General features: G+C 33.3%; 7 protein-coding genes across 7 annotated transcripts in view; 6 read left to right on the top strand and 1 right to left on the bottom strand.

Annotated features, from left to right (window-relative positions):
* Positions 1 to 17,100: 17,100 nt before the first annotated feature.
* Positions 17,101 to 18,266, bottom strand: LOC133287266 (uncharacterized). The gene has a single exon (XM_061484841.1). The coding sequence runs from the start codon at positions 17,938 to 17,940 to the stop codon at positions 17,245 to 17,247; it is 696 nt and encodes a 231-aa protein (XP_061340825.1). The 5' UTR covers positions 17,941 to 18,266; the 3' UTR covers positions 17,101 to 17,244.
* Positions 18,267 to 41,305: 23,039 nt separating this feature from the next.
* On the top strand, positions 41,306 to 44,071 carry LOC133287227 (plastid-lipid-associated protein, chloroplastic-like). Its single transcript, XM_061484792.1, has 3 exons — positions 41,306 to 41,792; positions 43,194 to 43,389; positions 43,537 to 44,071. The coding sequence occupies exons 1-3, from the start codon at positions 41,359 to 41,361 to the stop codon at positions 43,849 to 43,851; spliced, it is 945 nt and encodes a 314-aa protein (XP_061340776.1). The 5' UTR covers positions 41,306 to 41,358; the 3' UTR covers positions 43,852 to 44,071.
* Positions 44,072 to 50,860: 6,789 nt separating this feature from the next.
* LOC133287235 (pyrophosphate--fructose 6-phosphate 1-phosphotransferase subunit beta) lies at positions 50,861 to 56,678 on the top strand. Its single transcript, XM_061484801.1, has 16 exons — positions 50,861 to 51,041; positions 51,136 to 51,297; positions 51,420 to 51,541; positions 51,862 to 51,915; positions 52,019 to 52,125; positions 52,346 to 52,451; positions 52,739 to 52,802; positions 53,557 to 53,645; positions 53,810 to 53,941; positions 54,096 to 54,266; positions 54,361 to 54,476; positions 54,679 to 54,790; positions 54,945 to 55,029; positions 55,802 to 55,846; positions 56,177 to 56,245; positions 56,435 to 56,678. The coding sequence occupies exons 1-16, from the start codon at positions 50,861 to 50,863 to the stop codon at positions 56,509 to 56,511; spliced, it is 1,692 nt and encodes a 563-aa protein (XP_061340785.1). The 3' UTR covers positions 56,512 to 56,678.
* Positions 56,679 to 69,800: 13,122 nt separating this feature from the next.
* LOC133287261 (uncharacterized) lies at positions 69,801 to 71,544 on the top strand. The gene has a single exon (XM_061484830.1). It carries the CDS (start codon positions 69,995 to 69,997, stop codon positions 71,162 to 71,164), a length of 1,170 nt encoding a protein of 389 aa, XP_061340814.1. The 5' UTR covers positions 69,801 to 69,994; the 3' UTR covers positions 71,165 to 71,544.
* A 13,398-nt stretch (positions 71,545 to 84,942) lies between these two features.
* Positions 84,943 to 102,957, top strand: LOC133287251 (plant UBX domain-containing protein 4-like). Its single transcript, XM_061484816.1, has 4 exons — positions 84,943 to 85,230; positions 101,137 to 101,422; positions 101,783 to 101,878; positions 102,133 to 102,957. The coding sequence occupies exons 1-4, from the start codon at positions 85,082 to 85,084 to the stop codon at positions 102,511 to 102,513; spliced, it is 912 nt and encodes a 303-aa protein (XP_061340800.1). The 5' UTR covers positions 84,943 to 85,081; the 3' UTR covers positions 102,514 to 102,957.
* A 19,763-nt stretch (positions 102,958 to 122,720) lies between these two features.
* On the top strand, positions 122,721 to 127,171 carry LOC133287224 (homeobox protein SBH1-like). Its single transcript, XM_061484787.1, has 4 exons — positions 122,721 to 123,158; positions 123,505 to 123,754; positions 126,566 to 126,807; positions 126,968 to 127,171. Exons 1-4 carry the CDS (start codon positions 122,721 to 122,723, stop codon positions 127,169 to 127,171), a joined length of 1,134 nt encoding a protein of 377 aa, XP_061340771.1.
* An 11,996-nt stretch (positions 127,172 to 139,167) lies between these two features.
* The window catches only part of LOC133287254 (uncharacterized), a 6,254-nt gene continuing 6,063 nt past the window's right edge, over positions 139,168 to 139,358 (top strand). Inside the window, exon 1 of the mRNA XM_061484820.1 lies at positions 139,168 to 139,295. Within this exon, the coding sequence (XP_061340804.1) occupies positions 139,187 to 139,295 (109 nt within the window). The 5' untranslated portion in view covers positions 139,168 to 139,186. The remainder of the gene's footprint in view (positions 139,296 to 139,358) is intronic.

The following is a 139,358-nucleotide window of genomic DNA, read 5'->3' as shown; positions in this document are numbered from 1 at the left end:
TCCACATATCAATGGATTAAAGCAATAAGGCGATAATAAGTTGATTACAGTTCACATCTCAAATCAAAATTTTAAGGCATTAAATTTATGAATCCTTTCAATTAATTATATATGCCACATCTAGCTCATTATCTATGAAGCATTGACACTTCAAAAAATCCTGACGTGTCTTGTGCGACACTTCCCGACCCTCTCTAACACTTCGAAACTCCCCGACACTCCAACACGCGTTATAGAAATTCAAAAAAAGTTCAAAGGTTACATTGTGTTGAGTTTTTAGTTCCAACTATTAGATTCATTGGATTACGATTATCATTTTATTGAGTTTAATATAAATATTTGAGATATTATATGTTTCTTTGCAAAATTGATGAATATTATAAGTGTAGTTTCAATTTTTGTTAGATTATTGAATATTAAATAAAATATACACTACATAAACTAAAAATATTATTTAATATCAAAATGTGTCCTAACGTGTCGAAATCTAACATTTTTTAGAATTAATGTATCAGAGTGTCGTGTCATATCGTGTCCCGTGTCAGTATCGGTGCTATATAGCTCATTATTTCCCTGACCGCACTACAATAATGGTATTAAAGCTGGTGATTGATTGACATGTGTTAGCCAAGTGTAATTGGTGGGTCAAGTTTTGTAGATGGTGGTTTGGGTTTGGCCCTGGACCCATGGCTGTAGAACCAAGAGTTGCCCATTTTTAATTAATAAATTCATAAAAGAATGAGCTAGCATGAAATATATAAGTGAAAGGAATCATAAATTTAATGTCTTAAGATTTTTAATTGACATGAGGTGTCCGAACACATTTATTGTTATAGATTATCACTTATTGTAATTCTCCCCCACCATGGGCTTTCCTCCTTATCCAACAACATAAACATGAATCTTTATAAGTTATTGTCATCCAGTCCTTTTACAATTAACTGAAAGACAACATTGATACGTAATCTACATGTTTTATGGTAGATCAATGAAGTGATGATCTGTTTTTGCCTAGTTGTTTTGCTAAATTGATTTGTGTAAATCTTCGTATAAAGATGCTTTATAGTTCTGGGATAAAAATAAAAAGAATCTGGGCAATTATCGAATTGTATGACATCATACTCTTTAATAAAGACTTTAGTTGATATTGTATACGTAGTTATAAATAGTTTAATATTTTTTTATGAAATTTACTTTCATAAATTCTATTCGTTGGTTTAATGTTAACCGTGGAGATGTTTGGCATCTATCACTTGCATATAGCTACACACAATATCTATAAATAGGTTATGTGCAATGTTTGAATTAATGCTCATATTGATTTGTCAACATCATATGTGATGCGTAAAACTTTAATATCTCCCTGACATCTTAAGAAGAATGACAATATTCCTGCTAAACAACCTTAAAATTCAATTAAATTCAAAATGAGGGATATATATATATATATATATATATATATATATATATATATATATATATATATAGAGGACATGTTATATTTACAAACTTTTTTGTTTACAAACTACACTATGTAGGATCGGTCCTACATTAATCACACAGTGTACGACCAATCCTACATTAGTGTAATTGCAAAAAAAGTTTGTAAACGGATCATATTCCTATATATATATATATATAGAGAGAGAGAGAGAGAGAGGTAGGATCCTTTGACATCAGTGTCAAATTTAAAATTTGACACCTCATCTGAGAACCGTTAGATAAAAAAAGATCAATGGTATCACATGCTTACAAATCAGAGTCGTTGATCTTTTCCGATCTAACAACTCTCAAATGAGGTGTCAAACTTTAGATTTGACATCAGTGTCAAAGGATCTTACCTCATATATATATATATATATATATATATATATATATGGTGTCAAATTTCAAATTTGACATCGGTGTCAAAAGATCCTACCTATATATATATATATATATATATATATATATATATATATATATATATATATATATATAGGGATATGATCATTTGATATCAGTGTCAAACTTAGAAGTTTGACACCAAATACTAACCGTTAATTTTCGTCATTCGACAGATATAATTTATTGGGAATTACTAATTAATTAATAAGTTTGACCCAATAAATTATAATCGTCAGATTGACAGAAATCAAGGGTAATGATTTAGTGTCAAACTAAAAAATTTGACACCAACAGGGACAGGATCCTTTAACATCGGTGTCAAACTTTAAAATTTGACACCAAATGCGAAAATCAATGGTTATCATTTATTGGGAATCAAATTTATTAATTACTATTAATTCTCAATAAATGATAACCGTTTATTGATTGAAATTAACAGATAGGATTTATATATATATATAACCGTTGATTTTCGCCAATCAACGGTTATCATTTATTGGGAATCAAACAACGGTTATAATTTATTATTAATCAAACTTATTAATTAATTATTAATTTTCAATAAATAATACCGTTGATTGGCGAAAATCAACGGTTAGGATTTGGTATCAAATTTCAAAGTTTGATACCGATTTCAAAAGATCATATCGCATATATATATATATATATATATATATATATATATATATATATATATATATAGTGAAGGGTTACGTTTATAATTTTTTTTATTTACAACTCTTACAACCTCAACTATGTACTTGAGGGAATACAAATACTTGAGAGAGTTATCCCGAAGAACATAGTTGAGATTGTAAGAGTTTTTTAAAAAAAAATTATAAACATAAATAACCTCACTCGTATAAATATAATGTTCTATTAATCTCTTTTTAACACTCATTTTGCAATGTTTTATTCTCGATCAAGGCAAAAGCAACAGCATTATCATACTTCCAAGAAAAACAAGAAAGCAAAGGCATGCCTTTAAAGGGTGATAATCGAACGTGTGGGCAAGAAAAAGTATCACCGGCACTGGCAGAAAATAATAAAGGGGTCAATTAACATGTCTCAACTCGTGATCAAGTACAAGACATGCAATGAGAGATTTCGGAAAATGTCTACAGCATAAATGATGATGATCCAACTCAACACCCTCCCTCAGCAACATTATATGACCCACCCAATATCCCTTGCTTACTGCTTATTTAAATGCCTCGATTGTGGTAAAATTTGTGTAAGCCTACATTTCATTCCAAGATCCCCAGTGTATATAAGCACCAATGATGTAAATATTAGAGGTGTGTGCTTTGATTTTTTTCTCGTCTAAAATAGCAAATTATCCCTATGTTGGGGTCCAATTATTTCACTCCAACTAAAGATAAAGGTCCACATTTCAATAGATTACCCATCATCTTTCCTTGTACAAGTGCCTCTCAATAGTGAGGCTTTTAGCACAACCCTCTGTATGTTGGGGAGTATTCTTCCCATTATAAATATCACACTACTCCGTTGAGGAGGCATAAGGGTGTGTAAAAAAATAAAATAAAAATAAACAAAAATGAATTGTGAATTGATCCGAATTGGTTTAAGAATTAAATTATTTTCTTTGAATTGGTTCAAGAAAGTAATATTTTTTCAAAATGAGAATTGAATCATTTTACCATTCGGTTTGATTTGGGTTAAAAACCAAACCGAACCAAATCCAACCGCATTATATTTTTTCAAATTAGTTTAACAATCAAACCATTTTTTCCAAACCAATTCAACAACCGAATCACTTTTTAAAATCGGTTCAGAGAAATCAAACCACTTTTCCGGTTTAGTTTGATTTGGTTGTTTATAGAAAACCTAACAGAACCTTACTGTGCATACCCATAATATTTATTCCGTATTCACACTATTATTATCAACACATTACATTGCAACCTCACGCTGCTAAATGGTGCCCTTACGAATCATATCTCCCCCACCACCTGAGAGGTTATACGGTTGATCCTCTGCTTTAGCTTTAATCTTCCGTACTAGTGCCTCAAAAGAACAATGTATAGTGATATATGTTAGGAAATTCGTTCCCTCAAACTCCAATGTCAAGCGGGTCCAGGGGAAGCCCGTGGCGGGAAACCACCACCAATGAGCTAAGGCTACACCAACCGTAGCAAGTGGATCCGACACCATGTCTCAACCCAAAACCTTAAGGCATTGGGTTTATGGGTCCTTTCACTTATATACTCTTCACTTAGCTCATTAGCAACCAATGTGGGACTCATCACACTTGAATATCTCAACAATATATTCTATATTTCTATCTACATGTTTAGGAAGTGTAGTACATGACCATTCAAAGCTTAATATTTTTCATATAAGCATATATTTATAAAAATTTGCCATACTTGAATTCTTTAATCGTTCTTTTCGTATCAAATAAATAATAATTGAATTTTACTTACACATAATTTAAATTATTCACTGGAGCTGCACTTTAGTCTTTAGACACTAACTGTGACCAAGTTATATATTTTTCTAATCACACATAAGTTGATATGGAATCAATTGTTGGGTTCAAACACGTTAATATTCCAACCACGAAGGTCAAGGTCAGATGAGTCACATTCATTAGAATATGAATTTGTTACGGGATCATTTCCTAACCACGTAATCATACACAGTAACATAGATAATCTTTTTCTATAAGTTATTGTATAATTTTCATAACCATTAACTAACCCAGAATGTTTACCAAAAAAACAAAAACACCCACAACTATCTATCTATACATTTGTCCTTTTCTCCTTTTCTTTTCTATATTCTCAAAGCTAAGACTAAGACAATGTTTAGGAAGCTTCATAGACTTATATACGTGTGTTTCATGCATTCATGGAGCGAGTGGAGTTCTATACCTCCTTCATATATGACAGCCTGGGTATACAAGCAAACAAAGAACCTCTAGAATTTACCTGCGCTACTATATATACATTTAATCACTGACAATCTAGAGCATGTAAGTAATTAACTTTGCTTTTCCGCATGGCTCTACGAAACAATGGGCTATCTTTTCTTTTCGATTAAAAAGTGATATATATCATTCTACTATCAGAAACAAACAGAAAATATATAATAAACAACAATAATTAATAAGCTATATTTTAATTGTTGATTGTCTACTAGCTAATACAAAGGCATGGGCTTTCAGAGTTGTGGGAATTTGATTCATCAACTTTCGGTCTTGATTCACATGCAATGTTGCTTTCTATAATGGCACTGCCAGATTGTGTCTCATCAAGTCAAGTACTGTGGTGAGATAATTAGCTTTCACATTGGAGCTGTTAAACAGTAAACAGAGAATTTAGAGTACTAAAAAGGAATGTCGGAAAATGACACGAAGCTACGTACGCGCACGCCTGAATTAATTCCCACACACTCTTTTTTTGATGTCATATCAACAAAGCGTTTGTTTGATTTGTGGAAAGTGAAAAAGACTTGGACTGATCGTAGGTAGAAAGAATATATATATATATATGGTGGGTCATTTCATGTGTTTCTGATTAAGACTCACACAATTGGGAAGTGCTAGCGAAGGTTTGTGTCCTTTAAATTAATATAAATCTTGGGTATTATTTCTAATTTTTTGGATCGTATGTCCATTGTTCGTCGCCTACAAATTTTATATAAATTTTTTTTTTTTTTTTTGGATTGCTCCACTGGTTTTCGGAGCTTCGCTCCGACTATGTCCAGTCCGATCCGGGTAAGTATATAAATCTTTAGTTGTAAGCATTGTTTCTTTTTTCGTCATATAAATAATTATAATTTAAAGAAAAAATTTAATTATAATTTTGCCTCTTTTAAAAAAAAGTCTGGTTCCGCCACTAATTAGTCTTATCTATATCTATGCAATTCCCATTCAAGCTTTAGATTGGATGGACTGTCATTGTCATGGTATTAATTTGAGAGAATTTTATGATAAGATTTAACAGGATTTTATTCGATTCTTTAGTCATGGTTTGTTGAACACAGGTGGAATGCCTTTCCAAATGTGAACTGCTTGCGAATCCAAAGAAGTCTTCGAATATGACTAAGCAGTTTAACGAGCTGGTCAACTGTATATTTTTGCTTACTTAATATATTTTGTGAATTTATTTTATTATAAATTTAGAGTTAAAATTATAAAATTTGGATTTATCTTATAATTTAATAATTTTTTTGTTTACGTTTATGTTTTTATACAATATATATCTTTCTGTACTAATACCATAATTTTAAGAAATTTTATCATTATATCTCACACATATATATATATACCGGTATTCATGTGCAACACAACTTAGGCAAAAATAATTAGGTAATGAATAAATATTACGATTTTATTTTCATCAAGTTTGTTAGTTAATATTTCATCGGGTTTGCAGCGTCGATCAAATTGTAAAGAACCTTGAGATACACCTACAATCATCACAAATTCTTCCCACTAATTCAAATGAGAATTAAACAATTAATGCATGATATAGAGCGTCATTTCATGCATAAATTATTAATAATATATCGATTCAACACAGCTCTAGCACCTTCGATTACGTAGTTTTATGTGGTTGCAGGTGATGAATTTAGAGCACACACCACATGTGCAAGCAAAATAAAATAATAGGCCACGATCGATACACCCATTGGTATATTTTTTATTTTGTTTCTTGTTCGGAATTCTAAGAATTTGTTCTTGCTTATCGATTTATCGAAACCATGCAATTTGAGAACGAACGACTTAATTTAATGGACACCGACGATAATCAGAGCATCAACAAATATCATATCTGACGTACGTGCAAGGAATTTTCATGATGGGGGACACTTCCCGAGTGCTATTGAATATTGAAAGAACCACTTGCTCATAAAATTTATAATACCACGTAAACAATCAGTTTAACCAAAAAAAATTAAATTATTTAATGAGATTATGTTAAAGTATTTTATATTTTTCTAATAAAAATTTATTTCCTTGTCTCTGATAGTTGTTATTTTTTTTATCAAATAAAATCAGCGTTAGTTTGGTGTAGGAATGTTTATCAATCGATTCAAAGTACGATAACCAAATCGAAAAATTGATAACTGAATTAATCGAAAACCAAAAAATTAAAAACCCAAAAAGGGGCATATTCTAATTAAATTGAATTAGTTTTAGTTGGTGAAAACTGATCCAATCTAAATCGATTCAATGTATTATTGTCTATTACTATATTTTAGCTCTTCATGAGTTTTAAGACTTATTGTAGTTTGAAGACTTAAATTTTTCAGTAGTTTGTAATTTTGTGTGACTTCATTTTGATATAACTAGTGATTTATATGGTTAAAATTTTGAGCTTTTTGTATGATCGAAAATTGATCAAATTCAAATCGAATAAAATTGGATTCGGTTGGATCGAATTTAAAAAATAAAATAAAATAAATAATCAAATAATCAAATCAAAATGATTGGATAAAAAAATTTTTACTTCAAAATAGATTCAATCCGTACCTATTTTGGTGACCAAGAAAATACTGAACGGAGGAACATTCAGGTGAGAATACCAATTGCACATGATATGTTGTTGATCTCACAAGTTGACAAGCCAGTGGAGCCCACCTGAGCCTTTTATATGCATATCCTCTTACTTTTTTCTCATTCCCATATGTGCCTTTAACTAGAATATGTTAAAATGCAATCTATTATTCAATGCTTTTTAAATAGAAGTACATTTCTTTATTGTTTTCTCCTCTTATGGGCTGAATCGATGAATGCATTCAGCAATAGAAACTTTTTTCCTTACAAGTGTACATTAAAAAAAGGTAAATGTCCCGTCTCTTAGTCATCATCTTAAAATTAAATAGGATACAAGAAAAACTAAGACGTATCTTAACCATTTTGCAGAATCATGTGCATATCTTCAGATCAACTCACTCGGAGAATTCCATGGAGGGGTATTTTATGCTATTTTGTTAAGCTTTAAATGCTGTTTATATTATTTTGATAAAAACATATCAATTTAAAGGTTTTGTTTGAAAGAGATACGTATCACTATAAATTACACATTCCTGTCTGTTATTATTCCAAACGAAAACTTACGCATTTAGTCATACTCATCTCCTTTGGAATCCACGTAACGTTTCATTTAGTTAGTTCAAAGTGTGCTTTCCAATTAACAGGAATATATTCACATTTTTGAAAGGGCGATAGGCATTCAAATTCATACCACGATTATGATCTAGAGTTTTAAAAATCTTAATTGTCATATCATATGAGAATCGAATCACGCATTTATATTGTTTTGAAGAGGTCCATTTAGACATCGATATAACATACTCGATTTGATTTGCAGCCATCAAATAGTGGCCATTAGGGAATATAATCATGAACCCAATAAGATAAAGAATTAAAGATTATTCTTTTGGAATATATACAGGATATGAGAATTTTATATTTTTGAGTTTTAAGCATCAAAACTGATCTAGCACTTAAGAACCAAAAAAACTCGAGCACAAGATAAAAGTGATTCCCATCAGTTCTAAACAAATCCAACATCTGCACCAAAGATTCCTAATTTAAATTATTGGGGCATGCTATATTTACAAACTTTTTTGTTTACAAACTCTTACAAACTACCTAAGTACGACCGGTCCTACTTTAATCATGCAGTGTACGACCGGTCGTACTTAGTGTAATTTGCAAAAAAAAATTATAAACGGATCCTATCCCTAAATTATTTGAGTATGTAAATGACTACTCTTCTAAAAATTCTATCATTAAATAACAATTTATGAAAAAATTTATATATAACAGATTACGTTGTGTTATAATTATTATTATAAATCATTTAAGAAAGTAGACCCATGATATTTTGACTAGAGATTCTTTCCACGTAAATTCGATTTTATTTTATTTTTTGACTATTAGAATTTGTTGAAAATCGACAATCACACAAATTGAAAACGAAAAAAAAAAAAAGAGAATAGACATAGCGATTTATCTTGATTCATCCAATATAGGCTATGTCCAACTTGTTTGTACTATATTCACTTCACCGTCACTCGTTACAAGTCACTCGGTTTACAAGAAAAATATAAATAGATTAGAAAACTCTAACAACAACTATTCATGGACCCAAGCTCAAACTGCTAAGAAAATTAGAATAAAATATAGGCCCACATCAATACCTCACTCAATCTTGCCTTAATCTTGAGATGTTGTTCTTCTCTTCATTAGCCCCTTAAATAGGCAATAAATATGGCTTTTGGAAGAGGCACGAGTGAGAGTTGGAAGCTAGAAAATGAAGCAAAAGTGTCTTAACCTAGAAAATGTCTTTACTCAACGGTTTAAGTGTCTGTTTGGATCCTCTCTTTTTGAAGCTACTTATAAGCATAAGCTAGGCCAAACAGGTTTTGAGAAAAACTCTTATAATGAAAAGCTCTTTTGTTTATAACGAAGAAAAAAGCTGAAAATTAAAAGCTCCTATAAGGAGCTTTTTTTTAAACTCTTATCTGTTTTTCTTGAATTGTGTGTTTTTTTTTTTAATGAAGAGTTATAAAGATAGAGAGAGAAATAATTTTTTTGAAACATGTGTTTTTAAGTAATTTTTAAGCTGAATTTTTTATGCAATTACCAAACAGCTTTTAGCTTCTTTTTTTAAGCTCTCTTTTTTAGCTTTAGCTTATAAGTAGCTTCTAACTTAAAAATAAGAGGATCCAAACAGGTTCTAAGTATGATACATTGACAACAATCTCTATATTATGTCTTGATTGTTGTTTTGTTACTATCGTTGTGACCTTTTGCTTCAATCCTTCGGCACTCACCAATGCAATGTTATAACTAGACCAAGCTATATAGTCTTACCGGATTTACCATGAATTAAACATGGGGAAAATGATTGTACTTTTAAATACTACTGTGTCCTTTTATTAGTTATAATTATGTATTTCAGAGAATATATAATTATAATATTAAATTTATATTTTATTTATTCCTTTTAGAAGATGATTATTGATGTGAAAAGTGAAAAAAATATAATTTCAATATTATAAATATATACTCTCCGGAATAATATTTATAACTGCTAAAAGTACACAATATGTGTCCTTTAAAAAAACACACTAAACCCATTAAACATATGTCCGTTAGTCTAATTAAACAATTAAGTTTGTTATCAAACCACTTAAGGATCGGGAAAAATTGGTTAAAATTAATCACAATTCAATTGAACAATCAATCAACCATTTATAGAATTCAAACAAACAAAAAAACTATGAAAAAAAAAAATCAATTACTTCACATTTCTTAAATTATATATATATATATATATATATATATATATATATATATATATATATTGGTAATATAAATTTTATATTCTCGCAAGTGAATTATTACGAAAATCGATGATCCTGAACCAAAAATAATAATAATTTAAGCTTGTTGTCTCATCTGATTTTCACAACATTATTCCAATGCCATCATTGCCACTCTCATCGATTGTCATCCTATTAAATTATGCATCTCTGTACTATTATTGTAATTATCTCCACCATCATCATTATTAATTTCTATCACCTTTACAATGGTTTTTCCAATATCATTTTACTACGTTCACTATACCGTTATCTTTTTTACTGCCAACGCTTGACAGATAACCACCAATAATTTTGTTACCGTCCCATTGTTATTAATTTAAAACTCAAGGGCTATGCTCTAAGTAATATCAAATTTCTTAAGAAACTACTTGGAGGCCATTTAATGTACTTTTTTGTTTGAATTTTTACTAGATATATTTTCATTAAGAATTACAAAAATCTCAAATTCTTGCTTTCACCATTTACAGTACCAAGATCTTAAAAATAAAAAAACAAAACAAAAAGAATATACAATTTTTATAATTAATGATAAAAATATATCATTCTTATAGTGTGTCCCTATACGTGCGACATTTGGTAATTGAGGATATATTTTTATGTAGTTGAATTATTATTTTGTTACATGTGATATAAAATTACTTTCAGGAATGATGAATCCTGTACCCGTTAGCGCATTTCTATACATGTGACACATGGCATATCGTAAGTGCTCAGAGTAGGTGTGTGTCACACCATAAGTGCTCAGAGTGGATTTTGAAGTGTGGTAGCGTGATATTTTGGTATATTTTTTTTTTAGAACTGTGGCACATTAGTCAATGTACCAATCTTTCAACGATGAAGTACTTGGATCGTGACATCTCTTCCAACCAACCAGTTTCAGGCAGTGACATATAGTTTCTGGTTGAGTTATTCCGACCGTGACATTTCTAGTGATGGCATGCATCCCTTTCATGTGGATATATAGTTATGCCAACAATCACATCTCATCGTGTGGAGTCAAACTCATCACTTATTGTAGGCTCATCGTTCAACTCATTGATAGATCATAATAGTCTTTCTTATTTTGGGTTTCTCCTAATTCGCTAATAAGAGAATCAGAGCCGGGTTTGATTCATACTAACAAGGTGTTAGGCGAAAGACAGCAGGGGTGTCTAACAAGGTGTTAGGCGAAAGAGAGGAGGAGTGTTCGTAATTTGAATTGGATCGATTTTGAAAGTAAAAATTATTCGATCCAATTCTTTCAGTTTGATTATGTAATCGTTCATTCGGTTTGAATTTTTTTCAAATTCGATCCAATCTAATTTATTTCGGTTTAGATTGGATTGATTTTTGGTTTTTTGAAAATCCTAATATTTGTTTCATGATTATTGTGCAAATAACATCTTTTGTATATATTGACTTTGTAAAAAAAAATCTTGAAATACAAAAGTATCAGTAAACGATAATATAGTTTTTTTTTTTTACAATGAGATATGAAACTCTACATAGATGAAATTTTGTTGATAAGATGTGACTAGATTTTTTACTAGATTTAGTTGATGGGTTAATGGATCTTGAGTTTAGAAATTTTTGGACTATAATTAGAGAAAGGACCAAGTAGGTAGAGGGAAATTAATATATTGGATCAGTTTGGATTGGATCGGTTTTCATCAACCAATCCAAAAATAGATTCAATCCAATTAAAATTTGAGAGTTTTTTTTTGTTTTCGGTTTTCGATTTTTCGATTCGATCATCGTGGTTTGAATCGGTTTGGATCGATTGATGAACACCCCTGAAAGACAGTTAGACTTTCGTAAAAGGCAAGCATATTAATTAATGTGGAATTTCATCTTTTATGAGGAAATTATTAAAATATTCAAGTGTGATAAAGTCTTATATTAATTGGTAATAATGGATATTTAAGTGTGATGAGATCCTATATATTAATTGTTAACGGATTAAGTAAATATCATATAACTGGAAAGACACGTGAAACTGAAATGCATTAAGATTTTGGTGGAGTTGTGATTTTTCTTATTTTTCCATCGGTTGCATGTTTTTTCATATTTTTCAATCTGTTCATCAATTATAAATTTAATCAGATTTGAGCGTGCTCATACCCATATATAAGAGATTATTCTCTCAAGACATTTTTTCTACTTCCAAGAATAAATAATGAGTCTTTTGAGTAATGTTAATTTGTTCTGCTAGACATCTTTCTAGCAAAGTTTTTTCTTTGGCATTGTAACTTTTCAACTAGTTTTCATTTTCCATGTTCTATACATGTGCCTTTCCAAATTTTCGATTATGATTTAAAGAACTCTCTTTATTATTTGAACCTGTTTTCCAATGGAATTAGTTCCTCGATCAGTATTCCTTTGTAATGTAATGGAAGAAAAGCTTCATTCACGAAAACTTCGTTCTTGTGCATGCATGGTTTGACTAGCTTCTAAGGAAGACGGACATGAAATCATTGCATCCAATAACTGGGTTCCATACAAAGAATGTCCATTTTTGGCAAAAAGCTTCTGGGGGCAGCACACAAAGAACCAATGTTTTGTAGAGTAATACCCAAAGGTTTTGGAGCTCTCTTGTTGTGCACAATTATGATCTATAACTTCATATAAGGACACTGACCACATACTTGGAAGAAAGAGCCAAAACGCTTTCTATCTTAAGTTGAACTTACACCGAAGACGCACCCACTAACTTATAAAATAATAAAACCAAAATAATGGATGCATTTCACGTTTCAAAGACATGCATTTCTTGCACCAAACAGGAAAACATCTGTTCTCGAACTCAATAGTGGGAATCATATACTTCTCCACACGACATGCTTATCCAATTATGGTGCCTATCTCTTCCCATAAATTGCTATGCCTTTACAATTTTATGTAATATTACATTCATATTAATAATAACATATGAGTTTTCTTACACAGATGTTTTTTCATTATTATTGGACACCGTGAAATTTTTATTTCATATATATAAAAACATGTGTTGGTTTTAATTTCATGGTAAAGGGATGTTGACGGTTAACGTTGTGACACCTTAAAGGTGGGAAAATTTTGGGTATTAGTAAAGAGGAAGATTATATTTACAAATTTTTTATTTACAAACTACACTATGTTTGACTGGTATACTTCAATCAAGAGTGTATGATCGGTCAAATTTAGTGTAATTTGTAAAAAAAAAATTATAAACGGATCATTCTCCATTATTAAAAAAACAACAATTACAAAATCCTCTTAAGTGCAAAATGATATTTTATGGCGAGGGTTCTTTACTTGAACTATAGTGACTAAGAAAGACGTATAAATGCTGAAAATGCGAGATATTGAGAGAATAAAAAATTAAAAATTACACAAAAGAGGGGATAAATCGATATTTTAACTTTTCCTCATTGTCCCTCTCCCTCTATTTTTGCCTGAGAGGTATTCACTCAAGTTTTTCCCTACATTTTTTAAATTGGAAATTCACTCGTACAACATTGAAATTGTAGTTTTACAACATGACAGCAAACTTAGATAAATCAATATTATTTACTTCATATTATTCTCACTTTGGCCCCATGAATTATATTTTTGATTTTGGTGGAATGGTCAAGATACTTACTAATTATTACAATTTAAATGGGTAGCTTTAATACATTTTAAATTTTAAAAATTACTCACAACTTGTTGTTATAAAAAAATTTATGTATATACATAAGTATATGTAATTTCATTTAATTTTTACGCATATGTATAACAAATTTTTAAATTTTTTATGATTTTTATTTGTATTTACGCATAGGTAACTAGAAATAAAAAATTACGGCATAGATAAAAAAAATTAAAATGAAATAAAGACATTGTGTTACTATATTTTTACGGGGTTTGTTTTCCTTTTACGGTGGATTTCACCGTTAAGAAATTAAAAATAAAATAAAATTAAAACATGTAAATCAATATATGTGTGGCAGTAGAAATACTTTTTCTAATAACATGAGAAAGTATTTCTCTTATTTTTATAGGTATAAATTATTCTATCTACTTTTTTTTATCTCTATCTTACCTATAATTTTTCAACACTTTTGGATCAGAATCTCAAGAGAAGAGAGAAATAATAAAAGTTATTTGAGATTCTGATCTAACGGTGTTGAAGAATGATAAGTAAAGTAGACACACAAAAAAGATAGGTAGAATAACATATCTCATTTTTATAACAAGTTAACTAATAAACATAAATGAAAAGGATTTTGCTCACAGGTAATGTAATTGCTTCTTTTAGTAAATAAAGTAAGAGATTATTATTTCTCATGTTGTTAGAGATAAATTTTATCTTCTATACACATATAAAAGTATGTTGAACCCATATTTTCTTTTTCTCTCTCCTCTCCTTACTTGGTCCCACATATTTTTATGTGTGTGTATCAGATAAAATTATTTCCTATAAAATGATAAACATTAATCTTATAAAGTAATTGTCTTTTTGTCCTATTGAAATAATATAGACAAAAGAATTAGAAATATCAATCCACGGTGAATGTTGAACTCGGTTGAATCAAAATGAATCGGGCTTGTATCCAAAAAAAATAAAATGAATCGGGCTTAGTTTTACCCTGTTCGCTTCATGTTATATGGACTTGTTGACCCAATTTTTCTTTACGTATTTATACCATTAGAATCTTAATACTAACTATTGATTTTAAATAATTTATTTAATTTAAAATTTATTAATAAATTTGAAATAATTTGTATTAAAATATTTCCATTTGGTTATTATTTAAAATAGAGTAATATTTGTTTTAAAATAACATTTAAGTAAAATTAATAAATTAAAATTGAATTATTGTGGTGATTAATCATAATAATTTCAGACTTGCAAACCAGCCTACACCAAGCCTAGTCAAATCAATTTAGGTCACGTCAAGTTAAAACTATTTTTTATTAATCCAGTCTACATTTTTTGTTGAGTTAATTGTAGTTTTTTTATTTTGTATGCATCCAATAATAGTTTTTAAAGACCAGGAGTTGTTTACCGGAAAAAAAAAATACCAGAGGAGTTGGTTAGTTAAGGATGCACATTGAGATACTTAAGAATACTTAATTAATTTATCTAAATGAACCTATTCGATGTGGAGATGCACATTGATAGATTTAATTCGAGTTAACAACAAATTTGAAGCGAAATTCTTTTACTATTTAAGAAAAAAAGTATGGAGAATAAGAATGCCGTTAAATTGCTAACATAACTGTGCTTATAAATTATTGAAAGTGCTAGTTAACTTAAACGGGGAAATTCTTTGCAATTGACTGCAAAAACGTATGATCATAACATAACTACCTTCTTCAATCTTCTTCCTTCCTGATGTGTATGATTTAAAAATATTTATCCCTTGAAATCTAAAGAATTTCACAAATCAAACTATAAATGAAAAATATAATGTGCTGATAAATTATTATTGGGCTTAACAATAAATTAGGGCTTAGTACAAAGTCTACATAATTATCTTGGACTTTGTCAACCTTGGGTCATTGGCCCTTTTCTTAGTGAATTTTATTTTCAAAACCAGTTGTTTCTGGATCAACATCAGCCCAACTTAAAAGATATAATGATTGGGCCATCACATTTTGTTTTTTCTGATGATCGCCATTCGCTAAATTCGCATTGCCCACATTCAACGTCTTGTTTATCTACGTGAGGCTACAATTAACCAAGTGTGCGTACCACACCACTAGTCACCGAAACCAATTGAATAAGTAGGACAACCAAACCCAATCCTCTATAGAATTAAACCAATATAAAAAAACAAAAAAACAAAAACAGAGGCTTGGATTAAAAAAAAAAATTCAAAGCATTTTTAATATGAGTTGAACTTAGGATGATAAAAATATAAATTTTTTTGGAAATATTCCAATCGGTTCATTACTTCGCAACTAATCCAATTTTTGACTCAGATATTATTGTGCAGTATAAATGTGGTACATAAGTTCATAACAATTTTCAATCTGTAATTAATACATTTGCCTTTTTTTTGGGGCAACACATTTCCCTAATTAGAACAAACAAAAATCATCCCATTTTCTGCCTTGATAAAATTTTAATCTCCTAAAGTATAACCCTATTCTATCGCCATTTTTTTTTTTTTTTTTTTTGTATACTTTTTGAAGATAAGTATCGCTTTTTTCTTTGGTCAAAATTTTATTGTAATTTAAAAAACATCATTAAAAAGGATTTATAATTGCAATAATAATTAAGAAATTGATATCATAATAATACTTATAAAGATACCTTCATCAAAGATCAATGTAAAAAACCAATAATATCAAAGCAAAGACGTTATTTTCCCTTCAATTCCTATTTCATTTCCCTTAGTCCAAATATGGATACCTAAAACCAGTATACGATAAAACTAATTTATTGCGTATTAAAAAAATTCAAAATATTAAAAAAGAAATCGGTTGAAAAAAAATTTATATAAATAAACAAAACAAAATAAAACAAAACAAAATTCAAAGTTTATACAGCGACACTGTAGGTGTTCGCTGTGCTAGGTTCTGTACTTAGGCCTTTTTACTGTGTTTTTCATTTCCTTTATCTTCCAAAAAAAAACAAAACAAAACAAAATAGGTAGAGCCGACTTTGTTGTTTACGTAAATAGTGATATCATAACATACATAAAAGAATATAAAATATAACTCGTCGATTAACAAATGCGTGGATTAACTTACACGGTACTATCCAACTTAAAAAATTAATGACTTTGAATTTGAGTTCTAAATTCGCGACTCGATTAAATTTGTGAATTAATCAATGAATCTTTGAAAAAATCTCACGAAAAAAAAAAGAGAGTAAAACATTTGGAGTGGTAACAAACAAACACATAAAATTCATATTATCATATAACAAACAGGTGAAGAAGTATCATCTAGTTTTTCCGATTAAGAATAAGAGATAAAGAAGAGGAAACATTTAAATATTTCATGTGATATATATATTCATGGATGGAAGAATTTCTAGAAAATGTCGAGAATCTCGAGGATGGAACGATTGCAAAGGGGACAAGACCCTCGATTCAGCCACAGTTCCCTCGAACACACCCTGCAAAAAGTATGTCCACATGGGATGAAAGCTGCTCCTTTCTTCCTCCCCATGCACACGCAGCACACCGAATCATTCCCCACCGCTCCTCCTCCTCCTTCTCTTTTCTCCTCCTCCACCACCTCCGCCGCGTCCCCCCCACCCTCCGTCTCCTCCAGCAGCCTCATCAGCGACACCCTCCACGGCGTCCCCGGCACGCTGTCCCTGCTTCCTTCGCCGCCAGCTCCGGGCTCTTCCTGCGGTCCCCGGAGTTGTCGCTCCGCCGCCAACGCCGCCGCCAGATTCATACTCGAACCAGCAGGAGTCGGACCCACGCATTCGGGTCCCGAACCGTTCGGATCTTGACCCGGATCCGTTTCATGAAGCTGGTGCTGCTGTTGGTGTGGTTGTTCTTGTTGTCCATCATCCCTGACAGTTAAAGAAGCGGAACGGAATCCCCAGGTGGCCCCACAACAACCCATGCCGATGAATCCCAGCCGTTCCTTGAAGCTACGCCTCCTGCGAGAGCCTTCATCTACACCGTCCATTTGCTCCGTCAACAAACCGAGAATCGTTCTTGGCTCACTCTGTGTCCGTAGCGATTCCTGCAATATCACACCGAGTTGACTCATATCTAGAGCGACCCAGAAGAGCTAGAAGGAGAAAGAGTGAAACATTGAAGAAGAAAAAAGAAAAAAGAAGGGATTCAAAAGAGGATAAGGGAGAAGAGCAACATGGGTAACAGAATTCTCGTGAGGTAATTGAACAACAACATTTAAAATAAGAGAGCCAAATAAGGAGAAGAAGAACAAAAGGGGTCCAGGAGATGAGAAAGCGACTTCGAATAATTGAAAATGGAATGAAGGGGTTTAATTAATACTGAGCCTCTAGATTCATTGCAAGCTTCGCTATTGAAAAAAATTAAAGATGTGTTTTTTTTGCGTGTGAAATGAAAAAAAGTAAGCTAACAAGGACAAAATAGAAGGGGAAGAAAGAATTAGGGTCCATCTTTACAGCCTATGACTCTTCTTTATAGTCTCGGAGTTCGAGTATAAAAATAAGGTTCTAGTTCTACTCTTCTACATTATATGATTATGAATTAAAATGTATCAATTAAAAACATAAAAAAAGGTAAATCAAACACACTGTGATTCGTCGTTTTTTTTAATATTTGATTCAAATTTTAATATTAATTAAAATATAAAATAAAGCTCTTTATTTATTTATTTTGGTGTTTATTTGCACACTTATCGTTGTTGTGCTGGCGGCCTCAGAAAAGTCAAAAGCCGTTACAGCCGGCACGGCAACCAATGTTTGGGACAAATGGCTAGGATTGATTACCTTCTCTTGAATTAATACACTTTTAGTTGCATTCTTATCAACATTATATTAAATTGCATTGGTTCATGGAATCTCGGAGTTATTATATTTGATGTGAGTGGTTAAATACTTAATAGTTTTAAATTTTTTGTTATGATTTCATAAATGATTGAAGGCAGTATATGAATTATATTTTTTGTCAAGAAATATAATATGTGAAACCCTTCTTAACAACTTTTATTATTATTTATTATCATTAATCATTTTCTTAATTTCCTTCTTATTTTAGCATGTACAAATCATTTATATATGTTAGTTTTAATTGCAATAAATATTATGTAAAATAATAAGTTTTAATTTTGGAAAGAATAAAACCCTTAATTTAGTTCCCAAAAAATATATATCATGTGAGTTATATTAATTTCTAAAAAACAAAAATTATCACACAAGACTTTGAAATACTATTAATTCGTTAACTAATTTGACTGACGGATATATATTTTAATGATTTGTGTGATAACTTTTACCTTTTAAAAATTAATACGACTAAAATTACATGCACCTATCATGAATTAATTTTACTATTGGCTGAATGCATGATACTTTGTTATTCAAAAATGATTGCATAATGTTTTTTTATTTATTACTGTTATCTAAATTTTTAATAAAAAAATATCATCATGTTTCTTCGTATTTAAATTTATTATCATGTTTCTTTTTAATTGAATATATAAGAAGGTACATTGAATTTATTAATTATAAGATTAAAATAAGATAATAATAGGAATATTTAAATATTATATGTTTTGAAATAAACTCTATTTGGTCAAATCCCTCAAAATATATTGAGTATCAATTTCATTAAAAATTAAATTGATACTCAATATTATTTAACGCATGGTCTCTCCCTCTCTGGGTATATATCAAGAACCACTTATAATATTGATCTGGATAAAATATAGTAGGCCCATACAAAGGTCAAAATCCATAAGAGCAAGGCCCAAACCCACAAGGCCCATATTGGGGCGCGATGTCTTCTATCGCGGCGCGATGTTACCATCGCGCCTGAACCGCCTTTCGACATAACTTCAAAGGTAAGGAAACGATCAAAGGAACTGATGAAGATCCACCGCGCCAATAAACAAATAAACAAAAGACAGCACCAGCTTGCCACTACTCTACCAAGATAGCCTGACATACTGAGATAAGGCTATGAAAGCACCAGCTGAACCTGCAGCCCATGAACAGTCAATCAGAAGTCATACCGCTTACCTAAGGCGGCATCAGATTCACTATATAAACACAGGGTACATGCCCAAGTAGAACGATCTAATTCAATAAGAATACACATAAAACCTAACATTGATACTGACTTGAGCATCAGAGTGTCATTGCAGGTACCCCCAGTCTGGACAATCGCGCCTAAGGAGAATCATACATCACCCATCATCTACAACTATCTCCTGTCCAGAAAACAGACAGCTCAACCCAAAGTCTTCTCACCTCAACCGTGTGTGATTAGGCCCTTTACATTTTAGTCAACCCATATTGTATTGGTCTGATCAAATATAATAAATAAAGAATTAAAAAAAAAAAACTGATTCATTCAGTGAATTGATAATTTGAGAACTCGAGCTATCAATAAATCATTATTCCATACACCTTTGTTTTATTAAAATATAGAGAAATTGGAAATTTGGAAGTAAACAGATTTTTTAATTCAAATTAATTAATGAATTTAGTGTTGGTCATTTTAAATGACATAAGTTATGTCATTTTAAGAGAGAGATATATAGAAGGAATAAAAATCATGATAGAGAAAGTGAGTGGTTTTTTTTTAACTTAAATTTTAAATAAAAAAATATTTTTTTATGTCTATCTCTCTCTTAAAAGGATATAACTCGATGTCATTTAAAATGACAAACACTTTTTCCTTAATTTATTCACTAAAATATTCATTTGTTCTTCAGATCGAACAGCGTGAGTATATTCAGAAGCAACATGGGGAAACACTGTAATATTCCCAAGCATTGGTTCAGAAGCGAAATAATTAAAATTCTTTATGCTCGTCCAATATCAAACAACACAACTGACAACATCACCTAATCTCATCTAAACTAAGATTAGGTTTGAAGATGATATAACGCGACCCTTCTTCATTAATTTGTTGCACCAATGCTACTTATACATACTTACACTAGAAAATAGAAATCCACTCAATTCTCTCTCTCCTTCACCCATTTTAAACTATCTGTATCGGCAATAACATGAATTAGTAGCGCTTTAATACTTTCTTTTACCCAAACTCATTTTTCAATTTTTATTGATAAGGGGGAAACAACCCTTTAGTTAATATGTATATATATAAAAATAAAAAATAAAAAACTCCTTGTTAATATTGTTATGGGAAAAACGAAAAGATTTATAAATTTAGTGAGATCTATATTTGTAAGTAAGAATAGTACTACTTATCTAATCCATTTTTTTTCGGACTCTACCAGCATTCGAACAAGGATTATTATGGTGTTGTCCTCCAACAAGTAACAACTACCATATTGACACTACTTATCTAATCCATTCTCTTATTAAGAAGAAATTTTGCTTTTTCACATTCAATATTTAAGATTTTACCCTTATATATATATAGTGATTAATGTTTATCTTATTATAGTAGATAATTTTATGTACTACATACACACACAAAATATGTAAGTGGGAATCATGTTTTCCTCTTCTCTCTTTTTTTCTCATATGGATCCACTGGGAACAAATCTTTGGTGCTACTGTAGTACCAAAGATTCAGTACATCTCACCAATAAAAATATTACATGTCAGCTAAAGTTTTATTTTATCTGACAAATTTTTTCTCTCTCCTATGATGTGTAATGCTCTCATTGGTGAGATGCACTGAATCTTGGTGCAACAGTAGTACCAAAGATTTATTCATCCACTGGAGTCTCACATACTTTTATGTGTTAATAAAATATAAAATTATCTCCTGCAACATAAAAAATTATATATATATATATGGGAAAACATTTTCTCGTTTTAAAGGAGAAAATTTTTCTTATGTTAGTGACTCAAAGCATATGTGGGTCTCACCTTTAATTTTTTTCTCTTTCCACTATTTTGTGGGACCCACTTATATAATGTGTCACTAACATGAGAAAAATTTTCTCCTTTAAAAAGGAGAAAATGTTTTCCATATATATATACCAGTTGAAATATAAATAATAAAATTAGTATCAATCCGTAGTAGCCGGATAAAAAAAAAAAGATATTAAAACAAACGAAAGGAGAGAACAAAATGACAAACGGAAACTGTGGTTTGGTGGGAGTGGGACTCGCCCCTCACGGTCATAGCAATTATTTTGTGGAGGTGACCTAAATCGAAAGTATCCATGTTATGGCAATCATAATCATAATCATCCATCCGTGATTAAAGCAATAAAAAATTTGATAATTAAAATTTTAAATAAATATTAGAGAAAAAAATAAAAAAAACTAACATTGACTAGGACTGAATAACAATAATAATAATAATCTGTTTATTGTTAATTTGGGACACGATAACATTATATATTCCTCGCACAACCCTTTTGATCAATGATTGGCATTCGTTGGTCAATGGATTCCAACAAATTAATTCATGTCCTTTGATGTGGACGTCATTTTGCAATTTCTCCCCGCTCCAAGTTCGCAATGACAAGATTTTTTTTTTGTTTATGGCTTTAAAATTTCAAAAGTTATTTTAGATAATTTTATGTAATTTTGATTAAAATTTATATATATATATATATAAATATATATATATATAAAAGTGGACTTTAATGTTTTTACGGTAAATGTAGATAAGTGATCTATATATTGAACTTTTTCCTTCAATGTTAAGTCCAAGTCCATTGAGGGGTTTTCTAAAAAACCCTAAACTTAGATCTCACATCCTCTATATATTCATTAGTTGTGGGTGGAGGCTAGGTCAGAGATTAAGAGAGATTAGAAATTTGAGAGAAAATTGTTTGAGCAAAGCTTTATGCTTTGTATTTGAGAGATCTTTAGAGAGAGTTTGAGTGAAACATCTTTAGGGAGGTTTGATTATCACCATTGTTGTAGAGGTTGAGTTAACCACCACATTGGTGATTCTGATTATTTGTAACCATTATTTTCATAGTGGATTTTTGATCTGGACTAGGTCCCGTGAGTTTTTACTTCTTCATTGGAGAAGGTTTTCCCACGTTAAAAATTGATTGTGTTCTCTCTCTCCTTCTCTCTCCCGTTTTTTTCGTTTTGATTTTTCGCTGCGCTGTCCGACCTGGTGAAGTTCAGGTCGAGGTATTGCCGAGATCCAAGATCCATGATCTCATTGAATGACTTCCGCAAAGGCTGCTTAACCGAGCTTGAGGGAACCGAGTTCCCAACACTGTATTCGCTCCCGACATCATTTTGGGTTAAAAAATTAGAATAAAAAAAGACTATTATAATCCTAAAATAAATTGTAATTACAAAAATATATTGATTTTCTCTTCAAAATGACGTCTTTGTGTTCAATGTAGATAAGCTATCTACATTGCCGGTAGAAAAAGCGAACCTATAGAAATATATAGATCCATGTTTTCTTTTTCCGTCTCTTCTCTTCACATAGGTTCATATAAATTCCACATACCTTTTTATGTGTATTTTAATAAATATTATATGAAGTTATCTGAAATAACTTTAAACACTTAAAATATTACATGTCAAATCAATTGAGTTATATCAAGATGGTTACAAAATTATTTAATACCTATATCATTTGAGTTAAAAATATTACACAATCATTACAATAAAAAAAATATTATTAAATTATATCAAGATGGATACAAAATTATTTAGACAATTTATAAGTATATTATTATGTAATGACGGGATTGTTATCGTAACTATAAACAATGTCATCACGCTCCACGCTTAGAGGATTTATAAAAAAATTTGGCGTTATTATAAGCATGAACCTATATATATATATATATATATATATATATATATATATATATAGCGTTTAGCGGATGTACAGTGACTGCACTTAAAAATTGGTGCAGTCAAATAAAAAACTACGTTATTTTATAGTGTAAAAGCATTAAATATAAGGGATTATAATCATACAAAGATGTAAATAAATATAAAGTATTAAATATAGTGAATCATAATCCGTGGAGATAAATATAATATTTCTATTTTCTACAATTAATTTTGAACTCAAACTTCCTTTATCCCAACCAAAATGATGTAGTTTTTAGGTGACTGCATCAACCTTTATATACAGTCACATTACAAATTATTTTGTCATATATATATATATATATATATATATATATATATATATATGGGTTCGTTTTTACTACAGTCAATGTAGATAACTTATCTACATTGAGCCTAAAACGATGTCGTTTTGAAGCAAAAATCAAGATATTTTTATAAGTATAATTTATTTCAGGGTTATAATAGTCTTTTCATTATAATTTTTTAATTTTTCAACCCAAAATGACGGCATTTTGGGAGCAAATGTACATAACTTATCTACATTCAATGTAGAAAAATTAAAGCCTATATATATATATATATATATATATATATATATATATATAAGAAAAATATTTCTCAAGTCACTTGAGATACATTTATCTCTGGTCACCCCAAAACTACGTCGTTTTATTTATTTATTTTCTTATATTAATTGATTAACCTTTGAATAGTGATGATTCCCTTTTTCGGTATACCTGGAGGGTATTCTCATTCAACCTCCTCCGGTCACCTTGTCATCGGAGTACGACACGAAGGCTACCCCCTCATTGGAACAACGGATGCATTGAGCTTCGCTACCGAAAGAAGAATGAGACTGATCCCCCCTTCGAGGAGAGAGGCATGTCCTTTGTCCCCCAAAGATTTTCCAAGAATTTGCTTGAGACATGGTTTGAACCCCTAACCCAAGCAAATCCTTGGAAGCTCAGTTGCCAACTGAGCTACCCTTAGGGGTTTATGATTTCGTTTTTCTCTCTCTTCCTTTATAACCATCAATTCATCTTTGTACGGCTATGATTTGGTGGCCGGAGATAAAGTTATCTCAACTGAATTGAGAAACAATAAGCCATATATATATATTGGGGTTCTTTTTCTCATGTTGTTGGAGATAGTTATCTCCTACTATAGACACATGACGTGATAGGGTACACCACCCATTAAAAGGAAAGAAAAATGGTGGCATAATTTTTGTTGTGAGAAGAACATAAGATAGTTATCTCATGTAAAATGAGAAAATGATTTTCCATGTATATATATATATATGGCTTATCGTTTCTCTAGCTGCTTGAGATAACTTTATCTCCGAACACTAAATCATAATCGTACAAAGATGAATAAATGATGATAAATGAAGAGAGAGAAAATGGAAATCATAACCATTCAAAGGTGAATCAATTAATATAAGAAAATAAATAAACAAAACGACGTAGTTTTGAAATAACCAAAGATAAATATATCTCAAGCAGCTTGAGAAATATTTTTCTCATATATATATATGGGGTAAATATTTCTACAGCCACTTTAGATAAGATTATCTACAGCTGTCCCAAAACTACGTCGCTCTGATTAATGAATGATGTTTCTGTAATTTTAAGTGTATTAATGAAGGGTGTTTTCGTAATTTTGATTATTTTTTTTATCATATATATTTTACTGAAACACCCTTCGTTAATTCACTTAAAATTATAGAAACACCCTTCATTAATCAAAACGACGTAGTTTTTGGGATAGCTGTACATAACCTTATCTAAAGTGGCTGTAGAAATATTTTTTCCTATATATATATAGGTAATATTTTCCTCCTTCACATGACACAAGAAAATTTTCTAGAGAAACACAAAAGTGGGCCCATCAATTCTTTTATTTTTTTATTTTAAAAATGATGGACCCCACAATTGGTTGTCTCTTTGACATGACCTAAGAATCTTTCCTACAACATAAAATTTGTTTTTTCCTATATACATATGAGAAAAATATTTCTCAAGCAGTTTGAGATATATTTACCTCTGTATACCCAAAAACTACGTCGGTTTGTTTATTTATTTCCTTATATTAATTGATTCACCTTCAAATGGTTATGATTTCATTATTCTCTCTCCTCCTTTATCATCATTTAGTAGAAGGAGATAAAGTTATCTTAAGTAATTTGAGAAACGATAACCCCTATATATATATATATGGAAAAAACATTTCTCCGACAACTTGAGATAAGTTTATCTCCGGCAACCCCAAAACTACGTCATTTTGTTTATTTTTTCTTTATATTAATTGATTCACCTATGAATGGTTATAATTTCCTTTCTCTCTCTCTTCTTTTATCACCATTGATCCATCTTTGTACGGTTATGATTTAGTAATCGGAGATAAAGTTATCTCAAGCAACTTGAGAAACGATAAGCCCTGTATATATATATATATATACATATATATATATATATATATATATATGAGATTAATATTTCTCATGTTGTAAAAGATAACTTTATCTCTTACGCACACATAAAAGTGTGTGGGCTCCATGTGAGGTCATGTAAAGAAAAAGGAGAGAAAAAATATAGGTCCCACATAAATTATCGCCTACAATATAAGAAGTATTAATCTATATATATATATATATATATATAGGCTTTAACGTTTCTACAGTGAATGTAGATAAGTTATCTACATTTGCTTCCAAAATGACGTCGTTTTGGGTTGAAAAATTGAAAAATTAAAATGAAAAAGACTATTATAACCCTAAAATAAATTATAATTACAAAAATACCCTAATTTCTACCTCAAAACGACATCATTTTGGGCTCAATGTAGATAAACGGTAAAAAAAGTGAACTCATATATATATATATATATATTATAGTTTATCATGTTTTAAAGGTTAAAATCACTTTCATATTTAGTCAAAAGCATGAAAATTTTGGGTTAATTAGCTAAAATGCATGAAGTTTGAATTATTGACTCGTGTGAATGACTCTTGCTTGTTTTGTCTTACGAAGTAAGATAGAATCTCGAATTTAATCTTTCATTGAAAAGCAGAGAAATGAACAAGTGTCTTTTAACATGCAAGAGAGAGCACTTATAGTGCTGCCACATACAAAGGAAAACAGAAAGTAACAGACCCACGTGGCCACTCAACAAACTAACTAACCCAACTAACTAAGCTAACAGAGAGAATAATAAACATGTATAAAGGAAAAACCATATAACTTAACACCCCCCCTCAAGTTGAGAGGTGTATGTCTCTAAACCCCAACTTGTCCATGAAATTATGAAAGAAAGCTGGATGCAGAGCTTTGGTAAATACATCTGCGATTTGTTGAGAAGACTGTATAGGCATCAAACGAATTAATCCCTTTGACATTTTCTCTCTTGTAACATGACAGTCGAGCTCTATATGTTTGCTGCGTTCATGGAAAGTTGGATTATAAGCCAAGTGCACAGCAGCCTGATTGTCACAATACACCACAGCTGAACTTGGAGTGACACCATGGAGATCATGTAAGAGATAAGTGAGCCACTGGAGCTCACAAGTCAGTGTAGCTAGTGCACGATATTCAGCCTCTGCTGAAGATCTACTTACGGTTGTTTGTTTCTTTGATATCCATGAGATCAAAGATGAACCAAGGAACACACATAAACCTGTTGTAAACCTTCAAGTATCTGGGCATGTAGCCCAATCTGCATCAACAAATCTTGAGAGTGTGAGAAAGTTGGTGGAAGGGAAAAATAAACCCTTGGCTGGTGCACCCTTAAGATATCTAAGAACTCTGCAAGCTACATTAAAATGTGCTATCATTGGCCGTGAGACAAACTGACTAAGTTGTTGAATGGAAAAGGATATGTCAGGTCTAGTGTTTGCAAGGTATAATAATCGACCAACAAGTCTTCTGTACTCTGCTGGGTCACTATGAGGTTCTCCTTGATCGTGACATAGCCTTAAGGTAGGTTCCATAGGAGTGGAAACAAATTTTGCCCCAAGAAGTCCAGCATCTGAAAGTAACTCTAGAACATACTTTCACTGATTAATAACTATGCCATGAGATGAACGAGCTATTTCAAGGCCAAGAAAGAACTTTAAAGGACCAAGATCTTTAATATGAAACAGCTGGTCCAAATGTGCCTTGACTGATTTGATTTCATCCAGATTGTTCCCAGCAAGCACCATGTCATCTACGTATACAAGTAAAGCAGTAAATGAACCATGACTAACTTTGGTGAATGAGTGGTCAGCTAAAGATTGAGAGTAACCAAGACTTAGAAGTTAAGCAGTAAGACGAGCATTCCATTGTCGGCTTGCTTGCTTGAGACCATAAAGTGACTTTTGCAATTTGCATACTTAATTTGGATGAGGAGAAGAAAATCCATCAGGGATTGACATGTATACTTCTTCCAAGAGGTCACCATGGAGGAAAGCATCATTGATATCTAGTTGCTCCAAATAATATCCACGAGCTGCAGCTACTGCCAAGAGGAGTCTGATTGTTGTTAACTTTACAACTGGAGAGAAAGTTTCAAAATAATCTACACCTTCCATCCGTTTATAACCTTTTGCCACAAGAAGTGTTTTATCTCTAGCAATTGATCCATCTAGGTTATGTTTTATTTTGTAAACCCATTTGGAACCAATTGGTCTTTTGCCAGAGGGTAAGTCCACAAAAGTCCAGGTTTCATTTCGGTTCAATGCTTATATTTCCTCGTTCATAGCAGCAATCCACTCACAGGATTGAGTTGCTTGTTTATATGTTCGTGGTTCAACAAAGGAACTTATGTTATGGCAGAAAGAGGAATATGCAGAGGAAACTTTATTATATGAGACAACATAAGATATTGGATAGTTACAATCATGTGAAGAAACTTTAGTGGTAAGTGAATTGTTGCATATAAAATCATTTGGATGCTTTGGTTGAGTTCTCACCCTTGTTGAACGTCGTGGAGGATTTAGTTGGTGATCTGTAGAGTCATTGGAATGATCATGTCAGTCTTCCCTTTCTGAACATTGTGGAGAATTGATCAGATCAGTTTGCAAGGCATTGAGACCATTATGTGATTCTTCTTGATGAGACAGAGGGGTTATGTCAGATGCAATATCATATGGCTGTGATGTATATGGGCCTGTAGATTGAGGCATATGAGGAAAATCATAACAAATAGATGATTCAAGATTTCTGATTGATGCTTCTTAATTCCTCATTACTGTTCGGGTTTCTTGCATGAAGGAAGTTGTCTTATTTCTGAAAGTTTCTGAACCTTGGATGTAATCATTGGTTGTCTTTGAGAGTTGCGTCAGTGCTTTCTCTAACTCAGAAGGATTACTTTGTGAAGGTTGTGGCTGTGGAGGAATAGGTGGATTGAGCTGGTGTTGAGTTTATTTATAATTTAACCCAGGGTGATTTTTCCACCTTGGATTATAGGTGTCACCATATGGATTGCCTTGATTTCTCTGAAAGTTTCCTGAATTCCTTTGATCATGCCAGATTCCATTCACTGGTGCTGCTTCAGTTCCTCCAAGAGCTCCACAGTTGCTGCTCTCATGCTCTCCTCCACAAAATTCACAAACTGGTGGCGGTGGCTGTGTCTGGATTGCAGATGCTTGAAACTTTTCGAACATTGTTGTGAGAGATGCCAATTGTTGAGACATCATCTTCTCTGTAGCCAACATAGCATCATTGCTCTTCAGCTGATATATTCCCTTCTTCGGCTGTGTCGGAACACTTTCATTTTCTAAAGAAGCCATGGATTCAAATAACTCCAATGCTTGAGTGGGAGTTTTCTGTCTTAATGACTCTCCTGTAGCGGCATTAATAACCATCCTGGAAGCAGCTGTTATTCCATATAAGAATATCTGCACCTTTGGTCCAGATTGCAATTCAAATTGAGTACATCTTCTTTGCAAGTCTTTGAATCTTCTCCATGCAGCAAAAGAGACTCCCTTTCCTGTTGGGTGAAATTTGAAATCTCATTGACCAACTGATTATACTTGGTCATATGGAAGAAATTAGCCAAGAATTTAGCAGCTAAGTCATCCCATAAATTAAAGTTGCATGTAGGTTGTTGATACAGCCATTTAAGTGCTTGCTCCATCAAAGAAAACTGGAACAACCTGAGACGGATAACGTCATCTGCTACCCCATTCATCTTCACTGTGTCACATATCAACAAGAACGTATCGAGATGAAGATGAAGGTCTTCTTCTTCTTCACCAGCAAATTGATTCTGTTAAACTACAGAGAGTAGAGCTGGCTTGATTTCAAAATTGTTTGCAGCAACATTAGGCCTGATGATGCTGGAGGTGTTTCTTGGCATGCTTGGAGTGAGGAACGCATCCATCAGCTCCTCTGGTGGATTGTTATTGTTGTTGTTTGCCATTGTTTCTTCCTCTGTTAGCACCAAGCTTGATGCTTCTTTTTCTTGCTGCTTTCTTTCTTTGGCGATCTTTCTGTGTTTTTTTTGCTGTTTTCTCTATCTTGGGGTCGAAATGCAAGGAGTCGGTGTCAACGATACCTCGCATAAACCAGAAAATATATTATAAAAGTAAAAACTGAATTTAAATAACAAAATTTAAATAACAGAAAATAAGGTCCAATCTAAAGAATCTTTAGTTACTATTAATGTTAAAGTTATAATCACCGGCAACGGCGCCAAAAACTTGTTGCGCTCACGGCAAGTGCACCGGTCGTACAAGTAATATAATGTTTGAGTAAGAGATGTTCCCACGAGGATTAAAACTCAATCACTAGTTTACTACTTCGACTTAAGTTGGACAATCGAATTTAGATTTGTAACAGGATTTGATTTGAAATTTAAAATACTAAAATTAATTAAGGGCAAGAATAAAAACAACAATTTAAAGATTTGATTACTGATATAAAAGAAACGTAGCTAGGGATTCGATTTTCTTCAATCTATCTATTACGTTTCAAGTCTTTCTTTAAATTAATCGTCCTTAATATAAATCCAGTCAATTCTTTCTAATGTAATTAGGATTCAATCCATTGACACCCTAAGTCTTTACGATCACGCAAGAACCCTAATTACCGTTATTCCACAAGAAAGTAAGCATTACGTTCAAGAATCTAAAGACTGCGCAAAACCCTATGTCTATCCCTAGAATCATAAGGATTACGATAAAATTATTAGATACAGATCATGCACCAACATTCCTATTGTCATGCATTTACCTAAGATCAATATATAAGATTCAAGCTCATATAAAGCATTAAGAAGAGATAATTTCTTTCATGATAAAAAAGGAAATTAACTTAAAAAATTGTTCAAAGCATAATAAAGAAATTGAATTTCATCTAACCCTAACTACTTAAGAATTTAGCCAGACATAGCAAGATCAAGAACGAAAGAAAATGTAAAAGTTTCCCCAAACTCCATAGTTTATTGGTGAATCTTCAATATCTATAATGCAAGCTTGATTTTGATCCTTCTCCGCCGCTCACGAACTGTGGATTTCTCTCTGTTCCCTCTGCCTCCGAGTACCAAGAACTCTTTGGAATGTCAAAAAGTGATTAATTCTGACCCATAATGTGTTTTTATTGGCCAAGAATCCGTGCCTAAGTGAATACCTCGAATGGGCCTGAGTTGAGTTTCTGGGGCGCTTAAGCCTCCTAAGATTTGCATGGATTTTTCACGTAGCACGCTTAAGCACGATGGAGCGCGCTTAAGCGCGCTCTTTGAACGACAATTTTCCCCTTGATTCGCGCTTAAGCCCTGAGTTGGGGGCTTAAGCTTCCTCAGGCAGTGGCTTTTTGCTTATTTTGGAATAATTAGGAGGCTTAAGCTTCGAAATGGGGGCTTAATCCTCCTCTTCAACAACTTGATTTTTCTTGATTTTCTTTAGATAGATCCTCACATTTTCTAGTTTTGATCTCCATCTATCCAATCTTTATATTTGACTCTATTTATCATCAAATTCCTTCAAAATAGCAAATATATATTATTTAATGGGAAAAATATTTGTCATTTTTCATTTTTTTTTGGTACATTGCCAGGAGGTATCCCCATTCAACCTTCTCCGGGCACCATGCCCTCGGGGTACGGCCCGTTTGGGCTAGCCCCTCATTTTAAATGACACAAAGTTACGTCATTTTTAATGAAACTACGTCGTTTTGGTAAGTTTTTACATTCTCTCTCCTCCATTTTCTTTTTATTTCTAATTTTATAAATTAGAGAAAATGATAAAACACACCAAAACGACGTAGTTTCATTAAAATTGACACAAAGTTGTGTCATTTAAAATGACAAACACTAAACCCTTAATTAATTCATAATCACATAATTCATGTATTTTATATCAAAACCCTAGTTTTTACTCATTTAACTTGATAATTCATCTGATTTTAATCTATAAAAATAAGATAAACTTAAGGTTTATCAGGTTGTCTCTATTTCAGATGTATGTTTACTATCTATCCTGTTTTATTGGTCACATTTCATAAAAGTGCAAGAGATAACACATATTATTAGTTGAATGAGTAATTACCAACATTATAGAGTATGATAAAAAATCCAAGTGGAAAGATCAACATTTGTTACAAGGGCATCTCATTGGAAATATAATAATCAATTGGAGTTTTGGTCCATTTTGTTCTTTTCCACCATTAATTCAGCCTGTCATTCAACTCATCAACACTTTAAATATGAAATATAAATTACTTATAGCAATCATTAACAAAACAAAATTAGTGCATGTCATAACTAATTTGTTATTTCTCCTTTATACACGGATATACTTGGCGCCATTAAATAATTCTCTGGCGATTTTGGGAAATCGTGGGAATAACCGCCAGCAAACTTAAATCATAATAGTGTTTGTTTAAACTGCAGTTAAGTTTAGAAAAAAGTTAATACATTTTCAGCCAATTATTTTTCAAAATCCTTTTCCATTACTGTACTACGGAGAGATTCTTCAAACTAAACATAAATGTATAGTCACAAAATAAAATATTTTTCTCAATGAAAAATTAAAATTCATGTAAAAGCACATTGAATATAAATTTTTAATAAAAATATACATTTTTAAATTTTGAACATTATGAACAACAATTAATATTTCCTTGACATTCATATATTATTACCAAATTTAATGTTTTGCTGCATAAGTTCGTAATAATATAGAGTTCCAATGGGAATGTTACAAAAGTAAATAAAATTATTAAGACTCGTTAAATATTCAGCTTCAGCTCATTCAATATTATAATATCAATTTAACTTTATTGAAAAATTAACTAAATGTATTCTTTAACCATTCACATTATAAATTTAATTAACAGTTTAAGTACGAGAATATTTTTTAAACAAATAAGCAAGAATAAAAAAAGTAACATACTTGCCTCGATATGTGGGAAATTCTAAAACATGACTTCCATTAAATGCATCCATATGTATGGTACCAAACAAGTTATTAAAAAAAATATGAACTTTATATTATTAATAATGTAAATATTGTGACTTCTATAGTACATAACCAATATACCTCAAATTATAGTTGTTAAAATCTTGATTTATCACTACGATTTTATGTTTTGATTATTATTTTTTATCAAAACAATTTTACCAATATTCAAACATTTTTATGATTTTACGATTTTTTTACATTACGATATTATGTTTTACGATTTTTTAGCCCCTTCGAACTTTACTTAAAATCTCATTTTTAACAACCTTGCCTCAAATAACAAAGGAGAAATATGTTATTTAATAATTGATATGCAGTCACTTTATCATTACATATGAAGTTCTTCTTGAGAAAACTATTGTCTTTGTAAGGAAAAAATAATATTTTTTTAGAGCAAACCTCATGGATAAGAAGGCAGTTGAACCAGTGAAAAGCAAATTGAAGAAATTCCAGTCCCTATTGCTCCATATGGCTTGAAATAGGCTCTGGTGTAAGCTTAAAAGTTTTAGTATCATATTGTATTTTGAGATATAGAAATAATAATATATTGTGTCTATTTCAAATTATTAGTTGATGTAGAGAAGAATTTTTGTTTCATTTTATCTATCGCTTTACAAAACCAAAAAGACATTTTTTTTTCTTTCAATTTTATCCTTATCTCTTAGTATCTGCATAAAATGGAGTGAAAGGATAATTTCGTTAAATGCAATTAAATTTCCTTAAGATTGAGGGTATTTAATGGCTTTTTTTAATCTTGTACAAAAACCTTAAACAACTGATAATTTTGAAAATGAGACGGTAACCAACAAAGAATGAAGGTTTGTAAAATTAATACAGATCCAAATCCATATGTGCAAGTGGAGCATTTAAAATCATGCAACTATAGAGATAATTTAAGAAAAGAAGTATGTAACACCCCGTATATATCCGGTAATGTTATCATATCATCGTATTAAGCTGCACTTAATTAAAAATGTGGAATATCTTTTTCTTTTCAATTATTATCATTACCAACTTGCTTACTTAATCATTTAATAAAACATTTCCTATATGTAAATTGCAAAAGACCGCTAACTGAGACCGGACAACCCTGATAGTTTATACAACTCAGCTCAAAAGTACTAACATCAAAGTGACATGGACAAACCTCATGCTCATCCAAATAAGGCAACAAGCCCAACATAAGTCTCAACAACAACAACATAATAATAATATAAAGGCAGAAAGCATAAATAGCATCCAAATCCAGCATCCATACAAGTTAGCATATAATATCATAATTAGCTAAGCTCTGGCCTCCTGCCGCTAGAGGCATCAGCCCCTAAATTACCTGAACCTAAAATAAGTGTCCCCAAACATGGGGTGAGATCTCTAAACAAGAAATCTCAGTAAGACAAGGGGTCCTCAAGGATCTTCCACCCCAAGCTCACTTACATGTGCAATATAAGTTCCAAAAGCAATTCATCAATATCATTTCTAAAACAGTGCAATGCAGCAGATAACCATGTCATGTGTGTCAATATTATTCTATTGGCCAGAGAAATGCAAGATTTATATACATCTATTACCCACAATTAGTGCAAGACGCTACTTGCATCCACCACAGTCTCACCATCTTGTATGACGCTACATACTCAGGCTTACCGTCAAAGTGGAACAACACATGCATATTATAAGCCATTACACATAAAAGCTCAACAACATTTCAAATATTAAAGCATGTAACACATCATACATATAAATCATTCCCCCATGGGGTATGGTGGAACCACACAATGGCTAAACTGAGGACACGAAAGCTTACCTTGCAAGCTAACTATCCAATGCCAAGAGTCCACACAAGCTCAAGGCCCACAAACAACATAATCACAATCTGCCCATATCATAATTAATCATCAATAATCATAGCTCAGATTCCATTAAGTGATTAAGTCTTTCTTACTCATTTTAACTCATTACATGTTGTTTCTGCAGGAAGTATTCGAATACTCCAAGAGTAGTATTCGAATACTCCAGCTCTCCAGAAAGTATTCGATTACTTTCATTTAAGTATTCGAATACTACCAAGTATCCGAATACTTTACCCACCAGTATCCGAATACCACAGTATCCGAATACCAAACTTTACTGTATTCGAATACTTTCCAGTATTCGAATACTTCTTCAAAGGTATCCGAATACTTTTCTTCCTAGAAAAGTATCCTAATACTCCAGCAAGGAGTATTCGACTACCAGTGAACAAGTATTCGAATACCACTCGAAAAGTATTCGAATACTTCTTCACCAGAATGCAGAAATACGAACAGTGATCTGCATAATCCCATTTTTAAGGGTCCAAACGCGATTGAGAGTCTAATGACTCCCTAAACAGATGAACACCAACATGTTATGAACTCAGAAACACCTTCTTTTACTCAAATGGTTAAAGTTTCACTTATTAATCGATTAAACAAGCTTAAAACTCCAAAATGACAAAGAGGTGATCATGGCTCACCTCAAGAGCTCCAAACTCCGAAAATAAAACAGAAAGGAAGCCTTCAACACAACACCAAGGTTCTGACTTCACAAGGCCACGAATTTAAACCAAAAGCTTAGACCTTTCACCATCCAAATGGCACCATGAAGCTCAAAATGCCAAGAAGATGACCTCTCACACCAAAACTCAGAAAACAACCCTTAAACCCTACCAACCAGTGACCAAAAACTCAGAGTAAGGTTATCTACTCACCCTCAAAGCCAACTACTTAGTGTTTACAAGGTTTAAAGTGTATTAGCTCTCATAAAAATGGTGTCTTGAAGGATTTTGTGAAGAAAACTCAATGGAACAGTGAAAAGGGAAGGAGGCAGCAACTACACACACACAACCCATGCATAGAATGGCTGACAGCCTAGGGTTGTGTGCAAGTGACTATATATAATCCACTTAACACTAACCACACAGTATTAGCATTAATAGTTACGCTTAGCATTTTAATCCCAAACTTAGGATTCTGAACCTACTCAATTTTACAAGATTTATCATATTTTTATATTAATTTTCGCAGCACCTTTCCGGTACGCGTTTTTCCATAGCCAGTATCAGTTCTGGCACCAGTTCTCATTATTTTAACTTGAAACTTGAAATCACAGTCCTACATATTATTCTAGGAATATTCATGCACTTTTTATAATTTTCCGGGATACTTCATCGGTATGCATTTATACCGAGTAGCAGAACCGGTATCTGCACTTTTCGTCAGAAAAATGACTTTCAACATTAATACTCACTTTCTATAATTATACAAGCCTTATCATAATTTTTAGGGTCAATTATAGAATTATCTCATTAATCTCATAATTATCTAATTAATTACCTTAATTAGCGGTGCGGGTTCTTACACAATATGTCTTAGAAGAAAGTTACCATCAATTCTCTTGACCAATTCCTTCAACTTAAAAACAAGCCTTTGAATTCTTGGTTGAGCTAATGTATAATGGTCTTGCATACCATCAAGCAACTTTGACAAGCACTAATAGATATCAACCTCTATATTAGATACTTTATTTGGGGATAAATCAAACATTGACCATTATCTATCACTGGTAAATATTGCAACCAATCCAATAACTGCATTATGCATTTAAAATGGGGAAGCTAGATTATAAAGGTCCTTTGTGGTTTTAGCATCTTTTTCCTATTTTCTTTACTCAAGTTATTGTTCTAAACTGCTGTTAAGAAGAAACAAGAGTACATTGGATCAGAGCAATTCTTCACATCATCTGCTGGAAGTGCAAAAATTATGCACCTTAAGGTAACTCACACCATCTTACTGGTTTCTAACGTTGAACCATCCATAAAGATTATCATTCAATAAAATAAAGCGAACCAAATATATGATCAGTCTGAAAATGGACGAAGTTCATACATCATATATACCACCAGTTTATTGGAGCTTAATAAAGAAGGATAACAATAAATGCTACATTGCATATGCTAACCTAAAGCAATAACTCATTTGTCAACTACTTCAAACAAGATTGAGTACAGTATCCAAAGTATAAGTCGCACCTTCTAAACCTTATGTAGCTTTCTTAGCCAAGCTAAGAGCCAACTTTCAACTCAGAAAAAACCTACAACAACGAACACTAGGCTAAAACTAACACCAGGCACAAAAAGTAGGTATCAGTAATATCTAACTATGATTGAAGAATACGCTCTAATGATTTCTGAATTTGTTGTTGTTGGAAGAATGGTAACCTGCTTCCCTGTAATTCTTAAAGGAAAAAACAAGTATGAATCATTGTGATAAACTCATTTTGGGTGTTCATGTGGCTATTCCATAATATATTAACTATCCAATGACGTGGGAATAAAAATAATCTTGAAATGGTAATTAAGCTCGGAACGGTTACCTCTAATTGTTTTTCTCCTCCAATAAATGAAAGCCAATGTTAAAAGCATCACAATAATAGACGAAACAGTGCTCGTGACAACAACCACCTTTTTCGCATCTTTCGCATCTTCATTTGCTTGACACTAAATGAAGTAAATAGTCACTATATGCGGGGGGGGAATCATTTAAGGTAGAAATGCTCAATCTGATGCCCTATTTCTAGGAAGTTAGCTCTTAACTTCAATAATTCCTTGCATTGACGAGATAATGGACACATTCAAGCTATGGACAAGACTTGTAAAGGGACCTACATTTTGGGATAGTGCAAAAAAAATTTCGTTTTAGCAAGAAAAAATATAAATATTGACTATGCGAAGAATAGAATAAAAATTAAGAAAACTAAACCATTACAAATTATAGAAGTAAAATAAGACTTATATTTTCGGATTGTCAGGTAAGAAACATAAAATTCAAACAAAATCAAGTTGCCCAAGTGTTTGCAAGCCAAACATGGCTATTTGTCCTATCAAGTCAAGGAACACAACTTTAATCATACCTTCTCAGTAAGCCATAGGCCTATAACTTAACAGGTTCTATTGATTGAAAAACTAAAAGCCAATTAACAGTAGTCCTGGTCTGCAATAACTAAAAAGAAAAAGGAAATAATTGAAAAAGACAAGAACCTATATGCTAAGTCATCAAAAATAGTTGTTCCTTGTACATCGCAAATGCCCAAACGTCAAGATATGTCCCTCTATGTCAAACCTAGTAACCATATAATAACATTCATTTATTGAATTTTTTCAAGTAACTAAAATGATATTAAAAGAGGAAGAAAGTTAGAACCAATCTAAACCATAAAAGGCCATTTTCTTCAAATTAGCAGCTGGAATAAAAACCCAATAATGTGAACCTAGATTATAAAAGCTCTTTATACATTGTTCTAATAAATTATATAGAGATTTATGGTTGAAAACTTTCACAATAAAGTGTTTCACCATATTTAGTTTTCTGATAGTGGATTTCTGACTTGAGAACACGACAAAAGCAAATGGCAGCCAACAAACAAAAAATAGGACCAAGTATAATTTTCTAAGCAAAAACTACCCAAAACAGAATCAAATGAGTTTAGTTTCCTCCAGAAAACCAAATCAGGTTAAATTAAATACATTAACAAAAAATCAAATTCACATTCGGTCCGATGTCAAACAAAATAATAAAAACAGCCGCATGCATTTCAATTTGCCTCACCACATAATCATTACACTAGAACAGAAATGAATCATGAAAAAGAAAATTGAAAAATTAACATGACATTTTTTAAGATGCCTCACCTGATTAAATACTTAGGGTTACAAAATCCCAATAAGCAAATGCGCTTGTCTAGTTCCAGCACAATTCTACAAAAAAACAAAGGGGAATAACAGAAATAAACATAATAGGATGAAGGAAAACCTCATTAAGAAGGATCAATGAAAAGGGTAGAGGAGGTGGTTGTTTTGGAGAAGGAAGAAACACATTAATTGAGTTCGACAACAGATTTTATGGACAAAATAGTTGTCCATTGCGCGATTTTATAGCAGGTTGAAGCCGTTGATGATGAGATTAGATGTGAGAGTAGCAAGAACAACGTTGCAAGGGTTTAATGTTCTATTTATTGCACAAGACTTGATTTGATTATTTTTTTCTATTTCAAAATGAAAAAGTATTTTGATATAATGGGTTGTTGGCGTAGGGAAAAAAATAAGGAAAATAGGTTTAAGAAGAAAAAATGTGCCTTGTCTCAGTAAATTTAATATTCATTCAAAACCCAACCTGTGTAGCTTATTCTAGACGATTTAGTGGTAATTATTGTTAACCGCCACTGTCACGCCGACATCAAATCCTGAATTAGGCGTAATGGTAATATACTTATAGATAGACATACCATTATCGTAATTCAAATTTAAGAGTTTCTACTGAGTGAACATGAGCATAGCATAATTTTTTACCATAAACTTTAGTTGTTGTGTAAATAGGAAGGAGGATAAAACATAGGAAAGTGCAAAATAATTAAAAACCAAAACCGAACTATTAACAGAACTGAACTGCACTGCACTTAAAATAATTGATTTTACAAACTAGTTCATGAATTGAACTGGTTTTTATAGAACCAGTTCAAGAACCGAACTAGTTTTTAAAGAACTAGTTCAAGAACCTAAACGTTTTCAAACCGAACCGAACCGAACCGTTTTCGAGCCGAATTGAACTGATTTTTTTTTCTTTTTTTTCTTTTCAGAACAGGGTCGATCCGAACCGAACCGAATCGTTTCTAACCGAATCGAATCATTTTCGAATCGAACTGAATCGATTTTGAGGCTAACCAAACCGATTTTAAAGCGAATCGAATCGTTTAAACTAATATGGTTCAGTTTTTCAAAAAATTCTATTCAATTCAATCTATGCACACCTCTAGTAAAACATTAGAATATGGTTTGAAAAAGAAAAGAATATGGCAATTTCCAATTCCCAAGGAGAAGAACATGTGCTATGTTTAATCACCAAACAACAAACTGAAGGAATATTCTAGAGTATCCACGATGCCAATCGCAGAGTCTTGTACATTCATTGTCTCGGACATCTTCACTTTCCATTTTCGTTTTATAGTTTAATTTTGTCGTCGCAAATTCAAAGGCTTAAGAAAGTCCTCGTCCCCAAACTCAAAATATCCATCTGTTCTAATTTTTAGACCCAGGCCCATTTAATATGACCGCCAAAACCGCCTTCATTGGCCTTTAAGATTCTACTGTATAACACGTCTCTTTTCTTTCTCATTGGCATTTTGTGAAAAACCGGTATTACCCTTTTCCTTTCTTAACGAAAAATTGAAATAATTATCTGTCAATAGTCCAAAAATCGTACACCAAATAATTATTAGAGAATTCATATTATTTAGTTAAAAAAAAAGAGTATTCATATTTGATGTATTATGATTTAATCCGTTTTCGGATATTTATTAAATTTATTTATGAACAAAAAAAAAAGTTTTACTTTGTTACCCTAATACCGACGTATAATTGGTTGAATCTAAACAATTTTATATTTATGTAATTTTATAAACATACCATATTGAGAATTCATAAAAAACAAATTAATTTTATTTGAAATTTAATAAATTTGTAAAGTATCGTTAAAATTTAATTAAACATTTAAACTTATATAAATAGAATTGAATGAAGTGTTATGTTTAATAATTTAGTTATTTTACCTATTCTTAAGTAAGAATAATAATAATAGATTAAAAAGTACAAGAATTGAATACAAATTTAATAAATTTTAAACAAAATACATATTAAAAGTTACCTTAATTATTTTGCCTAATTCGATTAAGAACAGTACATAAATTATTAAAATAAGTGGATGGAATTCATATTCATATGTATTATACAAATAAAAGTTAACTTCAATCATATTTTTTGATAATTTATAAATTTTATAATTTATTTCTAAATTATATAAAGATAGTTGAATTCAATTTTTTTAATGGGATTTGCATTTGTCATTTAACATGACACAACAAACTTTTCTACACACACCATTTTGTGAGGCCCACACTTTTTGAAGAAAAAAAAGAGAGAAAATTACGACACACAAAACGAATCTATATAACATTACAACATAATTCTTATAATTTTTTTTTAATTATCATAAACGAAAGGACAAGATTGTCTTTCGATTTGAATGACACGCTCTTCACATTTTACAACGACATCAAGCTTTTATGACACGTCTCAATTGTCAATCTAAATCGTTGGTAATTGTCGCTTCTTAGGATGTTATAAATCTATCACTTTCTTTACTTGTCTATTGTATCTCTGTTCTGTTCCGTCTTCAACTCTTCTCTGAACCTGTGAACAATGGCGTCTCTCTCTAACCTCAGCCAACTCCGCTGCAAGACCCTGTCGGTCACCCTGCTCAACTCCGCACCCTCAATTTCGCCACCGTGCACCGTCGGGATTCGGAGCATACCGGTCGGAACACTGAGGATTTGGGCCAAATTTCCGAGGCCGATGCTGTGTGCCCGAGCTGCGACGAACAACGACGAGTGGGGCTCAGAGAAGGAGGACCCTTACACGGACGTGGCGGTGGCAGAGCCGGAGGAGAAACTGACGGAGACCGCGAATCTGAAGAAGGCTTTGGTTGATTCGTTTTATGGAACTGATCGTGGACTTCAAGCGAGCAGCGACACCAGGGCTGAAATCCTTGAGCTTATCACCCAGCTTGAAGCCAAGAACCCCACCCCTGCACCCACCGATGCCATGACTCTCCTCAACGGAAAATGGATTCTGGCGTAAGCTTCTTCTCAAAATTTACGGCAAAGGCTTTTTAATTGATGACACAACCACTCTATCTGTTAATTGATGCCTAGGTCAGGTTAAGCTTTTAGGACGGTACTTCCCATTGTTCACTCTTCAGCCTCACTTTATAGTTTGAATTTTTTCTATACATTTTTATTAGGAAAAATTTCAAAAATCTCTCTTTTTAAGTTTCTTTTATAATCACTTATCACTTTTCAAAATATTGAATTATTTATTCTCTTATTTATTATTTCTTTATTACTTACTTTTTTAACTTAATTTTTCATCCAAAAATAAAGTCAACCAAGTTAATTTTTTTTGAAAAATACCTTATCTACCCTTAAAATAAAATAAAAGAACACCGTAGAGGAATCTTTGATGTCCCGTGGCTGCGACTTGTTCACCTTATTTTCATCTGATCTGCCGTAGCCTATTTATTTATCACTATAGAGAATGTAAAGCACGACACTATACAACTCCGAAATAGGAGAGGAGAAAAATTGGTAAGAGTTGTCATATTGGATTTTGTTGATATGGATGCGTATCTCCTTTAGTCTGAAACTTGTGGTTCTGCAATTTATTTTCTACTGAATAATAGTTAATTGAATGCATTTTTTTTGAGTGAAAACAAATTTTAACATTTTCTCATGTGTAGGTTGGAAATCTTTTATACAAACATTTACAACGGTACCTTTTTTTTTTAGGGTAATTTTGGTATTTAAAAAAAATTAATTCTGTTAAATTTAGTTTTGAATGGAAAATTAACTTAGGAGATAAGTGATAAAGAAAATTTAAATAAAGAGGTAAATATTAGAAATTTTGGGAGGAGATAAGTGATTTTGAGTAAACTTAGAAGTGTTTTTGAAGTTTTTCCTTTTTATTAAGTGTTTTATCATGAGATGAGCCTTCTTATATTATAGAGATAAAAATCACGTGGAATCTATACTTTAGAAAAAGTGATATGTGAGATTCAATACCAGCACAAAAATTGAAGGATGTATAAAAAAATTTCTATTCTCGTGTTAGTATAAAACTCTTTTATTAATTCATTAATAGCAGTGCTATGTGGTCCTAGCGGAACTTAGCTAACTGGTTTTTGAATTTCTGAGAAAGCATCACATGTGATGGGAACAGTTGGTACAATCATTCAATTTCAATTAAGCTTTCTGACAGTGTTGTTTAGTTGACATAAAGGGCCCTTGGTGCCTTTTTCTTATTTTCGAGCTTACCATTAAATATTTAAATAGAATAGAAATATGGTGGATGAAAGTTGTATTGTATTGATTGTATTGAATGTACTGGTATATAATACTACTTACTATACATGAGGTCTTGAGGATTGACTTGATTGTGGTAGGTTCCTATTACCCATTGTTGGATTTGTTTTTCCGCAGGTATACATCATTTGCAGGTTTATTCCCATTGTTGGCAAGGGGAACACTGCCATTGGTCAAGGTAGAGGAAATATCTCAGACCATTGACTCAGAGAATTTTACTGTCCAAAACTCTGTACAGTTCGCTGGTCCATTGGCTACCACCTCCATTAGTACCAATGCCAAATTTGAAGTTCGAAGTCCAAAACGTGTGCAGGTTTGACAATCATATATATAAGAACTCACTGATGGAATGTTAAATATATAGCTAGCCTGTGAATTGAACATCTTTCTTGCATTGTGTTAGTTTAAGATATTGGTTTAGCTCCAGAAGTGCAATTTTTTAACCTTGCCTGTTATTCAGATCAAATTTGAGGAAGGCATCATTGGCACTCCACAGCTGACAGACTCGTTAGTGATACCAGAAAATGTGGAATTTCTGGGGCAAAAGATTGACCTCACACCTTTTAAAGGCATACTTACGTCTGTCCAAGACACAGCCTCATCGGTTGTGAGAACAATTTCCAACCAGCCTCCTTTGAAGATCCCAATTTCCAACAGCAATGCTCAATCGTGGTTACTCACTACATACCTTGACGAAGAACTACGCATCTCAAGGGGTGATGTTGGTAGTGTGTTTGTTCTTGTCAAGGAAGGAAGCTCTCTTTTGACAAGCTAAACACACCAGTTTGCTTGGTCATTATATAATAACTAGTTTTATATTTATAAATAAGCAACATGTCTGTATTAGATATGTAATTCTCAAGATGCATATATATAGACAGGACAGTGTGAATGCCGTGCTGCGTCCTGTCATGATCGATGTTTGTTAAGTGTGAAATTTTATGAGCACAAGCAAGAAGCATGAACTAGCTTCAAGTGATATGTTGTCAACTTTTCTACTTTCATTCCAATATATTTGGTAAGGTGATTAGAATGGAAATTAGTACTTATTAAGGAATAAACATTTTCACTTTTTTGGGAATAAACATTCCATTGCAAAGTGAAGAAAAAAATAGTTCAATCTATCCGGTCCGCATGATTAATGCGAAAATCTTTTTTGGGCCAAACCATGTTTTCTTATGCCTAAAAAATAATTGATAGAGGCCGATAGAACCCAAGTCGGCCCGGAGCTCAAAAGTTTTGTTGGCTCAAATACGTTCAAATTGAACCCATTTATCCTTATGAATAGCGTTTTTTTATTTTATTTTTTGGTAAAACATTTTCTTTTTTAGATGGAAGGTAGCTCATAAAAAGGTGGGTCTTGTAAGTTTTTTTTTTTTTTTTTTTTACAAATAGTGGATCCACAAATTTGTTTCTATGACATGAGATAAATTAACTCTTTAATATGAGATTAATAACACCCTTATTTATTTAAAGCATAAACATGAAAATGAAATAGAGTTATTCTTTTATGGGTAAGGGATTTCTCCACCGGAGATAAAGTTATATCCAGTGAGCTTAAAATGACGTCGTTTTGGAGCAGAAATTAAGGTGTTTTTGTAATTATAATATATTACAGGGTTATATTATTCTTTGTCATTATAATTTTTTAATCTTATAACCCAAAACGATGTCGTTTTGCGCTCACTAAAGATAACTTTATCTCCAGTGACTGAAGAAATACTTTTCCCTTATTTCATTATTAGTTCTTATCAATTACAAAATTATGACTAGTAATGAGTCGAGGCTACTCTTAGATCTAGGGGTGTTCAAAATGTCCAAAAGAACCAAACCAATCCATAACTAAACTGCTCCGCATTTAAAAAACTGGTTTTATATACAACTGTATTTTATTTTATAAACTGGTTATCTACCAAATCATAAAAAAATTGGTTATTAATAGTTATCCATGACCAAACTATTATACTTTCTCCTAGTTATCCTTCCTCCAATGAAGAGCTTGCCATGATCTGATTCCATTTGTTTTGATATCAACCATAACCAGTTAACCATGATTCCATTGAACAGATTCAAACAAAACCATTCATTTTGATGGGACAAAAGATGTGGATTGGGATGAAACCTAAACAAATCTGCTGATAGCAAAGCAAATTAGAAACAAGGATTCAACATTAGCATTTTCCCAAAATCACAGATGTGGCTTCAGCATTCCACTTTCCTACAACAAATATTGCAATTTAAATGCATCTTATAACGTTTCATTATATAATATATATTTTTCTATTCAGTTCAACACCATCTCAGTAAAACCATAACCATACATATCTTCTTAAACCAAAACTCACCAGTTATGCTTCTTCTCTTTCCATAACCTCCAAAAGTTTTTAGCCATGAGTCCTACATGGTTTTACCCAAAGACAAAAATCACCACCAACGTTAAGAAAATCAACGGAAATTTTGAATTTATTATAAAACCGGTTTTGAATTTGATAACCGATTTACGATTAATAACCGATTTTGATTTAAAATCGATTTTGAATTAAAACTAGTTTAAAATCGATTTTAACTCAAAACCGATTATAAACCATAAACTAGTATTGAAACCGGTTTCAAACCGGTTCGGTTTGAAAACCAAACCGTTTAAAACCAGTTCGGTTTGAAAATCAAACTGTTTAAAACCGGTTCAGTTCGTTTTTTCAAAACCGGTTATGAACCGTTTTATGCACACTCCTAGCTAGATCTGCTCGTTCATTAATAGTTTGTAAATTTTTTTACTCATTTATCAAAATTGTAAATCATTCTGCCACTTAACACCTACGCTAAATCATAAACTGATGAACCCATGTGCTTCTGTGATGGGCAAGAACATTTTACATTTTATTCAAGGTGTTTGCTTTAGCTGTTGGATATTGTTTGTGAGAAATTAGTACATAGTCATAACCTATTATAAATACATGAAACAACCGTTAACACTTTGCATCAAGACATTTAATTTTGCACCAAAGGAGCACACGGGCGATAACGACTAAAACATGAGGAGCTTATTAGAAATCTATCTGTCTATATATTAAGGGTCCATTTAGATGGGCTTTTGAAAAAAAATATTTGTATGAGTTGCTTTTTTTAAAAATTAAAGTTATTTTGTGTTTAGATGTAATATTTGAAAAGTACTTTTAAGTAAAAATATCATTTGGATGTTAAAATAAAAAAGTACTTTTTTAATATAAAATTACTGTTATGCCCTTTCTTTCTTTTTTCTTTTTTTACCCTTTTCTATTTTCCATCCCGTTGTATGTTCTTCTTTTTTCATCCTGTATTTGGTTCTGGTTTCTATTTCTTTTTCATGCTTCAATTTTTCTGGTGAAATTTACGGATCTCGCCACATGTTTCTTTTTTAGGATGTGAGATTCATAGTTATTCATGGTTTCTTTTTCAATGTTATTTGATAAATTCTGCTCAACTTTGAACTCCAAACCCCAACACGCTAAAAGTTTTATTGATCAAAATCACACTCTTGTGGATGCATGTGAACTGCCATTGATGGACCTTAACGGTCTAAAAAGTTCTAATGAAAGTGAAAGACTAGCAATATGCATGGCAACATCAGAATATGAATTACCCTTTTCAATTTTCAATACTTAGCGACTTCTTCGTATATCTCTCTCCCTCGAGTCTCGCCAAAAACCCAACCATGGTATACCTCTCTTCTCTTTCATCGATCGAAGCCATCTCAGATCTCTCTCTTTTTTCATCCTCAACCTTGGAAGTTTGCTGCGCTGAGACAGAATACTCGAACGGAGAGTCACGGTCAAATTTTAGCTTTTTGCTTCTCCTTCTTATAAAAGCTAAAAAATTTAGCTTTTCAGAAAAGCAAGATTTCTTCTTTTTCGTTGGCTTCTGCTTTTATTGAAAGCACTCATCTAAACATAAGTTTTTCTTCTAAAAGCACTTATTTTTTTAAAAAAAGCAGCTTCTAGGGAAGGAGAAGTCAATCAAAACAAGCACTAAAAAGGGTCCTCTTAATCAAATGATGATAGCTAGGTTGACCTTCTCTAGTATTATATGTGAAAGTGGTTCAAAATTTTAATTTCAGAACTCATCCCGAATCAGATCAGTCGCGAAATATTAACTGAATAGAATATCTTAAAAAAAAAAAAAATTGCTCTCGTAGCAAAAGATTTCTCTTGTTCTACATTATCAAATGTTTATTATCTCAACTATCTAGGTTATTGCTTTCCGTCGCTTTTATACTTTTAATGCAATATAGAAAATGATGTTATCTCAATAACACGAGACAACTACTATTTTGGACTCATTATGAATTACCTCTCTTTGTTCATGATATATGCGCCGACTTTAAACTTGGATATGTTGGATTCATTAGTTCGTGAATTGGCTTTATGTTTAAATAGTTAGAAATTTTTTAAGAATAACGACAACAATAATAATACTTCAATTGATTATATATAAGCATTTGATTTTATTTTCAGTTTGACTTACTTATGTTTAACTGAACATACACAATCATAATAGATTTTATATTGAGTGGCAAAGTTGAGCTTAACTAGTTGAAATTTAAATATTTAATTAATATAAAGCTAGAAGTTAAATCATTAAATTGGGTACATTGACCAAATTAATACAGTTTAAAACTAAATATTAAAGAAATATAATTTGAAAATTATTTATCGCAGTAATATAATTTAATCACATGTCCCACATTTGTGAAACTCACATGGTCAAAAGTAATCAAATTATATATATATATATATATATATATATATATATAATTTTAAATATTTCTAATTCTTGTTTTTTAATTTTATCTAAATTTATAAATTTTTACACACTACACAAAATACCCATTAATTTCTTATCATGTGACTCATGTTAATAAAATTAATATATAAAAGGATCAAATGAGAATATACGCTTGCGTCGAATTCACACGTGACAGATCCACCAACTTCAGCGGTGTCACCTTCCAATCACTAACGTTAGGTGAGCTCTTGAAGCGGGTGAAGGGTGTGCTTAACTCAAAGCATGAATCACTTCATCATATCACCAACCATGATCTGTTTATTTATTTATTTTTAATTTGGGATTTTTTTTAATATTATTATAATCTCTTTTAAAGCTATGTAAGATTATATTAAATTTTATATTCATTTTAATACAATGTAATAATTCAAACATTACAGTATTTTAATACAATATTATTATATTTCTCTAATTTTCCAATGTATAAGAAATTTAGTACACTATTTTGAAATAACAATATGATTAATAATAATAGAGATTACAAACGGGTTGGTTTGCTTCGATGTGTTAAAGGTCATTTTTTTTTTATAATCTGGAGGTATCCCCATTTAACCTCCTCCGATCACCTTGTCCTCGGGATACGGCTCTGTAGGCTAGCCCTTCATTGAAATAACGAGTGTATTGAGCTTCGCTACCGGAAGAAGGATGAGACTAATCTCCCTATTCGAGGAAGGAGGCACATTCTCTGGCCCTCAAAGATTTTTCAAGAATTTGTTTGAAGCAGAGTTTGAACCCCTGACTCAAGCAAACCCTTAGAAGCTTAGTTGACTGAGCTCCCGTCAAGGGTTAAAGGTCATTTTAAAACGAAACGAGGTAGATTAACTTATTTTTTAGTTTACAAAAAAAAAAAACTTATTTTTTAAATATGAGTTAGAAAAGTCAATTTACCTTGTTTTAAGTTAAACCGAATAATTTACAAAAGAAAATCAAATAATAAAAAAATAATGAATCAGACAGGTTAATTTGCCCAACTCATTATAAAAAAAAAAGATTCGACCTGAACCAGTCAGACTCATCACAAAGTACAAGTTAATAATATGACTTATCAGTTCTAGCATATTAAACGAGTTTATCTCTCGAGTCTAACTCACTTTATCATTTTTAACAAATAACATACACTATTTTAAAAGAACGTCAAGTATTAGATAAATCACACAACCATTAAATCATTACAATTTATATGAAAGGCGTATATAATTTTGACAACGAACAATGACTAAATCGGTGACAAATACCGACGGAAGCCGTGAGATCACCAAAGTTCAAACCATTAACAAATCTTATATCCAAAATTTTCTTAAAAGAAAAGACCCCATTTCTAGATTTTGTCTTTGGTATGACATAATAATAATAATAATAATAAAAAAAAAAGTGTTTGTCATTTAAAATGACATAAAATTATATCATTTTAAGAGAGAGTTAAACATAAGAAAATATTTTTTTATTTAAAATTTAACTTAAAAAAAATCATCAACTTTCTCTCTTATGATTTTTATTCCTTGTGTCTATCTTTCTCTTAAAATGACATAACTTATATCGTTTAAAATGACAAACATCAAACCCATAATAATAATAAGGAAAAAGTTTATAAACCACTCTTTGGTTTATTTTTTTATTACTTACATCCTTATGCTGTTTTTTTATTAATTATTCTATTGTAATTTTTTTTTCATTTAAGTCTACCTTTAACACTATTAGTAATTAAGTCAACTTATTCATTTCACTCTTATTTTATGTTTGGTAAAATCTGACCCAAAAAACAAAAATGGTCAAAACTCTCCACTATAATGAATCGACATCTTACCCGCCATGGTTACAGGTGGGAAAGTGGGTGGTCCGCCCTGCTCCATCCCTCCCGTCATTAACCGGTCAAAAAATGAGCCAGTTCGTCTCGTTCCGCTTTTAAAAGTGAGCTAAAAAATTCAGCTCGTCCCGTTCCGTTTGGCGGATTGGGCGAGTTGGCCCGCCAACCCGAGCCTATTTTGCACTGATCCGTCTCGGCCCGTCTATGCCCACCATCAACCCGCCAAAAAATAAACTCGTCCCGCTCCATTTTTGAGATAGGTTAAAAAACTCACCCGCCCTGCTCCGTTTAATGGATTAAACGGGTTAACCCGCAGAGCTGAACCCGTTTTGCTAGCTCTAGCTATGGTAAACTAGACGAGGCTCAAAGATTTGTAGAAATGAGTTCTTCCATACAGCAGAGTGGCAGAGGCAATAGGACCTTCACCGTTGAATGATTTACAGGTTGTTAAAACTCTTAAACCATGTTTATTAAATAGTTACTGGCAGCTGATTAAAGTGACATTGTGCTATTTGTGCAGGCATTAAACTTTCGGCTAAGGATCCATGTATTTATTATTGGATTAATATATATTCAGAGGTCCGTGGTGTGATGGAGCATACCATTCATCATATATCGCTCTTTTTTTATATTTGCTTTGAACATTACTATTGCCCGTTTTATCACATCAGTAAAATGAACAAATTACTTCAATTATTAATTGTGTTAAAGATAATTTTGGATGATAAAAATCACAAAAATTAATTAATTAAAAAAATATATATATATATATAAAGATGCAAGTAATAAAAGAATAAAATCATTGGTTGATGAACTTTCCATAATAATAATGATAGGCTAATACTTTTTTTATGTTATATGAAATAGCATTATCTGTATAGATATAATTATGTGAGTCTCACAATTTAAAAAGAAAAATATTAACTCAAATTTTAATATGTGTATAACATGATATAAATTTTTTCATGTAACATAAAAAAAATTATTTCTAATAATAATAATAAGGTAACAAAGCGGATCGGGATATTCATTTTTCGGGTTTGAAAGACTTTCTGCGTCCGCTTTTCAAACCTACTTCTCTGCTTTTTCAACTTTCTAGATTTACGCTTCGCTTCACCACACACACGCACTCTCTCTCTCCCCCTGTGTGTCTCCCCAAATGGCACCATTTCTAGTACCTAACGGTGGATTCGCCCACGGTTCACTCACCGGTCGATTCGCCTCCGTATACAGTGAGGTCCAAAGCAGCCGTGTGGACCACGCGCTCCCTCTTCCCTCAGTTCTCAAAAAGCCTTTCACCATTGTCGATGGTCCCCAAAGCTCTGCTGCTGGGAATCCAGGTCAATCTCCTTCCTTCATATCGATCCATATTTGATCTGTTTCTGTAATGTCTTTTACTCTCTATTCACTGTCAATGTGCGTGTGTGTGTGCAGATGAGATCGCGAAGCTGTTTCCGCATTTGTTCGGTCAGCCTTCAGCAAAGTTGGTTCCGAGCGATTCGCACTTGGTGCAGCCCGATCACAAGCTGAAGATTGGTGTGGTTCTCTCTGGAGGCCAGGCTCCTGGAGGTCACAACGTCATTTCTGGAATCTTCGGTAATGCTCATTCTAAATCCAACTCAATCTATTGTTTCTTCTTCTTTTTTGCATCTAATAATAGCTAGATATGTGTAGTTATTACGTTTTTTCAACTCTTATTTTTTTGTTTTCCGTCTTAGATTACCTGCAAGAGCGCGCAAAAGGAAGCACATTGTATGGTTTCAGAGGTGGTCCTGCTGGCATCATGAAGTGCAAATACGTTGAACTCACCTGTGACTATATTTATCCTTACAGAAATCAGGTCCGTTTTTTCTTTTTCACAAGTTTTTGGAACGTAATCATGCTTGTTTAGCTGAATTTTCGAAATGGTTGTTGTGGATTTATTTGAAATAAAAAAGTTTATTTACCCGTCACCTTGATTTTTTTATTTTATTTTATTTTTTTATATATATATCATGACTTCTGGTGCTGTCTGAGCGTGATGCATTTGAGATTTGACATGCTTCTTATGCCTGTTCATACATGTGAATATTTTAGCTTGTCAAGAACTGTTACGCCTCTTTTTTTTATGTCAACGATCACAAGATTTTGATATATGATTATAACAATTTCTGTTGGCAGGGTGGCTTTGACATGATTTGCAGTGGGAGGGACAAGATTGAAACTCCAGAGCAGGTGAATGCCGTGAGGCTACATATTTTCTATATGATAATACATTTGAGCTCTTATATATTTTCTTTAAGTCTGAGGAGTAATTCAGTTTACTTAAATGGTATAGTTTAAACAAGCTGAAGAAACAGCACAGAAGCTAGACTTGGATGGGCTTGTTGTTATTGGTGGAGATGACTCAAACACAAATGCATGCCTCCTTGCTGAGAACTTCAGGTTAGTTTTATGAAATTTTATTTATGGCAGTCTGTGTTCTAGGAAGCTTTGTTAATGAAATGGTGTTTTCATGTCGGTTTATATTAATCTTCAAGGTCCTTTTACCAGTTCGTCTATTATGTAATTAGTTTTGTATATACATATGAAGAGAAATAATTTCCGTTTTTTGAGTATGTAAAGTGTTCCTGTTTGTTTACTAGTTTAATATGGATTTATGCAGGAGCAAAAACTTGAAGACACATGTGATTGGATGCCCTAAAACCATTGATGGTGATTTGAAAAGCAAAGAAGTTCCCACAAGTTTTGGGTTTGATACTGCATGCAAGGTGAATGAACATATGCAGTCAGTCTTCACTGTGCATTTGTAATTTTGTTTGCTCTATTCTAGCCCGTACATTTTTAAACATTTCAAATATGTGATTGGTTTATAAGTGATTGCAATAGCATTATGATATTTATAAACTCTCTTTCCTAGTATTAGTTCTAAATATTAATTTGTAATGCATATTTTTTTATTTGCTAAATGTTGTTAGATAATATATACCTTTTTGGGTACATGTTGCATGATCACAGGACCTAACTATTCTCACATTTTAATGTTAATTTAATACAGATATATGCAGAAATGATTGGAAATGTTATGATAGATGCCCGGTCAACTGGAAAATATTACCATTGTAAGTATATGGAATTGAGAAACCCTTTAGATCTATTTAGCTATAAAGACTGAAGAATTTGCAGAGTTGCACATACCAATGTTAATGCATCACCTTGGACATTGATGTTGTTACTATTCTGTACTGCTTGTATTGCTTTCCACTTCTTTCAACATGTGCAGATTTACTTTTTTAAACTTTTTTTGCTTTAGAACCACTGCTATCATTTGCTCTTATTGTATCATCTGAAGACCTGAGGTCATATTTTCATTTCTTTTGTTTGAAATTGCAAAGACTGCCATCTACATAACAAAACCATTTTTCAATACCCAAATGAGGAATATTCTATCTCCTTTTATTATAAATTATTCATGATTTTTATCCTTGTCTTCACCCCTTTGTTTATATTCAAGCAAAATATTGACAAAATGCTTTTGTCTATCCTTATCTTCACCCCTTTGCTTATATGATATCACCCATTTCATTCTACTTGAGTTAGAAATGCCTTGTTCATACATCATCTTTGCCTTATGTCAACATTTCTCCTGTTATGTGATTTTTCTACTCTTGATTCTTTTGAGTTGTATTAGTACTCATGCTCTTGTGCTGTTGAAGGGTTTATTGATTTTCATGGCATTTTATTGAGTCATTGGCAAGTACATAAATATTAACTATATACTATACCCTCAAGTACGTGTGTGTGTGTGTGTGTGTGTTCATTATTTTTTCGCTCGATTTCAAATAATAAGTAAGACATACCATCATCTGTCTGCAGTTGTGCGGCTTATGGGGCGTGCAGCTTCACACATTACGCTAGAATGCGCTTTACAAACTCATCCAAACATTACTATTATTGGAGAAGAGGTTTGTCATATAAGTTTTTTATCAGTTTATCTAGTGTCTGTACACTCTTGGGGTGGATGAAATCCAAACAAGATGATTTCCTGTTGATCTTGTGATTAAATTTTGATAATTGGTCAGGAGCCCTTATCAAAAAACTTGATTTCACCTGTAAATATGCGTTTCAGGTTGCTGCAAAGAAGCTGACGCTGAAAAATGTCACAGACTATATTGTAGATGTTATTTGTAAAAGAGCTGAAATTAATTATAACTATGGGGTCATTCTTATCCCTGAAGGTCTAATTGATTTCATTCCTGAGGTATCTATCCCTCTGCATAAACAGAGCTTATTTACCAGTGTTTTTTCTCTTTATGAGCTTGTGATTATGTATTGGTGCTGTTAATATACAATCAGTATAAAAGAGCACCCTTGCTGATGATGCTCATTTGTACATGGTGTTGTGCTATTTGCAGGTCCAGCATCTTATTGCAGAACTCAATGAAATTCTTGCCAATGATATTGTGGATGAGGGTGGGTTATGGAAGAAGAAACTCACTGATCAGTCATTGAAGCTTTTTGATTTATTACCTCAAGCAATCCAAGAACAATTGATGCTTGAAAGAGATCCACATGGAAATGTTCAGGTGCCTAATGTTGTTATAGTGCTATCTTGCTATGTATTTGATCCCTGTATGCAATTTGAATCATCAATGTTAACATTGTTTTATTCCCATTTAGGTTGCCAAGATAGAAACAGAGAAAATGCTTATTCAAATGGCTGAAACTGAGTTGGAGAAGAGAAGGCAAGAAGGCAAATATAAAGGCTTATTTAGAGGGCAGTCTCACTTTTTCGGGTATTTTATCTAATTTTGATATTATTATTTCGAGCTATAAATTCCAATACATATTGCTGTGAAACAAAAAAAGGTTCTAGAGACATGCTTTGTTATTCACCTTTAACTTGGATTAAAATTTCTATTGATCATATATACGTTAAGTGTGATATGACTTCATTGTTAGAATTTGAAGTTACCCACACTTGTTTAAAATATGCAGTTATGAAGGGAGATGTGGTTTGCCAACTAATTTTGATGCTACTTATTGCTATGCTCTGGGTTATGGTGCTGGCGCCCTCCTTCATAGTGGGAAGACTGGACTAATATCATCAGTTTGTGCTTCTCTTAATGCCTTTATCTTTTGATTATCAAATTACATATTTCTTCTAGATTGATGTTGATAATTGATTGTTTTTTGAAATTGTTTATTTCATAATAGTTAAGTCATCAACTTAATTCTTGAATTTGCTATAATATTTTGATCAGGTTGCGAATTTATGTGCTCCAGTTGAAGAATGGGTTGTTGGTGGAACTGCACTCACCTCACTGATGGATGTGGAGAGGAGACACGGTACACATTCTGATCTATGGGAGCTTTTGCTTTACCCAACGGCTATTAACTGAAATATATGCTTCCAGGCTTACCTTTCGATACAATGTCGTAGCAAAACTTAGATCCATAGTTATACCGTACTCTGTTGCTAGTGTAATTGACAATCAAATGCATTTGAAGTTAGAAATATTTTCTTTTATGTATTTTTGGACCATCTCCACGATTGATTAAAAAACCGGATTGAACCAGTCGGTTTGATCGGAAAACTGGTAAATCGGACAGGTGGTTTGTTCAAACAACTCTAAAACCGGACAACCAGAGACTGGTCAAAAACGGGTTTAGAACCGATTTGAACTGCTTTATTTATTTTCTAATTCAAACAATTATTTTTTGAGCCAAATAAAGACCCAACGCCAAGCTATAAATGCCCACTTATGAGACTTATATATGGGTATTTTGCCTCATTATTAGTTTTTTTTCTTCTTGCAGGATGTATAACATGATCTTTTATGCTAATTTAAAATTTTAACTAACTTGATTTCTTATGATTTTATGTTAGTTTGGTAATTAATACATTAAAATATATATTTAATTATCATCCGTTCGACCATGGTTCAATCACGGTTTGTCCAGTGAACTGTAAACCAATTCCTTCACTGGTCTGGTTTCAAAAACATCGGTTTTTACAACCTCTTGTTATATTAAAATCAGAAAGTTTGTATGTGCTGCATTTAATATGAATGCTTTCTCCATTGTTCTGCTGTTTATGCATATGAAATTTTCTTTGCAGGTAAATTCAAGCCTGTGATCAAGAAGGCAATGGTGGAGCTTGAAGGTATATATATTCATAAAAACTTTAATAATCCACTAAAAGTAGCAAGTGAACTGTGTTTTTCACCCATGTTGAATTAGAAAAATGAAATGAAAGGGACGGTGAAGTGTTTACTTTTGGGTTCATAATGATATACAAAAGATTAACTCGTTATTTCTTTTTACTAATCACCATGACATACTTGGACATCCAAACTTTAGTGGCTTGATCCAGATTGTCAGTTATTTTGAAATATAGATTTTTCAATATCGGATGCTATAATGATTGCACTTTTAACATCAGTTCCAATTATCTTGGATAGTGAATGACTATGTTCCATATTGCATCATTCAGGGGCACCCTTCAAAAAGTTTGCCTCCTTGAGGGACGAATGGGCACTGAAGAATTGCTACATCAGTCCAGGTATGTATTGACTGTTATTTCATCTCTTGTTTCCGCTGCCTTTGCTTATGAAAAGTCCTGTTCCTTTCCCAGTTTATATTGACCTTTAAGTTGACTAGAAAACAGTGCTATAGGTTTAAATCTACTTCTATGTTGAACTGGAGTTCGTTTACATAAGTTCGTTGCTCACGATGATGATTTTCATTATAGGTCCAATTCAGTTCACTGGCCCAGGATCCGATGCAGTTAGCCACACTCTACTCTTGGAGCTTGAAGCACAAGCTTAGGCGTACTATGAGGTCCTTGTTTTGACGGTGGCAATTCATGTTGTTGTTTGGGATCTTGCAAATATATTTGATCTGAGACAAGCTAGGGTTTTTGTGTACTTTAGAAATTTACCCTTTCGCTGGTTGAGGTGCATGAATTGATAAACTCTTATGTTGCATTCTGGCATCGGCAATTTATGTTCATGACAGTCATTGCATAGTTTAAGTTGAAAGTTCTTATTTGCCTGATACTGGTTATTGAGGTAATTGCATGTCTGCTCCAAGCTTAGATTACCAGTCTCTGAGCAAGATGCATGGCAGAAAAAATCCACTTCCCACTGAAATTCATGACAGCTATGGAAATTTTTTCTCCATGCTTCTAGGCCAATTGTACTCTTGTAATATACACATTTTTCACTTTTGTAATTTTTTGTGGGAGTTAAATAGGAGGTGCAAAATACGTGGATAGGAAAAGGGTAAAGGATTCGGAGAGCCACTCCTGTACAGTTCTCCATACATCAATTAACTGGAATAAAAATAAAAATAAAAGGAGAATGTGACCTAGTAGAAAGTCAAAATTTTGGCATCATTGCATAGCATCGAATTCTTGATTTTCTTTTTAAGGCATTGAATGTTAACTACATTTTACTGAATTGTTTTTACGGTTTGGATTATTATCATTTTTTACACGTGAGAAAACTGTCGTTTGAGGATTTAAACAAAAAGTTTTTTACTTTTTTTATATTGTCTCGTTGTAACTTGTAAATCGTTATATCAAAATTTGAAACAATTTTCTAAGCTTGTGAATAAAAAGTATTCTTTGGTCACTCTATCCACGGATCAGGATTCAGGATTAACTCTGGAGGATCTACGTCATTAAAATAAATAATTTTAGGATGAAATATTAAAATAAAACCTGCAGTGATGATAAGCAGCCATTAGACCTTGAATAACACGTCCTGCATATATTAAACGAAGTGAAAGATCCTGCTTCCTCTTTCCATTTCTCCATCTCTTAAAATCGAACTTGCACTCCTGCCATATCCATGGGAGGGGGTACAGGAGAAAAGAAACCAGAAAGGCTCCGAAAAAATTAAACATACTATGGGCCGTTTGGATGAGATTTCAAAACAATAATTTTTTATGCCTTATTTATTTTAGAAGTATTTTTTACAAATGTTAAAATTATTTAAATTTTGAAAAAAATAGTGGTTTTAAAAAAAAAAATTTAACTTTTAACTTTTTTTTTTAAAGCTACAAATTTTGACTTTTTTATGACTTTTATTTTTTTCAAAACAGACATTCAAATGAATTTTGTAGTAGATTTTTTTTTTCTTAAAAAAAGCTCATCCAAACATGCCTGTATACTTGGATTCATTGCAGAAAAATATTGAACAAATCGTACTCCTGTCTTCTGGTTTTGGGCCGAAAACTTTTAATTTTTTGGTCAGTTGTAGACTTGTAGCTATTTGGACTTAAATTCTCAATTCAAATCTCCATTCATCTTTGCCCAAGTGGCATAATCTATTACGTGAGTGAGTTTTACGGAAAGGATGATCTGTTGGATCATATATGAAGGTGGGAATCATAAGATTCAACGATCATTATCAAAATATATGTATTCAACATTTAACAATAATGATGACTTGGGTTACTACTTTCTAGGGTGATCACATGCACCTTGTAAGACAAGACGTAGACGATCAAACGTGGTGGGGCTTGGAATTGCGTCAAGGAGAAGGATATTTTGGCGCTGGTCTATGACTTTAGGTCGTAGTAGATGTACGCGAACACACATCTATCTCTCGCTTTCATTCGCTTATAAACATTCCTATATACAGAAACAAAACAAGGGTGACTAAAAAGAATACTGGTTCAGTAGCATGACTTAATTGGTAAGCATGTAAATAATGAAGTAACTTGAAAGGTTTGTGAAATTGAACCACGCACGTGACCTAACTTATGTGAACTTCTGAGGAATTGGTATACGTCTATATGATGGCTGACTGTGATAATTTGGAAGCAAATAAAATAAACACAAGCAAGCATTCAATTCTTCTCTATGCTTTCTGCTTCGCTTATTTTCTTTCCTTTTGCACCAAATTGGCTTATGAGTGATGTGTTGTTCTGTTAGTCTCAGCTTTGTAGATACAAAACTGAAAACGACGGCCACTTAATTTTTCTCTTGACGACACTGCATGCCCTGGTTTATCCTTTGGCTTTGAAGGGTACTTTTTAAATGACAGCCTCGATATTTCACATGCTATGCTTATTTGCCCATTTTGGAATGTTCCACTTACGACGTTATGGAACAAAGCCTGACAAGTGTAACAATCAATTTCTCTCCCACCTAGGGAGAACTTTAAGATGTTCTTGTCATCATATCTAAAAATTTGCTAGGCGCACAAAGACCAAATTTTAAAACACAGAAATAATAGATCGATGCAGAGTTTAAAACTATACATAAGTACCAATCAAGTCAAAAGTGGTTATAAATACTTAAAAGGGTTTTATAAGAGTTGTGTTGTAGAAAAAGTAATTCTGTTATGTTATAGAGATTTGTTTTGCGTGCCGATTTTTTTTTTTTTTTTTTTGTTGTTGCGGGTTCCACAAAATGTTGTGTGTGTAAGAAATTTTTTGTGGATCATGTTAAATGATAGATGATAAACCCATACTTAAATTGTAAATATTATAATTATTATACTTTTCTCTCTTATAAATATTTAAACTATAATATTTTTATTTTTATTTTTAAGAAATGATACTTCAATTTCCTTGGGAATTAACGTGTTACACTCTAATTCAATTTAACGGGAACAACCGTTTAGGAGTAGCTTTTCTCTCTTATAGACATACTTTTGAAACTCACTTATCGATTTTTATTATTATTTTTTGAATAAACTATATGTATTCTTTGTGGGAGGCAAATATCTACGTCATGGTGGGATTAACTCTTCCTAAGAGAATTTTTTGCATTTACAAAGACTTGAACCTAATACTTTATTTATGAGGAAGCAAACATGTACAACTTGAACCAAAACTTATTGATTTTAAGACTTTATAAAATGAAATAAAACTTTTGAATAAAGGCATAAAGTCGATAATACGTTGTCCAAAATTAGCTACTAAAAATAGAGAATCACAAAATAAAGAAAAAAAAATATAGTTTAATGTTTGTCTTTGTTGCAGAATTTTTTTTTCTGTCATACTCACATAAAAGTGAGTGACTCCCACTATTTTTTTTCTCTTTCTTCTCATTCTAATGGAACACACTTATTTTTATGTGAGTGTGACAGAGAAATTTTTTCAATACCAAAAATAGAAATATTTTTTTCCAAAAAATATTTATGCGAGACTTGTTTATGATTACTCATTACTGTTAACAAATTTTGATTATATTAAAGAGAAATTGTTTTCTCCAACTGTAGGAGATAATTATCTCATGTCACAAAGATATAAAAAGACATGCCTGCAATTTCTTCTTTTTTTTATTTTTCTTTAACTTGTGGCTCCACATTTCTTATTAGTGTAGAAAAAAAATTTCTCACATGTTAAATGAGAGAAGTATTACGCTATATTAAAATACGCTAATGTTTATGACATTTTCATTAGTAGAAAGTAGTTTTTTTTAAAAAAAAAAAATTATAATTTGAATATCTAATAAAAGAAAGTAATTTAGGTTAAGACATAAGTGGATGGCTTGAACAAATCAATGTTATGTCACAAAAAGTATAAGAATTGAGTATATAGCTAGCTACACAGGGAATGTTACCTTTTGGCTTTTGCCCTTAATTTCGTGATCTTTCCGAACAAATAGCATGATTGACAATATCATCATGATGACTTTTCTTTCGGGTTTATTTCCCCTAAGCAATGGTTATTGACTAGTGATTTACTGAGAAATGAACATTTACCACTTTTTTTTGGGGTCAACTCTCAAGCAATTTATAAAGCCCTTTTCCAAGAGGAGTATTACAGTTAAGAGAGGGAGGGAAGGTAAGTTAAAGGAGATCAATTTCTCCGTCTTGCTTATAAAGGGTAACTTCTTTTCTTCCAATTACACATGCATGCATATAAACCAATCTCTGACAATGACCCTTTTTCACAGGATTAAAACATTAGAACTCTAAATGCTAAAATTAATAGCTAATAATAGATGTAAGATTTACATTAGCATAAATTAATATTTTTAGTTAATATATATAAATATATATGTGTGTGGATTTAATATTTCTCCTGCAAAGAGAACATTTTTGGTTTAACAAAGTTCTTTTTTCATTTCATGTAAAGAGAGAGTGTACCATAGATTAAAAAGGGAAAAAAAAAATTATGTATAAATACGAAAATGATCTTTTTATAAATTTTTGCAAATTACACTATGTGCTCCCGAAAGTACATAATATAACTTAGTATATTTTCGGGAGTACATAGTATAGTTTGTAAATAAAAAATTTATAAATATAATCCTCCTTATATAAATAATATTATTTTTTAATCTTAAATAAATCTCTTCGTAAGTCGCCAAAACTTACACCACTTCAAAAGCTAGCTCAAAGGGTGAGAGTGCCCAAGACCTTATAAACTCCACATTAGTTGCACATACAACCAATGTGAGACTATATATCTCAACACGCCCCCTCACACGAGAGCACATTGGACTTGAAGAGTGGACAATGCAACAGGCCCAGCTTACCTGTGCTAAGAAACGCCACAAGAGAAAGTGGGGGACGTCGAGGCTCTGATACCATGTAAAGAACCTTGGAATATGCTATCATATTAACCCAATCACCAAACTGCTGCTTCTGCTTCTTCTTCTTTTCTTTTTTATTTATGTTACAAACATTGTACTTCAAGAGGGATTGGAAAATATAATTCCACTGATGGCAGAAATTATTTATTTCACTTCTTCCTTGTCCTCTTGCAATAAATACTAAAGAGCAATGCTATGGACTATAGTACGTATATTTCCTTTTCTCACATCTTGCATGAGTAGCAACATCAAAGAGTAGGTATGCAAAAGTTTTGGTGAGGCCACCATCAATTGTATGCTGAAAATTATACAAGTGAGGGATACAAGAGAAAGTGACGTGTGACTGAGTAGGTTTATTCAAAATAGAAATCGCATAACAATCAAGAATATTAAATCACTTGTCCAGAACAACCTGCCCGAAATTTTCTCTTAAAGGAAAGAAGATTGAGAAAAAGGGAATGACTTTGAATTTCGAATTGAAGATAGAGATTGAAAGGCAGATGCAAACACATAGAGAGGCTGAATGAGTTGGCAAGCTTAATTATTTTTCCAAAAGTGAATACTGAAAATGCGGGATTTTATTACCCAAAATAAATACATAATGAAGAAGAAATTACAGGTTTATTATGCCTTGTTTTTATGAACTTTTTTCAAATATAACCATAGTGAAATTTTTGGAACAAAAGCAATTGTTGTGACCTGTGAGTATTGTTATATTGTCACTCCTCTATTGTTTTGGTTATGGAACTGTTCTAGAATTTTAAGTTAAATTTTTTTTTTTAGATTTCTCGATCAGATTAATCGACTATCATACCTAATCCGTTTAGAGCATGGTCAGATCATATTGGGGATAGGCTTTCCCAATATTATTTTCTTAATTCCTATGCTAAAGCTCAAGATCTTTGGCTAAGAGGAACAACCCATTCTTGGGAACTCGGTTCTCTCAAGCTCAGTTAAGCAGCCTTTGCGCGGAAGTCAATCGGCAAGATCCTGATCTCGGATCTCGGCAATACCTCGGCCTTAACTTCACCAGGTCGGGCAGCGCAACGGAAAATCAAAAACTTAAACAGGAGAGAGAAGGAGAACACAAACAAATTTTAACGTGGAAAAACCTTCTCTAATGAAGAAGTAAAAACACACGGGACCTAGTCCAGATCAAAAATCCACTATGAAAATAATAGTTACAAATAATAGTTACCAATGTGGTGGTTAACTCAACCTCTCCAACAGTGGTGATTGTTATGGACCAGGGAAAGACCCACGATGACAAGAAGCCCAACCTACGCAAGCCCAAAGGTAAGCTCTATAAATAAGGGCTAAAGACCACAAGTATGACTGATTTCAAAACCCTAGTTTATTCAAACACGACAGTGCACACACACACCCCTTCAGGCTAAAGCCATCGTACAGTGTGTAGTGATTTGTTGTCCCCAAGATATCCAACTCATAGGTATCTAGAGAGAAATCTACAGATCCAATATTAAACAACCGACCTACGGTCGGACACCTCTGCCCAAGGCAGAACAGTGATAATCAAACATTCCTAGAGATGTTTCACTCGAACTCTCTAGAGATCTCTCAAACACAAAGCGTAGAGCTTTGCTCTCAAATCTCTCAAGAGTCTCTCAAATATTTTTCTTTTTCTAACCTAGCCTCCACCCACAACTAATGAATATATAGAGGAGATGAGATCTAGGGTTTAGGGTTTTTAGGAAACTCCTCTATAGGCTTGGGCTTAACATTGAAGGAGGAAGCCCAACACCCATTGCCACTTAAACTAATATTATTGACTAAAGGACAAACACAAATGTACAAGGCTCCCGCCCCTAGAAGGGTAGGGTGAGGGTCAATTATAAGCAGTTTCATTCTTATATTTTATAAAGAGATTATTTTCTAGATTCAAATTTTTAATCTTTAATCACAAGGAACAACTTTACCGGTGTTCCAAGTTTCTCCATCTAAATCAATGATTACTAATTAAATTTAATATTTTAAAAGGTAGCTAATTATGCTTCAAATTGAGCTTAAATTCAAATAGATTGATTTTTTGTAGATGACTATACACAGATAAAAAAAGAGAAAGGAAGAAAAAGACAAAGACCCGTAAGGTAATTGTAATGCGTCAAAATAGGTTATGAGTTATGACACATGGGTGAACTTGTAAAAAAATTCGTGTCATATTCATATTAGGAACAAATGACTCGTAAAAAATTCGTATCGTGTCGTGTCAATACGAATTTGACCCATATTTTTTTTTAAAATCTTTTCAAATTTTAACCCTTTTTATCAATTATCAATTTGACCCACAATTTGTGTGTAATTCGTGTCATGTTAACCCGTAAAAAATTTATGTCATGTTCATATTACGTGTATTCATGTCGTGTCAAATTTGTGTCGTGTTATATCGTGTCATATCGACCCGTTTTGAGACCCTTAATACTACATAAGAGGCAAAATCTAGCCGGAGTGAGGTGGGGGGAGTTTTATATGACTGAAACTTCTTGGAAACACACCATGAGATTATTTGTGAATTTTAGTTCAACAACTAGGGAGCCTAAAGTTTAGGCATCAGATTATCATAATTAGCTACCGTAATACCTTTACAACTCACTCAAAGGTTTAGGATTATCCTAATCACTTGCGAGATCCGTGGAAATAAGTGATCAATTCTTGAAGACCCTTGGTCTCTTTTTACTTTCTAAGTACCTAATTGAGAGGAGGGAGGGAGACAAAGGAAAGTGATTAGAACTTCAGCTCCATATGATTGCATATGAAATACATCTAAATTAATTAAAGATTCAGGCACTGAACCCACTTATTGGTAAACCAGAACCTACAATAATTATCTTTAAGGTGTTGGTGACAGACAGGCTGCCCTGAAATTAAGAATTCAACGTGTTTAATTTTTCATTCTTATTTATATTCTTCAGTTTTTATATTTTTACGAAAAAAAAATTCCGCAAGATCGTGTTTACTTTGTATCAGGAACTAAATTCCAATACCTTTTGTCTTTTTGCATGTCTTGATCAGTACGCGTAATCAAGATTACTATGATTTTATATAATGTTTGCACCAAACGGAAGAAGCACTGAGATTTAACATAATTTAGTTCACAAATTTAGAATTTCTAAGTATAGAAAGCAACATTGTAATTAGATGATGTGTTATAAAATATAATTTTTTCTTTAAAATTATAATTTTTTCTTTAAAATTATAATTTTTTCTTTAAAATTATAATTTTTTCGTTTTTTTAAATAAGATCATTCAAAATATTGTCAAACTATCACCTAATTTAGATTTTACTAAAAATTATACATATTTAATGTACTTAAATCAATGTTACAGATTCGAGAGATCTCGATAGCAGTTTCCTAAGTCTTGCTAGGATAAAAAAAGTTCAAACTTAACTTTGAGGTAGTGGTGCAGAAGTATATACTAAACCTGAATGGAGGAGTATAACCCAAAAGAAACTAGGATAGAAACAAAATTTTCCAGATAGAACAAAAGACAAAGAACGCAGATCCCATGGTTTCAGTTGCAAGGCTCTTACTCCCGGCAATTTTGTGAATTTTGTTATAACAACATGTATAAATTAGGGGGTATATATTTCTTATATAATGTCAGAAGTCTTCTCATGTTATATTTACATCGTTTTAAGTGTTAATATTTATAATTTTTTTTTCCAGTGGGGCCCATAAATATGTGTGTGCTATAAAAATTCTCTTTTTATGTTGTATAAGAATTATAAATCCCATAAATTATACAAAATCATATATTATAATTTTAATGAATTGATAAAATATTTTTAAAATAAGTAAGAATGTCTCCATCATATGAAACAAATAGCCAAGTATCTTAACATCACAAACGGAGCACTCACACAAGATTACTGGCCGCGGAGAAACTGATACATCCCATCAAAACAAAAAACAAAAATCAATATATCATTTATCGTTACACTATTCAAAAGATTTTAATTTATAACATATTCGTTAAAATGCTACCTTTTTTCATTTTAATACATTTTAAAAAAAAAGTTACAGTCTTTTTTAGTATAAAAATATAATGTTTGTTAATCTTTTATTAAAATTTATATAGATTTTGCACATGACATTAAAAATTATAACAATAAGTAATTTTGTGACACTGACTTGATAAAATAAATTGATACTTCAAACATTGGTTATAATTGTAAAATGCTTATTAAATTTAAACAAAATTTTCATCAAATTACTAAAAAAAATAGTAATTGTATATAGCAGTGAATGAGAGTATTAGACTCCTTATCTCCATCTTACTATATAGCTAACAATGTTAGCTAATAATCTCAATTCTCACTTCTCAGCTACAGAGACAAGTAAAATGCTGATCACCAAAAATAAAAAAAAATAAAAAAATGAAGAAAGGCTATGTTTGAAGTGGGACCATATTCATTGTTGAAATAATGTTACTTTTGCCCCCACATGGCTCTATCATTATGCCTCCAAACAAACACCATTAACACCCTCTGCTCCGTTCTGGTTTTCAATTTTCAAGTTTTCAAGCCACTGTGGATTCCCACTTTAGGTCCCCCCCACAGGCCACACTGCCCTTAAGCCACTTGTACGTCGTGTCCTTTTGATGGGGCCCACACCCAGTTCGTCAATTAACCGGGTCCTACCGGTTGCTGTTAGAATGGGCTTCAGCTAGTAGCCCATTTATCTTTGGACTCTTCTTACTTTTTGCGGCATTACATCACAATTCACAACGGTAAAAATCGTCCGATTCTGACGTATTATTCATTATAACGTTTTTCCACCCTCTCATGCCGAACTGCAGAGCTTACAGTGCAAGGTTGTCAAATGAATAATTATGTGATTTTCTAAATTTTAAATCTTTTCATCAATTTTATTCTCATGTCTTGACATGGAGAAAATAAAAATAGATCATGAACTATCCAGTGCTCAAGAGAATTGAGTATGTATCCTGCAAGGGGTGTAGTATATTTATTTAGGGATATCCTTTAATAGTAATGGCATAAACCAAGGCTTTTAAGGAATTTCTCAAGTGATATATACTGACTGTGAGCGGTATTTAGTGTCTATAGTGGCTCTTCATGTGAACATAGTAACAACTTATAGTTATAGAATATTGGTGATCCCTTAGTAAGGGGGGTATTTATAGGGTAAGGTTTGATCTTCAGCGTGGAGAGAAAATAAGACAAGACGCATTGCACCTATTGTCAATGTACAATGGTTGTTTGTGCATGGAAGAGGAGGAGAGTATTCTTGAAAATAAGAAAAGAGGAGACAAATCATACCATTATAGCCTAGTCTTGCTAAGACAAGACGCATTGCAGCTATTGACAATGTACAATGGTTATTTGTGCATGAAAGAAGAGGAGAGTATTCCTTGGAAGGTGTTGTTTGTCTTCTTGGGCGATACCCTCGGTAGACCTTCAAGTATGAGTTCATCTTATTGAAATTGGACCATAGGGCCAACCAATTGGCTGACAGGAATAGATCAATTAATTAAGTTCAGGTAAAAACACAAATTACAATCTATTATGATTATTATTTTTTATCATCAAATCAAATTTAGATCAATGTCTTTTAATGTCCTGTAATTTAAGAACGTTGATTTGAAATTAATCTGGCACTACTAAAAAGTAAGATATCGTACACATACCTGGTGTTAAACATAATCAGACTCAAGTGTAAAACAATATGCGAGTCCAAAATCATTTTTCTATCACTTGCATTTTGGTTATTGATTTTTTTTTTTTTTTTTTGGTTAAATGGTTATTGAATTTAAATCGTATGTTTGGGTTAATGAAGATTACTTGGTTACTCTCTATTTTCGTTAAGCTATCACTATTCTCAATAATTAGCTGTTTTATATTTATATTTGTAGCTCAATTTATAATTTAAATAAGTGAATATATTAATAAATATTAATAATTTATTATTGAAGAGTAGCAATATTCTAAAAAGAGAGAAAAAAAAGTTGATAAAGAAACCTCATAAGCAATATATTTTATAAGGTAGGATATTTATATTACTAATTTTTACACAATCATTCAATTATCATTCTAATTATCATTGGATTAAAGGAAAAGTTGTATGAAGATAGAGAAAAGAAAAATATTTTTTGAATCCAATAGTGATTAGAGTGGTAGTAAAAAAAAATTGTAGTATTAAAATCCTACCTCATATTCTATTTAATATTGTGAATCAAAACCCAAATGAAAAATACTTGAATTCAAAATCTCTAACGATATTTGAATAACTTCAAGTTAGAAATATTGAACTACAAGTTTAAAAATTTTCTCGTTTGGGGAACGGGAATTAATTTGCTAGTTGTTAATGATTAAAATGTGATTAAGACATTTTTGAAAAGATACTGACGACGGACTTAAAAAGAACATCAAGCCAAAAAAGCTCGATAGCATGTGATTAAGATTGAAAGTGGAAATGAAGCTTTTGAGCAGAGCATCATGTTCATTTGTAATAATAGAGGTGAAAGTCAACACTCACAAATTCGTTGGTCTCATTTCCAATTTTCCATCGTACCATGATATGGATCCATGGTATTGTGTTTTTCTAACATGTTTACGCATAATGAAGCTTGCAATTCATTGTGTGTATCAATTCCTTCCGTCCTCTATTTTGTTGCAAAATACATTAATTACATATGCCAAAATGCAACAAACAAAATATTCATATTCCTTGTACCAAAGAAAAAAATATTCATATTCCTGTCATTATATATTTCATGGTACATAGGTAACGGAACAAATATATTTGATATTGCAGGAGGTTTGAAATGGTATATATATACAAGTTATTAAATTGTATTTAAATTGTTATAAATAATATATAAAGGACATTTGAAATTTGTACGCACTATATCTCATTAATCACAGATTGGAGATTGCGGCCACATGGTCTCATTTCAAAACGAGTTTCTGTTAAAATACTCATGTTCAGGTAATTGCATAGTGCAAAGTAATCTCACTTCTCTAAATTCATCCCCGTTAATGAAAAGTATAATTTGATCCATTTACTAAATTTAAAAAAAAAAAGTATAATTTGATCCTACCCCTTAAAACTAATTTATAATTCCTTACCTTTTGTATGAAAAAATTGAGGAAGGATCTCTCTTTAGCAATCAAGCTTTAGGAATAATCTTTTTCACCAAAAAAAGTTAAATTTTTTTGGAATAATCTCTTCTTTTTCTATAAGCTGTCAGACACACATTCAAATGCATTTTATACATGAGATGTCTAAGAACAGACTATACAGAACATGTTTGAAATTTATTTGAAAAACAGTTTTTGATTTTCGAAACAAAAAAACTCGTTTAACAGGACTTATTTTGTAAAAAAATAAATAAAAATTATAACTATTTTTTTGTTTTTATAATCAAATTTAGAGAATATATCTGAGTTATTTTTGTTTTATGTTTTAATTTTTAAAATAAAATAAAAAATAAAAAATACTTATTTTATTAACTATTATAGAAAACAGTTTTAAGAGAAAGAAAAAATCAGAACACAATAAAAAATATCCATAAATTCCTAGTTTTATACGTTTCTCTAATAACAAAACTTGAGTTCTTTTAAAAAATAAAAAATAAAAATCCACAACTGTGGAGAACATCAAGTGACAACCTATTTCAAATCATTGAATCCTAATTTATCTAACTTAAAATTCTATGTCCAAATCGTGCATTGAATAAAAGAAGGATAGATTTCATACAATGAATAAAAAAAAAGCCAACTGCATTTTACAACTTGATTTTTTAAACATCTATCGGTGCAAATTACATAATGGAGATAATTCAATTTGTTTTTTCTAATTCTCTTTTTAAACCATGTCTTAACTCCTTCCTTCTTCATCAAATTGAGATTTAATTATAAGTCTTTACAACCGTAGCAAAAGATTTTATCAACCCCACAAAATCATACTATATAAACTGTACTGAACGGAAAGAGTTCACTAATAATTTTCTCATAAATTAAGAATGAATTTAATCACTTGTAATTTATTCTCAACTATAGCTCTGAATTAGTGCTCAAAGCACACTAGTCTCTTAAACAACAATGTGTCAACCTTTGTGGTTCGTTCACTCCGAATTAATGTTATTGAAATGACGGCCTAAGCAGATGGGAATGTTGAGGAAGCCATTAATGTCTTCGTGAAGGTCAGCGTCATAATACCATGGTTCCATGAAGAACTGTATATTTTATTCACTATTTCGAATGAGTTTGATGTTTCTTTAAAATAATTTTATCTCTTATAACACGAAATATATTGAACCAATTTTGTATATATAGTCATGTATAAACTCCATGATATACTGCGTTAAAAGTACTAACTTTCCTACAGATATTAATTATTTAAGTGTCTGACGTATGCCATTCAAATTCTTTATAAAAGCTTTTTATATTTCATTGCATGTACATAATAGTACTATACTATTACATTTTCGTACAGAACTTAAGACTAATTATTCATTACAAGCAGATGAGCATGTGCACCCCACACATATATCCACCATTATCTTTTGTTTTTCTCGGTGATCGGTGAACAAAGCCACATATAAAGCTAAATAACGAGCTGATTATCTATATAAACATATAATCAATTACCTCTTTTCCTAATAAACCCCACGAATTATCTTTTTGCCAAATACCAATTTGTATGGCACATGCTCTCCTTCAATCTCCAAGGAGCATAATGGACCCCAACCTCCTCCCTCAAAATCTATGCTATGCTTTTCTTTCTCTGCTTTTATTCATTCTTGTTTCTTAAATGCTTTTGTAGGGTCATTTTCTCTCCACAAAGAAACTTCTCACACCTCTCACTCACCCACCCACCTCTGCAAAACGCCATAAAAATCACCACTTTTTTCCCCCTTCTCTCAGCAATCTCCATGGACAACAAAAGCCTCAACCAAGAGCCCCAAACTCTGTCACCAAGAGCAAGCAATTGCAATTCACCCGAATTCGAGTTTTGGATGCTCCGTAACCCGTCTTTCCCACAACCAAACCTCCTCTCCGCCGATGAACTCTTCGTCGACGGCGTCCTCCTACCCCTCCACCTTCTCCCCGCCACAAACAAATCCGACCCACCACCCGAAACCCCCAACTCAGAACCACCGGTTCATGACCCGGACCCGGAACGCGATTCGGGTCCCGAATCGTCACCCGCCATAACCGACTCCTCTTCCTCCACGTTCTCCTCCTCGAAGCGGTGGAAAGACCTTTTCAGAAAAAGTGAGAAGAAAAAGCCCAACAACAACCCTGAAGGAAAAGAGAAAGGGAAGAAGAAAGAGAGAAAAAACACAAGCGGTTCAAGTTCTGCAGAGTTGAACATCAATATATGGCCTTTCTCGCGGAGTAGGTCCGCCGGGAATACGGGCACCCGACCCAGATTATTTCCCGGAGCTCCGGCGACCCGAAAGGTTAACAGCGCGCCGTGTTCCCGGAGCAACTCTGCCGGAGAGTCCAAGTCCAGGAAATGGCCCAGTAGCCCGGGTCGGGCAGGGGTCCATGTGGGTCGGAGCAGCCCGGTCTGGCAGGTTCGCCATGGAGGTTCCAAGAATTCACAGCCTCAGATTCTGAACGCTGACAAAAAAGGGTCGAAGAGAGAAAACCCCACAATTCGCCGGAGCAAAGTGGCCGCCGGAGGAAGTGGCAGTTCAAAAGCCAGGGTTTTGAATCTGAACGTGCCCACGTGTATTAGTTATAGACACCCCTTGAGCTGCAGAAGCGACGAAAACAGTGCCATTAGTTTGAGTGGCGCCGCCACCACCGACGGCGGCGTCCGTGGCAATAACGGTGGAGGCAACGGTGGTGACTGTAATGACGGAGGAAGTGGGGGTAATCTTTTTAATCTGCGCAACCTCTTCACCAAGAAAAGCATCTTAACCTCTCATTAGTGTTAATTTTTAACTAGCCACACGTTATATGATTATTTACTACTACCTTTTTTTCTTTTTTCTCCCATGAAATTAACTTTTTTGGGTTTTTCTTTTTAATTTTTCTTATACATAAAACTATAAGTTGCCCTTTTTATCATACTGTGTTTGTATTTGTATGTAACTGAAAAAGGTATCTCTTTCTGACTTACATATTAATTAGGATTTAGAATTAGATTTGTTAATGCCATAAAGCTATCTTTTTGTATTGTGCTGCTCATGTAATCTGAAATGCTTTATCAGAATGTATTTATTATGTTATTTAAGTATGGTGTGGACTTTCTCTTTCTACACGTGGGCCTGTTAGCTGCTCTTCATTTTTTCCTTTTATCTTTTTTCTGTTATGCTTTAGTTGTTAGAAAAGAGGCTTTGCTTTTTGTGAATTGGGAGTATAAATAAAAGGAGAAAGTATTTATCTTTTAAATGATACCATTTATATTTTTTCACTCTTACAAAGAAGCGAGAGCCATATCTTTATTTTTTTGTCCATTCTCTTTTCTCTTTTATCTATTTTTTTTTATCACTTAAAATGATACAACTTTACATCCTTTAAAATGACACACAATCTTATCTAAATAAAAAGAACAAAGTATATTCAAATGTCAAACTTTCATAATCTTCTAATTGCTTTCTGTAACCTTTAATTCGATTGCAAGGGAAGTAAGATGCTTATTTAGAAAGATTCAGAGTATGTTTGATTGTGTTTTGATTTTTTGTTCTTAAAACTGTTTTGTAGAATAATTACGGAAACAGTTGTTTTTATGTTTTTTGTTTTTGAAAGTTAAAAACCAAAACAGAAAATAAGAAGAACTCAAACATATTTTTTAAATTTGATTCTAAAAACAAAAAAATCGTTACAGTTTTTAAAACTTTTTTTACTAACCAAGCCTTACGATTTTTTATTTTTTATTTTTTTGTTTTAAAAATTAAAAAACTATTTTTAAAAAGAGTAATCAAACATAGCCTTATTTAGCACAACTCTGTTCGGAGAGCTTTTAGTAAAGGGCATAGTTATTGATTGTTGAAAGAATTGAATGCTCTTTAGTCTTTACAGAGGCTGTCTGCAACTACTTCAGCTTCTTTGCTGTCATGCATGATGTGGCATGAATTGGATTGTGTAATATTGATTTTTTTTCTTTTAGTAATTTATTTCTATTTGTAATTGTATATGGGACATTTTATTATTATTATTATTATTATTATTATTATTATTTGTTTGCCCTCTCCTCCCTCCTTAGCCGTATAAAAATGAAAGGTTCCCAATACATAACATAATGGTTCTAATTTCACTCAGCTTTTGAAAGGGATAGACAATATTCATCAATTTTGATAACATGACTAATAAACGCCTCTCAACGGTTCTGAAGTGCAAGAAAAATGTTCTTACGTTGGGTTAATTAGTTGGATAAAACTCACTGTACGTTAGGTGTGTACAGGTTTAATCATAAAAATGTCATTAAATTAGAGTGTAAGTATATATATATAAAAGATAAAATTAAGTGTAAAAATAATTGTGTATATATAACATTTTTCTAACTGTTTTTGCGGGGAAAAAATAGTCCTGAATGCGTTTGAAACTCTCTCCAATCTATCTGTCTATATGTTGTCTTCCATTAAGTGTTTCTCCTTTAAAGAGTTTGTTTAAACTTTTAATGGATAATGGACTCTCATGCAATAAAAAATAGTAATCTTCTATCATAGACATGATCTTAATGGATTTCACATTTAAAAGGCTTCGTTTTTTTTGCGTTATTGCAGATAAATTATCTGCAGTAAGTCTAATATGACATCGTTTTAGGGCAAAAATTATGATATTTTTGTAATTTTAATTTATTTCAGAGTTATTATAGTCTTTATAATTATAATTTTTTAATATTTCAGTCCCAAAACGATGTCATTTTAAGAGTAAATGCAGATAACTTATCTGCATTAATTGAGAAAATATTTCTCTTTTAAAGAAAAAAGAAAAAAAAAATAAAGACTCAAATGTCGATGAATGTGTGGCATGATAAATACTTTCTTATGCAACATGGAAAAAATATTGTCATTATATAATATGATCTAATTCATTAAAATTTAATGAAAAAATATACGCTTACTTGTTTACTTTAATAATTATTTAGCACATAGATTTATTTAAATTTTTAATTAAAAATAATGATGTATGAAATTTTATTGACGTATTATACGCAACTTGCGTAACATATTAATGCAAGAATATCTCGCTTTTAATAATGATAATACTAATTTAGTAGTCTTTCTATAATAATAATTTTTGAAAATTTTAAACTTGACCTAATTAAGCATGTTTTGTAAAAGGAGTTTGTATTTGTCATTTAACATGACACAACAAATTTTCTTACACACACAATATTTTGTGGGGCTTACACTTTTTGAAAAAAAAGAAAATTATAGCACGCAAAACAAATCTCTATAACATTACAATCACTTTTCCTACAACATAACTCTTATAAAAATTTTGTAGAAGATTTCATCTAATTTGAATATGAAATGAGTCACGCTAAGACCAATATAAGTCAAGTGAAAAGGTTATTATGAGTCAACGAACTTGTCAACTTCTCCACATAAAACTCACTATTACAATCTAAAACGAAGATGCTTTTTATGATTTACACAAGGGGCGTTATATTTATTACTATTTTTTCTTTTTTGGTTGAAATATTTATTACTATTCTAATTTTATTATTTTTACTATTTATTTAGTTATTATTGGATCAGCTTAAAACCAAAGGTTTAAAAAGAGTAAAAAATATTATTAATTTTAAATTAATGTAATAATAATCAAATAGGTAGTAACAATAATAAGATTAAAATAATAATAAATATATTTTTCCCTTTAAACAAAAGTAATACTATTGTAAAATGAGAATTTAAAAAAAAAATTATTATTATGATGTTTCCAAATTTGTGTAATAGACTTTGTTTGCCACACACGTACGCTAATACGCTTTCTTTCTTTTTTAGTTAATTTATCCGTAATTGCCTTTTTAGTCAGGATATCTAAACTCCTCTCAAAGATGATATATGAGGATTAAACCGATACTCTTTTCTTTCTACTTACTCAGCTCCTCTACTACCAACTGAATTATCATTATTTAGTACATTAATATATATTTTTATCGTATAAATTGTAAGTAAAATATTATTAAAATATTTAACTGTAACAAAATTTTCTGCGTGACTTAATTATCAAACAATAATGAATTTCATGTTACCATTGAACCGTCTCATTCGGTTCAAGTTCTAACCTCAAATAAATTAAGGAAGTATATCCATCTTTATAAAATGTAGAATCGTCTGTATTGATTTGAGAGTAAGATATTTTTTTATTGTATCTATTTTTTTTTATCTGACATATGACTTTGCAATTGAAAAACACGTATATTTTTTGCTCTTTAATTATTTATCAATTCAATATTTATTTTGTATCTGTTTTAAATTTTTTTTATCAATTTCCAATAATTTGCTAAAAATATTTTTAAATAAAATTAATTAAGTATTATATCTAAAATAATTAATGAATAATTATAATCATTTTCATAATTATCTTCAATGTACATTGTTTTTTTAAAAAAAACCATGCATTGTTCAGAATACTAACTAGTTATAAACCATTTGTATATGGGCACTTTAAAAAAGTAATTGCAATTCGATTTTTTATTTGTTTTTTTAGAGATATCCCAATCAGTTTATAGTTTCGCGATTAGTTTAATTCAGGAAGAGTCCTGAAATTGAAGTTTTAAACTGTTCCTAAAGAGAATTAAACACATACTCTTACTTCACTTACTTTTTTTGACACCAATTATTCTATTACCTCACTTACTTAAATTTTTGACACCAATTAAACTACTATTATTTAGTTGCGATTCGATTTATTAACATTGTGTTAATTTAGTCTTTAAGCGATGATCCTGTCCTGAAATGGGGTCAAGTACCCAAAGAAACTTTTTGACAAAAACCATGTACGGTTTTTCCAACGTTTTGAAGGGTGAATCGCACAATTTTTTTATCGGTGGGAAACAAACTTATTTTGATCAATGCCTCTTAATCACACACATTGGAGCTTCAAACACGCGGGCATACATCTCTAGTTTATAACATAATTGGTAGGGTATAAATGGGCCGAGTGATTTGTCGTGAGCCCAAGATTTGACTTACTTTAAATTTAGTTTGACCTGACTTATTTAATAAATAGAATGAGTTTAAGCTGTAAAAAAAATTATTTAGCAAATAAGTCCAAGCGTAATTTAATAAGACTTGACTTGAAAGCCCATGAATTGGCCGGATATATTATTCACTGAATCATTAACCCTACTTTTCTAACCCAATTTTTGTACTATTATCTACTGACATTCTTTCATGGTCACGGTTTCACAAACAAATTCTCTGACAATTGGTCTCTCATTTCCTTCTTCGACCACTCACTTTTTCAAGGCTTTACTCTAACCTTCTACTTAGCACAACTCTAGTAACCAATAACCATCTTTAACTCCATAAGCAACTGACCAAAGCTATCTAGATAACGTGAAAGATGTAATTATATGTGAACTAGGTGAGTTCTATGATTGTTTTTTCTCTGACGAAGTAATACAAAATTTGAGCATTTATAGTCTCAACATTTGGACGTATGTGAGTTTGAAAAAAAAAATATTTTACAATTATAAATGAGCTAAACCAAGCTCAAATCAAACCTTTAATTTTTCATAAATAAGTCAAGTCAAATTTAGAATTTAACTCGTACTAGATTAATAAGACAAGTCAAACTCAAAATATTTTGTATAGGCTTAACTCGACCGAATTACACCCGTAATTTTTGAAAACTAAACTAGTGTAATTTTTAGACTTGATGGAATAAACTTCTTTATTTGTTAGGAGGAGCGAGAGAGAGGAGACCATGGCCTCATCCAGATTCAATGTTTCAAACCTCTGGTGCTTGGCTTAGCAACTAGATGCCACTTGATTTGAGCTAAGACACGCGGGTAATTGAACAAACTCGAATTGCTAAAAAAGTAACAATTCTAGCATTGGAATTCAGGAAGCAGTGGCACTTACATTCTGTAAACATGTGGCCCATAATTTAAACCATTCTGTAATGTCCCAAATACTACCATTTGTTTTCCTCAATATTCTTTTATCAATATTTTGGTTAAATAAGGGTTTCTTTCTATGATGAGACTGTAAATTAAAGTGCTTTTTATTTTGTTTTGGTTTTTGTCATGATAACCGGATAGGAAAAGCCGGAAGGGACCAAAGAATTCTACACTTCCTCATGTTACCTGCTTGGACCTTACAAATCCAGGCCCAGCAGACATGTTCTTATAAATTTGGGCCTTTTCTTGTCTCTTCTTTTCTCTTTTACGAGAGTTATCAACCTACTAATTGCAAATCCAAGAGCGCTTCAATTACGGAAGCCCATTTTTCTCAAGTGGCAAGAATTGACTATTTGAATTGATTTATCAAAAAAAATGTTTTTAAAATAAAGTTTATCAAATGAAAATTTAATCTCAAAATTTAATTTTATGAATTGTAATATCCCATCATGCAATATTGGGGTCAGTGAAAGTTGACTCTTCGCTTTCCTTAACTTTTCCTTAATTAAAAATATGTGATTTTAGGTACTCAATAAATAAGGCTAGCATATAGGGGTGCTTACGAGTGGTAACTACACAGAACTAAAAAAATAAATAAATTAAAATGCAATTTAGTTTTTCCGAGTATTATGTTCCTCAACTTATCCATGTTATTATGAAGTACAAAGCTAAAACTAAGGGAAATGCTGTTAATGTGAAGGGTTACATGGTTAGACTCCAAGGTTACAGAGCTGTCAACTGAACTTTTAACCATGCTTTATTATTTCCTATCTTTTCTCATTGTAAGTTCCCAGTTCCCAGTTCCCACCTAATAACTTCATGAAATTTTTTGAACTTGAGAGAAAGGTACTTATATATTAGAGAGGAAGTTTATAATTTTCCATCTCCCATTCTATAATTTTTGTTTTCACTCTTTTGCAAGAGATTGGAAGAAGGAGCATTAATAGTTGTATGTAGGGGTGAAACTGGGCCAGGCTGGCCCAGAGGGGCCTAGCACCTGGCCCATTAGTGGCCTGGCTTGGCTCGACCTTTTTACTTGACAGGTTGAGCTTGGACTGGTGTCAAAGCTTGATTACATAATTGGGCCAGAGTGTTAATGTAATAGCATGGCCCAGGAGCCTCCAGGCTGACCCATTTGTTCACCCTCGATTTTTTATCACAGCCAACAAGAGGGAAGACTGAAGGGAAGAGGGACTCTTACTCCAATTGTTTGTCCTTACACGGTGTCTACTTTGCAGCTGCAGAAACGGTATCACTTTACTCCAAACCTTTTTAGGTTTCATTTTTCCAATCTCAGATCGGTGGGAATTGCAGCTGCAGCTCCAGGTGTGCGTCTCCCCGCCCTCTCTCATCGCTTGTACTTTGCACGTTTCACTGATATTTTTTGTGATATTTTTATATTTTGATTTTTGATATATGATTCATAGTTCTGAATCCCCTGTCCCATGCATATGCCCTTTCGTATTTATCATAACCGTTTTCTTTTTTGGCTAATTTGTTTATTCCTTGAAAGTTCCCTGGTTATGTTCGAGAATGACATCTTAGAATTGGTTGATTAAGAATTTTTTTAAAATATATATATATATATTAAAATAAGAACATTCGCCTTTTTCACATCAAATATATATTGTTCAACACTGTACTGTTCTGAAAATTTGACATGTGATACACGTTTCATATCACTACACCAGATAATTTCAAAATTTTAGGAATAGTTATAGAATCCTTAAATACTTGTTGTATAATTTTCTTTGTACTTATTTTGAGTATTACTGATAATCTGGTTCTAAAGATTCACCTGGTGGAGTCCGGAGATGGTGCTATGAGCATGCATAGTGCACTTACCACTATCGTTTTCTTTAGTTAGAGATGTTGATGTTTGCATTTAATGATTGCATGGGTCAAATACAAAAGTGATATTTACAATTTTCTGTGGGAATTATGGAAGCTGCTGCAGAGGAATCCCTAACAGTTAGATTTCTATTTTGGTTGCTCTCTTGAAAACTTTCACCTGTAATATTAAGAACTCAAACCCAAAGACAATCACCCCGTAAACCAATAAATAGAACTCAACAAAATAAGCTTAATTTGAAGCAAAAAGATCTTCATTTGGATCCATGTGAGATTGTCTATGTGAATCTATTAAAATGTTTTTTTGTTTCTTAATCTTGGTTTTTTTTGTTTCTATTCTTTATTCTTGTTTTTTTTTTCTACATTTACAAATTATTTGCCAACTTATGTAACCTTGAAATTGTATTTGCAGGGGAGAAAAGATAAAGATAAGTTTTTGGCTACTCTTGTAGACTGTAGTCATTATGATGTGTTTGTTGTATTCATGTAGTTATTTTAATTTACATAGTATGGATTGACTTGTTAGATCTGATGAAATATATGTTATTTAGTTTGAGCATTTTGCTTTTGACAGTGACTTAAATGCAGATTGTGATGAGTTATTGTTGTGATTCATAGTTCTGTTTGGACATTAAAATTTTCATTTTTATTTTAACAATAGAATTTGAGTATTTTGTGTAGTTGATTCATGGTCTACTTGGAAGTTAAAAATTAACAGACTAACGGGTCGGGCCGTGCCATTTGTTTTTTTATAAATGGGCCAAGACAGGCTAACCGATAGACTCATACTATGCTATCGGACCAGGTCAAATTAAATTTTTTTGACATAGGCTTGGGCTGTACGGGGCAAAGCTCGGCCCAGCCCAACCCACTTTCACCCCTAGTTGTATGGTTAAATTACTAAAATTTAAATGTGATTTTTTTGATACGGTTACTTGGTTTATACTTGTAAAGCTCCCAAAATATTATATCATTTTTAGTAACGAGGCTGAAGAGGAACTCTTCGACATGCCGAGAAAAATCGACCAATAAGAGCTTAAGCACAACCCTATTTTGGATTTGATGTAGATAGTGATTGTTTTCATATAAAAAAAATAAAAAGGAAAATTTCCGTTGCTGCAAAAAAATCTTCTTCTTTCATCGATTATATTATAACTATGTGCTTTGACGAATATATAATTATAATATTAAAATTCTTATTTCTTTCTTTCTATTCAAAAGTTATCGACTGATGCGGAGAGAGGAAAAAAATAATTTTTATATCATAATTATATATTATCCAGAGTATATAATTATAATCGTTGATAGAAAAATAATTTTTTTAAAAAAAGGGAAACAAAATATTTGCAATTAAATTGCTCAACGACTTTCAGAGTAGATTATTGGGATAAGATTGTATAGATTAATTTGTTATTCTTTTGTTTGTTAGCTGATATGAGTTGTTAGCTAATATTCTTGATAAGTGTAAATCTTTTGTATTATTTTTAGGATAGTTTAAATATTCTGATAAGATTTTAGTTAGATTGTTTTGGTTTTCCTTTGTATCATGGCTTTATTTAAACAAGCCTTTAGTTGTTCAATCAATCAAGTCACATATTTCAAATATTCTTGTTATGGTATCAGAGCCAAAAGATCTAGGCCTTTCTTCTTCCTTGCTTTGCTAGCCAGAACCATGGCTGCTTCAAGCAAAAATTTCAAAATTATAGAACCATGGCTGCTTCACGGTTACCCAAACCGCGACGGCAGCAACAACTTCCGTTCAGCACCGCGCGGTCGTGCTTGCGGACGTCACACCGGAGGACGCGGTCATGCTGCCTCTTCTGCCCAAGCCGCGCACACCATCACCACCCAACCAGAAAATTCCACAATCGATACTGCCTCTTTGCCGAGCCTTACACCGGAAGTGCTTCAACAATTGCTGGCTGTGGATGATTCTTCTAAACAGTCATCTGACAAGCTTTCTGGTAACACACATACTTCTATTTCATGGCTTATTGATAGTGGTGCATCCCAACACATGACTGGTAACGTTGCTTTTTTATCTGATATTCGATCCATATCCCCTTGTACTGTGGGTTTGCCTAATGGAAATCGAACAACTGCAGTAAAAAGTGGCACTGTCTCATTAACTTCTTCATTAGTTCTAACTAATGTGCTATATGTTCCATCTCTCACCTGCAACCTGATTTCAGTCTCTCAGTTAATAAAGTCAAATACATGCTACGTAATTTTTACTGACAAAAATTGCATCTTACAGGACCAACACTTGAGGACAACGATTGGATGGGGTGATGCGCAGGAAGGGGTGTATGTCTTGAGGAATTCGTCAATTTTCACTAATGCAATACAAATTTCGGATTCTTCCTCTTTGTGGCATAGAAGACTTGGTCATCCTTCTCGACATTATCTTTCACTGCTTCCTTTTATTTCAAGCTCGAATAATGCTGGTTTTTGTGATGTATGTTCTAGAGCTAAACAGGCTCGTAGTCCATTTCCAATAAACAAAAAACGCAGCTTGCATGCTTTTGATTTAATTGACTGTGATCTCTGGGGTCTTTATGCTAATGTCTCCTTCACTGGTGCTAAATATTTTTTGACTATTGTGGACAATTACAGTTGAAATGTGTGGGTATTTTTAATGCAAAATAAAGGAGAAACATATTCACATTTTTCGATTTTTTCTTAACATGGTTTCCACTCAGTTTCAAACATCAGTAAAAAGCATTCAAACAGATAATGGAAGTGAATTTATGTCATTTATGATGCAAACTTTATTGGCAGATTTTGGTATTCTTCATAAGCAATCATGTACCTACACACCCCAACAAAATGGACATGTGGAAAGAAAGCATCGTCACATTCTTAATGTAGCTCGTGCACTACGATTTGATGGTAATCTACCTCTTCATTTTTGGAGTGATTGCATTCTCAACACTGCTCATCTCATAAATCGAACTCCCACAAAGCTCCTTGATGGCAAAACTCCTTTTGAAGTTCTTCATGGAAAAGCTCCATCATATGATCACTTGCGAGTTATTGGATGTCTATGTTATACTATTGTAGTGCCTAAACCATCAGACAAATTTGCTGCTAGATCGAAACGCTGCATTCTCCTTGGTTATCCGTTCAATAAGAAGGGTTGGAAGGTTTTTGATTTGGAATCAAATGAGGTATTTATTTCTCGCGATGTTAATTTTCATGAGGATAAATTTCCTTTTGCTCTACACAACAGGCTTTCTTCTTCTCAAACTGGTATACCGCATGCAAATCCGAAAATTTATGAACCACCATGTGCCAATTTACCCGAACCAGTTTCTGACGTGGTGAGTTCGACTTCAGCAGCTTCCGACGCGGTGGTTGCGTCTCTTGCAGCTTCTGACGCGGTGACTTCAGCTTCCGACACAGTAGTGGTATCCCCAGCAGTTTCTGAAGCGGTGAATGTGCCTTCATCTTCCGAGAATACTGATGCTAATTCTTCTCATTTGTCTCCTATTATTACCTCTCACGATAGGGGGAGCTCTCCATCTTCCATGTTGCCAATGGTTGCACCGAATCAACGTGCGCGAAGACAGCATAAAGCTCCTACCTATCTTAGTGACTATCAATGCAATTCCATGACTACACCCTCTTCTACCAACATCACTCCTTCAGTCGCCTCAGGTAAACCGTATCCTATAGATCAATTTTTGTCTAACAATAAATTTTCTACGCAGCATCAGAGATTTATTGCAGCTGTTAGTGCACATATTGAACCCACTACGTTCAAGGAGGCCATGCAAAATAAAATGTGGCAAGTAGCTATGCAACTCGAAATTGATGCATTGGAAGCAAATAAAACTTGGGTTATTACTAACTTGCCTCCTGGAAAGAAAGTTATTCCTTGCAAATGGGTGTTCCACATAAAATACAAATCTGATGGCTCCATTGAACGTTATAAAGCACGTTTAGTCAGATTGAAGGAGAAGACTATACAGAAACATTCGCACCTGTAGCAAAAATGGTTAGTGTGCGTACTTTTTTATCCGTGGCTGTTGCAAAGGGTTGGGAGTTACATCAACTTGACGTTCAAAATGCTTTTGTTCATGGTGATCTCAATGAAGAAGTCTACATGAGATTCCCTCCAGGATTCACTAATAGCTCTCCAGGTCAGGCTTGTAAACTTCAAAAATCCCTCTACGATTTAAAGCAATCACCTAGAAACTGGTTTGCCAAGCTTCGCCTTTCACTTATTTCCTTTGGTTTTCAACAATCCAAAGCTGATTATACACTTTTTACATATTCTACTGGTGATAAATTTGTTGCAGTTTTGGTTTATGTGGATGATGTTATTTTAGCAAGTAATAATTCTGCTATTTGTCTTCAAGTAAAATCACATCTCCACACTTGGTTTAAAATCAAGGATCTTGATAAGCTGAAATATTTCCTCGGTATTGAACTTGCAAGAAGCTCTACTGGTTTATTTTTATGCCAGCAAAAATTTGCGCTGGATCTTCTTAAAGAATGTGGTTTACTTGGTTGCAAACCAGTTGATTTTCCTATGGAGCAGAATGTCAAGTTAGCACTAGATGATAGTCCTGCTTTTTCAAACCCTACACGATATAGAAGACTTGTAGGAAGGTTAATATATCTTACTATCACCCGTCCTGAGCTCAGCTATACAGTCCATTATTTATCTCAGTTCATGCAGCATCCGAAGCAAGCTCATTATGATGCAGTCATCCGAGTACTTCGTTATATTAAAAGAAATCCAGGACAATGGATTCTTCTTCAATCAGATCGTGACATTCAACTTAAAGCCTTTTGTGATTCAGATTGGGCAACCTGCCCTATTACAAGACGGTCTGTCACAGGTTATTTTGTTATTCTTGGCAATTCTCCTATTTCCTGGAAAACTAAGAAACAACATACTGTTTCTCGATCTTCCGCTGAAGCTGAATACCGATCAATGGCAAGTACTACAGCTGAGCTTCTATGGCTTAAATATTTTCTTCAATCTCTTGGTGTTCATCATACTCAATCCATGAAATTATTTTGTGATAGTCAATCTGCTCTTCACATAGCTTCAAATCCGGTTTTCCATGAGCGCACCAAACACATTGAGCTAGACTGCCATTTTGTTCGTGAGCATCTCATGTCAAAAACAATTTCTACAGCTTATATCAAGACCTCCTTACAACCAGCTGACATTCTTACTAAGGCTCTTGGTAAAAAACAGTTTGAATTTTTAATGTCCAAGTTGGGCATCTCCTCCCTCCCTGATCCAACTTGAGGAGGAGTATTGGGATAAGATTGTATAGATTAATTTGTTATTCTTTTGTTTGTTAGCTGATATGAGTTGTTAAATAATATTCTTGATCAGTGTAAATCTGTTGTATTATTTTTAGGAAAGTTTAAATATTCTGATAAGATTTTAGTTAGGTTGTTTTGGTTTTCCTTTGTATCATGACTTTATTTAAACAAGCCTTTAGCTGTTCAATCAATCAAGTCACATATTTCAAATATTCTTGTTATAGATGATGGAAGGGAAATGTGTTGCCAAAAAGAATTCTAAAGAAGTAAGTATTAGTTGACGATGGGAAAAAACTAAAGTATAATGAATATCTTGATATTTTCATACTCATATATAATTAAAACTATCTGGCTTGATATTTTAGACAATTTATCCCATGACTTAATCAACAGGAAATAAACAATTAATATGTGCGTAGCACGGATACTCATGCTTTCAAAAAAGTGATTAAACTTCTATTTTAGATAATTTTACCACTATTATGAAACAAAAGGTTAAAAAAATAGCTAAAAGAAAGTAATAGAAGATAATTAAAAGAAACTAAGTAACAAATACAAAAGATAACTAGAAGAAAAACAGATAAAAAAGAAAGAAAACGTTATAATTTTTTATTACATTATGGCGTCTTTTTTTTCTATCATACATTATACGTCACATCAAACATGTCCTAAATGTATGGAAAACTGAGAAAGTTATATTTATTTTATATTTTTTTATTACTTTTATTACTAAATTTTAATTGTTGATATTCGTCAATCTAACGGTTATTATTTATTGTGTCACACTTATTAATTAATTATTAATTTTTAACAAATTATAATCATTAGATTGACCATTAAGATTTGATAATAAGAAATAATAAGAAAAAAAGTAATAAATATAACATTTTCCAAATGAATGATCGAAATTATTTCTCCCAATTATAATTTGGGGTTAAGTTTTTTGGGTTATTGACATCTCTCGTTATATTATTTATAATATCACACATTTTTTTTAATAAAACTACTTTTATTAATAATCATGAAATGTTTAATACATAATAATTTGTTAATTTTTTTACATCATATAATTACCTTTTTTATTTTTTCCTTATATTTGATAACTAAAATTATACGTAAAAAAAGTTGTGACGCAAATTTCAGGATTGATACTTTTTGACTTTTTGTTCTGGACTTAATATTGTTGAGTCAATTTTCGTTAGAGATGATATATTTATGTTTATTAATTATAAATAAACTCAAATTAAAAAATAATTTATTTAACATAAATCATTTTAAAATTCATTATGTTACTCCTAAATTTTTTTATCATATTCATATTTTCTAAATTTTAGATTAAATAATAAAAGTTAAAATTATTAAAAAAATTACTACGTCTGAAATTTATATTTGTATTGTTACAAAAAAATGCCATATATTCATGAAAAATCACAATTATACAGTTGAATCTTGCTATTTTATTTTGTCATCTTAAAAGGAAGACACAGATCGAAGGCGCAAAGCATTACGTTACGCGTGACATTGTTCACTCTTGTACGCGCCTCCGATGCGCGTAACATATAAGAGAGATTCGTGAAGCGAAACGCGAGGTATTGTCTTCTCTCTGTGTGTGTGTGCTGTGAAATCAATGGCATCACGGGACAACAAGAAGACATCAAAACCGTCGAGCAGTCGAGCCGGCGGAATCCGCACGCTCTCCGATCTGAACCGTCCATCTGCCGATTCCGACAGCGACTCCGATGGCCTTCAGGAGTATTACACCGGCGGCGAGAAGAGGTTCTCTCTCTCTCTCTCTCTCTCTCTCCTTCAATTGCGATACAAATAGGCGGTGATGAATAGGGGACTTTTTGGGAATTCGTGAGTTAACATATAGGAAACCATTTGATTCGGGTTAATTGTAATTTGCTTGGAGATTGGCATCTTCATGGTGATAATATGTTATTTGAAAACTTATTAAGGCATTAAAACTGATAAAAATCACGCTTTTGCTGAGCGGTTTTATAGTTTTACTTTGAAAGTATTTTGCTTAAACTTAGGGTTACTTCTTCTGGTATAGGAATGCATTGGGCTTATGAAAATTCATTCAATTTGTTAAAGAATGGGACCAAATAATCAATCCTTAAAGCTTCAAACAGGCATTCTCTTTACTCTTTCTGGGTTTATTGACAATGCTTTTGTTTCAAGTCAATGAGAGCCTTTTGAAGTCTGTATTGACTTGTGTAGAGCTTTATATTATGAGATATGACTTTAAGCATTGCTCACTTGATTGTTTAAGCTGTTTCAAGTTTACAAAATTTGAACTTATTGTACTATTTTTTATTTTTTTTTGTATAATAATGGAAAACAAAAAAACTACAGATCTCTAATCAAACGGGGCCACGCCACGCCCCTAAAATCATTCTCCCAAACCCCAATACACCCTTGAGGGGGGACCTCAAACAAAACAGTCTCCCGTCCTAAGGAATGAGAAAATCCAGCAAGCCAATCAGCAACCCCATTTCCTTCTCTAAAAATATGAACAAAATGTGTTTACCAATCGAGATTCCTCATCTGTACAATCTTCCTGACCAGGCCAGCATGTGGATGGCTTGGAGGGAAGCCAACTCTGATCATATCCAGCACCACTTGAGAGTTTCCTTCGATGATAACTTTCCTATAACCCTTGTTCCAGGAAATTTGAAGGCCCAATAAAATACCCCGGAGTTCTGCCTCCACAGAACTTCCAGCTCCCAAGTTTCTTGCAAAACCCCAAACCCAGTGACCAGAGCCATCCCTTAGTACTCCCCCACAACCACTTTGTCTATTTCTTCTTAAGGCAGATCCATCAGTATTAACTTTTATCCACCCAGAGGGGGGAGGATCCCATTGTATGAGCTTCTCCACTCGAGTGCAGGCCTGAAGGCCAGTATCCTTGTATAATTTTTTTGCATCTAAAAACGTCAACAGATATGAACGGCTAGCTCTAGCAATCACCTCCACTGTACTGTTCTTATTCTCAAAGATTAGACTATTTCTTTCTCTCCATATAAACCAACAGATGATTCCAAAGAGAGTACTACCTTTCATATCACCTAGCACGCTAGATTTATAAGACATATTGGTAGACAACCAAACATGAAGGGGAAGATTAATAAAATCCAACCACTTATCTGGGCTAATAAACAGCTTCCATAGATTTTGAGCCCATTGACAATCACGCATAACATGGCTACCGGTTTCAGAATGTGAGTTACACTTGGGGCATGCGTTGGAGTCAGATAGGTGTCTTTGGTATCTCCTCTGATTAGTGAGTAAATTGTCTCCAAGTAGTAGCCAGAGAAAAGTCTTGATCCTGGGTGGCCCATCCCACTCCCAAACTACATTCCACTTGGGTTGTTGTTGGGGAGTATCCTCAATGCAAAGACTGTTGATGGTAGATTTAACAGAGAAAAGACCGTCATGGGAGTAGTCCCAAATTACTCGGTCATCTCCATCATCCGGCTGAGGAGGGCAAGTACCTGCAATAAAATTCAAGGCATCACGTGTTAGGAAATTTTGGAGCTCCTGCCACTTCCATTCTCCTTGATGGTTAACCATTTGGGCTATACTAGCATACTGGGTTTCTAAAGGAATGGCTTGGGTAGTATGATCAATAAGAGGACCAATGGGCAACCACTTATCATTCCAAAACGAGCTCCCAACACCATTTCCTATCATAATTCTTGACCCTTCAAAAATATTAGGCCAAACCCGGGAGAGGCCAAGCCAGAGGTTGGAGTTACTAGCTCTTTTCTTAATCTTGGGCAACAAACCCTCCTCCACCTTATATTTGTTCTTTAGAACCCCCACCCAGAGGTCCTCCTTATGTGTTAAAATCCCATGACCAACCTTCATAAGGCAAGCTTTGTTCGTTTTTCTCAGGCTTCTAATTCCCAAGCCACCATCTTCCTTGGCTTTACAAATAGTATTCCACGGTAAGGCATGGATTTTCCTGGATTCCTGACTGGAGCCCCACACAAAACCTCTCATTTTTTTTTCCACTTCATCACAAGTTCCAAGGGAGATGAGGGAAGTTTGCATGAAATATGTAGGAAGCATTGCAAGGACAGATTTAGTAAGCACAACCCTTCCTGCCATAGATAAGGATTTCGCTTTCCAAGCACTAAGCTTGCTATTGGTCTTGTCAATAATATGCCTGAAGGTATTCTTATTGACTCTCTTATGCAGAATAGGAATTCCCAAGTATTTTCCTAAGTCAGCAGTTGGTGTGAAGTCCATTATCTGACACAACTCCCTCCTCTTGACATGGTTCACATTCCTTGAGAAGAAACACCTCGTTTTGTTATTAATGATCTTTTGCCCGGATGCACTACAAAAGTGGCTCAGAATATAAGAGATCAAGCTGGCTTGGTCACTTGAAGCTTCCGTGAATAGGAGGAGATCATCTGCAAAGAACAAATGAGAGATAGGGGGACCTTTTTTTCCCCAGTTTGATGGGTCTCCATTTCTTTTGGGCTACTGCTGCACTGACGATATGGCCAAGTCTTTCTATGCACAGCACAAAAAGGTAGGGGGAGAGGGGATCTCCTTGCCTAATCCCTCTGGTTGGACTAAATTCTTCCGTGTTGGCACCATTCCAAAGAAGATTCTATTGGAATATAAGACTGAAATGTATTTTTTTCATATATAGATTGACACCCCAAAGGGTTCTATTTATACATATTACAAGGTAGTTAAGGAGATGAAGTAATAAATAAAATACACAGTAACCGAAGAGGCATCACACTATTCAAAGATACTAGTAGCTAGAAACAAGTAAAAGACTCTAGAATATTCTACACTCCCCCTCAAGTTGGGAGATATATATTGATCATCCCCAACTTGCTTATTAAATCCTCAAAGATGGGTTTATGTAATCCTTTGGTGAGAATGTCGGCTGTTTGCTCCTTGGTAGGTATATATGACAAACATACACTACCCTCCTCTAATTTTTCTTTAATAAAATGACGATCAACCTCCACATGTTTGGTTCTATCATGATGTACAGGATTTTGAGCAATACTGACTGCAGCCTTATTATCACAATAGAGTCTGACAGGTAGAGAATAAGATATCTTTAACTCTTCAAGGAGTCTTCTTAACCAGATTCCTTCACAAATGCCATGGGCTAGCGCCCGAAATTCTGCTTCTGCACTGCTTCTGGCAACAACAGTTTGTTTCTTACTTCTCCAAGTCACAAGATTTCCCCAGACATAGGTACAATATCCTGAAGTGGATCTTCGGTCCATTGCAGAACCAGCCCAATCAGCATCTGTATAGATTTCTATCATCCTCTTGTGTCCCCTTTTAAAGAGCATTCCTCGACCAGGGGTGTTTTTGAGGTACTTGAGGATTCTATAAACCGCACTAAGGTGTTTTTCCTTAGGAGAATGCATGAATTGGCTAACCATGCTAACTGCAAATGCAATATCAGGCCGAGTGTGAGATAAGTAGATCAGCTTCCCTACCAACCTTTGGTACTGCTCCCTGTCAACATCTTTTCCATCTTCAATTCCCAATTTAATATTGGGTTCAACAGGAGTTTCTACTGGCTTGCACCCGAGCATACCTGTTTCTTGTAGCAGGTCTAGGATATATTTCTTCTGAGATAAGGAAATTCCGGCCTTGCTACGAGCAACTTCCATTCCAAGGAAATATTTGAGTGATCCAAGATCCTTCAGTTCAAACTGATTAGCTAAACCCCCCTTTAAAGATTTTATTTCCTCCCAGTCATCACCAGTGACAATTATGTCATCAACATAAACAATGAGGATAGCAATTTTGCCACTATCGGAGTGTTTAAAAAATAAAGTGTGATCAGTCTGAGCTTGGACAAATCCTCTTTCTTTAACAACACGAGTAAACTTTTCAAACCACTCTCTAGGGGATTGTTTAAGTCCATAAAGAGACTTCTTCAACTTGCATACTGAACCATCTCCCTCTTCAAAACCAGGTGGTGGATCCATGTAAACTTCCTCATGTAAGTCCCCATTTAAGAAGGCATTCTTTACGTCCAATTGATGCAAGGGCCAATCAAGGTTGGCAGCAAGTGATAGTAGGACTCGGATAGAGTTAAGTTTGGTAATGGGAGCAAACGTCTCCTGATAGTCTATCCCATAAGTCTGAGTAAATCCTTTGGCAACCAATCTGGCCTTATATTTGTTGATGCTGTTATCTGCATTAAATTTTATTGTGAATACCCATTTGCAACCTACAGTTTTCTTTCCTCTGGGAAGTGCCACGGATTCCCAAGTTCCATTTTTCTTAAGTGCATCCATTTCTTCAAAAACTGCATCCCTCCATTTAGGGTCATTAAGTGCCTCTTGGATATTTTTTGGTATTTTTGTACTGTCTAATATAGTGTTGAAAGCACGAAAACCTGGAGATAACTTTTCATATGAAATGTAATGAGAAATAGGATGAGCAGTGCAAGATCTAGTACCTTTTCGAAGGGCAATGGGCATATCTAGGTCAGATGTACCGGTGTTCTCAAGTGGATTGCTGGAACTAGGACTCGGGTCAGAACTCTGGCAGTCTAGAGGATCTTGAGGAGATTTACGCCTGCTGTAGATTTTTCCCCATTTACCGGGAGGATCTCAAGGATACGCCTGCTGTAGATTTACGCCTGCTGTAGATCAGTATGTAAAGGCAATCAAGGATATGTATGATGGGGCTACTACATGTGTAAAAGCTTGTAACGGATCATCAAGTTATTTTCCTATCACGGTAGGTGTACACCAAGGGTCGGCTCTAGTCCTTACCTCTTTGCCTTAGTTATGGATGAACTAACAAAAGATATTCAAGAGGAAGTGCCATGGTGTATGCTTTTTGCAGACGATATTGTGCTTATTGATGAGAGCAAGGAGGGTGTTAATAGAAAACTTGAATTGTGGAGAAGCACATTGGAATCTAGAGGATTCACATTAAGTCGAAGCAAGACTGAGTATCTGAAGTGTGAGTTTTCTCTGGTACGAGATGAGGACCAAGAACCTGTGCATCTAAATGGTCAAGAGGTACCCAAAAAAGATGCTTTTAAATACTTGGGCTCCATTTTACAAAACGGTGGAGAGATTGATGAGGATGTAAATCACAGAATCAGAGCAGGGTGGATGAAATGGCGCAGTGCATCTGCTTTTTTGTGTGACCGCAAAATCCCCCTGAAGTTAAAAGGAAAATTCTATAAAACGGCAGTAAGACCGGCAATGCTATATGGAGCAGAATGCTGGCCAGCACATAGGCAACATGAGCATAAGATGGGAGTAGCAGAGATGAGGATGTTAAGGTGGATGTGTGGTTACACAAGGATGGATAAGATAAGAAATGAAGATATTCGACGAAAGGTCGGAGTAGTACCGGTAGCCGAGAAGATGAGAGAACATAGATTGAGGTGGTTTGGGCACGTGATGAGAAGACCCATGGATGCTCCTGTAAGAACAGAAGTTTGTTACCAAGAGCTCAACACAAAAAGAGGCAGAGGTAGACCGAAGCTTACTTGGGGGAAAGTAGTAAAACAAGATTTAATGGAGTGGGATATAGATTGGCGGACAATATGTCTTAGAACGGAATGGAGAAAAGCTATAAGTATGGTGGAGGGTTAGACCCGCTGTTATTCCTATGTTCCAGATGGTCCCTTTTTAGTCCTTTTCCCCTTCATTTCCCCCACTTCTTCTTGTCCCTTTCTTTTTTACTTTTATTTATTTATATATACATATATTGTTATTTTATTTTATCTTATTTTATATTTTTATTTTATCTGTTTATTTTTGTTTTTATTTTTTTTTTATTTTTTTTTTATTTTTTTTATTTTTTATTTTTATTTTTTTTTTATTTTCAACCGTTTTGTATCTTTCATGTGGGTTCATCTACCACCGACCCCAATTAATTTGGGATAAAGGTGTTGTTGATGTTGATGTTGATGTACCGGGAGGATCTCCAGTCTCTGGTACAGTTGTTGTCCTTTTCTCCTGTTCATTAACTCCCCCTGTCTCCATAGGTAAAGAAACAACACTTGTTTCCAAGGGTAAAGGTAAGACAGTAGAATTATTTGGAATCCAAGACTTGTCTTCATTTACACCAATAGACTCCCCCTGAAGAGAAGTCAAAGGAAAAAATGATTGTGTTTCATAAAAGGTAACATCCATAAAAACAAAGACCTTTCGAAGAGAAGGTGAGTAGCATTTGTACCCTTTTTGATTAGGAGGATATCCTATGAAGACACATCTAACAGACTTAGGATCAAGTTTTGACCTTTGATGTGGAGGAATGTGAACAAAAGCCACACAGCCAAACAACTTTGGAGGAAGGGAAGAGAAAGCCCGAAAGGAGGGGAAAAAACGGGTAAGGCAAGATAGGGGAGAATGAAAATCCAGGACACGAGAGGGCATCCGATTGATGAGATATGAGGCAGTCAATACAGCCTCCCCCCATAGGTATTTAGGGACATGCATCGTAAACAAGAGGGCTCTAGCAACTTCAATGAGATGTCTATTTTTTCTTTCGGCCACCCCATTTTGTTGAGGGGTGTTAGGACAAGAACTTTGATGGATAATACCTTGCTTGGTTAGGAAATCCCCAAGAACTGAATTAAAATATTCAGTACCGTTGTCAGTTCGCAGGATTTGGATAGAGGTCTGGAATTGAGTTCGTACCATAGCATGAAAGTTTTTAAAAGTGGCTGCAGCTTCAGACTTATCCTTTAGAAGATATACCCAGCATACTCTAGAATGATCATCAATGAAAGTAATAAACCAACGAGTTCCAGATATATTTTTTTCACGAGCTGGCCCCCAAATATCACTATGGATCAATGTAAATGGAGACGAAACATTATAATCTCTGAGGGAATAAGAAACACGAGAGTGTTTTGCAAACTGACAATCATCACAAAAAAAGGAACTTGGTTTTTTATTGATAAATAAGTTTGGAAACAACTTTTGAAGATAAAAGAAATTTGGGTGTCCTAAACGACGATGCCACAACAAAACATCATTACAATCGTCTGATAAACATAAAGAGTGATTTGCAAAAATTCTCTTTTCATGAGAATCTTCTTCAAAATAGTAAAGTCCTTCTTCCTCTCTAGCACTGCCAATCATCAGCCCCGAATCCTGTTCCTGAAAAACACAAGTTTTGGCAGAGAATTTAGCAACGCAATGCAATTCAGAGGAAAGTTTACTAATAGAGATAAGGTTACAAGTAAGAGAAGGGACATGAAGGACAGAGTTCAGAGTAATATGATCAGAGAGCTTAATGGATCCCTTTCCCGCAATATTAGAGAAACTACCATCAGCAGTCCTTATTCGTGACGGGTGATAATAAGGGGTATAAGAACAAAACAAGGATGCATTACCTGTCATATGACCAGAGGCTCCTGAATCAAGAATCCAACGACTACTACGATCAACATGGAATGCCATACCTTGTTGAGCAACATGACTAGTTGCCTCAGCAGATTGAGACATCACCTTCTGGAATTGCTCATACTGAGCTTTCGGGATGAATACACCATCGGAGTTTGGAGAGGCACGAGACTCCTCACCCTTATCATCAGAAGAGATTTGATAAGCACGACCCTTGTTCAGTCCCTTTGTTTTCCAGTTTGGTGGTTTTCCATGAATTTCCCAACATTTTTCGCGAGTGTGACCACTCTTATTGCAATGAGAACACCATCGGTCAGAACGTTTTGCATCACTAGGGGGACGAGGAGTATGTTTTGCTACTAGGGCAGATACATTGGAGGATTTAGAGTTCTTGTCTCCCAACATTACCTTTCGGCGAAGTTCCTCCCGTCGTACCATAGAAAAAGCAGCTGCAATGGAAGGTAACAGGTTCTGCCCCAATATCCTTCCACGAACATCATCAAGATCACGATTAAGGCCAGCAAGAAAATCATAGAGACGTCTTTTCTCTAAATAACTCTTAAACCTTGCATTAGCTTCTAAACCTTGAAGATTTGCTGCATCATAAAGATCCAACTCCTGCCACAGAGTTTTTAAAGCAAGAAAGTATTCAGTAACAGACATCCCCTCTTGATGTAACTCTCTTACCTTGGTGTTGAGTTCAAAAGCTTGAGAAGCATTGCCTAGGTCAGAATAATATTCTTTAACAGCATCCCAAATTTCCTGAGCCGTATCAAGAAACAAATAAGTTTGACTGATATCAGGATCCATGGAGTTAGTCAACCAGGTCATGACCAAGGCATTTTCAGTCATCCATTTATCATAATCAGGATCATCAGCTTCGGGTTTTTCCTTTTTTCCATCAAGATACCCCATTTTCCCTTTTGCTTGGATAAACAGCTTGACAGATTGATGCCATTGCACATAATTCTTACCGTTTAAACGGTGGTTAGTAATCTGTATAGCTGGGTTGTCTCCAGAAGACGAAGAACAGGAAAGAGGAGAGACACCGGAAACATTACCAGATAATTTTTCAGAATGCTTATTCTCATCCTCATTATTTCCAACTTCCATCGTTCTAAAAAGAAAGAGAGCAGGTCACGCCTATTGTCTTTGATAACAAAGAGGAAACAACTGGACTTAGCAAGAAAAGTGATCCAATCGTGATTTAAACCCTCAGAACAGGAAGAGGGAAGCCAGGCGAGCTGTTCTGTGGAAGCCGCGTGACAAACGGAAGCCAGCAGGGTGGCGCGTGGCTCACACGCGCCGGAGAAGCAGATCTGTGGTGGCGGCGCGTGGAGGCGCGTGGCTGACGGTCCGGCGACGGGGCTGACGTGGGTCGACTCGGAAATGGCTTCTGAGTTCAGTGGTGGTCTTGGTTTCGTGATTGAAGGGGTCCAGATATGATTTCTGAATTGTAAAAAAAACGAAACCGTGAAAAAAAAGGAAAAAAAAAGACTATGGAGGTTTACAAGAAGACCACAGGATAACCTGCTCTTGATACCATATTGGAATATAAGACTGAAATGTATTTTTTTCATATATAGATTGACACCCCAAAGGGTTCTATTTATACATATTACAAGGTAGTTAAGGAGATGAAGTAATAAATAAAATACACAGTAACCGAAGAGGCATCACACTATTCAAAGATACTAGTAGCTAGAAACAAGTAAAAGACTCTAGAATATTCTACAGATTCATAGTAGAGGAGGTTACACAAGCCATTATAAGCTTCACCATGGAAGTAGGCATCCCAGCAACTTGGAGGGTATCCTTAAGGAAAGCCCAGTTCACTCTATCATACGCTTTCTCCAGATCCACCTTAATAGCCATCCATCCTTTCTTTCCTCTCTTTGACCTCATCAAGTGGAATATCTCCTGGCTAATAATAATGTTATCCGGAGGCATGTCTTCCCTTTACAAAACTGCACTGATTAGGCATGATAAGCTTACTCATGTGGTTTTTTAACCGAGAAGCAATAACTTTGGTAATTACCTTGTATATGACATTGCACAGGCTTATGGGCCTGAACTGGCTTATAGACTCCGGATTGTCAATTTTGGGGATTAAGCAAATCAAGGTTTGGTTGATATCTGCCACTTTTTTGGGGTCATTAAAATATCCTTGATGAGCTTTAAAACAGAATTTCTCACTCTATCCCATTGAGATTGAAAAAAGACCGCATGCAGCTCATCCACTCCAGGAGCTTTAAAGGGATTCATGCTGAAAACTATGCTCCTAACCTCAGCTTGGCTAGGGGCAGATTCAAAAAGCCTCCAAATATTGTTGGACAAGTGGCTTCAATACTCAAGAGGGGGGGTGAATTGAGTTTTACAAAATCTTTTCGCAAAGTGCTTCCTTTGATATTTTAAAGACTATTTCTTCAATAAAGTGATTTAATAAGGAAAAATCTAAGTGTGAGAGCAAGTGTAGAGATTAACAAAGTAAGCAAGCGAATGGATAAAGACAATCTAAAAATGCAATTTCAATACTTAAGTAAAGAGGTAAAGGCTAGAGAAATTGCAAACTAGATGTATCCTGGTTCGGTCACCACCACCGTGACCTACGTCCAGACTGAAGTCGCTCGATCAATACTTTTCACTAACTATCAACCTTGAGGGTGTTTGACAAACCTCTACAACCTTTCAAGACTTCGGGCTCTTGATGCCTCACAATTTTTCACTCCAAATTTTCTTAGGAATTTGGTGACCTCTCTAGTATAGGGTTCACTCCCCTCTCAAATCAAGAAGTAAAATTGAGGTGATTAAAAGTGGCTAAGTACTCTCAAAGTACAGATTGCACAAATTGAAGAACTAATAGATATATAGCTTCAAAGGAAAGATGAGCTCAAGTGTATGCAATGAGTAAAGTAAGTAATCAATGAGCAATAATGGGCTAGAATGAGTAATAAAGGTTCAATAAATGATCTATGGTCGTCCACTGTTCATCACAGCTGATGTGGGTATTTATATTGACACCTCTTTAGAAAACTAGCCGTTTCTAGCCGTTTATAGCCGTTGTAATCCGTACATATCCGGATATTTATCGGGCTCATATCCGGATATTGATATCCGGATATTCTCAGTGCAATATCCGGATATTTCATGGCAGCACCCTTTTTGCACGAATTCTGAGTCTCTTGTCATTCAAAAATGTTTCTATGACTTGTAATTCCTGAAATTGGTTATGGAAACTGTCTTTGAAGTGTTTAAATCATGTAGGTACCTTTTTCAAATCAATTTTGGACAAATCAAACCTTTTGTTTTGACATTTCTTTAAAGATGCATTCTTTTGAAATATATGAGTGATGAATGAATTTGAGCTCATGCAATGCTAGAATCCATACACCTTTACATATTTTTCCTAAGTCCTAAATGAATATACCATTTGAGATTTTGGACTTGGATTGATGCTTGAGACTTGATGCTTGCATACTTTCACATTTGCTTGAGTTTCTTTTGGATGTTGCTTCGTCCTTGAGCATTCCTTTTTGAGTTCATTTGTTATCATCAAAACTATGTTGACGTGGAATCATCAAGTGTATGTATGTTGCTACCACATCATCACTTTGATCATCAAATATGACCATCCAGGGCTGGAAAGAGGCCCCCAATACAAAGGGCAGGAGGGTTTTGGGACTCCTCAGCGTAGAGGAGTTTGAAATAATTTGTGGCTAAGGATTTGAGCTCCTCTGGTTCTTCTACCCAATCACCCTCCCCATTTTTCAAGGATTTAATCTTGTTTCTCCTGGTGCGAGCAACAGTGGCTGAATGGAAGAACTTGGAATTTCTATCACCAAAGGCCATCCAATTACACCTGGATCTTTGGAACCAAGTAAACTCTTCTTGGATATATATAGCATTTAACTCTTGCCAAAGGGACCTGTGGAACCTCTCCAAAGATTCATCTGTGCCTCTGCATAGCTGCTCATCAACCCCCCTAAGCCTTCTCTGGATCTGTCGTTTCTTTTTCTGGGCTTCCATGAAGTTGCTCTGATGCCAAAACGTAGTTACCGTATGGAATTTATCAACTGCAGGGCCCCACTCCGTATTAATCTGCCATCAATCATCTACAACATCCTTAAAACTACCATTTGTCAGCCAAGCAGCAAGGAACCGGAAAGGTCTAGGACCCACAGGTGGGGCAGTAGAGGAATCATCTGTCAGCAGCAAAGGCCTGTGATCAGAGCCATAAAACAGAAGGTGATACACAGACCTGTTAGGGAACCCCAAAAGCCAGGCCTCATTAGCTACTAGTCTATCAATTCTTTCATGAAGACAACCTCTCTTCCAAGTAAATCTAGGGCCAGAGCACCCCAGATCAGAGAGGCTGCAATCACTCAAGCAGGAAGAGAATTCCTGAATACTGTTCCAGCAAACACCAGCCCCTCCTTGTTTCTCTCTTTCCTCCAGAATTGCATTAAAATCACCCATCATAGCCCAGTTCACCACACCATCCGCTCCAATTCTCCTCAGATCTTCCCAAAGTTTCCTTCTCTCAATTCTCCTAGGGCTTCCATAGACAAAAGTGAAATGTTCCTCCTTAGCTTCACCTAACCAGATCAGTTTGGAATGCACAAACTGATGGTTATCCTCCAAGATATTTACAGAGGTTAAATTTTTATTCCAAAGGATCCAAATGCCTCCTGAGAATCCCACTGCGTCTCTTCTGAAGAAACTATCAAACCCCAAACTTCGTATAACGCTATTAGCCTTTTTACCGCTAATTCTGGTTTCTAGCAAGGCTAGAACTTGTATCTTATTCTGGAAGACCAGGTCTTTAATTGAGGTGGAGAATCCCTTTTTCCCCACACCTCTGCAATTCCATGTGCACACTATCATAAAAAATGATTGGAAAAGGAACAAAAGAATCTTCTGGATCCAACTAGACCAACCCATTGATTTTCCTCTCTCCATCTACATTTGTGATATTGTCCAACACCATGGATACTCTGCCCTCTAGGCCTATCAACTTCCCTTTCTCACTGTCATCAGGGGGATTTTCTTTTGGAATGGGGTTAGGACCTAATTCGGACCCAGACTCCAGAATTTTCATTTTGCTGCAGCTTGGTATGCTATTCGTGGGCACTCTTCTCGAAGTGGGAGCCCCTTGATTCCTTCCCTTGCTGCTATTTCTATTGACAAGAATAGCCTCCCTGCTGGAAGATTTAAGAAAAGGGCCCTTAGTATGATCTTGAGTAGAAAAATGAGCTAACCTCTGCTTCTCAGGGGTTTTGAAGCCTAGAGGTGACCCCTGTTTTGGGCCTGAACTGACAGCACTCCCCTTTCTCCTTCTGTTTTCTGGGCTTCTTTTCGGTTGCATCTTTTCATTAGAAAATTTCAGGTCCCTGCTCTCTGGACCTGTGGGGGAAGGTTCCAGTCCTGGGGTGCTTACATCTTTTTCCTCTCCTAAAGGACCAAATCTCGAGCCAGATCCTTGGTACTTCTGTCCATGCCTGTATTGGTCTCCTTCGGGTTTCTCCTTATCTATACGTTATCCTTGGATTTCGGGTTCAAAGTCATCCTCTTGTTATTTCTCCTCTGTACGGTCATCCAGTTCCCAAAGCCATCCACTTCCTGGCTTTTTTCAACCCCTCCTATGGTGTTACTCTCGTCATGACTATGATCAGAATGTTGGCCAGCTGCGGTTTCCCCTGTACCTCCCTCAGGCTTCTTAATATTAACAGGATTCAGCAAACACTGATCCTTCCTATGGCCATATTTGCCACAGCAGAAGCATATAAGGTGTAACCCTTCATAGCCTATATACAGTTGTCTTTGCTCAATTCTAAATTTAGACAAAAGACTCTTGCTTAAATCTACTTTAACACAGATGCAGGCGAATTTACCTCGATCTGTTACCTCCTCATGTTGTCCTGAACCTCCAGTCCGCAGGGAGTTTTCGTTAATCTTTAGGGTCCGCCCCACCATGTTACCCATCCTCCAAAGGTCCTTGTATGTATAGAATTCCCGAGGTACGCCTGGGATCCCGATCCAAACTGCCAACTTCTTCACTTTGTCATCGTAAGGATCGAAGTTAGGTCTCCAACGTTGAACTATGAGGTAGTGGTCAGCTAATATCCACAGGGCCTGTTGCTGGACAAAGCAGTAATCTTGAGCTTTCTCAAACTCAACCAAGTAGTGGTTATTTTCCAAATCCAGGACCTTATATGTTCCTTCAAGGTTCCACAACTTTTATAATTTGCTCCAGAGAAATTTTGACCCTAGTCGTTTCCCCATGAGTTTCACTATCAGGGATTGACGTCATTTTTTGCACTGCTCCAGCTTCTCCAAGACATCGAATTGGAAGAAAGGATTTAGTAGGTCATCCTCCCCCGTTTTCTCATACGCTTTCATCGCTTCCTTTTCCTCATCTTCGTCTCTTTTACATTGGGCTAACCAGTCGTCCTCTTCATCTCCCTGGACCTCATCCCACACTCCATTGACACTGATTAGCTGGTTCTTGTAGGATACCAGTTTGCGGTGGGTCCTGCGAGCCTCTTCGTTCAACTCCACGGCCACATCTAGCGCTTCCATTTCAACATTGGGAGCTCCCTTCTCACCTTCGACCTCCATTGTGCCCACAATCGGAGTTCCCTCAAGCATTACAAGATCCACCATCACTTCCCCCTTCGCTTTCTTATTTTCCCTGGTGCTAATTTCATCCCCATCAGTGGTTGGGGGCCTTCCTTTTTTCTCCACCATCAAAATGCGTTCGAACCCTAGCAGAGCTTAAAAAAGAATTCCCACGTGCGCACGCGCTTACCTTTTGTCCTAAGGGTATATTAATTTATTGTACTATACTTTGAACATATAGATACCAATAGTTATATGCCTATATTTTTTTAAAGATGTTTTGAGATAGTATTTAAAATATGAGTTTATTATCTCCTACACACAAATAAAAGTGTGTGGACCCATATTTTCTCTTTCTCTTTCTTCTCCTTACATTGGTCCACATGGGTTTCACATAATTTTATGTGTGTGTAAAAAATAAAATTTATCGAGAAATATTAAACCCTTAAAATATTTACTTTTAAGCTATGTTTGGATGGATGGAGTGAAATGGTTCAAGGAACTCAACCCATTGTTGGAGAGTTTTTAAGGTAATGAAGTGGAATGGTTGAGGATGGGAACCCAAACCACTCCTTACCACTCAAACTCTCAAAATTTTCACACCCTCCAATTTGAAGGGTTTGGAATGGAATACTTCTTTAATATTTGAAGATGGTCATTTACAATTTTAACCCTTGACACTCTACTCTTAAGGGGTGTTTGGTTCAAGTTTTTGGAGAGGATTACCGGTAATCCTTCTTTGGTAAATGTAATTACCACGTTTGGTAGAAGGAATAAATTACGATTCCCAGATATCCAAGGATTACCGGTAATTTGATTTATAAAGAAAAGTCACTATTCAGATTACCAAAAATAATATGGTAATTCGGAATACCAATCAGAATACCAAGTAAAGGGAAAACACAACAATAAATTTTGAGACAAAAATACCCCAATACACATAAAAATCTAGACCCAATCTATCAATTACAAAAGTAAAAATAGTTTGGGGTTATTTTTGTTAAATAACCTCATATTCCAAGTCATATTTCGTTCTAAACCAAATATGGAATCAATAATTTTTACCCAATATTCCCGGTAATATTTTGGCGAACCAAACACATCTTTCGTAAGATTCCAAGTAAACTCAATTTCTACTGAATTCCCATTAATCATGATTCCCGGTCACCAAAAAATTTCTCTTGTACCAAACACATCCTTAACCTTTTTGCGACGACTAGGTAATTAAAAGGGTGATGCTAGAAGATAAATTTATAATATAATCTACTCAGTAAATTACCGTTGTTACTCCAGACAGTGGAAAAGGGCTCCCCACCATTCCCTCATTGAAAACTTCAAACAGTATAGTGGTACCTTTCCAACCACACCACTACATCCTCAAAACTCCCAAAATAGCCTTATGCTTTGCTCTTCTAGAACCTCAAGCACCTTTTAGTGAAAAGTCACTTTTGACAACCTTGATTGGAACTGTTCGAATTTTGTTGGCTTCAAAATATGTATACTCATGTTGATTAAATAAGGATAGTACATCTATAATCATGCTTTCTAAACTTCAAGTTTAATGTACATATACTGTTTATTGATGTTACTAATTCTGCGCAAGATGTACAGATAAACACGTCTATTTTTCAGTTGTTTTATGATTTGATGCTTTTCTATTGATTGTTATTGTACATTGTATGTCCAGTGGAATGCTTGTCCAGGATCCTTCTAAGGGAAATGATGTGGATGCAATTTTCAATCAAGCTAGGCAACTTGGAGCTGTAGAAAGGCCTCTTGATCAACTTCAGGAACCTCCAAGGTCAACTAGCTTTACTGGAACTGGAAGGTTACTCACGGGGGAATCTGTACAATCTACTTCTCAGCAACCTGAGTCTGTTATTCACAACATTGTTTTTTGGAGTGATGGTTTCACTGTAAATGATGGACCTTTGAGGAGATTGGACGATCCTGAAAATGCCTCATTTCTGGAGGTAACTGCATTTAAGATTCTGATTCCATAAATGGATTGGAGGGTAAAATATATTGGAAGTAGAAGTTTGCGTACCCAAAAAGACAAGTTCCGAGTATTAGAAGATTGATTTTTTGTTAGTTTTATTCAGGGAATAACGAATGTTCCCAACAAATTTCACTTTTGACTTACTGCACATTTTTATTAAATTCTCTCTGAAACCCAGCATATGTTGTTGTTTAAGTGTTCTCTAGGTTGCTTGTATAATCTCTTTATGAGTCTATGTGAAAATGTCCCAGATGTGTGCAGGCTACTATTACTTTCTTCTTGGTTGCATCAAAGGTTTAATTTTGTTAAACATATTTGCTATTTTTGAATGCAGAGCATTAAAAAATCTGAATGTCCCAAAGAGCTTGAACCTGCAGATAGGAGGTCCTCTGTTAATGTTAACCTCATAAGGAGGAACGAGAACTATCCTGTGAGTTTTCTGTTTGAGTTCTTTGGTTTGTCTCTATCCAAATTTTTTTATTTATTTTTTTGATAAATTTGTCTCTATCCAATTTAATATGAAACCAGGACGAATTTAGTTGCCATTTTATTAGTTTTTGAAGCTTTTTAAGTTTCACATTTTGAAGTGCAATCCAGGTCTTTTGTTATGCATAATAACTTATATCTGAAATCGCACGTCCAATGTATAAAATTGTAAATGCATTTTGTTTGTCATACTTGCAGGAACCCAAAAAGCGCCATGTTCCATTTCAGGGAGTGGGAAGAACTCTTGGAAGCAGCTCTACTTCAGGGGAACCTGAGCCAACTGTTGCCTCGACACCTTCTAACACAGGTCCAGCCCCTTCTGCTGGCCTGGTGGTTGATCAATCATTGCCATCAACCTCGATACAACTCAGGTTAGGTGATGGAACCCGCTTGATATCACATTTTAATTATCACCACACGATCAGCGACATTCGTGCCTTCATCGATGCATCTAGACCTGGGGGTCAGCAGAATTATCAACTTCAGATGATGAGTTTCCCTCCAAAGGTTCTAGCTGATGAAACTCAGACTATAGAACAGGCAGGACTAGCAAATTCAGTCGTCATGCAGAAATTCTAGCAAACTGCTGCTTCATGGTCATTAGTCATTACTAGGAAAATGCTGCAATGAAGTGATCCAGTTTTATTAAGGGCTTCTAGACGTGAGGTGCTGTTACTGTCATTAACAAAAACAACTAGGAACCCCCCGGTGTTGGGGGGATATTTTCTTTTTGTTGCTCAAGCTTTATCAAGTACTCTATTTGCTTTAGAATCAGTTGGATGGCTTAGCCTTGGACCTAATTATTTGTGTTATGATGATTGTGTTATGCTAGCTGGGCCTCAGGACTGAATTTGGTAGTATGTTGAACACTTCAATTGAACTGTAGGATAATGCTCACCTCTGCCAGTTTTTGAATATGTGCTTTTAAGTGTGGTCATATATCCTGTAAAGAAACAAAGCCGCAGCATACTTTTGCTTAGACTCTGCGAGCATACCCTTAAACAAGGGCGAAAGAACATAAGGGGCGGTGTTTTTGGTTACTAAGAATCTAGAGATTTAAAGCAATATATGTGCTAGTGGTGAGGAAACCTTGTATGGATGCTGCTGTCACAACTTTAAGCGATAATGGAAGTGTATGAATAATTTGACATTTTAATACAACCAAATAATAAAATCAGCGGTCATTGAATGATGAGAATTAAGATTGAATAAACAAGGTTTAGCACCCAAAAATTAACAATCGTGACAGGTACTACTAGTAACAAAATTAAATTCCATGCTTCATCTTTCCGGACCACATTGAGGACGCTTTGACATGGGATAAAAATATGATATATCATCACACAGTTATTAGAAGAATAATTGAGCACAACAATATAATTGTGTAAGATAAATTGTATTTTTGAATGGTAAAGTCATAGTGAAATACATAATTTTAGAATGTTAAAATTTCTACATCTCAATATTCACAAGCATTTTATCCGCTTTGAATCGTTTTTAGTTGTTACATTCAACGTTAGAGACCTTTTTAAAAACAAATAAATTAAAAAGGCATTATAAGTACCTCTTGATTTCATAAAAATGTATGTGTTCAAATGAAACCACAATCAAGGGTCTAAATGTATGACTTCTTTATATAAAATGGAAGCAACTTTACATTTTTATTTTTATTTTAGAAAATAAGAAGAAAGAAAAGCTTGTAGTCTCCCATTTTGTCCACAGAAAGATCTAGATGCATTGAGATGAAGAGAAAAATTATTCAAAATTACAAGCAGCTGCCGCACATTGATGTGTAGCCTATTTGTTTTACCTACAGTCTGGAGTCAAAATCCATTCTTTCTTCCTTCCTCAGAGCGCCCCATGGTGGCATTAAGTACATGCTAAAACAAACAGGCCTTAATCTGCATGTCTCGTGTGGCGAGATCAAGGTATGTTTGAATTCTGTTTTTAAATATTTTTTATTTTTATTTTTAGAAAGAAAAAAATAATTGGTTAAGACCTATTTTGTAAAAAAAATTCTATAAATTATTTTTTTAGTTTTTAAAATTAAATTTAGAATGTTTGAAAGTGTTTTTGTTTTTTTTTTTAAAAAACTGTTTTGAATATGAATTTTAAAAATTAATTTTAAGAGTAAAAAAACAAAAAAAAAAACTTATTTGAATGTAGTTAAACTAAAGTTATAAAAAAGTTGTAATTATTTAAAAAATGCCATTAATGAAGATTTGAATTACAAGAATGCCATCATAAAATAATTATTTCAAGTATTGATATTTACAAAATTGCTATTAATAAATTCTGATATTAACGAAATTGTCACCGCCAAAACAAAAAAAATCAAATAACAGCTTTGGAGAACATTCGCATGTTGTTTTGGTTTTTCAGATTAAAAAAAATGCATTCTTTTAGAAATTATTTTGCAAAACAATCATTTCCAGTCAGTTGTTTTTATTTTGTATTTTATTTTTAATTTTTAAAAAAATACAAAAAAAAACATCTATTTTATTAAATATTCTACAAAATAATTTTAAGCAAAAAAAAAAAAAGCAAAACACAATCACCCAAGTCATTTTAATTCAGTTCACCAATCGGCATAGGCTTTTATTAATTGGGCGCCTTAATGGTATCTTGGGCATGTGTGGAATGATATGTTAGAATAGAAAGAAAATGAAAGGAGGTAATGATTAGACACGAATCGCGATCCTGGTTTGGTTTTTAAGTATGGAAAGAAAGGGACTTGAATGGAAAGGATTTGACGGGATCCCACAATTTTCTATCCTTTCCCAATCAGGTTCGAAGCAAGATAAAAAAAAAAGGAGAGAAGGGATTTGTTGGCTTTATCATACATTTACGAGTTTTGTTTTCTTCCTTTAGGAAATAAAAAATAAAAAGAAAGTCATACTGATAACTTATTTTTGTTTATAACTTCTCATAATTATATATTAATTGTTGATTTTTGTCAATCAACAATTATTATTTACTGCGAATTAATAATTAATTAATGAATTTGATTTGTAAAAAAAATATCTGTTGATTGACAAAAATCAACGGTTAAGATATAATTATAAGAGATTGTAAACGGAAATAAGTTGTAAATATAATCTTTCTCAAAAAATAATAATGATAATTTTTTCTTTTTTCTTTTTTTTATTATATACTTTTTTTTTTCTTGTATTATACCGAAGAGACCCAAAATGAAATTATAAACAAGGAGAGATTGTCTCTTTAATATGGTGTCCTTTTTTTTAGGTGTTAGAAAAAAGCATTTTAAATTTAATTTTATTTAAAAAAAGAATCAAAATAATTTCATTTTTAATTTCAATTCTTTCATAATTTGAATTAGTTAAGAATTTTAAATTTTGCTTTTGTTTTTCAAAGAATCAGGATTTAAAATTATAATTGTAAATTCTTTTAAATTATATTATTTAAATGCATAATCTAAAATTTCAAAAAATAAAGTAAAATAAATATTAAAAAAAATTGAACAAAATAATAATTTTATATTTGAAATTTACTAACAAAAATTATTTTTTAAAATGTAAAAGAATAAGTACAAAATTGTAAATAATTTTAATAAAAACTTTAGTTTAAACTAAAAAATAAAAATAAAAATGAGCACAAATAATATCATAATATAATAATCATACTTTTATCACAAAGTATGATTATGTTGTTATTTTTTTTTTATAGCCGATTATGTTGTTACTTTAATGAAACTTAAGAGTTACTGGATATATATATATATATATATATATATATATATATATATATATATATATATATATATATATATATATATATAAGGACAGGATATTCTTACACTGGTGTAAGAGTTAAAAGTCTTACACTAAATCTTGACCATTTATCCACTTGTATCCAATGACTCACATTACTAAAAAATTTGAATCTTTAGATATAAGTGGGGTCAGCAGACAAGATTGAGAGTATAACTTACACTAGTGTAAAATGATCCTGATCCATATATATATATTTAAAAAGTGGATAAATAGTCAAGATTGAATATAAGACTTTTAACTCTTACACCAGTGTAAGAATATTCTGCCCATATATATATATATATATATATATATATATATATATATATAACGCCCAATTTAGTATATTTTAATTAGGGGTATTAGTTTCTCCTTCTCCTATCTTGTAGAGATAAAACACATGTGGAGCCCACCAGATAAATAAATAAAAGATTAACGCATGGCACATTTTTTATAGGAGTGCAGGGGGTCGGTTTTTCCTCTTATAATAAGAGAAAAACATATCCGTTTTAATTATATGTTTTGTGACTTTGTCTTATATAGTTATTAACTATGATAAATATATTTGTCATGTTACATGACAAATGAATAATTGTTATGTTAATAAAAAGACAAGATAAATTTATTGAATAATGTGTCTTCTCACTTTTTTAATATTATATAATTTGTTATTTTCTTAACATAACAACTATTAATTTCTCATGTAAGATAACAAATGCATTTTCCATTAACTATACATCTAATCAATTTTTTTTTGTCTAATATATATCGTATTTCCTCACCAGCCAGAACTACCAACCAACAACATTGCTGGCGCCAGCCTTCAATCTTGGTCCATTGATAATGCTTGGGCCCCAAATATTGAAGTAGTGCTATGTTAATAATACTGCACGGAATAGTCCAATTCCATTCCTAATGGCATGACATGACATGTACCGATGTACGGGATAAGAAAAGTAAAACTGAGAAACAAACGTGTTGCAGCCATACAACAACAAATACTACTCCATGTGGAAGTAAATAAGTAATTATAAAAAAAAATCAACTATCTATAAGCTCACTTACAATTGTGAGTTCAAGATTGGTAATAAAATCCTCAACGTTTTATTAGCATTTCAATTGGAACAAAGAAAGCTGACCTGTCTTGGAACAATATCTAATAACCACTACCTTATCTTAGAACCTAAAAAAGATGTTGAAGCGAAGACAGAAAAGACACACTACTAGTGTCATTCCATTTGACGGAAAAGCCAAATATGCTTATGAGAAAAGCAAGATTTTATTTATGTGGGAAAATTGTGAGCCAAAGATCTGTGAATAAACATCATTTATATATCTCACCAACTTTTCAACTAGTAAGGTGCCATCTGACTAAGTGAAATTGAATTAACCATATGAAGATAGCCAGCATACATAGGTGGAAGAGGGTACTAACATGTGGGGGCTTCTTCCTTGTATTGAATGGTGTACAGATAATGTACAACTGCAAAGGGAAGCTTGGACCCACCACTCCTTACCCGATTTATTCTCCTATCGAAGTGAAATTCATGTGGCTAATTAACTTTAATAGGATAGCTCTCAATGATGGATAAGCCTATATATTCTTTGGCGCATGTGAACTTTTAAACCCTCAAGTCATAGTTTATATATATATATATATATATTTATAAGTAAATATTTCTGCAGCCACTTTAGATAAATTTATCTACAGTTACTATTTTTAACTATGTTCTCCTGGGAGAACATAGTTATAACACGAAAGTTACTTTTTTCTCTCTCCTCAGTTACTTTTCAGAACCTGTCTACTGACGTGAAGAGAAAAAAAAAAGCAACTTTCGTGTTATAACTATGTTCTTCCAGGAGAACATAGTTAAAAATGGTGGTTGTAGATAAATGTATCTAAAGTGGCTGTAGAAATACTTTTCTTATATATATATATATATATATATATATATAGGGTCAAGATCATTTTACACCGGTGTAAGTTACACTCTCAATCTTGTCTATTAATCTCACTTATATCTAAGGGCTCTAATTTTTTAGTAATATTAGTCATTGGATACAAGTGGATCAATAGTCAAGATTGAGTGTAAGACTTCTAACTCTTACACTGGTGTAAAAATATCCTGACCCATATATATATATATATATATATATATATATATATATATATATATATATTATGGAGTTTGCATTTGTCATTTAACATGACACAAAAAACTTTTCTACACATAACATTTTGTGGCGTCCACACTTTTTGAAGAAAAAAGAAAAAAAGAAAATTACGGTACGCAAAACGCAAAACGAATCTCTATAACATTACACAATCACTTTTCCTACAATATAACTCTTATAAATTATATATAGGAGACAAAATTTGAATATAAAACCTTCAAACGAAAGCACATATGTTTTTTGGGTACAACGGCCTGAAGGTAGAAAAATTTCTAAAAATTATTAACAGCTGTGAGTGGGCTAAAACCATCTTCATGTGGAGATCATGCAGCAAAAGAAGAGTGGAAAGGGAATAGCAGCCCAACATGCTTTTAAGACGAAGCCTTCAGTTTTGTTGTTAGTACTTTTACCCCATACTCTCATTTGGCGAAAGTAAAATACAAATGTTGACTCCTTAATCAATTACACTTTACAAAGAGGAAAAGCCAATGATATCTAATAGCATCAAAAGTAGATACTAATGATAACTTTGGGTTAGTAATATCAATCAAATAATACCACCAAATTATGCTTCGATATTGATGTCAAATTTAAATATTTCCTCCTTCTTTTTTATACATAAAACCTGATTGTCTCCTTAAAGACAGTGTTAGTAGCCGTCTTTTGGCTGTTCGTAAGTAAAATCTCTGTAATAATCATTGATTGATTTGCCTAAAAAGATAAGTTTAACGAACGTCGTTTTCCTTTTGGCGCAAAGCGGAGTTATTTTACCAAAGGCGCGCCGACAACTCCCTATAGTAATTATTCAAGATATTCTAATAAGTATGATGCCAATCTTGTTATTTTAACTGTGTATCAATAACTATACTCAAATGGTATTAATTTTACATTCTTTTATAGCAGTACAATAAAATTGCACACGACAACTAAATCTAATTGTTAATGTCTCTTTTTCTCTCTTTATCCATTAATAATGATGCACAATTGTTTTGGTAGAAATGATGCCCAATTTTAATTTCTTATGTAAGTTGCACATTAATTTTATGTTTGGTTTTTAAAAAAAATGAATGAAGTTGCTAACTTCGTCCCCTATTTGGATACTGGAGAAAATAAAGAAAAGAATTAAATTAACAATGGAATAAATCAAGTTACTCTAAGCTTAAACAGATAAATAAAGATATATAAAAAACTTAAATTTGTAGACTTAAAATGTGGATAAGTTTTACTTTGTTTGGTACTTTTAACTTTTTACTAGAGAAATGGGATACGATAAGAATTAAGCTACAAACCATCTTATTTTAAAGATTTTAATATAAGAATTAATTATTTTAAAACTTTGATAAGATAGAAGGAAAAAATATCACCATAATATAACTTAAATCAATGTTATTTAACCTAAACCGGTTGTCAATTTACTATCCGGGTATTAAGGTGATAGATCACTAGTTCAATAAGTGGGTCACTAGTTAAAATCCTTAAATTCAATTTATATAAAAATAATAATAAATATATAAATAGAAGTGGACATGACAACCAAAATAATTTGGCTTATTAATTTGCATGTCACTCCCCTTCTTTTAGATATTAATTTTAAATATATAAATTCCCAATGAAATCTCAATATCAAACTTACTTTCTTTTCTACGTTTTAGGAATTTCATTGCGTAATAAAATATTATAATTTAATAATGGTAACAATAAAATAATAAAATAAAATAGGGATTAATGGTTTACCAAAAAAATAATTATATAAAGATTAATGTTTCTCATGTTGCAGTAGATAATTTTATTTCCTACACATAAATGAAAGTGTGTGGGGCTCATGTTATCTTTTTTTCTCTCTTTTCTTTATATGATTTCACATGGATCTCATATATTTTTATGTATATGTAAAAAATAAAATTATCACTTATAATATAAAAAACAATAATTCGAATAAAATAAGTAGTCTCAAACTCCTAAAATATTTTAGAGGTGGTTGAGGTCTATAAGGTTTCAATTTGTATGAGATGTTTGAAAAAGAGCAACGAAGCTTTAATAAAGGTCTAAAGATTATTTGAGGTATGAACTTCACAATTGACCAACATTTCCTATAAGGTTCCAGTTGTTGATATCTTTGTTGTATTCAACATCCGAAGTTAAAAATGCTAAATACACGTGTATTTTTTTTTGGAACAGATCTTAATTATTTTTTTGAGGCGAATCAGAATCTCTCGGTATTTTTATAGTTTTGACTCTTTGAGCCGTCTATGGAATTAATCCAGAATTTAAGTGCGAGTCTAAAGATTATGGTACTTATGCCCCTCCTCAGATGGTGTTGGTGGAATTCGAACCGAGACCCTCTCTTACCACTCAGTCCCCATGCTACCAACTGAGCCACCGTACTTGAATAAATACACATCTTTTAGTTTATGGGGGATAATCACAAATGTGATTGTTTATTTTGGTTAGCTGATGGTCAGCTTAGTTAATTAATAATTAGTTAGAAAGCATGTATCAGTAGTCGGTGATTGTTTATTTTGGTTAGCTGATGGTCAGCTTAGTTAATTAATAATTAGTTAGAAAGCATGTATCAGTAGTCTGTGATTAATTCTTTTCTCTATCCTATATAAACTACAATAATGACTTGTTGTACATACCCTTTTAAAAGTTTTCTCATAAATAGAGAGTAAACATCCTTTTTAGTCCCTGACAATATCTACGAAGTCCTTTTCAGTCCTTGACAATAAAAAAGGATCAAATTGGTCCCTGAAAGTACAAGAAAAGGGCCACACTACATATTTGGGAGTTGACATAAGGACTAACATGACCCTTTTTTGTAATTTCAGGGACCAATTTGGTCCTTTTTATTGCCAGGGACTAAAAAGGACTTTCGTAGATATTGACAGGGACTAAAAAGGGTGTTTACTCTACTTTTAAACTACAATATAATCAAGCACACATTTGCAAAATATAAGAAAGAAAATTACAAGACTATAATTACTTATTGATTTGTATTATTTTTGTAAGTTTTTTATTTGTTTCTATATACATATTTCTTGTAGTATTATTACATAATTTATAATTGCTGTTTGTGACAGGAGGAATGGAGGATGATGCTCTCATGTGAAATTTACAAGGGATAGATCCCCCTTCCCTTGTGACACATAACCCAAGAACAAGAAATTAAGTGGAGGAAGGAGCTTTACTTTGGAATCATATTCTTTGTTTTTAATTATTAAATATTTGTAAAAGGCGTTAATCATTAACTGCCACAGCAAGTATACATATATATTGGACAAATAACATAGTAGCATTTAATATATAGGTCTAGACTTGGGTACAAATTTGCGACGTTTGTTTATTTACTGATTTTTCTGTCTTCATTCTTCTCATCATTTTAGTATTTTGTTAATTAAAAAGTAAATTTTTTTTTTATGTCAATCATGTAACTGTCCATGGACGTGACTTAAAGTGAGAGAACGGAGAAAAATAATAAAAAGCAGATAAAATAAAAAGGAAACCTATTCTAGGAGGGTTGCTGCCCCGGCTATTTGCCTATGCCCCACCACCATCACACCTCGCACCAGTGACGTATCTCAACTTTACGTTGCTTTTTCTTCTTACGCTCTTGTGACGGATTCGCGTACTATCCCCTCTTCCCCACATGTGCACACTATCCTTAACTCTAAACCCTAACTAGTAACTAAAACCCAACCAACCAATGCCCATAAACTTCCCATGTGCCAAACCCTAGATGGACCTTGTATTTTGACCAATGCTCTTGATACCTCTTTTGTTTCTCTTTTCTCTTCTGCCTGTCTAGATATGTACATGAGATATAGAATGAGAACTTCATCATTCATTTCCCATGAGTAGTTGCTAGCATGAACACTGTGAACCTTTCTAACTTTCCTATTTGTTATTTCAACTTTTATATAGCTGTGTCAAAAAAAAAAAAAAAAGGTTGTTAGTTAGCATGATTATTATTATAAACAATGTTGTTGGTTATCAATAAATATTTGTTTGTCCATAGTTCAAACTTGTTAGATCAACTCGTTCTTAAATGAAAATAATTCATGATCAATTTCTGTACGAAAAAAATCTGTCAGGAGATTTAGGACCCACTGATTGGATTGATCATGAAGGATGCTCATGTTGATGTGTGTGAAGGCAAACTATTACTTAATTTGTCTCCACACTCTAAGCTTCACGAAGGGGACACAGCTGGGATCCCCCCTCCCTCTTCTCTTTTGTTTCTTTGTTTTTGTGTTTTTTTTTTTAATTTTTAATTTTTTTACCACTTTCACCACAGTAGTTTGACGTGAGTTTGGCTCCACCATCCCTTCATTTGTGTTAAAATGGGACACTTTACACACATCTCTTTTCACCCTGGTAAAAGGAATATTAACATCGCATCGCGGATAGTTCATGATCAAGGCGAGCACACGCAAGAAATTATTGTTATTCATTAACTTGACCAATGAGTGTGATGGTAAATCAACCATACCACAGTATGAACCATAATTTTATATTAATTTAGAAGGATATTTACTAGGCTTGTTTATTTGCTAGTTTTTGGACACAAGGAAAGTTACATGATCGGAGAATGTGGAATTGAATATTAATTATGGGTTATATTTATCTTATTCAACACGAGATAAATCAAATTTTTATACATACATAATAAAGGTAGGTCCCATTTCTATTTTTTTCTCTCCAATTATTTGTGTATCCCTATTATAATTTTGTTTCACTAACCTAAAATAATTATCTCCAACAACATAAGAAAATCATTTTTCATTAATTATATGATGAGCCTTTTAATAGAATGGTAAAGATAGATGGAATTAAGAAAAAAACATCTCTCTCTTTTTATTTTCTTAATTAAATGTTAACGATTTAGAATATCAAAACTATTTTTTATTCGAAATTTCATTTATTAATTTTTTAGTTGTTATTAACATTTAATTGTAGAGAGAGAAAAAATCAAGAAAAAATATTTGAAATAAAAAATAAATATAGGGAAAAATGTTTATCCTTTTAAATGATACAACTTGTATCATTTCACTCTCACAAAGAGATGAGACCCACACTTTTATTTGTTTTTTGTCAACTCTCTCTCCTTCTTTATCTATCTCTTTCTCTCTCTTAAAATGACACAACTTTACATCTTTTAAAATGACGTACACTCTTCCATTCCATAAATATATATCCATTCTATTGACCATAAACCAAAACCATTATTAAATAACAATTGCACATGCAGTATAACGGTTCGTGAGCTTTTTTATTAATAAAAGTTTAAATTAAATTTTTCTCAATTTTAATTTAAACAATGTGTTTAAAGTTTCTAAAATTAGTAATTTTATCTAATGCTTATCAAAATATATACACAAAAATATTTGAGATTCATTTTTTTCTTTCTCTTCTTTTCATATGGGTTTTCCTGGATCCCACATAATTTTGTGTAGTATTTTAGTGAATATGAGATAAAGTTATCTAAAATAATTTTAGAAATATTAAACCCTTAAATAATTCAGGTATTATATTGTACATTAATATTTCTTATATTGTAGAAGATAAATTTTATCTCCTACTCACATATAAAAGTGTACGGAGCATGTGGATCCATGTTAGAAGAAGATAGAAAAATATATATAAATTTCACATATTTTTATATAAGTAGGAAATAAATTTATCTTGTATAATATGAAAAATAATAAATTTTTATATTATATCACCCAAAATATATTAAATTAAATAACTTGTTTACATAATTTTACGCATCATTTTACACTTATTAAATACATCTGTAATTAAATTCTATCACATCAATTATTCGAGAGATGTGAGTCAAAAAGAAAAAAAAGAGCATTAAATGCAGCAAGCATTTTCCTTAGACAACGAGAAAAAAATGTCATCTTGCAGTATTTTATCAAAAGTATGGTTAGGGGTGCAACTATCAACATCGGCAGAAAAACTTCATTGTTATAAATAGAGAGGGTGTACATGTGTTCGATTCAACTATCAACATCTTCAACGGGTGCAGCTCAGTTGGTAATTTGGCGCTGAGTTAGTGGGGGTGGATATGTGTTCGATTCCTGCTGAATGCATTCTTGGAGAGGTGGCTGAACCTTTAGCCATCACTGATCCCCCGCACTCCGGATTAGTCCCATAGCCGGCTCAAAGAGTCGAAGTTCGTGGGGATACCGGAGGAAGCCAACTCGCCTCAAAGAGGTAATTAGGGTTGGGTAACTCTAAAAAAAAAAAAAGATTTTTTATTTTATTTTAAAAAATAGGTAAAAAAGATTTTTCTTTAATAATAAGAATCACCGAATTTAATATTCTCAGTACATTGAAGTTTTTCTCCTACGTCCGGGGTTATCTTCGTGTCCTGAAATAATTTTGGAGCTCCGATGCACATTTAACCACTTATTTTTAACTTATTTATTTGATTTAATACAGTTATACACTATTTTTTAAAGAAAATCATTCTTTTATGTTGTAAGAAAAAAATTATTTTATATAATAAAAAAAATTATAAGTGAGATCCAAAAATAAGAGGAAAAAAAATAGAGGTAGAATCTATTTCTATTTTATATGCTAAAATTAACTTTATTTCTCTTGTACAAAATGAAAGAAATAGAACTCGTTTTCTTAAATATCTCTGTATTCTCATTTTTTAAAATTTATCATCATGTACTCACTTATTACTTTAATAAATTTTAAAACAGCGTTCAAATTTTTCTTCATTAAAAGATATTAAAACATGATAAAAATAAAATTATAAAATCAATTTTTCAAAATGAAAATGACATCGGACTTCCTCTTTTATAAATTTGATTAATCGAACATAAAAAAATATTTTCCTACTTAGAGTTAAGTAAACTTGTATAACGGATTTATATTTTTCCGGTCGTTTGATGTCTAATAACAGTTAACTATTTATAATATATATAAATGATAATATTAAATGTGAGAAATAATAATCATATAAAATATAAAAACATTAAATATGGAGAATTATAATTATACCCCTGTCATTACTGAAAATCAAACGTATGGAGAAATAATTTTACCCTCGTATAATCTCAATATTACGTACAAAGTCAACTCAGAATATATGTTTATTTAGAGAACTAATTATCCAAATTTAAATGTTGAGGTAGTTAAAATCTGGATTTAAATCTGTCATTTTACGATTTTTTTACAATCAAAATGATTTTATCAAAATTTCAAACGCTTTTGCGATTTTACGACTTTTTACGATTTTTTTTTACGTTAGGATTTTACGTTTTACGATTTTTTATCCCCTTTCTGATTTTAGGTAAAATCCCGATTTTAACTATCGTGGTTGAGACTTCTTGTACGTTTCTTTCTATGTTCTCCTAGAGGTGGCAATATGGGTTGAGCCTAGCGGGTCAACCCGCCAAAACAGGGCGGGTTAGGTTGAGGTTTTCAACCCACCAACCACCTCAACCCGCCCCGCCTAGAAGTGGGTCAAAACGGGTTCAACCCGTCGCGGGGCTGGTTGACCCGCCGGGTTATAATATTTTTTTTTTTTACAATTAGGTAGTATTTCATTAGTCCTTAAATTTTTGTGATATTCAAATTTTTTTTTCTTAGTACTTCCTAGAAAAATAAAGAATAACAATTTTATTTATGATAAATGTTATCTATATATAAATTCCTAAAGAATGATTGACAAATATTATTATACATTTAAGATTGAGACTAAAAAAATATAAAGAAGTGTGAAATAAAATAAAATAATATTTAAAAAATTCATAAAATATAATTTATTTTTTAATTTTAATTGATTTTTTTAATTGACGGGTTGGTGAGTTGATCCGCCATAAAACGAAGTGGGTTTATTTTTCAACCCATATTTTCTGGCGGGTCAACCCGCCCAGTCCCGTTTTTGACAGGTTGGTGACGGAACGGAGCGGGTCAACCCAAATTGCCACCCCTATTCTCCATTGTATAATGTTACAACTTTTGCCTACGAGATATGTTTATATTTTGTATTGTCTCTTAGAGTTTAGCTTTGTTGAAATGCAACTATGTAAGTGTATTACTTTTATGATTATTTATTTATTTTATTGATTTTTTGATTAATAAACATTTACTAATATTAATATATAATTGTATGAAGTATCAAACTTATTAAATAACATAGAAATATATCATTAGTAAGTGTAAAGATTTTAAACCGTACAATAAATTAAAATTAAGTTCAACAATCTTAGGTATTTATAATTACATCTTTCTCTCGTATCAATTGACTCCAAAATACTCTGCTCCACACATAAAATTTGACAATCTTTATGTTGTGATCCTATATATCGCATATATAATTGTTTGGATAAATTACTTCTCACCTATACTTTGCTTGTATCATAAATAAGGTATATGGAATATTGTTAAAATTGAGATTTTAAATAAAAACGGAAGGCGACTAAAAATTCATAAAACGTAAAATTATAATGTAGAAAAATCATAAAAACATAAAATTGTTTGAAATGTTGGTAAAATTATTTTGATGAAAAAAATCATAAAATCGTAGTGATAAATCAAAATTTTAACAATTATATATATATATATAGGGGAGAGATCTTTTGACTCTAGAGTAAGACTTACAACTCTTACTCTCCATCTCAACCGTTGATTTCCATCCATCTAACTGTTATTATTTATTTGAAATAAATAAATAATTAATTGTTATAGATAACCGTTAGATGGACGGAAATCAACGGTTGAGATGAGAAATAAGAGTTGTAAGTCTTACTCTAGAGTCAAAAAATTCTTCAATCATATATATATATATATGATTGAAGTTTTTCTGTAAGTAACAAGGGTAACTGATTGGTGTATAAATATAAATATAAATATAAATATAACGTAACGGCAGTACAAAAATCATATATTTGCATGGAATTGTAATCTGTATCCAATTGAATTGCCTTAACCAACTTTTGTAAGCTTTGACGTTTCACGACATAAATGGAAGAAACTATAAGGCTTAGGCATTTTACAGTCAAATCTTCTGAGCGCAAATATAGTGACTTCTTCACAAGCCCCAATCAGTTTCTAGAAAGGCCTCATTTGAAAAAGAAATTCCCCCAGCATATAAAGATCTTTCTATGGCATTTTAGGTAATAAAAATAGTTAACAATGACATTTGCCAATGGACTCAGATAACGAAACCGTATTACGTGTTATGTGCAATTGCAGTTAAGATCTCAAACTGGGAAATATTTAATATGCTCTGGACTACTTAATGATTTGGTCATCCCTTTCCTAACACTAATTTTTTCTTTTTCTTTTTACCTCTGTTATTTTTCTTCTTTTTCAATTTTGCCCTTCCATTTATACTAAAGGACCACCTAAAAAATGGTGGTCCCAGACCACGATAAATTCTCTCGTCGAACTGGTGGCTTTGCCTGGTAAAGGTTGATGTTTGTTTGGGATGCTTTCTTTAATCCTGACATGAAGACAATTGGGGATGAAATATTAAGAGTAACACTAGCATGCTCTTACGTAAATCAATATAGAAATCAATTATATAATAGTACACCACTTAAGCATTATAATTAGAGAAAAATATTTATCCTTTTAAATGACACAACTTATATCTTTTCACTCTCACAAAGAGGTGGGACCCACACCTTTATTTTTTTATGTCCACTCTCTCTCCCCCTTTATCTATCTCTTTCTCTCACTTAAAATAACACAACTTTACATCCTTTAAAATGACACACATTTTTCCCTTATAATTATTATGTAACTAAGATAATTATTAGAGAAATATAAAATAATTAATTAAATATCACAAAGTACCTTAAAGGGGGCATTTGGTAGAGGAGAAATTTTTTTTTATCCCAAAATCATGATTTCCAAAAATATGGTGGAAAGATGAGTTTTCTGGGAATGTTACCAAAAAGTTGTTTGATAGACTAAAACGTTCTCGGGAATATTAGGTTTAGTTATATTAAATTTTTCTTTGCCATAGAAATCCGAAAAATACCACCTCTTGAATGGTATTCCTGGATAGTATTTTCAAAAAAATTTACACATAAAACAAAATCCCGAAAAAATCAGATTTCCGAGAACATTTAAAAATCTTGTACCAAACGTGAATAAATATACACTTTCAGTTTTCCGGAAATCCTAAAAAAAACATTGTAACAAACGCACCCTACTATTTTAGGTTGAAATTAATTTAAAAAAGTTGATCATCCAAATCCTAAGAATAAAAATATAACTATTTATGTAGAGATTTTAAGTATGGCTACAATAAGAATAAAGATGCAAAATTGGTAGAGACAGAAAACTGAGCAGCGGAGCAGCCTGAAGTGGTCATTCATTCACGGGGAGATGGACGAGATTCCTAGACCCGGCCAGTATAGCTGCTACACTGCATTTGTAATAATGAATACAATGTAAAGTTGTACACATTAGTTATACATAAGCTATTATATGTATCATAGGAAACTACATAACATACGAATCTATTTATGTTTTCAAACTTCTTAGTAACCACTAGCCAGTGATTCATAATAATTATTTAATGAAAACTACAATAATTCATATATTAATAATTTTAAAAAATTATTATTATGCTTCTTTTTTAACTACTTAATAAATAATGAAACAAGACTAATTAATATTTTTTTTATATACTTATAGGGTTTTATAATTCTCATTTAACATGAGAATTCAAATTTTCCTACACACTCTTCGATTTTCGTGCTGACATGGGTCCTACATTTAATTTTTTCTAACACATGGGTCCGACATGATTTTTGTCTCTACAACATAAGATTTTTATTCTCATTCAACATGAGAATTATAAAACCCTTACTTATAATCTCTTATAATTATTATCGTAATTGTTGGATCAAAATTAAGTTAATAATTATAAAATAACATCAAATGAAAGTTTTTAACTTAATTTTAATCCATCTATAATAAAAGTAATTATAAGAGATATATAAAATAAAAATTAATGTGTCTCATATTGTAGAAGATAAAATTATTTTTTATACACACATAAAAATATGTGAGTCCTTATCGGGCCATGTGAAGATAAGAGAGAGAACAAAAATATAAACCCTGCATATTTAATTTTATGTGTGTGTAAAAGATAACATTATCTCGTATAATATGAAAAACATTAATCCCATCAAAAAGTTATAATATAATACTCTCGCTTCATAAAATCTATTATACCTATTAAAGTTAGGGTAATACTTTTTTTATTTTACATAAGATAAAGATTACTTCCAGCTTAAAGAATAAATGAGGAAAGAGAAAAAAGAATAAAGTGAGAAAAAAAACTTGCAATGAAACCTATATTTGAATGTGTATAGGAACGTTTTGGTGTCTCGTATAAAAAGAAAGACATTAATCCCTTAAAATTATTTGATATTTATTATAGGGTAAACAACTTCTTCTTATAAAGGAGAAGTTTTTTTGTTGCAGCACTTACATCTCACAAACATTGAAATGTGTGATAATTTTTTTGTTTTGTTTTTTTCAAAACAACCCATGGACCTCACCAAAAATCTCTTTCAGCTGCAAAAAAACAACTTCTCCCGTGAAAGGAGAAGTTGTTTTCCCTTTATTATATATTAGGGATAAATAAATCTCATGTTGTAGGAATAGTGATCTTCCATGTTAGTGAGAGCTTGATTTTCGTGTTAATATTTTCTTTTATTTTCTTTTTGTGGGAGAGGGTTATTGAGCATTGCTTGAGGAGAGATACCAAGGTTTCTGTAAATCAATTTGGATTTATGCCAGGAAGATGTACCATGGAAGCCATTTTCTTGATGCGACAACTAATGTAAAGATACCGAGAAAAGAAGAAGGACTTATGGTGTTCATAGACCTTGAGAAAGCATACGATAGGATTCCAAGGAAAGTTTTATGGTGGGTTCTGGAGAAGAAAAAGGTTCCATTAAAGTATGTAAAGGCAATTAAGGATATGTATGATGGGGCTACTACATGTGTAAAAGCTTGTAACGGATCATCAAGTTATTTTCCTATCACGGTAGGTGTACACCAAGGGTCGGCTCTAAGTCCTTACCTCTTTGCCTTAGTTATGGATGAACTAACAAAAGATAATCAAGAGGAAGTGCCATGGTGTATGCTTTTTGCAGACGATATTGTGCTTATTGATGAGAGCAAGGAGGGTGTTAATAAAAAACTTGAACTGTGGAGAAGCACATTGGAATCCAAAGGATTCACATTAAGTCGAAGCAAGACTGAGTATCTGAAGTGTGAGTTTTCTCTGGTACGAGATGGGGACCAAGAGCCCGTGCATCTAAATGGTCAAGAGGTACCCAAAAAAGATGTTTTTAAATACTTGGGCTCCATTTTACAAAAAGGTGGAGAGATTAATTGATGAGGATGTAAATCACAGAATCAGAGCAGGTGGATGAAATGGCGCAGTGCATCTGCATTTTTGTGTGACCGCAAAATCCACCTGAAGTTAAAAGGAAAATTCTATAAAACGGTAGTAAGACCGGCAATGCTATATGGAGCGGAATGTTGGCCAGCACATAGACAACATGAGCATAAGATATGAGTAACAGAGATGAGGATGTTAAGGTGGATGTGTGGTTACACAAGGATGGATAAGATAAGAAATGAAGATATTCGACGAAAGGTCGGAGTAGTACCGGTAGCCGAGAAGATGAGAGAACATAGATTGAGGTGGTTTGGGCACGTGATGAGAAGACCCATGGATGCTCCTGTAAGAACAGAAGTTTGTTACCAAGAGCTAAACACAAAAAAGGCAGAGGTAGGCCGAAGCTTACTTAGGGGAAGGTAGTAAAACAAGATTTAATGGAGTGAGATATAGATTGGCGGACAGTAAGTCTTAGAACGGAATGGAGAAAAGCTATAAGTATGGTGAAGGGTTAGACCCGCTGTTATTCCTATGTTCCAGATGGTCCCTTTTTAGTCCTTTTCCCCTTCATTTCTCCCACTTCTTCTTGTCCCTTTCTTCTTTTATTTTTATTTTTATTTATATATACATATATTTTTATTTTTATTTTATTTTTTTTTCAACCGTTTTGTATCTTTCATGTGGATTCATCTACCACCGACCCCAATTAATTTGGGATAAAAGTGTTGTTGATGTTGATTTAAACTAGTGGACCCACTTAATTGTGTGTGTAGGAGAAAAACTGCTCTCATGTTGCATGAGAAAATGCAACCCCTGTATATTAACTACATATAATAAGATTTTAAATATTACTTTTATATATGCATGCAGTAGAAAATTAATTAAGGTATCCTCTCTGGAAGAAAAACAAAAAAATTAAGAGAGTATAAATCGTGGGGGGACAATGGGAAGCGACAATATGTACGTAACCTGATGGAGCTACTTTCACTATGGTATTTTACGGGAAGTGATGCTACTCTAGGCCTTTATAATGGATGAGGGATATATAGAAACCTATGGCGCTAGAAATACAGGGATAAAGAGGAAGAGACATTCGGACTGTCCCACAAACTTTGCCAGCTTTATTTACTTAGCTGCGGACAACCCTTTTTTTCTTAGGTAAATAATATCTGATTAGATGCTAGGATAAGGATTAGGTAATGAGAGAGATGAGAGAGAGAAGCACCATCACGTTCAGTTCAACACAATAATAAAGTATTTTAGTTTCTCAATTGCGGAAAAAACAAAAATAGTAATACTGGTAGTATAACACAATTTTTATAATTTTTTTTAAAATTTTTTGAAGCTAAACAACATTATTAACCAGTTTAAACAAAAAAACCAAGGTGGATGAAATTTTCTTCACTATTGGGCATTGGGTGGTTTAGGTCAGTGGTAATGGTTTTTTTCTTTTTTTTTGGTTGGGGGCAAGAAGAGGACAAACTGGTGAGAATATTAAATGAATGGAGGGATTGTCATCAAAGAATAGAGTGAGAAATAGAAAGAGGTTTGAAGTTTGATTCCGTGCCTCATAAACCTATCTATATCTTCCTTCATCCATGGTCATGGTCATGGTCAGTAGTAGGTAACTTGTTTTCTTTCTCTTTCTCGATTTGATCGTTCCTCACTTATCTCTCCTAAACAAAACCTGGTCTCTCTCTTCCTCTCTCTTTCTACTGCTTTTGTATGGCAGTAATGGCAGGGTATCAGTGGCAGTGCTGGAAAAGAGAGGGAGAGTTTTCATTGGGAAGGTAAAAGCCTTTGTTTGCAGCAGTGCCTTACACGAACCCTCGCCCTCTCTTCTTCGGTAACGTTTATCGTTTCCTCTTTGTATCCCGCGTGCGTTGTGCTGCTTCTTCTCCCTCCATTTCTCACTCCTCATTCTCACCACAAGTGCAACAACCGTGTAAGCACTAGTAGCCATATATATATACATATATACACATGGAGAGAGAGAGAGAGAGAGAGAGAGAGAGAGTGTAATTCATTATAGCCTGCGTGAGTTAATGCTCAAATGGGCGGAAAGAAAGATTTAACACCCATTTTCCAAAGGAAATCTGTGCAGGCTTTGCCAGATAAAGCCAAGTGGGAAAACCTCTATTGCTTCATATAACTGACGGCAATAACTATAGCCACCACTCTAACTATTTAAGGATTTTCTGTAAAAAGTCTGATACTTTTACCATAAAACCCGGGAGAGCCCTGAAAGACAAACATCTTCGGAGGAAGCAGATCTCATAAAAGAGAGACACAGAGAGAGAGAGAGAGAGAGAGAATAAGAGAAGGGTCTTTTGTTATAAGGCCTAGTGAACTGTGTAGTGTGTTGAGCTATTGAGCTTATAGGCAAAAAGGATAAGAGTATAAGACTCTGTGAATGTATGTAGACAAAGTGAGTGAGAAAAGAAATGGAGGGTAATTCAAATGGCACTTCTTATCTTATGGCTTTTGGAGAAAACAGTGGTGGGCTATGTCCAATGATGATGACGCCTTTAGTGACTTCTCATCATGGCAGTCATCATCCAACAAATCCTAATCTTAATAATAATATTAATAATAATGCAAACACAAACTGTCTCTTCCTTCCTATGCCTTCCACTAGTAACCACGACCTAAACTGTAATAATAGTGGAAGCCCTTCTATCATGCCTGAGAATAACCACAACAACACCATCACCACCAACAACAACAACACTGGGTTAGGGTATTATTTCATGGAGAGCGACCACCACAACAACACTAACACTGGAAGCTCCTCCTCCTCTTCATCTTCTGCTGCCAAGGCCAAGATCATGGCCCATCCTCACTATCACCGTCTCTTGGCAGCCTACATCAATTGTCAAAAGGTTTGAAAGAAGCAAAAGCTTAATTTTGACTCAACTTAGACAGATTTAGACTCAACAGTGATTGAAAATGATGCTTAAGTTTTTTCCCAGATACTTCCTTTCTTTGGCAATTTAGGATCTGAGTTGTGTAGCATTTGTACTGTAAACTATGGAGTTGTTTTATCAATACTATCTATACTGACAAATTATGTTCCATCGTAAGAAAAAGAGTGGGCGAAGAAGTCAAAACCCTTTAAAGCAGAAATGATAAAGACAGTTCTTTCAATCTTGTTTTTGACCAGTTTGCTAGCTTCATGGCAATCATCATGTTTTTTCAAATAATACTTAGTTTGTGTGCACTTAGCAGGTTGGAGCACCACCTGAAGTGGTGGCAAGGTTAGAAGAAGCATGTGCATCTGCAGTGAGAATGGCAGGAAATTCTGCTGGATCAGCCTGCATAGGTGAAGATCCTGCTCTGGATCAGTTCATGGAAGCTTACTGTGAGATGCTGACCAAGTACGAACAAGAGCTCTCCAAACCCTTAAAGGAAGCCATGCTCTTCCTTCAAAGGATCGAGTGCCAGTTCAAAAATCTTACTATTTCTTCTTCGGACTTTGGTGATGATCTCTCTCTCTCTCCCTCCCTCCCTCCTTTTCTCTCTTAACTATCTTCTGATAATAGTCTTCAGATTTTAAATTATAATTTATTAATCTTCATTACTTGTTATTTGATGTTAGGTTAATTGATTAGCCATGCATGTCTATGCTTCCAGGAAGTAGGTTTTGTTAGGATTGAGAGCACTTGGTTCTTAAATTAAAGTTGATGAAGCACCGCTTTTTCTTTTCAACTTTAAAATCTTTACTAGTGTTTGGTTTGTATTTTCTTTCTGGTTCTGCTAGCCAGTCTTTTCTTTGCATAATAGATTTTCAAAACGTATATGGTGTTGTCGTACAGATATCTGTGATTCTCTTCTCGGTGTAAGTGCGTTGAATGAACTGTATTGGTATCTTGTTAATTCTTCATTTCGTGTATGCCTAAATATTGACATATTTTCAGCTGTTTTTATTTTTTATTTTTTGGGAAATATAAGACTTTAAGGCACATAGCTTTTCTATGTATTTCCCCATTTGATGTGAACTGCAACGTTCAGGTTTTGCTTCCTTAATTTAATTATTATAGATTCCACATGAAATGAACCCAAAGATCGGGAACACCGAACACCCGAAGCTGGTCTGTGAATTTAGTTTTTTGTAAATAATCTAGAGATTAGGGTTTCTTCTGCACTGGTGCTCAGGAGTGGTAATTGCGAGGTTGCCAGTAGTTGGCTAGATAAAAGAGTGGCTGAAAATAACTGAATTCCTTTTGGGGTAAGTGCAGGAATTTTTGAGGAAATGAACAAGTGTGCCTTTAAGAACTAAGAAACATTTAATTTTTTACATGAAATTTGTGGATGAGCAAATTTCTCATTGCCTTTTCCCAAACTTCTTCTGCATTCTTCTCTTCACTGTGATATGTGAAATCTAATAAATGAACTTGCAAAATCATTTGGTTATCACTTTATTGAACACTTTATAATTGTTAAGAGATATGAAATCAATCATGTATTTTCGCTTAACAGGTTGAAGGGTTTTTTCATGAGGGGATGTGTTACATACAACATCATTCATTAGTCGTTACCTTATAGATCCCCGACTAAATATAATAAAAAGTTGAATTCTTGCACTCTAATATCCATGCTTCTAGCCTAAAGAGCTTTCGTTGGAGTTTCTGAGAGTCTAAGTTATTTGGATAGTCAGTCCTTGACAGTATTGATTAATTCGAAGTTTTTTAGTTCTGTTGTCTGTTATCCTATTTGTTTCCTCAAGGTCCCATGTACGTGCACTCTCTGTAGTTAGAATACTTGTGTAATTTGCATAATTTCAAAACTTGTTAAAGTATGCGAATTGTCGTTATTCTGCATATGTTTGTGTCTTCAGGTGCTGATGCATATTTTCATACTTGCTATAATTATGTCCATGATGTTATGGAACTGATTTATTTGCGTGGGCAATTGATATACACTGTCATATAGAATATGGTAATTGTTGAATGAAATCTACAATTGAATGTGACAACCATCAATATGGTCAAACTTTGCTGCTATAGTGTTAATGATTATGATGAAAATCAGTATAAGCATTATCACGTATTGCCCTGAATGTGAACATGACCAAGCTTTTAGTGAGTCACTGTTCTCAAGATTCCAACTGTGTATGGGCCAAAAGAAGTAGTACCCCTCCACTTATTATTGTAATGTTTACAAGATTCTATTTTGGGAGAGAAACCAACTTAATGGTGCCAGGTTTTACGTCATTGGTCCCCTAACCATTTTTGTAGTTCATCATAATAAGTTGGTGTTTCAATTGTGGAAGTCCCCTTGTGTCTATTGTATAATGGGCTGTCTTGCCCCTCAAATTCGTCTAAACTTGTGTTTCTCAGTAAAACAGATTGTTCAGGATGGAGGGTATCTCCCTTAGTATTTCCTTATCTAGTTTTTTTTTTATGTATTATGCATGTGTATTCAATGGAATTAAATCACTTTTATCCACATTGTTAGTGGTAATTTCTGCATAGAGAAAAGCTTCCTTAGGCTTTACTAGGGTCTATGTCTATTGATAAATTAAGTAGTCCTTCATAAGTTATTTCGGTGAAGTAGACATTTATATGTATAGATTATACTTTTCTTATCTAACTTTGTCGGGTCTGAAGAAAAAAAGGTGTCGTCTACTATCGTCAGGGTTTATAAGATGCATGGAGCCTTGCGAATAAGGTTCAATGGACAATGGGTTCCCTGCTTTTTATCCTATGCAGCATTTTGAGTGCTAACTTTCAATGTGGTGAATTTATTATTCCCTAATGATTGCAAGTAGTACTCGTAGTTATCCATTAATTAATCGTTCACCCTGGTACTATCCAAATTTGTCTTAAAACAATAATGTAGTAGCTTGGTAATCGAAATTTGAGTGCTAACTTGCTAGTTTATAGTTGAAATAGTACTGATACTAATGGTTTGAAATGGAAAGCCACAACATTCATTCGCCTAATGTATTTATTTGAGTGCTAACTTATGCTCGCATCTGAACTTCAGTGTTTATGTTTGCTTTTCTTTTATTGATTTAAGAGTTGACTAGATTGTACTTTACTAGTAGGTCGTTTAAATTTTTTTTGATTAGCTATTAGAGTTGCATTTTTGAGGAAGGAAAAAGAGTGATATATATAATTTTACTTATACCATTAGACAAATGTTAAATATATATCATTGCAACAGATTCAATTCAAAAGTTTTAAGTTTGTAAGTGATGTCTATATTATTGTTTTTTATAATATAGACTTCTTTAACAATGATTATTATTAATTATTAAAATTGAATGGATTCATGTGAGGATCAGCTTGTAATGAGGCTACTGATAGGAATGGATCATCTGAAGAAGATGTTGATATACACAACATGGTAGATCCCCAGGCAGAGGACAGGGAATTAAAGGGTCAGCTTTTGCGCAAGTACAGTGGATACTTGGGTAGTTTGAAGCAGGAATTCATGAAGAAGAGGAAGAAAGGAAAGCTACCTAAAGAAGCAAGGCAACAATTACTTGAATGGTGGAGCAGACATTACAAATGGCCTTACCCATCTGTATGTTGCATATATGTTCTTAAATATATATGGACTGATTGCTTTTATAATAATAATAATAATAAAAATAAATACTATTTATAATAAGAACAATACTATTTTAGCTTTTAAATAAAAATAATTTTTATAGTTTACGTGATATACTTTTGTTCAATAACAGGAATCACAGAAGCTGGCTCTTGCAGAGTCAACAGGTCTGGATCAGAAGCAAATTAACAACTGGTTTATTAATCAAAGGAAACGGCACTGGAAGCCTTCAGAGGACATGCAGTTTGTGGTGATGGATCCTAGCCCTCAACACTATTACATGGATAATGTTCTGAGCAATTCCTTTCCCATGGATCTCTCCAACCCCATGATCTAGAAATTATTTGGGTGCTTGTGTTTATGTCACACAATGTAAGGCAATCATAAGCTCGTGATTTCACTTACAAGTTGAACTTCATAATTATCTTTATTAATATGCGTGTAGAGAATTAGCGTTCTTATTAATCCTATATTGATATACAATTGTACGCAGGTGTACACTGCTAGATTTTAGATTGTTCTTGTGTGGATCATCTAGTAGTGGAAAGGAAAATTTGGAAGATAATATTATGGATTATGAATAAATAAAATTCCAAAATCTTCGAGCTATTCATAGTCATTACTTTTAGGTAGTGTTTGGTTGGGGAGTTTTCAAAATTTCCCCAGCAAAGTGTACGTGGGTTTGTCATTTGCCCATGTTTGGTTGAAGGATTCATGAAATTTACCCATCAAATACTATTGTCTAGCAATTGAGAAATGCATGTAAAAAAGGTAATAATGCCCTGTTCATGAAGTCCTCTTCCAAAGTGGTATTTTTTATGAAACCTGGATAAATGGAAAAAGGGAATGGAGGCAGTGACAAGTTTATCCCTCTTCTTAACCACATGTGAGCAAAGTATCTATCCTTTTTTGTAATTTCCATTCTTTTTCTCATCAAAATTTTATTTTCAACCAAACATATACCAGGATATTTAACTCAATTTTTTCAGTAATATTTTGCGGTACCGAACAACTTTTTTTTAATTTTCTTACCAAACTTACTTTTCAACCTTTTTCTTTGTAATTACATTTTTTAGTAAAAAAAATTTTCTTCCGAACCAAACACTACCTTATCTCTTTAGAAATATGGACGCTGAAATATATGCTGCGTAAGGATTTAACTATTACTTCTAGGGAACTCGCTAAGAGACATTAGCTATGTTGTATTTTAATACGTCGTTTAACTAATAGGTTATTATGGTAATTAATTCATCTTTAGTTACCTAAATTGGTTGTGTCATTAAAAAGTCTTTTGTTTCAGCTTTTAGAAAAAGTAACTTTTATCATTTTCTTATTTTAAAAGTATTTTTTATAAAAGTTTAAGCTATTTATATTTTTATAAAAATATTTAGCTTTTGACTTCTGCCTTTTTTTAGAAGTTAAAATTTTTAGCTTCTGAAAAAAAGTATGTTTTTGACTTTTTTTGTGACTTCTCCTTTTTTTAAAAGTAGACATCCAAACGAACTAAAAATGAGAAGTACTTTTTTTGAAAAAAAAGCAGCTTTTGAAGAAAAAAAGCTCATACAAACATAACCTAATTCCACGTAGAAACAAGAAATTTTCATTACTACAAAAGCGTGGCTCGAACAATTTCTATGATGTGTTGAGGCTGAATTTCAGATTGGGTCCCGTTTAATAGATTTACAACTCATCATAACGTGTAGCACCAAACTTTGATAACGAGTGGTAATCGTCCGCACTTATCTACGTTACATACTCTTGGTCTATTTTTCGTGATCTTTAATATGCTTTGTTTGAAGTTTATAGATGGAAGATTATGTGACCTCTGGCTCTAATGCTTCATTTGAAGCGTGATGGAAGGAGAAAAATATTATAATATTTCTAATTCAAAACTCTCCTTTTTTTAAGGTACTTTTTTTACTCTTTTAAAAATTACATTTCCTCCCTTAATAGTTTTGAACTCGAGACTTACTAGATAAAATGAATATTTTGGATGAAGTATCAAAGCTTTAAAGTTTTAAAGTCGATAATAAAATATTCAAAATTAGTTGCCAGTTATAATAAAAGTTGTAGAGAGGAGGAAATGCCACTTAAAAATTTATTTATATAATTTACTCACTACATTTATGAGGTTCGTTTACATTAAAATGGAATCAGTATAACACATTTCCTTAAAACAGAGTGTGATTTAAGCATTTAGTGTGGGAGATGAATGTAATTTAAGTATCCAATATTGTTTTATCTAAAATGCTAAGTTGGGGGATTTGAGGAACAACTTAGGTGATAAAGATTGCCCCTTGCTTATTAAAATGATAAAATCAACCTTCTGTGTGAAAAATCATTCAGTTTAGCAATACTGTGAATGTTAGAAGAACTTCAACAAAAAGAATAGCCAAAAAAGATTTGCCCACAAGGATAAAATTAAATAAGGCTTTAGAATGGGTTGAATCGTGCGTTTTCCCAAATGCAACATTATACAAAAACACATAACAAAAATTAGTATAGTGGGATCAAACAACTTATGAAGGACGCATGAGCTTGCTAATCGCAGGAAAAATTCAGGAACATAAAAGCAATGTATCTTGCACAGGAATGAAAATCAAACATTGTAGAAATGGCATGCAGTCCAGTAAAATAATGTAAAAGAGTAAATGATTATAGAAAGCTGGTAACGTGAAACCACGTCTCATTTCCAAGCCACATTAAGATTTTTCACTAATAACTCATTGCTCTTTAGTTAGCCATAAGCCCATGACCTCTTTAGTGGTTGGACCCCAGAGCCTCTTTCTGAAGTCAAAGCTCGTTTCTGACCTAAGCCCACATAGTCCCATCAGCCGAAGCTGCCCTTTGTAAACGGTTGATGATTCACTGGCTTAAGTTTGGATTCTTTAATTTTTATTTTTTTAAAAAATAGAAACTACTTATAAGTATAAGTTAGGTCAAATAGATTTTAAGAGAAGTTCTTATAATGAATTTTTTTTTTATAATAAAAAAAGGCTTTAATATTTCTAAAGTGAATGTAGATAAGTTATCTACATTCGCTCGTAAAACGACGTCGTTTTGGGTTAAAAATTAAAAAATTATAATGAAAAAGACTATTATAACCTTGAAATAAATTATAATTACAAAAATACCTTAATTTTTGCCTCAAAACGACATCGTTTTGGGCTCAATGTAGATAAGTTATCTACATTGACTGTAGAAAAAGCGAACCCTAAAAAAAAACTAAAACTAAAATATCATAAGAAAAGCTTTTTTTTAAGTTATTATCTGTTTTTATTGAATTGTGTGTTTTTTTTAAATAAAAAGTTATAGAGACTGAGAAATATATTTTTCTTGAAATATATGCTTTTAAACTAAATTTTTTTATGTAATTATCAAATAGTTTTTAACTTTTTTAAGCTCTTTTTTTAGTTTTACATTATAAATAGCTTCTAACTTAAAAAAAAAAATCCAAACTCGTGCATTCTATCCATGGTAACTAAGGCGTTGTACTCAGTGTTTTAAGTTAGCATCGGATAGTGTTTGATTTTCATTTTATTTTATTTTTGGTAAAAGTTTGATTTTCATTTTTACATCATTATATAAGGGAGCGTTTGGTACGAAAAATATTTTTTTTTACCAAACAAAAAAGATTGTTGGTGATTTGGTAGGAATTTTTTTGTTCCGGATAAGTAACAAAAAAGTGTTTTGTTGACCAAAATTTTGTCAGTAAAGTTGGATTAATTTTACTGATGTTATGTTTGGTTGATGGTAAAATATTGATGGGAATATGAATGGAAATTACCAAAATACCCTTAATTTTTTGAATATAAAAAGTGAGTCATCATCAAATGTTGCTTTTTTTTAGGGAAAAATGAATCAAATGTTACTTTTTCAGAATCCAAGACCAAGGAAAAACAAATACCATAGGTTGAGTGGGGAAAAAAATTGCCTTTGTGTAATTCAAAAGTGGCTTACTGGAAAAAAAAATTGCTGACATTTTGTTCACAATACTCATATCAAACATGGTAAATAAATATTCTCTATCCCATTTTCCCATCATTCCATACCAAACATCCCTTAAAATTTCTCTATTTAGGAGGCATTTGGTATAGGAGAAAATTTTTTATCCGAGAAATAATTATTACTGGAATATAGTTGGAAACATATTTTACTGGAATGTTATCAAAAAGTTGTTTGGTAGGTGCAAATTTTTCTTAGATTATTTGGTTAAGTTTACTGAGTCTGTATTTGATTGATAATGAAATACTACTGGGAATGTGGAGTTATTTTACAAAAATAACCCCACCTCTATTTTTTGTATTCAAACATGTTTTTGTACGATGAAATAGGCAACTGGGTCAAGGTAGCAATCTCAAGGGTAATTTGGTAATCAAATTCGTGCTTTTCTTTTCTTTTCTTTTCCTCAGGGAACCCAAATGCCAACAAATGTGTGGAACTTTTATCTTGGACATTGGATGCTATTTTACACATGCCAAACAAATCCGGGATAAAAACTTTGCAGGAAATTTTTTTTATATGTTGATACCAAACATAGCATTTTGAGAAAGTGGAGTGTTTGGTATTGGTATTTGGTACGGAATGATGGGAAAGTGGGGTGAGAAATATTTAATTATCATATTTGGTATGAGTATTGTGAACAAAATCCCAGAAAATATTTTTCCCAGATATTTCTCTTTTCAACTACACATAGGCAGATAATTATGCCACTGATTCTTTGGTATTTTTTTTGCCCAAGTTTTGGATTCTGAATATAATATGTTGAGTCAAATAATTATTCTTTTTAAAGGGTATTTTGATATTTTTGATTCACATTCTCATTAATATTTTATCATCAACCAAACATAGCATCAGTAAAACGAACCTAACTTTTCCGATAAAATTTTGGCCAATCAAACACTTTTTCGTAACTTACCCAGTATAAAAACATTCATACCAAATCCTCAACCATCTTTTTTTCTCTGTAAAAAAAATATTTCTCAAACCAAACACCCCCTAAAAGGATAATAATTTCTCCAGGAGTTATTATCATTCCAGACATCATATATGGGCCCTAGCTCATTTTTTTTTCCCTCCCACCCCTTCCACTTTTCTCTCACCTATAACTTATATAAATTGCTGAGGGACCCGGTTCTGGTGAAAATGCTTTGAGATATTTGATGATGGTTGGCTTTGTGAAATGAAGTTGCTTACGATGTGTTTTGATTAAATTTTTCACGAAATTGCATGATCAATTGAGGAACTTCATCTAATTTCACTCTCACCTTTGCTAATCCACTTGTTGCCTGTTGGATTTATAGATTTTTTGCTCAGTGCTCACAAGTATTTTTTTAATAAAACTACTTTTATTGCTAATCATGTAGTGTTAATACATAATTATTTGTTAACATTTACATTACATAATTATCATTATTGTTTCCTTCCTTATATTTGATAACTAAAATTACACGTAAATCTTGATTGGGAATTACCTTTTTGAGTTAAATCGGGCAGTGTTTTAAAACTCCGCTCCATCCCAGGGTTGTCCCCTCCGGTTCATTGACCCCCTCTCTCTAAGGTTCGAGTTAGTAGTTAGACCCTACTTGCACGTTGACCCCTCTAATCTCCGAAAACCCCCGGTTGAACCTGTGACTCCAGGGTCAGAGACGTCAAAAAGGTCACTGCATTTTTTTTAAAAAAAATGATACACGAAATGAGGTCATTTGATGTGTGAAAAAAAATAAAAACTCGCTGCTGCCTATATTTAGAAATAGATCTGAAATCTGAATCGTTTTTCTTCTTCTCTTTCGATCTTCTCTCCTAGACCTAGACCCAGTTTCCTTGTTCCGGTGATCTCCTCCACCGTGCTGGTTTTTCTCTCCCCACCGTTAATTTGTTATGTCACCGCCTCTCCTCCGTTATTCTTTATTGGGTAAGTTATCTCCTTTCACATACTGTTGTAGGTGCATGAGAAGGACAAGAAGGATTTCAATTTGATGATATAACTTTTTATTAACTCCATTGGAATATGTGTTTTTATACTTTGATGCTTTGATTAGGTTGTGAATATTGACTTGTGGATATAATTGGTTGAATTATGTTAAGTATATTTTAATTCTTTAATGATTAGTGGTTTGATTTTTTTGAATTTTTCATATAAAATATATATTTATATTTTTTTAATATATAAAACTGGATCAGTGAAGTGACCCCTTAACCCCCGGTTGAACCCGTGACCCCTGACCTTGGTCGAGTCGATGGCCGGATCGGGTTTTTAAACACTGAAATCGGGTGAAGGAAAATAATTCCATTAAAGCTCCTATGACCAGCAGTACAAGTATCTCTTCATTCTCTCTTTGGGTGCGTCCTCCTATAGAGTGGCTTAAGATGAATGTGGATGGAGCTGTCAGTGTGGGAAAGACTGCTTATGGGGGATCTGTCGAGATTCTGATGGTGCTGGGATTAGTGGATTCCAATCATTTTTGGGCTCTTGTTTTCCTCTCCAAGCTGAATTATGGGCTATCCTCAGAGGTTGTGAGTTTGCCTTGCAACTAAATACCAAAAAAGTTATTATTGAGAGTGACTCTGCTCTTGCTATTAACTTGCTTACCAGCATTGGTAAAGACGCTCGAGAACTACCTGGTGTAGTTAGGATTCGAGCTTGGATGGATAAAGATTGGAATATTGAGTTTTTCCATGTGAAGCGTGATGGTAACAAATGTGCTGATTGATTAGCTAAAAAAGCTCTCTCCTTCCCTTCGAGCTCATTTATGGTGGGCCGGGACTTTGTGAGCCTTAACCAAAAAAGGAAAGAAAAAGGATTGAAAGGTAATTTAAAAAAAAAGATAGGGATATAAATGAAAGAAAATTTTTTCTTTATTGAAAATGGAGCACCCAAAAAAATATGCACAGAGAGCATATTAAAAAAATCCCTTCCCTTGGGGTTCTCACTGTTGCCCAACCCCAATTGCTGATCTGCTTCACCTCATCATTTCTCATCAAAAGTAGGGTTGGCAAAACGGGCCAACCCGGTCCAACCCGAATTTGGCCCGAAAAAATCAAGTCGGGTTAGGGTTGGCTCGAAAAAACAAACGAGCCAGAAAACTCAACCCGAGCCGGGTTAGGGTTGGCTCGCGGGTTGGCTCGAAAAAAGCTCGTGAGCTAGCTGGAAAAAATGGATCACGAGTTAGCTCGAAAAAATGCTTGCGGGTTGGCTCGAAGGTTGGCTCGCGAGTTAACTCAAAAAATGCAAATGATCACAATTTCTGCAAATGTGTTTAGGATATAAAGCAAAGTGGACCCTGTTGGGAATGGATCACCCTTGAATGCCATCCCTGGAATAGAACTAGAATAATATAATTAGTATTTACTTGATGGGGCTGAGAACTCAATTTTATTCATGTATATTCCCCATCTTAAATAACCTTCATAATATAAACTTGAACCTATTATTTCTTAGCACTAGAGCAACCAACTTTTTACCAAGCTGCGGAAACTGAGGTCCAAAAGCATTATCATCCAATTCCAGCACTTGAAGATTTGTCAAACGGCTCAAATCAGGTACTACCCACATCTTAGTAATATCATAAAACAAAAGTGATTAATACCCTAGTATTCTAACAACTTATTAATCGATTTTTCCCTGGACAATAAGAAACCTCAGCAATAGCTATAAGTTCCAACAAAGCCAACATCCAATCATAAAATTGTAATTCAGATTGTAGGAGCAAAGTCAGCAAGCATGTCTATTAATTACTTATCCCCAACCCAAGGATAAATGACAAGATATGCTACCTGCCGTGCAAGCTACACCCTATGGTAAAACAATGCACAAGTATGCCACAAACCAGTCGTTCTATGGATATATCAGTTAGCAAATGTAGGAAAAATCCAAATGGATTTGTTAGTTAACATCTAACAGTTTTAGATTGAAGGGAAACCAACCAAGTTCGCCTCTAACCCAAAAACCATTCATATAAAGTCCATAGATTGAAATGTAAGGCGTCAGACCAAAAGATTAAAACCAAAAAAAATTATTAGTGAAAAATATCCTGGAGTTCAATTGCGACAACAATCATCAAAAATCACAATTCACAAATCAAACTATGTGATGACAGAACCTAGTCAAATATATGTAACCTGAGAAGGGAGGAAAATATTTCTAACACACAGGAAGAATCAAGATCTTTAATTTTAAGAACAGTCAAAGGGAAGATGGTAAAGAAAAGTCAAAACTAGGAGGGAGACAAGGCAAACCAGAGCAGCGGGTAAAGTTGGTGGTGGTCGGAATCCTAGGAGAGAGGAGCACGGTGGCTGCTGAATCACACACCTGAAACCAAACCGGTGTGTGTTGCCAAGATCTGGAAAAGGGAATAAAAAATTAACAAAATCAGTAAAACAAGAAGAAAGGGGGAAACCCCCCCTTAAAATCTGACCGTGTGGTGTTGCCAAGAACCGGTGTGTGTTGTAGAAGAGGAACGAAACCGGTGGAAGAGAGAACCCGCGATGTCTTCGCTGTCGGTGTGGGTGGGGTGGGGGATGTAACACCCCGTATATATCCGGTAATATTATCATACTATCGTATTAAGCTGCGCTTAATTAAAAATGCAGAATATCTTTTTCTTTTCAATTATGATGTCATTAATCATTACCAACTTGATTACTTAACCATTTTCAAAACATCGCTTGTATGTACATTGCAATAAACAGCTAACTGAAAGACCTCATTAATTAAATAACATAAGTATGTCTCTAGTCACGGAACTACCACACGTAGACCGGACCAACTAGAAGTTTAAACAACTCAACTCAAAAGTACTAACAACATAGTGGCATGGACAACTCTCATGCTCACCCAATTAAGGCAACAAAGCCCCAACATAAGTCTCAACAACAACATAATCATAAATAGCAGAAAACATAAAACGCATCCAATCCAGTCATGTTAGTATAATAAACAGCAATAAACATCAACTAAGCTCTGGCCTGTTGCCGCCAGAGACATCAGTCCCCATACTACTTGAACCTGAAATAAGCGCCCCAAACGTGGGGTGAGATCTCTAAAAAAGAAATCTCAGTAAGACAAGGGGTCCCCAAGGATCTTCCACCCCAAGCTCACTTACATGTGCAATATAAGTTCAAAAGCAGTTCATTAATATCATTTCTAAAACAGTACAATGCAGCAGATAATCATGTCATGTGTGTCAATACTTTTCTACTGGCCAGAGAAATGGAGGAATACGTCTATTACCCACACTAATGCAAGACGCCACTTGCACCCACCCACATTGTCACCGTCTTGTATGACGCCACATACTCATGCTAACTGTCAAAGTGGAACAACACATGCATATTAAAAGTCATTACACATAAAGCTCAACAGCATTCCAAATATATCAAAGCATGTAACACAGCATGCATATAACCATACCCTCATGGGACATGGTGGAACCACAACATGGTTAAACCGAGGACACGAAAGCTTACCTCTTAAGCAATCAATCCAAGTCCAGTCCACACAAGCTCAATGTCCAAACACAGCAGATCACAATCTGATTTAGGACCAGCAAGCATATCAATATTCATAGCTCAATAGCATAAACATAAAGACTACGTTTTCCTTTTACGTTTTACGTCTTAAGGCTTCTCACAAAGCCATAAGCCCTTAATCCCTTGATTCTGACTTAGTCAAGTATTTACAGAAGTTTAACTTCATCAAAATAGGGTCCACAAACCCATAGCCCAGTTCTGTATGAACAGTACCTTACTGTTCCTCGAAATCCCAGAATATCCAAATATATGTCGGGGGCATATCCGGATATCTCACTGGCAATATCCGGATATCCATATCCGGATATCAATATCCGGACATTTATCGATCAAATATCCGGATATTTCGCGACAGAATGCAGTTTCTGCATTTCGCGAAGATATCCACCAAAGGTCCAACTTTTACCAATTAAAAGCGTTAAAGACTCCATTTTTAGGTCTATACAAGTTCATACACATGTTAGTTACTTGCTTAACCCATTTACATGCAAAGACACCACCTTTGAATCATTTAAACTCATGATCAAGGTTAGACAACTCACCAAAGCTTCAAACTCAGAAATGGAAGGCTCTTGGAGCTTACAACCCACTCCAAAGGTTCTGACTTGATCCCAAAACGAAAATGCTCCACCAAAGGTTGGTTCTTTCAACTCAAAGGTCACTACTTGGACCTCCAAATGCCATGACCAAGGCTTCTCAACACCCAAACCTCACAAGGTTAGCACCCTCACCAACACACAGCGGCTGGAACTCAGAATGTACACTCACACTCCCCCACCATGCAAGCTCTCACAAGCCCAAGGTATTTTGGAGAAGAAACAAGAAGAAATGAAGCTCTTTGACTCACAACAATGGAGGAGAAGGTGGCAAAGGGTGGCTGGAGGTGTTTCAGCAAAATAGAGGCACGTAGGGTGGCAATTCAGACCTAGGATCATGTGCCTTTTAAGTATATATAGCCACTTAAGAATAAAAAAACACAGTATTAACTTTAATTGCTACGCTTAGCATTTTAATCTCAAACTCAGGATTCTTAACCTACTCAAATTTTACAAGAATTATGATATTTTTCTTATATTTTTTGGAGCACCTTTCCGGTATGCGTTTTCATAGCCAGTATCAGTTTCTGGCACTAGTTCTCATTATTTTAACTTGAAGCTCGTTTTACAAGTCTTATATATTATTCTAAGAATTATCATGCACTTATTATAATTTTTCGGGATACTTTTTCGGTACGCATTTATACCGACTAGCAGAACCGGTATCTGCACTTTTCTTCCGAAAAGCGACTTTCAGCATTATTACTCACTTACTATAATTATTAGAGCCTCATAATAATTATTAGGGTCAATCATGGAATTATCTCATTAAACTCATAATTAACTGATTAATTTCCTTAATTAACGGTGCAGGTTCTTACAGGAACCTGGGGTGACTGGTCACTGGTGAGTTTGTGACTGAGTGAGTGTGAAATGTGTGATCTCAGTTTGACCCGTGTGCATGGGCGTGACTTTTTTTGTTGTATTTTATTTATTTTTTTTAAAAAGAGTAACCCGCGAGGCCCGTTTGACCCGCGGGCTGGCTCGTTTGAGCCCGAGTTGGCTCGAGTCGGGCTTGCAACTCATTTTTGCCAACTTAACCAAACTCGTTTTTTGTGGGTTACGAACCAACCCGATGGGTTGGCTCATTTTTGCCACCCATAATCATAAGGGTGCTGCGAGTAGTAGTAATAAGGTCGTGATTGATTGGTGTATCTTTTGTGCTATTTTTTTATTTTGCTTTCTTGGGGCTTTGCCCTCTAGTGTACCAAAAAAAAAAAAATTTACACGTAAAAGAGTGCGATACAAAAGTTGTTCCTGTTACCTACGGGTGGCAATTTGGGTTGACCCGCCCCGACCCGCCACCAACCCGCCAAAAACGGGGCGGGGCGGGTTAACCCGGCAAAAAATATGGGTTGTAAAAATGAACCCACCCCGTTTTATGGTGGGTTGGCGGGTCAACCCACCAACCCGCCAATTAAAAAAATTTAATTAAAATTCAAAAATAAATTATATTTTATGAATTTTTTTAATATTATTTTATTTTATTTCGCACTTCTCTATATTTTTTTTAGTCTCAATCTTAAATGTATATTAATATTTGTCAAACATTCTTTAGAAATTTATAAATAGATAACATTTGTCATAAATAAAATTGTTATTCTTTATTTTTTCTAGAAAGTACTAAGATAAAAAAAAATTGAATATCACAAAAATTTAAGTACTAATGAAATACTACCTAATTGTAAAAAAATAATAAAAAAATTTAAAACCCGACGGGTCAACCGCCCCGCGACGGGTTGAACCCGTTTTGACCCACTTCTAGGCGGGGCGGGTTGAGGTGGGTTGGTGGGTTAAAAATCTCAACCCAACCCGTCCCGTTTTGGCGGGTTGACCCGCCGGGCTCAACCCATATTGCCACCCGTGTTATCACGTTTTCTTGGTGGAGAATATTACTTTATGAGAGAAATTTTTTATCATGCATCTACAAATTAAAGGAGAGAAAATAAAAAAGAAAAAGAAAATATAATAAATTCTACGATAATTTTTTTTTTTCGCTTGGATAACATAAGAGTAATATTCTCTTCTTTGTATATGATAAACATATGAGAGAGTAATATTTCTTTCTCTGTAGGGAAGAAAAGACTTTTGCCAAATATATATATATATTTTTTTAACCAGTGGAGCCCAGCACTCTCCTATCATAGGAGAAAACGCAATACCTACTTAAATATTACAGCATCCCCGCTTGGGTTTAAATGTGGTGGTTGTTTCTGCGCTCTACAATGGAGCGGTTAGTGAGAGCAGCACAAGCGTGGCGTTGTCGTTCATATCCCACTTTCCACACCCTAACTTGTCACTCCTCTCGCCGCCTTCCCCGTTCTTCATATTCCAGTAAGTTCCTCTCTCTCTCTCTCTCTCTCTCTCTCTCTCTCAAATCACAATCAATCTCTTTAC

The sequence above is a fragment of the Gastrolobium bilobum genome, unplaced genomic scaffold (genome assembly GCF_033153095.1).
Source record: "Gastrolobium bilobum isolate Gb01-03AN ecotype WA unplaced genomic scaffold, APGP_CSIRO_Gbil_v1 utg609, whole genome shotgun sequence".
Lineage (NCBI taxonomy): Eukaryota > Viridiplantae > Streptophyta > Magnoliopsida > Fabales > Fabaceae > Gastrolobium > Gastrolobium bilobum.
Note: the sequence above shows the minus strand (reverse complement) of the source record. Positions and strands in the feature narration are given on the sequence as shown.

What these genes read in the sequence shown, in the direction of transcription:
- LOC133287235 (XM_061484801.1), top strand. Translation starts at nt 50,861, where the DNA reads ATGGCACCATTTCTAGTACCTAACGGTGGATTCGCCCACGGTTCACTC. An exon ending in TAATTGATTTCATTCCTGAG is followed by an intron (nt 53,942 to 54,095) that starts GTATCTATCCCT and finishes TGCTATTTGCAG; the next exon opens with GTCCAGCATCTTATTGCAGA. An exon ending in AGACTGGACTAATATCATCA is followed by an intron (nt 54,791 to 54,944) that starts GTTTGTGCTTCT and finishes TATTTTGATCAG; the next exon opens with GTTGCGAATTTATGTGCTCC.
- LOC133287251 (XM_061484816.1), top strand. Translation starts at nt 85,082, where the DNA reads ATGGCATCACGGGACAACAAGAAGACATCAAAACCGTCGAGCAGTCGA. An exon ending in TACACCGGCGGCGAGAAGAG is followed by an intron (nt 85,231 to 101,136) that starts GTTCTCTCTCTC and finishes TTGTATGTCCAG; the next exon opens with TGGAATGCTTGTCCAGGATC. An exon ending in GGAGGAACGAGAACTATCCT is followed by an intron (nt 101,879 to 102,132) that starts GTGAGTTTTCTG and finishes TCATACTTGCAG; the next exon opens with GAACCCAAAAAGCGCCATGT.
- LOC133287261 (XM_061484830.1), top strand. Translation starts at nt 69,995, where the DNA reads ATGCTTTTCTTTCTCTGCTTTTATTCATTCTTGTTTCTTAAATGCTTT.
- LOC133287224 (XM_061484787.1), top strand. Translation starts at nt 122,721, where the DNA reads ATGGAGGGTAATTCAAATGGCACTTCTTATCTTATGGCTTTTGGAGAA. An exon ending in CCTACATCAATTGTCAAAAG is followed by an intron (nt 123,159 to 123,504) that starts GTTTGAAAGAAG and finishes TGCACTTAGCAG; the next exon opens with GTTGGAGCACCACCTGAAGT. An exon ending in TATTTCTTCTTCGGACTTTG is followed by an intron (nt 123,755 to 126,565) that starts GTGATGATCTCT and finishes TGTGAGGATCAG; the next exon opens with CTTGTAATGAGGCTACTGAT.
- LOC133287227 (XM_061484792.1), top strand. Translation starts at nt 41,359, where the DNA reads ATGGCGTCTCTCTCTAACCTCAGCCAACTCCGCTGCAAGACCCTGTCG. An exon ending in AACGGAAAATGGATTCTGGC is followed by an intron (nt 41,793 to 43,193) that starts GTAAGCTTCTTC and finishes GTTTTTCCGCAG; the next exon opens with GTATACATCATTTGCAGGTT. An exon ending in GAAGTCCAAAACGTGTGCAG is followed by an intron (nt 43,390 to 43,536) that starts GTTTGACAATCA and finishes CCTGTTATTCAG; the next exon opens with ATCAAATTTGAGGAAGGCAT.
- LOC133287266 (XM_061484841.1), bottom strand. Translation starts at nt 17,940, where the DNA reads ATGAGTCAACTCGGTGTGATATTGCAGGAATCGCTACGGACACAGAGT.